This window comes from Eptesicus fuscus, chromosome 3 (genome assembly GCF_027574615.1).
Source record: "Eptesicus fuscus isolate TK198812 chromosome 3, DD_ASM_mEF_20220401, whole genome shotgun sequence".
Classification (NCBI taxonomy): domain Eukaryota; kingdom Metazoa; phylum Chordata; class Mammalia; order Chiroptera; family Vespertilionidae; genus Eptesicus; species Eptesicus fuscus.
Window position 1 is genome coordinate 3825083 of NC_072475.1, and position 142507 is coordinate 3967589.

At 44.8% G+C, this 142507-nt stretch overlaps 3 protein-coding genes and 1 pseudogene across 10 annotated transcripts in view; 2 read left to right on the top strand and 2 right to left on the bottom strand.

The window, feature by feature from the left end:
* Positions 1 to 10844: 10844 nt before the first annotated feature.
* Positions 10845 to 18806, bottom strand: PIGP (phosphatidylinositol glycan anchor biosynthesis class P). 2 transcript variants are annotated; one of them, XM_054713541.1, is made up of 6 exons: positions 18508 to 18806; positions 17937 to 18035; positions 17426 to 17553; positions 16542 to 16614; positions 13809 to 13927; positions 10845 to 11085 (listed from the first exon to the last, which is right to left on the bottom strand). In XM_054713541.1, exons 1-6 carry the CDS (start codon positions 18789 to 18791, stop codon positions 10955 to 10957), a joined length of 834 nt encoding a protein of 277 aa, XP_054569516.1. In that variant the 5' UTR covers positions 18792 to 18806; the 3' UTR covers positions 10845 to 10954. The 2 variants fall into 2 exon arrangements, with proteins under 2 accessions (XP_054569516.1, XP_008143937.2); XM_008145715.3 differs by lacking the exon at positions 17426 to 17553 and having other exon boundaries at positions 18508 to 18574.
* Positions 18807 to 18833: 27 nt separating this feature from the next.
* On the top strand, positions 18834 to 113568 carry TTC3 (tetratricopeptide repeat domain 3). 6 transcript variants are annotated; one of them, XM_054713538.1, is made up of 46 exons: positions 18834 to 19033; positions 31130 to 31284; positions 31912 to 31954; positions 32528 to 32678; positions 33108 to 33195; positions 34059 to 34112; positions 35098 to 35218; positions 38506 to 38591; positions 39581 to 39675; positions 41157 to 41219; positions 49119 to 49173; positions 53700 to 53862; positions 54684 to 54729; positions 55792 to 55912; positions 57793 to 57856; positions 60741 to 60798; positions 63461 to 63545; positions 63817 to 63951; positions 64586 to 64666; positions 66451 to 66563; positions 67002 to 67122; positions 69570 to 69692; positions 70343 to 70444; positions 71018 to 71110; positions 72252 to 72319; positions 73351 to 73487; positions 74882 to 75208; positions 76238 to 76489; positions 79569 to 79615; positions 80539 to 80595; positions 81480 to 81553; positions 84936 to 85097; positions 89310 to 90378; positions 91172 to 91237; positions 93250 to 93399; positions 96059 to 96198; positions 99581 to 99649; positions 100589 to 100685; positions 101923 to 102023; positions 102909 to 102999; positions 103419 to 103520; positions 106599 to 106927; positions 108583 to 108709; positions 108878 to 109021; positions 111097 to 111189; positions 112165 to 113568. In XM_054713538.1, the coding sequence occupies exons 2-46, from the start codon at positions 31141 to 31143 to the stop codon at positions 112237 to 112239; spliced, it is 5982 nt and encodes a 1993-aa protein (XP_054569513.1). In that variant the 5' UTR covers positions 18834 to 19033; positions 31130 to 31140; the 3' UTR covers positions 112240 to 113568. The 6 variants fall into 6 exon arrangements, with proteins under 6 accessions (XP_054569513.1, XP_054569510.1, XP_054569511.1 ...); XM_054713535.1 differs by having other exon boundaries at positions 18903 to 19026; XM_054713536.1 differs by having other exon boundaries at positions 18903 to 19026; positions 108878 to 109012.
* Positions 113569 to 123957: 10389 nt separating this feature from the next.
* On the top strand, positions 123958 to 124053 carry LOC114229961 (U6 spliceosomal RNA; annotated as a pseudogene).
* An 18095-nt stretch (positions 124054 to 142148) lies between these two features.
* The window catches only part of VPS26C (VPS26 endosomal protein sorting factor C), a 25535-nt gene continuing 25176 nt past the window's right edge, over positions 142149 to 142507 (bottom strand). For both annotated transcript variants that reach the window (XM_054713542.1, XM_008145713.3), the window contains one exon: positions 142149 to 142507. This exon is cut by the window's right edge and continues 109 nt beyond it. The gene's annotated coding sequence lies outside the window, so the exon portion shown is untranslated.

A 142507-nucleotide genomic window follows, 5' to 3' on the forward strand; every position in this document is an offset into this window, starting at 1 on the left:
GTACGATCCCATTGATAAGAAACGTCAAGAAAAGGCAAACTGATAGCAGTGGAAAGCAGAACAGAGGCTGCTTTGTGCTGGGAGTGGGGGTGGGATTAAGTGTAAATGGGCACAAGGGAACTTTTAGGGGCGATGGACATGTTCTAAAACTGGATGATGGTGATCGTTGCACAAGTCTAAATTTGCAAAATCATTGAATCACACAGTGCCAATGGGTGAATATATAGTATACAAATTACAAGACAATGGAAGCTGTTTTAAAAGCTTAAAGTCTCCCGTTAAAACAATATTTGTGGCCTTGGCCAGGTAGCTCAGTTTGTTAGAGTGTCTTTCCAATACGTCAAGGTTGCAGATTTCATCTCCGGTCAGGGCACATCCAATGAATGCATAAATAAATGGAACAACAAATCAATGTTTCTTTCTGTCTTTCTGCCTCCTCCCTCTCTCCTTCCTTCCCTCCCATATTCTGTCTTTCTAAAATATCTCTCACACACACACACACACACACACACACACACACACACACACACAGAAGCCCACACAATATATGTATCTTTTTCTTTAGCCACTGAGTCACTACAGGCATAATACAATCTTTTTGTGGCATGACAACAACTTTAATTTAAAAAGTAACCCAAAGGAAAAAGTTCCAAAGAAATCCTTTGGTTTCTTCCCCAACTCCTGGTTTCTCCTTTCCTGGGTCTCTCGAGGTCCCGTCTCTGTGCACTTGCAGTGACCTCGGAGCCATCCATCACATGAAGAGGTGCAGGTGTACTTTTAGGATGACGACTTCAGTTCCAAAGTGAAGCATGAAGGGAAGATCAATCGCTGGGATCCAGGTCACCATCGGGCTTGACGTTTTTGTGAGCATCTTAAATTACTCTACATCCCAGGATTATGTCGTTAAACAATTCGATAGGGCCAATACCCAGGTTTGTTAGGTGTAAAGTTTGGGGCTTCAGTTATCCACAAGATCAATAAACAATGGTCACCAACTGTCATAATTGGAGGTCTCTCCAGATACATCAGATACTAACAAGCAAATTTGGAAGTTTTACATAGCTTTCCACAATATACGGTCCCTAACAATAGTTATAGCTACCATATAGGTCATTAAAAGACATTTTAACAAAATTTATTTAAATACATTTCTTATCAACATACATCAGATACAGAAAAGTGAGCAAATTGTACGTGCTTGGTGAATTTTAAAAGATAACATACCTGCCCTGGCTGGTATGACTCAGTGGTTAAGAGTGTTGACTTTGGGTCACGGGTTCAATTTGGTCAAGGGCACATACCTGGGTTTCAGGTTTGATCCTGTGCTGGAGGCAACCAGTTGATGCGTCTCTTTCACATCGATGTTTCTCTCTCTCTTCCTCCTCCTCTCTCTAAAAATAAATGGGAAAATTATCCTCTGGTGAGGCTTAACTAAAAAAAAAGAAAATAGAAGATAACATACCCTTTTACATCCAAAATTAATGTAATATTGTATGTCAACTAGACTTTAATTTTTAAAAAATAATGAGAAAGTAAAAAATAAAGAAAAGGTAATGCACCCTTTAAAAAACAGCCAGGTTAGCAAATAGATCACCATCACCCTGGAAGGCCCTCTGATGCCCCTCCCAGCCCCACACTCTCTTCCCCAAGGATAACTGTTTTGGCTTCTAGTACCATAGGTTCGTTTTGCCCAATTTTGCACCTTATGTAAATGGACTCATACAGTATGTGCTCACGTGTGTCTGGTTTCTTTCATGCAACACTGTGCACATTAGTCCCTGACTGTTCAATGGCACCTGATTGTGGGAATATGGTCCTACTTATTTCTCCATCCACGGTCGATGGGCGTTGGGGCTGCTGCCAGTGTTTGGCTGCCATGAAGACGGCTGCTACGGACATAGCCGAGTATGCCCTTTGCGCACACGTGTGTACATTCCTGTCGAGGAGATAACCAGGGTGGTTGCTGGGTCCCGGGGCATGTGTATGGTTGGCTTTGGAGTAAATCATTTTATTTTGCTAAAATCTAGAAAGCCACCTGAAGTGGGTTGGCAGTAAACATACCTAAATGTGGAAATCTCCTCAATACAGACAGGCGACCATCCTACTTCAGAGTCGCCTGTGCAAACACTGCCGTGCAGGACAGCTGAGAACAGTCAGGAGCTGCTGGAGGGTGGTGTCTGCCGAGCGGGACTGAAGACACCACCGCCTGTGCGTCTCCGGCGAACCTCCTGGCATTCGCTCCTGCAAGCTGCGGCCCGAGCCTGGTGAGCATGGCTGGGCTCTGACCCAGAAAAAGCATTCCGTTTCCCCCAGGAGCTGGAGGTCAACGTACTATCGTTATTAATTTAAAATAGTTATTGATTTCAGAGAGGGAGAGACAGACACATCTATGATGAGAGAGAATCATGGATCGAGCCAGGAACCCGGGCATGTGCCCTGACCGGGAATCCAACTGTGGCCTCCTGGTTCATGGGTTGACGCTCAACCACTGAGCCACCGCTGCCAAAGTAATGACTAGCATAGGCTGCCGGGCGAATTCTTCCAGTTCCTAGGTGGCACTTCTCTGCCGTTTTCGGGAGCTCTGTGGACGTCACCGGGGAGGGATACAGGCTCCCGCCTCTAACCAGTGCTTCTGGGAAAGTTGCGGGCTCATAGTCCATCCCCGACCTGTCACCTCGACATGGGAATTCACGCCAGCAAACCCTGATTCAGCCGCGGCGCTGCGGGAGAATGTCTGTACGGCACAGGTGAATCTCGGGAAGCCAGAGCCGTCTACTGGAAGCCTGGCGAGGGCATCCACATCAACTTCCCTTCCGGGTCGCTGGGCTGGCTCCGCACCTGGGTTTGGAGAGAGCCGTCTCTGGAAACAAGCCCCTCGGGCTGGCTGGCTGCCCGTGGGAAGCGGGCGCTCACCAGAATCCCCAGGCTTGGGAAGTCCTTCACGCAGCTGTGGACCAGGCTGCAGGGGGGTCTCCGTTTTGTCTCCTTTCAGCTTCGCTTTTTCTCTGGACTCCTCCCGATGTTGCTTGAGCTCAGCCAAGCCTCTGCACTGCTTTGTTAGAATCCAGAGGAACCGTGTCTGGAAAGGGCCTGCGGTCTTGCTTTCAATGGGAGGCCGTGACTGCGTCTGTTCCTTCTCCTCCACCAAACCCCAGAGCCCCAAGGGAGGGGCTGCCTCCTAGCTCTCAGCATTAAGAGGGGTTACCATATGCTCTTGACCATCTGCTGTGGTTTGCTTTAAAAACTGCCACCATTTTTAAAAATATGTTTTCATGGATTTCAGAGAGAGGAAGGGAGAGGGAGAGAGGTATAGAAACACCAATGAAGAAAGAGAATAATCGACTGGCTGCCTCCTGCAGGCCCCACACTGGCTGGCTGGCCGGGCTCCCATGCCCTTGTTTAAATGAATTGTTAAAACCATGACCCTTTCTTGCTCTTCTGCTAGCTCTTTTTAAATAAAAGTAAAACAGGACACCTCGGCGGGTGTGGCTCAGTGGTTGGGCGTCGACCTATGAGCCAAGGGGTCCTGGGTTCAATTCCTAGTCAGGGCACATGCCCAGGTTTCAGGCTCGATCCTCAGTAGGGGGAGTGCAGGAGGCAGCCGATCGATCAATGTTTCCATCTCTCTATCCCTCTCCTTTCCTCTCTCTCTAAAAAAAAAAAAAAAATGATAGAGAAATAAAAGAGGAGTTGGATGGAAGAGTTCCTTGATCAGCCCTGAGAATGAACACAAGTCTTGTTCTGCACACAAGGGACGGGCAGGAAGCTCGTGCTCATGTCGCTTCCTTTGTCGGTTACTTTGCGAACCCAGAGTACTTTCTGGGTGATCTGACCTTCGCCAAGCATGTCACTTCAGGAAAACCATCACACTGGGCTTTTGGTCACACATTCAACAAAATATTTAAAATGTGGTGAGAAGACAGCAGTAGATACAATAAAAGTAAAAAAGTCTTGCCTGGCCGGTGTGGCTAAGTGGTTAAGCGTCGACCTATGAACCAGGAGGTCACAGTTAGGCACATGCCTGGGTTGAGGGCTTGATCCCCAGTGTGGGGTGAGCAGGAGACAGCCGATCAATGATTCTCTCTCATCATTGGTGTTTCTATCTCTCTCCCTCTCCCTTCCTCTCTGAAATCAATAAAAATATATTTAAAAAAAAAATCTCAACATAGTTTCTAAATAGTCAAGACCCAAGGGATCAGGACTGTGCCTTGTTTTTTTAAAATCACAGTCTGCCCTGGTTGTTATTTAGAGTGCAATCCTTCAAAATTCACGTCCGAATAAAAGAAAACATTGTCTTGTGTTAGTCAAAGAAGTGCCCTGAGTTCATTCTATTGACCTTGCTGTCACCTCCGCCCCCTGTCCCAGCGGCCCCTGCCCATTTCTTCTGTCCCGTGTGTTTTGCCAACACTTCTCCTGGCCAGCCTGACAAGTCCAGGAAAGTTCAGTCCACTTGTCTCCAGGGTGGGTTTATGTCTGAGCCTGCTCTCTCCTGAAGCCATGTGTCCCTAGCCAGCAGGGGCCAGTCTTGGAGGCCCACCAGGCCGGACTGAGCCGCTCCCGTGTCCTCCCCCCGCCCGGGACCCGGCAGATGGTCTCTGTCTCAGGCCTGAGTCCCCACCGGCCTCTCTCTGGGACTGTGTGTCCACGTTTAGGGACCACTCACTAGCAGAGAACTGATGACCCCATCCCAACCCAACCTGACTCCCACAGTCTCTCTGAATCCTTCCTCAGGCAGCTCCCCACCCCCTCCCGGGTCATGTCAGCAGACCTCGAACGGAATTTCCCACCCAGGTCCTCAGAGCGGATCTGGTCAGAGCCAGAGGGGCCACAGAGAGGGTCTGGGGCCAGCTGAGCTGAGTGCTGTGGGATAAAACAGACTGCTGATCTGCAGGGCCCTGCTGGCCCCTCCTGACCTCTGACCTCCATAGGCCTGCCCGTGAGAGCGCTGCCCACTCATCCCCGGGCCGCTGCTGAGTCCCCATGATGCTTGCAGACTTCACCCCTGCACCCAGCCACCGGGCCAACAGCGACCAACCCGCCAAACCGCGCAGAGGGCCCCTCTCTGCTGCACAATCTTCCTTTCTTGCTGACTGGTGCTTCATTCGACCACTCAGTCCCTCAGTGAAAGTACATAGAACACCGCCTACTGCCCAGGCACCACCCCAGGCCTCAGGGAGATGTGAGTAAGACAGATGAGGCCCCTCCCCAGGGGGCTTCCAGTCTAGTGGGGACAAAACAATGATTACCACAGTGGGGTCTGTGGACGAGGACTGGGCCACAGCCTGTGCCACCAGCCTGAGCCGAGGTGGCACAGAGGTTGAGGGAAGTGTTTCTAAACGCCTAGAGCAATTTGACAGTAATTTTATGTTTGTTACGTTTAGTAAAAAAAAGAAAGAAGAAAGAAATCAGGCTTCTGCTATTTGTCTTCTTTTCCATGTCACTTTCCTAATAATCCGTTTTTAGGATATTTTGCAGAAGTACAGATCTATAATGGACTGGAAATTTAGAAAAATGCATCCTACACCCCATTTTGAGAAGCATTGTTCTAAACTACAAATGCAGTTTGTGCCACGGAAAACATGATGGAGAGTAACGAGGACAAAGCTGGTCCAAGGAGGGTGGTGTTTGATGGGACCTGAAGGAACCAGGCCGGCAAAGAGCTGGGGAAGGAGCTTTCCAGGCCAGGGAACCGCCTGTGCAAAGGCCCTGGGTGAGCAAGAAGCTACAGGGCCGACAGGAAGGAAGCCAGCGGAGCTGGAGCAGGAGCAAGGGGGCATGGGAGGGTCGGCAGGCAGGCAGGCAGGCAGGCAGAGGCTTGGTCCGTGGGTGCATTCTGAGGGCAAGAAGGTATTGAAGGGCTCTCAATGGACACACACTTCCCATCGGCCCCTTTCTGATAGCACAGTGGTCGGCAAACCGCGGCTCTCGAGCCACATGCGGCTCTTTGGCCCCTTGAGTGTGGCTCTTCCACAAAATACGATGGCCTGGGCGAGTCTATTTTGAAGAAGTGGTGTTAGAAGAAGTTTAAGTTTAAAAAATTTGGCTCTCAAAAGAAATTTCAATCGTTGTCCTGTTGATATTTGGCTCTGTGGACTAATGAGTTTGCCGGCCACTGCGATAGCACACGCACAGGGCAACCTCATCCTGGACTCTCTGGCAGGGCTTACGCATGAGATCCAGGACACTGTGACAGCAGCACCTCAACTAAAGTCCAATCCCGAGACAGGGGTCCGCGGATCAGCTCTCCTGGGAAGGACCGGCACGCAAACCCTTTGAAAGACTCCTCTGAGCCTCGACACCAGGTGTTGCCGAGATGGAATTTGACTGAAAGACTCCCTCAGGGATAAAATACTTTAACTTGGGAAAAAGCTATCAAGAATGGAAAAGAGAATTCATAATGTTTTCTGAGAAGAGTAGAGACTGGGTAATAAGTTGGTTGATCTGGCCTTTGATCAACAACGGAGTGATGATGGGTACCCTTGACAATGATGCTCAGGCTCTATGAATTTCTGAATCCTTACCAGGAAGCTGATGTGATTTAAGTATAATTTTAGAACTATGCTTTCTGTATCCTCTTTTAACAACGTGGCAAGCTGTGATTGAGACGTATTTCACAGGGAGGTCTACAAGTCTTCGATAACTGGTACTCGCCGCTAACCAGTTATCTTCTCTGCACCCTGCTGCTCTCAACAGGCGAGTTCCCCGGGCACTGACACTGAGGGGGAAAGTATGTATTATAGGAAGTTGCTGCAAATTGTTTACAGAGATGCCTTAGGCAGGTTTAATTTCTGAACCAGCCCCATAATTACTTTTATTCTTGCAAAAGAATCACTTTGCATATGAAGGGAATTTTCTAAATGAGTTTGAAAGTCTGAGTCATGCCCTCCAAATAAGGGATGTTTGCCTCCTGCGGCTGCCAGGCCGCTCTTGATGTAAGTTTGCATATTAAATAGGTCTCAGTCAATTCAGTAGCTATCCAACTATACCAAACGATGCTTCTCAACTTCTTTGAACTTACTTTGTTACTCTGGAAATGATCATGGAAGACCCACTGTCACGTTCATGAATAATTATACATGATGCTGAGTAGTGAAAAGTCATGCTTTGCTGGTCAGAGTATAAAATTAAGCCTTCCTTCCCGGGTAATTTGGCAATAGGTGATGAGCACTTTCAGAAATTTCATATCCCTAACCTTTATAGAAATATTTCCTAAGGATATAATCAGAGATAAATACAAATATTTTTATACAAGGATATTTGTTAAAATAATATTTATAAAAATGAAAACTTACAATTCATCCTACAATCCAATAACAAGAAATTTGTGAAATAAATTATGGTGCATCTATATGATATAATATTATACAGTTGCTAAATGCTCACAATATGATGTTATTTGAAAAATAAGGCAAACATATTTACAGTGTTGAATCTGTTGATATTGTTGTTATAAACACATCCTTAGAAGGGCTTATACAAAACTATTTAAGATTATCTTTGGGTGATGGATTATAAATAACTGTTTCTTTGTTGTTTTCTATAGTTTTAAAATGCTCTACAATGTATTTGTACTACTTTAAAAATAAGTGATACTTAATAAAAACAATGAAAGTATTTAAAACATCAGTCCTTAGGTACCATTTTATATTATTAATGTAGATTTAAAATGGTACAATCATGAAATAACCTTAGCCATGATATTACAGACTTTTAATCAAGGGTATTTCTGAAATAATCTATAACTAATCCATAGAATGTATAGTTGATGGACTCTCAATACCTTTCAATCACCCAAGTTGTTTGGCTCATGGCATTTTCATGATTTATCCAATGGGGAAACTCTGATTTAGCCCAATGCACTAGTCCTATTGGTGACAAGGAGGTCCTGATAAGGATGGATGGAGAGGTGAAAACAAGGGCAAGTTTTGGGATCTACCTTCACTGAAACCATTTTCTTTGAGGGATTGGATATCTGATCTGATTTCATTTATGTCAGATCTTTGAACAAATGACTACACAGGTATGTTTGGGAGGGAAGAGGTTAAGTGTAGAAGCAGTGCTTGATTTAAGATTTGTTTGGAACCACTTATCTCTTGGGTTGCTGACAGCAATAGGCATTTTTTAAATACCAAAAGGAATGAAAGTAGACTGAAACCTGGTTATTTCTCTATCTTCATTCAGATGAATGTTTGAGTTAAAAAACAACCCAAACCAAAACAAAACAGATCAAAGTTACTTTTGAATTTGTCATGCATCTGCACCAGGTGTGTGGCCTGTTCTGTCAGGATGACCTAAGAAAGATATTTATTTTGTAAAATAAAGTTCAAAAAGGCAAAGACATCATTGACTTAGACCAAAAACACCCAATAACTCCTGCAATTGGATGGTCAATAGGCATTGACATACATCCCTTATTTTGACCAGAAAGGGGTAGAGTTATTCCCAAGGTTAAGTAAAGGTCATCTCTCTCTGCCAACTGCCACTCGGTGGTGATGGAAAAGCAAAGGCTGAGGTGGGGTGCCTGGAAATTTCACTTAAGAAACAAATGGCCCCAGTCTGTCTGTTCACTCAGGTCATTTCTGTTAGTTTTCCCATAATTGTACTGGATCAGCAGTCAAGTGAAACGACAGACTCATCACTGATAGAATCTCTGTCCTGGGCCGACCATTCTTTGATTTGTGTGTCTGTGTGGCCAGGGCCATTATTTCTCACTGCCTTTTGATCCTGCAGCAGGCCATCTATCTTTCACACATTAAATTTAATCTTCACGTTAGATGCTGATGGGGAATTTGATCTGGAGTGGCTATTGGACTAGTTTCACAAACTTTAGTAACTTCAAAATAATATCTTAAAAGACTTCAAAATTTGAAAGTAGAAAGCAAATAATGATGGCTTTCTAGTAATTTAAGGTTGTTACAAGATCTCCAGTGATAATTCTGATTATTTAGGTTCTTCAATTATTCAACTCCTTAAAATATGAAAAGTATACACATCTCTCATTGCATCTTCAAAACAATTGTAACACTTCTGATGATTCCAGATATGAGCCTTTGAACTTTTTTTCATTCACCAACTATATACTAGGTCAGTGGTCGGCAAACTCATTAGTCAACAGAGCCAAACATCAACAGTACAACGATTGAAATTTCTTTTGAGAGCCAAATTTTTTAAACTTAAACTTCTTCTAACGCCACTTCTTCAAAATAGACTCGCCCAGGCCGTGGTATTTTGTAGAAGAGCCACACTCAAGGGGTCAAAGAGCCGCATGTGGCTTGCGAGCCGCGGTTTGCCGACCACTATACTAGGTTCTCTGTGTTAGGAACAAGGGGCCAAGGATGACTCAGGGAAAGAGAACTAATAGGATCTACAAAGATAGATGAGAGATTTATCATGAATTTACTGTGGATCGAGCCCACAACCCAGGCATGTGACCTGGCCGGGAATCAAACCTTGATCTCCTGGTTCATGGATCAACACTGAACCACTGAGCTACACCGGCTGGGCATCACACACGATTTTTATCCATAAAAGATGTTCGCTGAACTAATTACTTAAAACTGGGGAAGGCAGACAACCAAAGTGGCCAGTGTAAGGGAACGATCATCTTTCTTCTCCTGTTTCTGCCTCAGTGACTGAAACCTCCTGCCTTCTGGGGGAAGACACCTCAACCATTCTCTCCTCCCCACGCTCCTTACACTCAGGGGAGATGTGATGGATCAGACGGTGAGAATGGGCACAGGTGACTGGCTGCACACTGAGTTGCCTGCTATCTGCCCCAACCTCCAGGTTGCAGCCCACCCACCACAGTCGCTGTGCATGCCACTGGTTGGGCGAAGTCTAGATCTGCAGGCCCAGCCTCCTCATACCAGATTTAGGGAGGAGAGCCTGGTTTTGGCTTCCAGAACATGCCAATCCATGGTGCATTAACTGAGAAACCAGAGGGCTGGATGGGGCCTCAGCAGCTGACGCAGGTTGACTCAGCTGCTCCTAATATTTGGGAGCCAGATAAATAGGATTTATAACTCACGTGGGGCCATCCTGGCTGACTAGGGTGCAATGCGACATCTGAGTCACTGTGAGTCTTGGGCTGGCGTCATCCAGCCCTGGCCATGTGACTCTCTGTGACTACGATCTGTAAAAGCAAAGCGTGGGTGCTACTGCCGAGCTAGGCCGAGACAGATATTTCATTATTGGAGAGGTGTTATGCAAAGTGCTGAGGTCCCAGAAATCCAGCTCCCTCCCACCTGAAAGTCAGTGCTCCAGCTGCTTGGAAGCTCACTCTGCCCGCCATTCTTTCTATGACTGGCTCCCGTTTGCGCCAATCAAATCTCAGCTCATCTGCCACTAACTGAGCAGCCTACTTGAGCACTCGATCTAAAGCAGTCACGTTCTAGAAACTGTACTATCTTAATTCTTTGCACAGCACTCAATTCCTTATTGGTTTGCTTGGTCTATTTCCACCTGCCTCTAAAATGTGGGCTCTTTGAGAATCTCACTGCAACATCCCACTGCCCAGAAAAATCCCTGGTCCCTAGGAGTACTCAATAAATAAATATCTGCATCTGAGACATGAATCTGATGGCAAGGACACACAGAAGATGAACCCTTCCCCCAAACGGGAGTCTGAGTTCTGGGTCTCGAGAATAAACGGTGAGAAAGACACAGTTGCTCTCTGGAAGTGACATGAATGACTCTTTGGAGGAACTTCCTGCTTCTATAGATGCTTCTTTGTTAAAACGCCTGCTCTATGGTAATGATCAATGTTTTGTTTATTCTGTCCATTGGTAACTAACATTGGAGAACTTTTACAATATTAATGGAGCTCAATCTAAGAGAAGTTCAACTTACGTTTTTCAAAATATTTTAATACTGGGTATTAATAAGATAGATAATTATGGTCAAAATTATTATGCCAAAACTTGCAATATATGTTTGATGGTAGTGTACATACAACTCAGTTTTTGGTGTAAGACTCTTTGGCAGTCAGAAAGAACATCTGATTTACTTCGCTAATAGGAATATCTCTTAATGCTGGGATGGCCTCTTCCTGGTATTTCTTCTGCTGCTGGTTTTTAGCATAGTTATCTGCAAGAGGACAAAAGGCTCTGATTACCCAATGAGTTCTTCTACCGTCTTTATGGAGACCCAGTACATAATTTACTAGGCTAATGCTTGGATAACGACAAATACGTTTAAATGTCATTAAAAGATTACTTGAATGCTCTCTTTAGAAGAAATGTCCCAATTAGACTAGAAATTAGCAAAGTACTTTTAAAAAAATATATACTTTTACTAGAGGCCCAGTGCATGAAATACATGCACCAGAGGGGGGCGGGGAATCCCTCAGCCTGGCCTGTGCCCTCTTGCAGTCTGAGCCTAAGCCAGCAGTCAGACATCCCTCTCCCAGTCCGGGACCCCTCACTCCTTACTGCCTGCCTGCTCGCTGCTCCTTAACGCTGCTGTGGAGGCAGGAGAGGCTACTGCTACCGTCGCTGCGCTCACCAGCCATGAGCCCAGCTTCTGGCTGAAAGGAGATCCCCCTGTGGGAGTGCACTGACCACCAGGGGGCAGCTCCTGCATTGAGCGTCTGCCCTCTGGTGGTCAGTGCGCATCATAGCAACTGTTCATTCTGGTTATTCCACCATAACGGTCACTTAGACTTTTATTATATAGACTAGTGGCCCAGTGCATGAAATTTGTGCATGGGGGGGAGGTTATCCCTCAGCTTGGCCTGTACCCTCTCCAATCTGGGACCCTTCGGGGGATGTCCAACTGCCTCTCGCAATCCAGGACCACTGGCTCCTAACCACTCGCCTGCCTCCCTGAATGCCCCTAACCACTTCTGCCTGTCTGCCTGATCACCCCTAACTGCTCCCCTGCTGGCCTGATAGCCCCTAACCACCTCTGCCTCGCCCTGCACCCGGACCCAGGATTCCCTCCTCCAGCTGGTCATGGGTTTCCGGGACCAGGGCTTCCCTCCCTCTGGCCGGCCGCAGGCACCCAGGACCCGGGCTGGCCTCACCTGGGCTGGCCGCAGCCACAGGGGACCATGGGCGGGCAGCTTAGCCTGGGCCGCAGCCCCAGGCGCTGGTGCCCAGGACTGCAGGGCGTGCGGTTTGTCCCTCTCCTGGGCCGCAGCCTGGCTTGTCCCCATTCCTCTCTCGTGAGCTTATTTGTGCCTGGCTTGTCCCTATTCCTCTCTCCCCAGTGTTGAGTGTCTGAGCCTTACTGAAGATGGCATGAGGGCGTGATGACCATTTGCATATTAGCTCTTTATTATATAGGAGGATTGATTTCAAAGAGGAAGGGAGAGGGAGTGAGATAGAAACATCAATGATGTCTCAAACATCAGAGACACATCGATCGGCTGCCTCCTGCACACTCCCTACTGGGGATTGAGCCTGCAACCCGGGCATGTGCCCTTGACCTGAATCAAACCCAGGACCTTTCAGTCTGAAGGCCGTGTTCTATCCACTGACCCAAACTGGCTAGGGCTAGCAAAGTACTTTTTTGCATCCCTAACTTGGATAAGAAAGTAATATTTCATTCATCAGTACAATGATGTGTTAAAGTCCCATTTGCACATCTCTCATAGGAACAGAATCCTATTCAGGCTGACAGAATATATTTAAATCACCTAAAAACTATTAAGTCATTTGGTACAATCATTCATATAAACTTAACACTTTCCCCCTTCTGCACAAGTTGTCTCTTTGCCGTGATTCCAGTCAAGAATGCAGGGAATACAGTAGGTTACCAGAAAAGAAGCGTCAACCTGTGAATCCGGAGGTCATGGTTCGATTCCTGGTCAGGGCATATGCCCAGGTTGTGGGCTCGATCCCCACCCAGTATGGGGCATGCAGGAAGCAGCCAATCAATGATTCTCTTTCATCATTGATGTTTCTATCTCTCTCACCCTTTACCTTCCTCTCTGAAATCAATAAAAACATATTTAAAAAAGAAATATAAAAGCAATAACTGCCCTAGCCGATTTGGCTCAGTGGATAGAGTGTTGGCCTGTGGACTGCAGGTTCCCAAGTTCGATTCTGGTCAAGGGCACGAGCCTGGGTTGCAGGCTCAATCCCCACTGTGGGGCGTGCAGGAGGCAGCCAATCAATGATTCCCTCTCATCACTGATGTTTCTATTTCTCTCTTTTTCTCTCTTCCTCTCTGAAATCAATAAAAATACATATTAAAAACAAAAAAAACTATAACTGTTTTGCAGAATACAATGTATAGGCTCATACACACACAAAAAGGCTTTAAAAGTTAAAAAAAAATCATACCTGGAAACTGAAAAAATACTTTACTTGGTAGAATCTAAGCAAGCTTAGGAGTCTGCCTATTTTAATCATTAGATTTGGGGGAAAAAAAGAACTTTAAAAAAATAAAACTGCAAAAAACATGCTGTGGCTTGTCTACCCCTTACTGGAGTCAGGTGTACACAGAGATCCTGAGGACCCCCCCCCCCAAATCCCTCCTCCTGGACAAGCTCTGCATGGGCCTGCGTGCCCCCCATCAACACTGCCTGCTGAGGAGAAAGGAAGTTCCTGTCAGCGAAGCTGCCGAGGAACATATTCCAGACTTGTGGTTTCATGGGCAAATGCACCTGTTGACTATGCTATGAACAGGGTATTCATCAGAACTTCTTTCCCACGTAAACCTGCCTCTGGTATAACTCTGCACTATGTCTCCCAGGTTGGTGTGCCGACGTGTCATTTTTGCAGCCTGTTCTTGGTTGCTTTTCTCGATAAAAGCACTAAGAGTCCACTCCTCCGTCCCCCAGCACTCCCCTTGGTATAATTTACCTGTGACTGTATGAATGGAGTTGAGTGGCGAGGTGCTCATCATGTTTATTCCAAATAAGAGGACATACCCGATTAGTATCGTAATGAGGAGGTAGACGGGCAGTGCGACTGCCCAGTACCTGCAGAGGAGAAAATTCAGTGGGTAACAGACTTCCCCCAAAGCCACACTTCTTATGAGTCCATCAGGAAGTTAACATAACGTTTAAAATTTAAAGTAAAACAGGTACTGTACACAAAAGACAAACAGTTACGAGGCCTGCTGTCTTTTTGTCTGTTTGCTCATGTTCCATGCTCCCATCAGTACTCAACCCTCAGATTCTCTGACAGGAAGGGCTCTAATGTGACTCTCAATGCAGCTGAGCAAGCACATCCAGTGACTGCAGGTCTGAACTGGGTGCACTGTTTCTTTAGTCATTTTCTCCTACTGTTTTCCCTTTCTGGAACTTGTAAGAGTTAAGATTTTTTTCACCCTGTTATATTTTCCTCATTTTTTCCATTTGCTGTCTTTTTTCTACATTCTGGAGATTACCTTTGGTTTATCTTTTAACCCATCAATTAAAATTTCAATTTTGGATGTTATATATACACTGGGGGCCTGGTGCACAAATTTGTGCACAGTGAAAGGACATTAGAAGAAATATTTTAATATCACTATTCACCCTTTCTCTATAATAGAAGTGTCAACTAAATTCATGATTGACAATGACAGATCCAAACACACATGTGCGATTGGCGCCAGTGAGAGTGTTATATGTATTGTGCATGCACGGGTCAACTTAACCTTTTATAGATATAGAATAAACTTGCTTAATTAGACCTGCTTTCTGATTGAGCTAAACTTTTTCCAGCCCAGTGAAGCACCCCAACTTCTCTTTCAGGTAATTGTCAGCAACACAGCAGTATAAATCAACGTGAAGCAGATTATTATTATAGATCACGCAGGGAGAACAAGGGGTAAAATATTTAACCGCAGCAGTGTTTGACTATATTCTGCACAGTGAGAAAACCTGAAGTCATTTTCAAGGTCCACCATTTCTTACTTCTTTTCAGTCGGGTCAAGTTACTAAGCTTTCTCAATCTCTGTTTTCTGGCTAATGAAAAGAAAATAGGATTCCACTGAATCTCCTATCTACCTACTCCAGGACTTCTGTGAGGATCAAATGAGATGAGGCACAGGAAAACGCTTCACAGACATTTGGTTAAAGTGTAAAATGCTTCCACCTGGCTATAAAGCAAGTTGTATTCCTGGGCTGAAGAAACTCCAAGGAGGCTAGTTGCTATGGAGAGGAAGCCAGGCATTGCTAGTGACATCATTACCCAGCACAAACAGCCACTGTTTCCAGGCTGGGCTGGGCTGTGGGCCACATTTTGTGCCATGGGATCTTGGCAGTGTCAGCTGCAATTTGGTGGGGTGTCGCTCCGGGGTGGTGGCAGGGCCTGTGTCCCACTTGGGGGAAGCCGAGTGTTCCTTTTTGGGCACCAGGTCCGTGGTGCCCTTTCTCTGTAAATGGCCAATGCACATCATGGCAACTCCTGCATTGAGCGTCTGCCCCCTGGTGGTCAGTGCACGTCATAGCTACCAGTCGGACAAACACTTAGCATATTAGCCTTTTATATATATATAGATATTTCTAAAACCGGTAGTAATTCCTTAAACATTCCATTTTTTTATAGCATTCTGTTCTTGTTTTATAGTGATTTTCTTCTGTTCCTTCCGTTAGCTCCCTTTCCTTCAAGTTCCCTTTCTTTCTTTTGTATTTCATTTTAGAGGCTTTTATAAAATGGTAAGTTATGGTTGTCCACTCACATTTAAAAATGAAGTACTAACAAGGTTATTGGAAGGCCGGTGTATATGTGGGCCGTGATGGCGAACTGGCGAGTCTCACTGTAGGAGACCCAGCCATTCCACCGGGGGACCACCAAATGTCAGAGATTACAGATGCTTTCCCCTAAGCTGGTCAACTTCCTTAGGGAGGAGCCTCCTGTTTTGCTGGGAGGAGCAGCGTGGTATAGGCCTGGAAGCCACAAGCCTGGGAGCGTAGTGAGGAAAGGTGCTTGGGGGCATCTTATTATTCAGCAATGCAATGATCTCCATTCTCCTCCCTGTCTTTAGTAAGGTGCCCCATTCCCAGGATCAGATCTCATGTCTACAGACTCTTATTCAACGTTCCAGGGAGTAAAACTGTCTTCTGCAGGGGAGGGAGGGCCAGTCTCCCTGCCTTAAGGGATGAGGAGGAGGTTTGGGGGTCTTGTGCTCCTTAAACACTGTTTTCAGCTCAATCCAGAATGACCACGTTAAAGAGGTATCTGTACGTCCCATTTCTAGCCTTTCTGGAATTCTAAGGCACAGATATTCTTGCTGGCTTCTCTGCTTCAGCAATGTGAAAAAGTGGAAACCAAGTTAGTTACCTCTCACCTCTGTACAACTCTAAAATTTTGTTGATGCTTCTTACTTGCTATCCCATTATTTGTTACCTTTAAAATACATATATTTTTCCCTACAGAGTTACTTTAGCAAGGTGTTGGAAGGAAATGAAGACAAACATACATTCAACACATCCTTTTTAATTGGAGATACATCTATAATGACCTTTAAAAAGCTTTACATTTCTATTTGGTTATTTATGGATCTTAAAAGGGTACTTAAGATTTGAGTAGTCTTAACAAAAAATCTGATCCTTCAAAACAGCATTAATACACTCTTATTTTATTTAAGCAACATATTAAACTTACTTTTGAGGCCAATAGGTCAAGCTTATGGCGTTCAGCCAGGACTCGGGAACAAAAGCCCACACGAGGTACAGGACTGTAGGAGGGGAGAAAAGGCTGGTGAGCTTGCATTTCATCCTCCAAGGATCACATGAAGCAAAAAGCTCCCGTAAAGCCGCCCTGACTCGCTCATAAATGACTGTTCCCTCCTTCCCGACCTTCTAGCTCCTTGTTTGCATCACTCTGGTTATCACAATTACCTCCCATCTTTCCATTGTGGCAAAAAAGCGACAGAAGCCCCGCTGGCGTGGTTCAGGGATCGAGCGTTGACCTATGAACCAGGAGGTCAGGGTTCGATTCCCGGTGGGAGCACAGATTCTCTGACAAGAGGGGCTCCAACAGGCCACAAGAGGCAGCAGCAAAGTGAAGTCTGCCCAGCGTCTGGGTTCACATTCTAGCTGTTTTTTACGGACGGTGTGTCTCAGTATTCTCATCAGTAAAATGAGGATAATAACAACATCCACCCCACAGGATTGTCGTGGGAACGATAAGCACTGAATAAACACTGTCACCAGTTTTTTACACCTGGAGAACCTGAAGGCTCAAAGAAGTTAAGTAAATGGTCTCAGGTCACACAGCTAATCCGTGGAGGACCCAAGCTCTGAACCCAAGTTATAACTTCACTCCATAGACTTCTCTACCCAACAGCTTGGCTGATGCAGTTAAGGTCCACACCCCCCACCTTCCTAGTTTCCACAAAAATTCCAAAAAGTTGGATGATGAGTACCCAGTTCTCTCCCTCTTGTCCCCTCATAATTCTCAACTCCCTTTGGGGAGAGATGTGGGACCTGGTGTGTCTGGTATGTGACTCTGGCTTTAGTGTCTCTGTGAGCATCAGTTTCTTTTACCTGTGCAACGGGATCTTACAGGGATGGAGTGAGACCCCGCCTCATGCATTCCCTTCACTCCCCAGCTGCCACAGCAGCACAGGAGCCGCGTCCAAAGCCCCATCCAAGGCCTTCCCACTTTCTTCCTCCTTATCGTTGGGAAGAAAGCGAGCTGATTTCCTAGTCTGTTTCATGTCTCTCGCTGGGCTCCCAGGCACTTACCACCCTGAGTGTTAGGTGTCTATTACTTGTCTTGTCCGTGAGACCATGACCACCGGCCCCAGGTTCTATTCGCTGTGCAATCCTACCTGGTGCTGCATAAACAGCAGCTGAGATTAAACCTTTCAGGCTACTGCCTGGCTTACAGAACCCTCTGAACGCACATGAGTCCCCCCTTCAGGTTTTCTTAAGAAGAGACATGGGCAGAAAGAAGCACAGCTCATGGGAGCACTCCAACAACAAAGGCAGTCATTTCCTGTCCTTGGACACCAGAGGAAGGCCGTGGCCACCCATCCATCGGCAAAGTACTTACTGAAGCAAAACTGGGAGCTTAAGAAAAGAACAAAGCCATAAATCGCTCTTTCTGGCAATGGCGACGGTGAATTTTCCACCATTTTCCCTTCGAGACCATCTGTGGGAAGGAAACACAATCACCATTAGTGATGTACCCCCCTCACTGGTATGTTATAACCTCATCGCTTTGCCACGGGGGGCCACGGGCGCAGCCTCTGCAGTGTTTTTTTCCCCAGCTTAAACCACTGCGAATGGCTATCCTGCGCACACACCCCCAACACACGCCCGCTTGCACACCAGCACCCACGCCTGACCTGCACGCGCACACCGGCTGCCAAACCTCGCGTGCACACGCGCACACACGCCAGCACGCGCACAGCCTCCCGTGGATCGCGGGGGACGGGGGGAAGGCTAAGGGGGGGGGGGTGAGGGGGTTGGAGGGAAGACGCCCCCGCAGGCTGCAGACTTCGCCTCTGCGGAAAGGGAAGAGCTGGGCAGGGCGCGGCCTCCGCGGGCCTGGGCCGCGGCGCCCAGGTCCGAGCACCTGCCTCGGGGGGCGTGGGGGGAAGGCTAGCTACTGTTTCACGTACGAGGTCAAGGGGGTCCTCGACCTTGACTCCTTCAAGCGCCCACTTGGGCCCCTCCCCACAGCTCGGCTTCTCCGCGAGGATCCTCCTGCGCAAGCGCCGGCCCGGCCGCCGCAGAGGCGAGAGAGGAAAAGCCGAGCGAGGAGCCAAAGGGGCGACGGCGCCTCCCGCCCGGGCGCAGGCGCAGCGCGAACCTGGTCCGGCCGGACCTCGCGAGCGCGGGGTCCCGCGGGATCGCCCGCTCGCCGCCGCCGCGGAGGAGGGGGCGGAGCGGGGCGACTGCGCATGTGCGCGGCTGCCCACGTGATGCTGTGCCGCCCGCGCCGCTGCCAGCAGCCGCTCGCGCTGGCTGACGTGGAGGGCCGCAGGCGGCAGCGGGTGCGTCGGCGGCCCGCGACCGAGGCTTGCGGTCGGCGGGCCCGGGTGACTGGCCACCCGGCGCGCGGCAAGGCTTCTGGATGTGTCACCGTGTCGCAGAGCGGCCGCGATGCCCGGGGAGAGGGGCGCTCCTCGTCTCCGTGGGTGTGTGGTGAGTGTGGGTGTGTGCGCGTCGCTCGCTGCGGTGCCCGCGGGGTGTCTGCGCGGGACGGGGTGCGGGGGATGAGGTGCGTGGGATGGGGCGCCGGGGCGCTGGGGGTGTGGCCGCCTCTGTCGGCCCCAGTGGGTGTGTCCCTTTTGTCTCGCGTCCCCCTTCTGCCAGCGTGGGCCCCTCGGGGTGCTTGTGCGAGGGTGGGCGCAGCCCCTGGGCGTGCGCATCCCCCGGCCGCCCGCGCACCCGCGTCTGGAGGGTGACCCCGCTGCTGGGCGAGGAGCCCTCCGGCCGGAGCGCGCCGGCACGCGCCCGTGGGCCGCCTCCAGCCCTTTGGTGTCGGGCGGGTTCTTCCCAGTGACGGCGAGGGCGCCCCCGGCCGGTTGCGTGACCCCGCTTTGGGTCCCTGCCCCTCTCCGGGGGGGGGCGCGTCCCCCGCGCGCGTGACCGCGCTTCTTGCGGTCGCGACCCCCCCGCCCCCCCGCCTGCAGCATCCCTCGCCCGGGCGTGCGTCCTCGTGTGCCCCCGGGCGCGGCGGGCGCCTGGGTCCTGTGGAGTGCGTGGTCAGTGTGCGGGTGTTCGGGAACGTTCGTGCACGCCTCGTCCTCCGTGTCTTGTGTTTCCTCTGTCTGCGACACCTGTTTTCCAGGCCGGGCCGGCCCCTCCCGGCCCCACGGAGGGGGCCCTCCCCTCCCCTCTCTGACGCCACTGCAGCGCATCCTCCGCCCCCGTGGCCGATGGGGAGGGGGTGCCGCGGGTCCGGCCAGCCCCTGCGTGGTGCTGACGCCATCGCCTGCGTCGAGCCAGCCCATGCACGAGGGGGGCCAGCGACCAAAACTGGAGCGGAGGCGGAGGTGAATTGGGGCGCTACCATGGGCGCCTTTTCCAGAGGCGCCCTAAACCCCCCAAAGCCCTTCGATTGCAGACTTTTTCCAATATTTGCAAAACAAATAACAGCCGACCCTGGCATTCTCGATAATACTTAACGGTTCGCGCAGTGTTTTATGGCGTTCACAGAAATTCCCTCTCTCCATTCTGCCCAACATCCTGGCGAGGGAAACTAGGGAGACGTTTTAAGATTTTCCTCCTCCTCCTCCTCCTCCTCTGGGAGCAGTTTTCTCATTGTTACAGCTCTAGCTAGGACATTTTTCTATTACAAGACATTTGCATTTTTATTCTAAGGGAAATGGCATTTATTATAAGGATGTGCAAAAAAACTTAAAAACCCATTAGGGGCCCAACTACTCCTCTTGTGCAAAGGTTCCTGCTCTCCGCTCAAGGGCTGCGTTTTGGTGTTCATTTGCTCGATTGTCTTACTCTTGCCTAATTTCCCTTTTTTTTTTCTTTCTTTTTAATTTCTGGTATACTTCATATATGCACTATTAAGGGGGATCGAATCAATCCACGACTCAGACTTACAGATGTAATAATTTTGCCAAATTTACTTTAGATTCGTTTTTTGTTTTGTTTTTTTTAAGAAATAAAATTGTAGGTATTGGAGATGGTCTCATGTCCTCTCCTTCCTTCCATAGAGGTAGCCACCGTGTTTAGGTTTGTGAACATCAGTCCTTTGCATATTTTACTAGTATACTTGGATCACGGTGAATCCATAAGCAATAATATAGTGTGTTTTTAAACTTCAATGGTATGAAAAAAATGTATCTTTTTGCAACTTGCTTTTTTATCAATCAGCATTACCTTTTGATATTTATAAACAAATAAATTGGAAATTTGAGTTATATTTCGTTCATTTTAATTGCTGGTATGGAAAACCATTGTATGAATATACCATTATTTATCCATTTCTCTGTTGATGGACTTTTGAGGTTGTTTCTGTTTTTTTACTCTAAAAACAAACCCACAATAAACATCTTTGTACTTGTATGCTTGTGCACACATTTGGAAATTTCTCCGGGAAATACACCTAGTCCTTTGCTGGATAGTAGTGATATGTGCATCTTCAACTTAACCAAAAATCACAGAAGCTCTCAAAATGGTGGTTCTAATTGTGACTCTCACCGATACTGAGTGAGGATGCTCATTTTCTCACATCCTTGCTTTGCTAACTTTTACATTTTTGCCTTCTCTTTAATGACCAGCTACCTTATAATTTGAGCTTGCGGCTAAATTTGGCTTCTGCTCTAGCCAGGTTTATCTCAAGCAGCTAACTGGCTCAGTCTTCATCTAATTTGTCCTCATAAGATTAATTGCAATGAACATTTACTTTGTACCTAAGGTATGTCAGTTCCTTTGGTTGATAAAAAGCTAATAATTTCCATCGTGTACCTCTCTAGTGGCAGGTGAGGTGATTTAATTACTTTTTTATATGAATTGTTTTTAAAGATCTTTTTTCTTTAATGTAATATTTGATACATTCAGAATATATATAACCTATTTAAGTTGTGAAGCAAAATAATAAAATGAACACCTATCAATCCACCACTTATTCAAAAACACACACAAAATAGCCTGTATTGAATGTGCTCACCTCCAGAGTGACTTCTGAATTGGTCATTCATTGCTTCTTAAAAAATAATTTTATCAGAGATGTATACATCCCTCAACAGTGTATGGTATTTGTTGTTTTTGAGTTAAAAAAAACCACGAATATCGGATACAGTTTTCTTGGACTTGCTTATATCTCTCAAAACCAAGTATAGATTTAAATGATCAATTTTCTTTGCTGTGTAATATTCCATGGGTGAATATAACACAGTATATTCATTATTCTGTTGATGGGCATTTTGCTTCTAGGTTTTGCTATTAATGAAGGTTCTTGTACATATATTCTAGTACACAGTTACAAGAATTTCTCTCATTTTCACACTGGGTATATGCTCCCCAGGGAATGATGATGTTTAGGGAGGATTTGGACACAAGTGATGTTTATGAATCAGCTTCTAGGTCACGTTTCATATGGACTCTCTGAACGTGGTAATGCCTAAGGCTTATCACAGTGGCCTTCTGATTCTAGTTTCCCCCCTTTCTTTTCACAATACCACTCACCCACGTGGAATCTGCCTAGGGCATTACCCCAAGTGGGAAAACTCCACCGAAAAAAAAGGGATAACTTAAAATACAGTGTTTAGTGTTAGGGGAAGCCTCATTCAATGCAGGCACTTCCCATCTCCTTAAGAGCTGCATTCCAAAAAAAACTTAACTTTTTATGTGTAATTGTCACTGTATATATTTAGTACTTTTATTAACTCTGCTGCAATAATTATAACATAATTTAAACCAGTGATATGTCACTTTTATTCTAAAATGTCACTGATATTCCAGAAATTCATCCTTTGCAGTTATTTAAATTTAGGCAAAAATTTTTCATTGTCTTCTTAAACTATGAAGAGTATGTCATTTTTAAAAGCATTTTGATGGGTTGTGAGTAAAAAGGGGTGGACACCACTGTGATAAGCTATCAGGTAGAAGTGGATTGTGGGTTATGGGTCATGAATATTGGAGTTTACAAAGTGATACCAAATTGTTTTCTGAAGTGGTTGTACTACCTTATACTTTGGCCAGCAGTTTTTCAAATTATATACTTTGCTTAGCAGTGTGTAAGAGTTCTAGTTGATCTAGATCCTCTCCAACACTTGTTCTCATCAGACTTCTTAATATTTGCCAATCAAATGGGGATGAAGTGATGTATCATTGTGGTTTTAATTTGTATTTCTTTGATTATTAATGAGTTTTCTTTTCATGTTTACAAACCTTCTGTTTTCCTTTTGTGAAATACTTGGCATATTTTTTACCCATTTTTCTATTGGGTTGACTTTTAAAACTAATAAACTGTAACTCTGATCCTTTATTGATTATATGCACTGTAAATACCTTCTGTGACCTATCTTTTAACTCTTGATGTTTTTGTTTTTGTTTTGGTGAACAGAAGTTCTTAATTTTAATGTAGTCTAATTGGAAACTTTCCGTAGCCCTGGGCTTGTAGAGACATTCTCCTGTGTTCCTGTTTAGAAGTTTTAAAACGATGCCTTTCACATTTAACTTCATAATCCATCTGGTATTGATTTCTGTGCATGGTGTGAGGTAGTGATGCTCGTTCCACCCCCCTTCTCCCCCAAGTGGCTACAGTTGTCCTCTGATCATCCATTGAAGTGATTCTGTTCACCAGTGGTACCCTGAACCTCCTCTTTACCCCCTCTTTTTCATGTTTACTTTCTACATGCATGGCTTGTTTCTGGCTAAGCTTTCTGTGTTACTTGTCCACTTGTCTATCTCTGTGTTGATACCACTGTCTTAATTTTTAATGCTATAGCTTAACCGGAAATCTTGATAATTGGGGGGAAGGGAGAGGGGCTTGAGTCTCAGCTGTTGGATCTTTGTTCTTGTTTTAAGAATCAGTTTGTCCGTGACATGAAAAATTCTTTGGGAATGAATTGGAATTGATTGAATAAGTTTGGAGGAGAGTTGAAACCTTCCTGTCTGAAAACGTGGTATTTCTATGTATTTAGGTTTTAAATGTATTTTAATAGAGTTTTGTAATTTTCTCCATACGCATCTAACAGTTTTTAAATGTTGATTTCGATGTTTCTAGTAGGGTTTTTTTGCTATTATGAACTGTTATTTTTTTTAAGATTCTGTTTTCTGTTTATTGTTGGTAAATGGAAATTTAATGGATTTTAAAATATTGATCTTTAGTCATCCATTTGATAAACTCTAATTATTTCTAATATTTTCTGTAATTTTGGGTTTCTATGTGGATAATTATATTTACAAATAGTGACTCTTTGGGTTCTTTCAGTTTTCCCTTTTATTTATTTTTCTTGTCTTAATATGCTGGCTTGCTTTTAGATCTATGTTTAGTGGAAGTGATTATGGTAATTCATTAGAAGTGATTATAATGGACATAAAAGTATTGTTCCTGACTTTTAAGGGAATGCTTCCCCATTAAAAACTCTGTTGGTTATGAATTTTTGTAGATACCCTTTAATTTAGGGAAGTCTTTGTTTGTGATTTTGTCACATACTTTTCTGCATCTGTTGGGAATATCTTGAGTTTTTTCTCCTTTAATGGATTCCAATTAAAACATTTTAAAATTCTTAATTCTTACATTCTTTCCTGAGATAAACCCAAATTAATGTTGGTTAATTGTCTTTTTGCAAACTACTAGATAGAGCTTGCTAATATTTTACTTGGGATTTTTGTATCTGTCTTATGAATGAAATCACTTGCCATTGTTCTTTATTGACTATCTAGTCTAACTTTGATATTAAGGTTACACATGCCTTATACCAGTTAGAAAGTAGGTCCTCTTTTTCTCTTTTCTGAGCCAGTTTGAATTGGAGTGATTTGTCTCTTGAAAGTTTAGTGGAATTTAACTGTCAGAGCGAATGTTTTCTTTGTGGAAGGATTGCAAATGTTAATAGTTTAGTAGAAATTAGCAGTTGAAATTAGGTGTTTCCTTTAGTCAATTTAGTAATTTTTAGAAATTTGACCTTTTAACAAAATTTTCTTGTTTATTGGCATCAAGTTCATGTTATTGTCTTATTCCCTTTAAATCTTTATCTGTGATTGTGTTCCCTTGTCTTATTTTGATTTTTATTTGTGTGCAAATACTCTTTTTTTCTTGGGTTAGTCTTGCCAAAAGTTTATCTATTTTATTAATCTTGGCAGAGGATTAATTTTTGGCCTAAGTAGTCCTTTATAATATATATGTATATATATATATATATACATATATATATATATATATACACACACATATATATATACACACACACACATATATATGTATATATTTTAGTTCATTGGTACCTTTTTTTAATTTTCTTCCTTTGGGTTTATTTTTATGTTATTTTTTAACTTAAATTGCATGCTTATTAATTTTCAGTTATTCCTTTTTCCCAGTATAAGAATATAAAGCCATAAGCTTCTCAAAGTTCATTTTTGCTTTATCTAACATAATTTAATTTATAATGTTTTAATTAACTTTCAAATCTAAGCATTTTTAAAATGTCCATTTTGATTTCTTCTTTGACTTACATGTTTTTAATTTTCAAATTTATTTACATTAACATTTTTTTCTTTTTACTCATTTCTTAATTGTTGTCAGAGAACATAATGTGCATTTTATCTTAAGAAATTCTTTGCCCTTGCTTTATGGCCTTGTACATAGTGAATTGTATTCTGTGTATACCTGTGAAGAGTATGTATTCTAATTGCTATGTATCCGCTAGGTCAAGCTTGTAAATTGTGGTGTTCAGACTGTCTATTAATTTTTATTTGTTTCACCTATGATTAATTGAGAGAGATGTGTTGCAGTGTCCACTATTCTTATAGACTTCTTGTAGTCCTAACACTTTTTCTTTTTCTGTATTTTGAGGCTATTTGATTAGATACATGCAAGCTTATTATTTTCCTAGTGGAAATATGTTGTGATCCTCTCCATGCCTAATGTTTTGTCTATCTCACCTTTCTTTTGGTAATAATTTACAGGATATTCTTTTCCTTTGTTTTACTGTCACTTAAAAAAATCTCTATATTTTATGTGTCTCTTATAAAGAACATAGTTCTGAATTTCTCTTTTAATTCACTGAGACTATGTCTTTGCTATTTTCTAAGAAGTTAGTTCAATCTCTTGGTGTCAACTCTGGGACATCTTGGTTAAATCCAGTTTTTTATCTAAAATTACTTTTATTTACCCTTGTTCCTGAGAGATAATTTTGAGGTATTTACACTTCTAGGTTGATAGTTATTTTCTGTCTGCATAGCGAAGATGTTTTACGTGCAAGGTCTGCTGCCAGTTTTACTTATTAAGCTTTGAAGAAAGTATTCTTTTTATTTTGGCTGCATTGGATTTTCTGTCTTTGATGTTATGATCTTTCATTTCTAAGTCTAGATGGAGCGAAGATGTTTTACGTGCAAGGTCTGCTGCCAGTTTTACTTATTAAGCTTTGAAGAAAGTATTCTTTTTATTTTGGCTGCATTGGATTTTCTGTCTTTGATGTTATGATCTTTCATTTCTAAGTCTAGATGGAGATTACTTTTTATTTATCCTCTTTTATATACCCATGTGTTCTGATTCTGAATTTTGTCTTTCATGGGATGTGGAAGATTCTGAGGCATGTGCTCTTTAAATTTTGTCTCTCTTTGGCTTTACCTATTCTTTCTTTCTGGAAATTTAACGGAATATATATGTATTAGACTGTATGAAGATTGCTTACTTTTTATCTTTCATATTTTTATTCCCTTGTCTCTTTTCCGGAATATACAATGCTGGGTAATTTCATCAGGCACATCTTCTAGATCATTACTTTTTTCTTCAACTGTGCCTAATCTTCTCTTTAACCCATCCATTTTTTTCTCTTACTTTTAACAACTATATTTTAAATTTCTAAAAGTTTCACTTAGTTCTAAGATATACCCAGATTTTGTTTTTGTTGTTGTTGTTTTTTTGTCTAATGTTTCTTGTTCAGTTTTTTTAATTCATTCATATTCTATAGACTATATTAGCAATCCCAATGTCTGATGTACTTAGGAGGTCTAAATTTGTTGCTTTTTTTTCTCTATTGTGTTCCCTCATGGTGGACTGTAACCTTCTGCGTTTAGTGATCTTCAATTATGAACTCCTATCTGATCTTTCTCTGGGACTCTTAAGAGTCTGGTTGGGGCGCTTTTCTTCTGATAGGATTTATATATCAGCTTTGCCTGGAGTCAAGGAGTTTTCATGGGACCACTTTTCAGTTCCCTCACTTTGTTTCTGGTCCAGAGCTCAGTGTCCTGATCCAACTACTGTTCTTGACATTACTGTGTATAGCTCTTGACTGCCAGGTTTAGTTCTAGCAAGAGGGTTTGGTTTGTTTGTTTGTTTGTTTGTTGCAGGGTAAGGGTGGCTTTGAATATTCCCTATTTCTATGAACTCAGCAAAATAAAAAAATGTTAAAATCTAGGACCCACTTTTTTGGCAGTGATAGTCAGGAAGTCAATTACTTTAATATTTAATTTTATTCAAATATTTTAGTTTGTACTAGAAAAATATTGTCATACCAAACTTAAGATTTCTTGGTAACATCAAATTTTCTATTAAACATGTTTATATTGACGTTATTCTAAAGAAAAATATTAAATGTCAGTACAGGTGGCAGGTGATTTTGCAAAGTTTTCAACCTTGGGGTATGTGAATAAAAATTTGGGAAATACTGAGCTAGGGAATGAGGATGGGTAGGGCACTTTACCCTCTGGACCCAGAATGAACCTGCAGAGATAAATCTGTGATGACCAAACTGTGAAAACAGCTGTCAGCGGATATGGGCAGGGTGCTCCGGGCTCTCAGAGGGAGAGGTCCAGCAGTCAGCTTGGTGGGAGCAAGAAGATCAGGAAATGCCTCCTGGAATCTAGTCTTAAGGACTGGCAGGCTTTAGGTGGGCAGCATAAGGTTTGTTTAGGAATGCAGGTAGTTGCTGAGTACGATTGGCTTGTAAGTTGAGTGTCATGCAGTGACGGGAGACAGAAGCAGGAGCAGGATCACAGAAGACCTTCGATGCTACATTAGTGAGTTTGGACTTTGTTCTGAAGATGAAGAGAAGCTGTTGAATGATGTTATGATCAGAGTTTTAGAGGATGCCAAGATTGAAGGCATGTCACCAGTTAGGAGACTTGCTTGCTAAATCAGTTCAGAGGAGAAATATGCCCTGGGCATGAAGAGGTGTGTGTGCTAATTTTAGATTTCTTAGGGGAGTAGATATGACAAGACTTCGTGGTCAGTTGGGTAGAAATGTTGAAAGAAACTGGGGAGTCTCGATTGACCCCGAGGTTTCTGGTTTGGGTAAGCAGGTGGCATGTAGAGCAATTAACTGATGATATACAGAAAGAGGAAAGAACTTGGTTTCCTTAGTGTTTGAGGAAAATGGTAAGTTTCTCTTTCAACTTACTGAATCTGAGAGGCTTGTGGGACATCTAGGTTAAATCCAGTAGCAGTTGACAGGTTCTAGAATCATGAGATACTACCCAGTCTGGGGAGCTTTGAGAGTCGTGAGCGTTTGGACATTTCCACTGTTGTGTAGTATGAGGTAACCGAAACTGGTTATAAATAAACACAGTTTTTTGAATAGTTAGGAATTTAATGTGTATGAAAGCATACATTGTACACCAAACCTATGACATCATGGATATTATCAATTAGGCCAAGCGAGACCAATAAAAGAAATATCAAGTAAATAAAAATACATGTGACATATGGAAAAGGCGAAAATCATGGTGAAGCTATGCAAATGATGGAAGTCCAGAAAGTGCTGTGTTAAGCCATGGGTGTGGTGGATAAGCTCACCCCAGGAGGGAGGAAGCGTGAAAAGGGGAGAGTTGGCATCTGGGTGGCGGGGATGGAGAAGAAGAGCCCCTGGAGACTGAGGAAGCGCAGCCAGAAGAATAGGAGGAGAACCAGAAGATGGTCTCTGGAGTCCACACGAAGAGTTCTGAAAAGGAGGAAGTGGTCAACAGCGCCAAGTAAGTTGTAAGCTGAAACGTGCTCTTTGGACTTAGCAGTTAAGGTAGACCATCTAGCTGGAAGCCTCCAAACAATGTGTAAGAAAAATACTCATCTAGCATTAATGTTAATGATAGTTGATATTTATAGCAGTCACTATATGCTAAAGTACTCTTCTAAGCACTTTAAATTTATTAACTGGTTAATCAGGTAGGTGGGAGTGCTACCTGATTATATATCTGCACTTGATGTGTGAGGAAACTGAAGCACAGAGAGGTTAAGTAACTTGCCCAAGATCGCACTGAGGAAATGGGAGAGCCAGGGTTCAAGCCCATAAAGTCTGGTTCCAGAGTCCATGCTCTTAACCACTATGCCATGTCGCCTTTCTGGTTAAAACAAAATAGAAAATAAAAATTAGACCAATGGTGTAATTACAGTATAGTTGGTGTGGGGGTGGGATTGGTGAGATCTGCCAGGCTGACAGGTCACAGTGGCTCAGTCTGCCGGATGTGAGCCCATTAGTTGTATTGTAATCGATGACATGACAGCCAATGTGGGCTGTGACAGACAGTTTTGGCTTTCTGTATTTACACACACAAAACGTTTGTAAAACAAGTGAGTTTAAAAGTGTATATATTTCCCAGGATAGCATAGGTCCCGTTTTATATGGCCACTTTGGGTGCCAAATGTCTTTTTATTTTTTCCAAGTCATTGTTCACTTTTGGAGTTAAATGCTAAACTCAGAACATTGTTGACCTAGAACAGTGGTCGGGAAACCGCGTCTCACAAGCCGCAGTTTGTCGACCACTGACCTAGAATAGGTCAGGGTCCAGACATTATATAGAACCAATCTGTTGTAGAAGGTCATTACTGACCTTATTGGAAGTGGAAACCCAGTTGTGGGAAACAGTAAATGTGAATGGAGGATTTGGAGGGGGAAGGAAGAGCCCTGGTGAGGAGGAAGAATGTCTCTGGTAGGAGGCAGGGGAGACGAGCTATAATGGCTCTTGGTTGTTCTCAGAGGAGCGAATGAGAGTTAGATTTGGAAACCGGTTAGACCTGGGCAGTGATCTGAGGTGTGACCTTGGGAAGGAGGAGCTTCGGGAGGTGGGCAGTGCAGTTCATTTTAGCTGAGAAGGTAGGTAAACGGCAAGGCTAGGTCTTGAAGGGGTCATCTGCTGGGCCTTGGTGTGTCTGGGATGATAGAGTTTGCAGGAGAGGGGAACACTCCGAACTCGTTGTCAGCGTTCTTAAACATGGCAACCAGGAGGTGCCTAGCTGGCAGTGACAAGGAGAAGTGTATGTGGTAGTGTAGTGCTTGAGAGGAGAGACTATGGACGCAGAGGGCCTAGGTTTGAAGCCTTCCTCGTTGGGTGACCTTGAGCACATTACCTAATTTCACCGAGAATGTTTCTCATCCGCACAGGGGGGTGCTGGTAATGGACTGAGAAGACGTGCTGTGGGGATCGAGGGGAGGCATGTGACATGCTTGAAGTAACGTGACAAATAGTACAGAGTTTGCTAGGAAGATTGTTGTTCTTCACTTCTGATATTGTGAGGTCTTTTCATACAGCAGATTGGACGTAATAAGAAGAATTAAAGAAATGATTTGTGTTTCAAGACCTGATAGTGGTCTTGCCTAGGAAAACAGAAAGTTGGTTTGTCTTAGCAATAGTGAGATAATAGTGGGGAAGCAAAAAGGTGTAAAAAAATGGTGCTGATGATGATAGGAAAAGAAAGCCATTACTTGGGCTAGCGTTAGAAGTAATAAATGCTGCATTTTTCAATGATGTTTAGGTTGTGCAGCTTTTCTTTGAGAGCTTTAAATCTTATTATTGAACTTTCTTCAGGGGAAAAAAACCTTAGTTTGAAAAGGAAAGCCCTAATTTCCTTTTCCCCATTGAAATAGTTATTTTTAAACGTGGGTGTTAACATGAGGGTTTTTGCCTACCTCTGCAATCTAGCAGAGCTGACTGCTTGTTGTAGTTGTGAGTGTTGGAGCAGTGATGGTTAGAAGCTCTTGAGAGGGAAGGTCTGGATGTGGCTGTGGGGATGAAGAGATTGATAGACTCACCCGGTACCACTTCGGCTGTGCACCTTTGCCCAAGACATAAACGCACGGAGGGATGAATAGGACAGACAATATGAGCAGCTGAAATGAAATGTTTTCTCAGTGGAGTCAGGATTTAGTTCTGGCCAGAAGGTTGAGAATGTAGCAGTGTGTGGATTGTGAAATAATGATTTTCACAGGATGCAGTAAAAGCAGATGGTGTAAAAGGACAATATTGGAAAGATGTCTTGTTCACTCAGCAAACACTATTTGAGGGCTTCCATGTGCTAGGCACATAGAAGATGAATAAAAGGCCCATAGTTATCCTCCTTCTGAAGGAGACGAGTAAATAGATAAATTCAGAGTAGAGATTGGCGACTTTGAATTTGAGGAAAATAAGAAATAGTTTAAACTGATATTTGAAGACATTTGGGGAAGGAATTGCAGAATAAGGACAGGAATCTCTCAGGGAGCTCAGTGTTCTTACTGGAGTTACTTCCTTGGGGCATAAGTTCCAGGTGTTTTTCTAAAATGTCCTAGAAGCCAGGCAGACTGCTTTTCCTACCTCGAGGGGTTTAGGCACTGACTCGGGTTTGTGTTGTTTCCTTAGGGCGCTGCGCCATGGACATTTTGGCCCTGGGAGAGTGCACTACGGCAGATTACGCCTGGTTAGACGATTGCCCGTATGTGGGCGACAGTGTCTTTTCTTCTGAGTATATTCCCAATGATTATGTTCGTGTGACTCAGCTCTACTGTAATGTGGTGGTAAGTAGATTAGTTAACTTTTTGTTTTTAATATTATGTTTTCTTAAAGGATTTTACTATGAGGTTTTTAAAAATCGAGGTATAATTGACATATAACATGATTTCAGGTGTACTACATGATTTGATGTTTGTGAAATCACCTAGTTAACATCCATCAGCACATAAAGTTACAGTTGTTTTCTTGTGATGAGGATATTTGGGGATTTGCTTCTTAAAGACGTTTGACTTAGAGCTATCTGAGTATAGGTGTTGGGGCTACGTGAGTTTTTACGGAGAGCTGCACATGCTTTAGAGGAGGTGCCTTCAGAAGGGAGAGGAAAGCAGCGCCTCAGCAGCAAGAAGGTGCAGTGCCAGAGCATGCGTGATGGAAGGTGTTTCTGCCTGAGTTTAAAGAGTTCTCAGGGAAACTACATATCTGTCCGGGAAAAGGCCTAGCGACGTGTTGGTTGAAGATGCTGCATTCAAAGTGTATAAATAAATGTGCACTGAAAGTTTTTAGTTCAGTGCTAATAATCTTTACGTTAAAAATCAAGAACCATGCTTTTGCATCTTATCAGACATCAATCAAATGTGGGTTTTTTGTCTGTTTTTGTTTTTTTTGTGTGTGTGTGTTTTTGTTTTTTTTAGGGTAGGCAGTATAAAGATCATGCCGAAAGTGAGAGAAACTTGGGTAAGTACACTGGTATTTTAACTGTAATTTGTTAAAAGACTATCACATGAAGTTCATCCTTTCACGTTAATATAACAGACTTAAATAGCTCTTAAAATTATTCTTTTTTTTAAAGTAACATATTTTGCTCAAGAGCTTTTATTTATTTATTTTTATAATTGATTTTAGAGAGGAAGGAAGAGGGAGAGAGAGATAGAAACATCAATGATGAGAATCATTGATTGGCTGCCTTCTGCACACCCCCTACTAGGGATCGAGCCCACAACCCAGGCATATACTTTTGACTGGAACCAAACCCAGGACCCTTCAGTCCTCAGGCTGATGCTCTATCCACTGAGTCAAACCAACTAGGGCTGAAGATGTATTCTTACTATTCTTTTTAATTAGAAACCAAAACCTTTTTTAAAATAGAGTTTTAGCTCACTTGAATATTCTTAATATCTAACAGGTTGAAATATTTTATCCATTTATTTCTTACTTTCCCATAATCTGTTTTTGCTTTTTCTTATTAACACTATTGATTGATTCTAAAAGGAGGCACTAAATATTAATTTAAACAATTTTTAAATTAAGAATTCGACATCTGCAATATGTGGTGTACTAAACCAGTTTCTGTCCTGCGAGATTACTGTGATGCCATTAAAATACACATCTTCTGGCCACTTCTGTTTCAACATCAACACAGTTCCATAATATCACGGCTGTATCCCTGTGTGGAGGCCAAGTAAGTTACTATTCATTTTGTATAAACAGTGGTAAACACATGCCCAGTACTGAGCAATGCCAAGTACAGTGGAAGGATATGTCTCATGCTTATATACTATTCAGCTGTATTCTTGTTTAGTAGAGTGGAAAAAGTTGGTATTGGGATTTGGATGTGAATGAATAATCATGATAACATTATATATAATGAATGAAATTCTGAAGAGCATTAGATGATAAATTTGAAACTGAGTAAGGAAAGTTAATATGACTTTTTAAATAAATATCAGCATTATATACAAGAAAAGAAAAGGTATAATATATTATCCGTTAAACTTATTACTTAGAGTGGAGGAACAGAACTTAAAGGAGTAACATGCATTTAAGTGTAAAGTTTAATGACTTCTTATACACAAGAACCTAATTTTTAAAAAATAAATTCTTCTTTAAGCAATTCTCATGCTTCTGAGATAAGTTTGAAGGAATTGCAACATCTAGAGTTGATGGAAGATATTGTGGATTTGGCGAAGAAAGTTATGGTAAGTGGTAGAATATGGCTTTGTCGTCCTCTAGTTAAAGATTATAAGTATATGGTGTCAGGCTACGTGACTAATTTATAATGGTTAGGAGGTTCAGTTCTGATTAACCTGAGATGGTGCTGTCTTCCATGAGTCTGCGCTATGTGTTGGAGAGATCAGGCAGACTGCTGTTGTGGTGGTTCTGACAGGACATGTTGAGAACCAGGACAGCTCTCTGTTACTAAGGATAGAAATTGGAATTTGTCACAAATGAAAGTTTTCTCTTGATTCACAGAAACTTTTGTCCTAGGTTCTGCAAGTGAGGGGTTCTGTTTTCTAACTTAGAATCATGCCACTGCCACCAATATTTTTCCGTTTGGGTAATCTTATGTCATAGTTGAACAGGTGTCCTTGTGCTACACTGAGGGGCTTTTCATTGAGAGCCATTGAATAATTTTTCTTATTTTAGTTGATTATGGAGCCAACTAGGGTTTTTAAAAATTCTTTATTGTTGAAAGTATTAACCAAGTGTTTTTCTTGGTATTATTCTGATTGCAAACTTAAATTTAGAAAGGGCATTTGATGTTTATTTTCTGTTGATAATCCTTTGCAGTAACTTATATCAGCCAATGTATTTTTATAAAAAACATAAAAATTCATATATCTAGAAGTGACACTAAATCTTTTTATCATTAGAACCCAATGTGGAACTATTTCTGAATTTTTGTTTTAGGGTCTTTAAGCGGTAAATTGAGCATGAAAGTGCTTGTGGAAAGTGGACTACTATGTATTCCTAAAATGTAGGATTTTATTGTTCACTGGAAAATTCATGTATAATTGACCGAATAAAGATGAAAAATGTGTTTTGTGCTCTTTTTTTGCAGAACGATTCCTTCTTTATTGGAGGCTTACTGAGAATTGGTTATAAAATAGAAAATGTAAGTGTTAAACACGGGATCCCAGCACAACCGCTGTGAGACATGGCACTTGTCTTGCTGCCTGTTGCCCATGTCTGGGTCTACATAGTCAACGTTTTATGTGTAGTGTTTGGTAGTTTTGATTTCTATGTTTTACTTAAGCACTCTCCTTATTCTAGGCGGTTTACATAATTTTCGTTTTCCCCCCAAATTATGCCTGGTATAATTTTGAACCTCTTTTACAAGTGGATTCTTTTTTCTCCTTTAGATTATTTACCTGGCATATGTTCTCCCAAATGAAATTATTAGGTCCCTGGTATGACCATGTTTTGCTATATAATTACTAGATAATCGTCACATACAATGATAAACCAATTTTTAATGCTATTGGTAACATAGACTTCTACACGTTTCTCCTAACCTAACACCTGCACTGATAACTCCACTGTTTAATTTCTGAAGTCATTTCAGACACTACAAGTACGATTGAAAGTTCTGTGGAGGTCATTGCACTCCGTGCTCATTTGCCCTGCTACACCCTCTTGTTTACCTCCTATTGTTCTGTTTGCCACAGACCATTTAAAAACCATATCCCTTTGGAGAACCTTAATCTATACCTTTAACCTTGAGACAAGGATGGAAGTTCTAATTTAGATGAGATCTGAGACGCCAGGTTCATCTTGTATCATTACACTCTTCGGCTCCCCAGGGCCGTCTCGGGCTGGGCTGTAGACTTCATCTGTCAGGTCTCTAATCACTGCAGAGCATCTGGAGCTCTGAGGGTGGCCCACGGTGGCCTGAAACGTAACATACACCAGTCCGTGGTGTCCGCTAACGTGTATGTTGGGGTCCAGTTATTCTGAGTTCTGTGCTAGAGGAATGAAAATATGAGGTTACACGTTTTATATTAAGAATCTGAAATACTATATAAGATAAATATATAATGCCACATGTGCATTTAGAATTAATACCGAAATCACATTCTACATCCCTCTTTTTGAAACAGAATATATTGGCAATGGAAGAAGCTTTGAATTGGGTGAAATACACAGGCGATGTAACAATGCTATCTAAATTAGGAGCAGTTGAAAATTGTTGGCCTATGTTAAGTATTTTCTTTACTGAATGTAAGTATAAATGCTTTAGATTGTTATTTGACTCAGTTTTTAATGAAATGTGTAGTTATTTATCTTAGGATTTAAAAAAATGTTTTTCTCTGAGTAAGGGGAAAGCCTGCATAAAAGAACTTTAATCTTATAGTTAGTTTCATTCTGTATTTCCTATCTTAATGATTTTTATATTTTATTGAATTTTTTTTAAAAAAAATATGTTTTTATTGATTTTAGAGAGGAAGGGAGAGGGATATAATTATCGATGAGAGAGGCATTGATTGGCTGCCTCCTGCATGCCTCCCACTGACGATCGAGCCTGCAACCCTAGCATGTGCCCTGACCAGAATAAAACTGGTGACCTCTTAGTTCGTGGGTCGATGCTCAAACACTGATACTTTAAAATTTTTTTGCCAAATAGATGTCACAAGTTATCTATATAATACTTAAGTTATCCTATATAATAAAGAGCTAATATGCTAATTAGACCAGAAGGCAGAACAACCCTCCATAATGACCTTCCGGGACGACCTGTGGACAGGGCCGTCAAGCAGCTAGGGCTGCGGAGGCCAAGCCCCTTGCACAAATTTCGTGCATCGGGCCCCTCGTTACATGTAATACTCAGAAAAAGACCACAACTGGGGCGCATATACCAGGTGTACCGGTTAATGATGTGGATTTTGTCATCAAAGAAAACACGATAATTTCAAGGGAAACATCAAAACTGCTTTATTCAAAGTAATGTCCATCACTAGCTACACATTTCCCCCATCTTTCAGGTAATTTGTGGATACCATCCCAGTAGAACTTTTCTTGTTTTTAGGCAAACCATTCAGAGACCCAATTTTCCACTTCTTTGTACGTTTTAAAGTGCTGCTCAGAAAGTGCGTGTGCCATCAATCGGAACAAGTGGTCATCTGAAGGAGCAAGGTCTGGTGAATAGGGCGGGTGGGTTAATACTTCCCAGGCAAGATCTTTTAATGTGTTTTTAACTGGTTTTGAATGTGTGATGGTGCATCATCATGAAGCAAAATTACTTTGCCGTGTCTCCTGGCACATTCTGGTCGTTTCACGATCAAAGCGTGGTTCAAACTGATTATTTGTTGTCGCTAGCGATCAGTATTAACGGTTTCACCTGGTTTTAGAAGCTCATAATACACCACACCTTCCCGATCCCTCCAAACGCAGAGCATTGTCTTCTTTCGAAGCACTTTGGCCTTGCAGTCGATGTTGATGGTTGACCTGGATCGACCCATGATTTTGTGCATTTGGGATTCTCAAAATAAATCCACTTTACATCTCCAGTCACAATTCGATGCAAAAAAATACTTTCTTTCGTGCCGTTGAAGCAACATTTTACTGATGACTTTGCGGTTTTCCATTTGTCTTTCATTCAGTTGATGTGGCACCCATTTTCCTTCCTTTAAAATCTTTTCCATTGCTTGTAAGTGATCGGAAATTGTTTGCTGAGCAACGTTTAATCTTTCTGCAAGTTGTTTTTGAGTTTGACACGCATCTTCATCCAACAATGCTTGTAATTGTTGATCTTCAAACTTTTTCGGTTGACCTGGACGTTCTTTGTCTTGCACATCGAAATCATCACTTTAAAGCATTTAAAGCAGCGTTCACAGTATCTTGCGATGGATGTTCGCCATAAGCTTCCCAAAGTATACAATAACTTTTTCTCCAAAATAATGAATTTAAACTTCCCGCAAATGCCCTTTTTTTGGCATGAAATTCGACATTTTTAAGTGTAAAAATATCTATGATGTTAACACCTTCAGAAAATTTGACATATGAAGTTTTGAAGCTTGCTGTCAATACAACAAAATAGCATACATAACAGATTGAATATATATCAACATATGTGTAACTCCCATCTATTGAAAAAAATCCGCATTATTAACTGGTACACCTAGTATTCTCACTGGTAAGAGAAGTTAAGTAAGAGCTAAGATTATAATTTTCATTTCCCTGATGAATCTGTTGTTCTTATGTATAATGAAACTGCTTTATACTTATTTTTTACTTTGTGGAATACTTTTCTCTAAAGCATTTGAATGTTCTTATAGTACAGTTATAGGAATCTTAAAACAAGGAATATTTGGCTCTTCAGTAGATGATAAGAATTTGCCATCTCCAGTGAGGACAAATTTTGTACAATTGATCTAAATGTTAGAGAAGATTAAGCTTGAACACGGAGACAGGTCTTCTGATAGGTTTAGCAGGCCCTGGGCTGTATTAAGGTGGGTCTCTCTGTTCTGGAGGCCTTTAGTTCTTGTCTAGATTTTATGGTAGAAATAGAGGGCCAGTATCATGTATTAGGCACCCGTGTTGGCTCACTTTTGACTCTTTGTCTCTGTTCTCTCTTCTTTAAAATATCTCTGAAGGTAGCTGTTATCCCTGTTTTAGAAATGAGCAAACTAAGACTTTGAGAGGTTAAGTGGTATTTCTGTAGTCTAGTAAGTAGTGGAACCTAGATGAGAAGTCGGGTCTCTTAAATCTTAAAGCCCGGGTTTTCATTCTGTAATCTCAGTCTGACCCTTAGCGTTACTTTACTTCATTTGGTGACTTACCCAAATCCTTTCTTGAATCTTACATTTCAGGTACTCTTTTTTGCCATTGAAATGAATGTTTGTCTAGAGGTGTAACTACATTTTTGTTGTAATAAAATTATTCTTTAACACCTTAAAAAATCTTTTTATAGAATAGCTTAAAATACAGAAAATGAAGCCTGGTAAACTTTTAATGTAAATTTTGGTTATTACAGCATTTTTATTATTTTATTAAATTTATATAAAAATAATCTTTCAAATAAAGTCTAATTTTAACATTTCATTCAGGAGAGTCAAATGTTGAATTAAGACATTTAAACTTTTCATTTGTTATATTAATTTAGAAAGTGGTTTTACAGGACTTGCTCATTTTTATTGAAATTGTGCCAGGTATACTACAGGTGCTCAGATATATTTGTTGAACTGACTTAAGTGTTTATGAAGCCCATTTGGAATATGTTATGAGGGAGCATTTGTTGTAATTACAGTTAGAACTGATATAATAATAAACAAGTATTTTCTTAATGCTAGAAATGTAACTGATTAGATTCATAGCATTAATGAATCTAATGTTACTAGTTTTTTTTTTTTAAATATACTATTTGATACATGTAAAAGATTACAACAAATATGTTATTTAGAAGTATAATATAATGAACTTTATGGATTCACCTAACCTAAGAATTAGAACATTAACAATACCATTTTTTTTAAAATAAATGTCCTCTCTCTCCTAAAAATAAAAAATAGACAAGTATCACATAACTAAAGTTGTAACAGAAAACTACAATATACTTGAAGAATTTGAAAGACAAACTTGTGCGGAGTGTATACAGGTGAGAATAAATATTTACTTGTAAGTATATTTCAAGATTTGCTTGTTAGACTTTTTATTAACACTCAGAGAAAGTTCAGTAGAACTGCTACGTAATACTATAAAAACCAATAACATGTTTGAGGGAAAGTTTAATAAATTGTGATTGGAATATTTATTTTTTTGGAAGAGGAAAATAGCATCTTGGTGAGAATTTTCTAATGTTACAGGTTTTTAAAAGAGTTAATAAAATATTAAAATTTGATTTTTTTAATTAAAAGAGTTTTAATTAGTTGGTAAATACGATTTTCTTTGTTAACAGCATTATTGAGATGTAATTACATGAAAGATGACTTTAACGAAATTTTTAAAAAAGGACTTAGAAACATATTTAATGTTCTAGTTAATTCTCTAAAATCATTGATGTGATCCAGTTTATTTTAGTGAATTTATTTTGAAAATTTGAGTGTTTAAAGTAAGTTTTAGTCACATCTGGAGCATCTTTGATATCCTTTTAATGTCATTCTTCCTGACTTTGTTGCCTCTTTTCTGGCAATTAATATAATCAGCATTGCCTATATGTGTTACTGAATTACGTATTGTTTTGTAAGCCCAGGTTTATTGAACAATATCACATTTTCTAGCCTAAAATTAAAGTTCTACCTCACATCTGTTTTTCCCTGTCGTGCGGCAGGCTTCCTGAGTACACGTCAACGTGGGCCTGCAAGCCCTGTACCAGGGGATCGGTGGTTAGCCGTTACCTGTGATGTAATGGTTTTGTTCACGTTTTAGTTTCCTTTAACAAAGTTAGCACTCAGTCCTTAGGGACAGGTTTCCTTCCTACACATACCAAAATATTAAATGTTGCATCATGATTTTCTACATAAGTGACCCCCCTGGGTTATTTTTGATAGCAAAGATAGAAACCTAGGTTCGTTTTTCCTAGGTAAGGGGGTTCTTAATTGTCTTTTGCAAGTAACTGATGGGTTTTCTTTCACCTTGGTTTCTCAGCAAGGAGAACTAATGAAAATGAAAGGAAATGAAGAGTTTTCCAAAGAAAGATTTGATCTAGCTATTATCTATTACAGCAGAGCCATTGAATATAGGTAAGAACTAAACAGAACAGTGAAATCCTTTTTACGTGGCAGATCAACTTAGAGTGCTCGTCAGGAAATAAAGGAGGAGGGGCTGGAGACTGTCTTCAGCTTGCTGTGCAGAAGGGAGTTTCTCACTCCGGCCCTGGGAGCATTCCAGGTGGTCTGAGGGCATGAACTTAGTCAGATAGAATAACTCAGGCAAGGCTTGCAAACTTGTGAATTCCGTTCTGCCCACCTCTGTTTTCTTTCAAGCTGTCTAGACCAGTGGTTCTCAACCTTCCTAATGCCGCGACCCTTTAATACAGTTCCTCACGTTGTGGTGACCCCCAACCTTAAAATTATTTTCGTTGCTACTTCATAACTATAATTTTGCTACTGTTATGAATCGTAATGTAAATATCTGTGTTTTCCGATGGTCTTAGGCTCACAGGTTGAGAACTGCTACTGTAGAGCCTAAGACCATCGGAAAACACAGGTATTTATTTACATTACGATTCATAACAATAGCAAAATTACAGTTATGAAGTAGCAACGAAAATAATTTTATGGTTGGGGGTCACCACAACGTGAGGAACTGTATTAAAGGGTCGCGGCATTAGGAAGGTTGAGAACCACTGGTCTAGACAGACTCATATGTTCTTCCTTATTTTCATTTTGCCTTCAACTAATTTCTCTCAAATTATTAACTGATCACAAAGGGTTACTAGTTCTTAAGATGTCACCCATTTAAGGATTTTTGCTTTCTAAGAGGGAACTTTGAAAGGATAATAGTTGGGATTGTTGAGAGTGCATGCGTTCTCTCCACCTCGTCTTCCATTAGCTCAGCTGCTAGAATTTGGTAGCATTTTTGCAAGTGTGCCTCCCTTGGCATCTTAGCTGGTCCACCGGATATTGTAGCAGCGTTGGGAGGATGTGCTGTAGACGGCTGCTCCTACCTTGCCAGTCTCCACGGGGAATGAGTGGCTCAAGGCAGCAGGGCACACCTGGGCGGCTGCTGCTCAGTTCGGAGGAGGTGGAGGAAAGGGAATGAAGTGTCATCAGATAAGACTGAAGGGCAGAATTAGAAGTGAAGCTGTTAAACTGCTGTTAATTTACAGGCTTTTTCTGAGTTCTTGTCAATGTGTCCAGTCCTGACTTAGATATGTAATTCTATCCTGCACAGTTACAGCATTCTTGTAGTTCTAGCTTGTTCATGTGTCTCATGTGATCCTCACAACAGCTGTATGAGGTAGGCCGGAAAAGTGGGAATCTTTATTTCGAATACAGGGAAGTTGAGGATGATTTTGAGCAGTTAGGAAGTTCCTTCACTCAGGTAGGAAGTGAAGGAACCAGGACTTAGTCAGTTGGGACTTCAAATCCTATATTCTCTCTGCTCTGCCACAGACATAAAGTTTTTGAAAATTTTTTCATGCCTTAGGTTTTCTGTCTGATTTTTGTTAGTTTCATATGTAATTTCCTTTACTGACTAAACATTTTTTTTTTTTTTTAAGTCCTGAAAACCACCATCTTTATGGTAACCGAGCTCTTTGTTTTCTTCGCACGGGACAGTTCAGGTAAGTTGGTTAGCGTTCCCTAATCATTATGCTAAACACCCATTTCTGTTTTGCAGGCATGCAAGAAAATCGTTCAGTAGTTCTTTGGCAGAAATAGTTAAGTGATTAAAGGAGGGCTTTGTAAGCTATCTATATAACAACCACAGTGACAGCAGTAATGATTCTGATTGAGTGGGTAACATGTTATGCATTATTTTAAGCACTTTACTAATGTTATTTAATTCTCACAACACCCTAAATAGGTAGGTAATGTTATTCTCCACATTTACATTTGGACAAACTCATACTATTAGTAAGTAGTTATGCCAAGATTTAAACACAGATCTTATCTGATGATATAAAAGTCTGTGTTTATAACACTTATGTTAAATTACCTCCTTTTGCTCTATGAATTAATCTAGAAAGTTCTGGGAGAAGTTGTGCTTGTTTTCTCCATCCTGCTATAACATAATTCAGTAATTGTCCTTCATAAGTGAAAAGGAAAATAAATTTAGTGGTTTAACTATGAGAGTGAAATACAATGAACTTTTAGTTCCTAATGTTGAACTTAGCTTTTATTTATTGAGAAAGATTGTTGACACTATGCTATGATTTTGTTGTTCCTCAGTTTAAAAAACCAAGACATAAATTATCAGCGTTACTATTGAGCAGGGTAAGCGGTTCCATTTAATTATGTCCTGCCTTACAGTAAGGGTTTAGGTGACCTTCAAGAATGCAGTCACTCAGCCCGGCCAGTGTGCTCAGTGATTTGATTCCTGGTCAGGGTACACGCCCAGGTTATATGGGCTTGATCCCCACTAGGGGGTGTGCAGAAGGTAGCCAATCAATGATTCTCTCATCATTGATGTTTCTGTATCTCCTTCCTTTTCCTTTCCTCTCTGAAATAAATAATAAGTATTTTTAAAAATGAATACATCCATTCAGTGGAAGAAGAATAAAAACAAAACATTCTGAAGAACCAGATTAGAGCCTAGGATCCTCATAGTAAAGTGGCATAGGCAGGAGGTCCTGCTTATTATTTGTGCCTGACCTTTCAACAGAAAGGTCAAAATAAGAACATTTGACAAGTGATGTAATTCTCTCTGTCCATGAAGAAAGGGCCCCGGTTGCTTGGGTGAAGCAGTGTTCCCGGAGTTTGTGGCTTACGGGTGCTACGAGTTGAGCGATGGAGTAGAGGAGAACCCAGCAATATTCTGTTCATCGGAAAAGCTCCTGGAAAGTGCTGTCTGGGGTTTCACAGTTTCTGTTACTTTTTCTCAAGAAAGCAGAGTCAATGTCAGTTGTTTCTCAGTGAAAGCCCAATGTTGGGATGTGGGAGGGTGGGGAGTGGGGAAGAAGTATATTCCAAGTTTGTAGCTTTAAAAATAACATGTTTTTCTTTTATCATAAACAGAAAACATTCTCATGGTAGAAAATTTGGAAAATACAAGAGTTTAAAAAGAAGAAAATAAAAATCACCAGTAACCCAACCACCTTGGAGAATATCGCTGTGTTATGTTATGCAGCTTTTAGATGGCTTAAGCTGTGGATAAGCCGAGGCTGTCTAGACTAGAGGAATGGATGGGCTTGACACAGTCTTCCATCACTACCACTGTCCTCAACTGTTCTGACAAGGAATGAGCTGCAAATGTCTTTAGGTTATTGCCTCTGGCTAGGTCCAGAATTGCAGATGTCCTATGCTGTTTGAAGGTGAATCTGAATGTTTTCAACATGAATAGGTTAGCAACGTGGCTAGCCGCCCGTGAAAACGGAGGTGGCTGATCTGAAACCTTGAGTGGGTGGAAGGTCATTCCCTCTGCATGGGGGATCTCAGAGCCCAGAGGCAGACCAGGGGATTCTGCCCTCTTCATGAGTGCTGAATGCTAGACACTCGGGGAGGATTCTCTAAGACTCCACTGCAAAGGAGATGATTGGAGTACACATACAGAAGCCAGGTAGCCTGGTGAGGTCAAGGCCAAGGGCAGGGTTGTGCATCTGTCCCGTGCTCCTTCCTGATAGTCTAGCTTGTGGTTCAACACCATTGAGGTTTTTGCTGGAAGCAGGTCAGCAGCAGTTCTATCACCAGTATGCATCGGATTCCTCTTTAATGGCAGAATCCTCGTGCCACACTGGTTTTGGTGGTGGTCCCCACCTCGCACATCCTTGATGCGACGGGCTCAGTAAAGTAGGCATGGTGTTTTCTGAATCCATAGTACATATAACTCCTGATCAAGAAAGTAGATGATGTGGCTTCAGAAAAGAACATGTTGCCAGAAGTGCCGTTGACATAGGACACCTGTCCTTTAGCTGACTTACCGAGGTTGAGATGTTTTGAAGCTCGCATGTGTTGGGGTTGGTAGATCTGTCATGGGAATTTGGCTGAGCAGCTCCAGGGACAGGTGGGGGTGAAGCATCCCCCCTCGGGCACTGTTCTGAGCACTTTACACACGTTAACTCACAGCACGCTCATGCCTGTGAGAGTGGGTGCTGCTGTCTTTGTAGATGAGGGATCTGGGGAGGTTGAACCAGGTGTCCTGGGACACTAGGGGGATGTGATGAAGCCAGAGTTTGAACCCAGGCCGCCTGGACGTAGAGTCTCTAGTAATCACCACAGAGAGGTGGTGATAGGACCAAAGGGCAGTGTGAAAGGTGGGGAAAAAATTAAATAAATGGTCCAAATAGTGAATACGATCATCTTTACAGGACATGCAGGCTAAAAACTACGAGTCTTTTTTTCCACACCCGTCAGATTGGCAAAAATGTAAAACACTCATTATACCAAGTGTTTGAGCGGATGTGGAATGAAGGGAACTTGCATACTCACTGGAGAAAGTGTAAATTGGTGCCACCACGTTGGAGAGCAGTTTGGCAAGCTGAAGAACGTGCGCCCTCTGCAGCCCACGCCAAACTCACAGACGTGTACCCAAGAAGAGATGTGCCAAGCTTCCTTATAGCCTTGTTGGTCAATGTAAAGAATGGAAACAGCCTAAATGTCCATCAGTAGGGGAATGGATAAATCAGTTATGGTATATGGTATATGGTATATTCATACAATGGAAACCTATGCAATTGGTAAAATGAATACAATGCTGCGTGAAAATGCAAGTTGCAGAAATGATTTGAATGGTCTCATACCGTTTATATTTTGTTTAAAAACATGCAAAATGATATGCATCTCCATAATTATTATGTGTTAAAAATGTTTTAAAATGCATGGGCACTTTAAAACCAGGGGAGTGGCTGTCTCATGGGAGGAAGGGAGGAAGCGAGGGAGGGAACAAGGTTGGCGATGGGAGAGTGGTACCCGGGACGTCCACTGTGACAGGCTTCTGTGAAAGATCTGAAGCAAGCACGGCAAAACGTTCAGATCTTGCTAAGCTGGTAGGTGGTGTGCATTATGTTAATGTTATTTACTTTTATGTGTACTTGAAATACTTGCTGAAAAGCAATACAGTGTAATTAAAAATGTACATGTTAAGATGGAAAAAAAAGAACAACAGTGATCACTGAACATCAAGGATGAAACAAGTGAAAAATAATCTTGAAAGGAGAGAAATGTAAGGAAGGTCAAAGGCAGGGAACCCGAGGTGAGGCAAGTGTGGGAAATGGTTCATTCTGAAAGGGTCAAAATGGCGGAGGCAGTGGTGGTGTAAGTGCCAGTCGCACAGTGTGTAAGTAGACCACCATGTTGGGAAGCAGGCAGAACCTTGAGCGCACCTCCAGGTCTGTGGCGGTGCAGGAGGTTGCACTGGGAATGTGGGGAAAGGGCTTGGAGTGAGGGAGGGGTGGTGGAAACGTGCTGCCTCCTGTCACAGCTTGTCCCTGCCAAGTCCTGTATATCTGCAGGATAAATTTCTTCTACTTGGATGAAACAGCACCTATAATTTTAATTCCAGACACTGACTTTTGATTTAAAATGTGTTTATTCGCTGATGGCATTAGTCACTGCACATGTAGCAGTGACTGACCATTATTACATCTGAGTCTTGCTTTTGTTGCATTGTAAGAGCTAGAACCTTGGTGAGTATGCATATTATCTATATATAAAAGCCTAAGTGGCCTTTACGACTGACTGGAGAACTGCAATTGTGCTCCCACAGCCAACCTCCCGTGGTCCCTTCCCCGGCCAGCCGGCTGGCCCCAATTGGCCCTGATCACTGGCCAGGCCAAGGGACCCCACCCATGCACGAATTCATGCACCGGGCCTCTAGTAATAAATATAAACTACTAGAGGCCTGGTGCACAAGATTTGTGCACTGGGGGAGGGGGGTTCCTCAACCAGGCCTGGGTTTAGGCCCCAGGGATTGGGCCTAAGTTGGCAGTCAGACATCCTTCTCACAGTCCAGGACCCCTCGCTCCTTACCACTGTCCTGCAGCAGAGGCTGGAGAGGCTCCTGCCACTGCCACTGCATTCACTAGCAGTGAGCCGGCTTCTGGCTGAGCGGCACTCCCCCTGTGGAAGCTCACTGACCACCACGGGGCAGCTCCTGCATTGAGTGTCTGCCCCTGGTGGTGAGTGTCAAAGCGGCCAGTCCGTCGATTTGCATATTATGCTTTTATTATATAGGATCATGTAGTAAACATTCAATACACATTATTGGGTTCAGTTTATAAATAGGTCAGAAATGAACAAAAACAGACATTGTCCCTGTGTTCTAGACCAGCGGTTGCCAATCGGTAGTCTGCGGACCACTGGTGTCCGTGAGGTCCAAAAGGTTGGCGACTGCTGGTCTAGACAATGGGCCAGCAGTGTGAAGGCCTGTGATGGAAGGGAGTGTGTTGATTCATAGGATTAGTAGTGCGCCCACTGGACTGAATACAGAGACGGAGTGGGGAGGTGGTCAGGCTAGACCAAGGAGGGTCTCGTAGGCTACGTGACAGCTGCCAGCCTTTACGAGAAGGACCGAACTGAGGAGTTGCATGATTAGTACCTTAAAGAGGCCAGTCTGGCTGCAGCGGGCGAGTGTGTGGAGGGGTTGCAGCGTGATGTGGATTAGGAGGCTGTTGTGGTGCTCCAGGCGGGAGATGGTGGCTCAGAGGGGAATGTCAGTGGGAATGCGGAAGTGGGAGGATTTGAAATATTTTGGAGGTAAAATCAAGTTGCTTATAGTTTTGTGTTTGGAACTATTCTGAGGTTTCTGCTTCAGCTTCATGGGTTATAGGCCCACTCCCTGACACTGGGGTCACTGGAAGAGAGAAATTTGACTTCACTCTTGAACATACTGAGTTGAAGTGCCTTTGAAGGATCCAAGTTGGAATGTTGTACCGGCCATGAGTTACGTGGGTCTGGACTCGAAAGGAGAGGATGGAGACAAGTGTTTGGGACAGTTAACCTCGGTGGACGTGTGGAGGTGGGTGACATTGCTCACAGAGGTGGTTCTCCGCATGGACTGCACATTGGAATCTCTTGAGTATTGAAGAAATAACCCCCTCCCCCAGACTCGGCTTTAATTAATTGGGTGCTGGGCTCTAGAAGCCCCCAGACAGTACTGATGTGCAGCCAAGGTTGAGACCCACTCCTGGAGAGCGTGAGCGGAGATGAGGAGAGGGACTGGGACTGAGCCTGGGGGCACACGACTAGAGACCAGTGAGGAGATGAACCTGCCAGGAGACTGCTCTGCTGCCAGAGAGGTGGCAGGGAGACTCAGTGTGGTTTCGAGGAGGTAAGTGTGGCCAGCAGGGCCTGTTGCTGCTGAGAATTTGGATTTAGCAGTGTGGACGTGGTTTGGTTACCGGAGGGGGAGGTGTTAGTTGGAAGCTTGGAGCAGAAGCTGGGTTAGAGCAGATTGAACAATGAGAGGGAGGAAATGGAGAGAGCATAGGCAGCTGTTGGAGGTTTTGGGAGAGGCAGTGAGGAGCAGAAAAGGTGTGCCATTGTATTGGGATGTTTTGGCTACAAGTAACAAAACTCTGATTCAACTGGTTTAAATGGTGAAAAACACTTACCGTATTCAGAGTTCCAGAAGAAGGAGTTTCAACAGTGTCCTCAAAGACCTAGGCTTTTCCCAGCCCACCGTGTGACCTGGACCTCCGGCTGCCACCGCAGGATGTGAGATGCTACTGTAATTCAGACATCAAACCGGATAGTACAGTCTCCAGCAGAAGGATGACTGTTGTAATCTTCAAAAAAATACACATACTGAAAAGTGTACAATTCATAAGTGTGTAGGTTGAATTTGCAGAAACCAAACAACCGTAACTAGATCACCACCCCAATACCCCAGAAGCCCCCTTGCTCCTCCCCCGCAGGATAACTGCTCTGCTGACTTCAGCACCGTTGGTTATTTTTGCACAACATAAAAAAATCATAGTACGTATACAGTACGTGCTCTTTTATGTTTGGCTTTCAACATTGTTTTTGAGATCCATATTGTTGCATGTAAAGTTGTAAAGTGTTCGTCTATTGCATGAATATACCACATTTTATCCATTCTATTGTTGATGGGCATTTGAGTAGTTTCTAGTATTTGGGTTTTATAGGTGGTGTCATTGTGAACATATGTACTCATTCCTGTTGGGTGTATAATTAGGGGCAGGGTATCCTTATATTCAGCTTTAGTACAAAATTTCCAATGTGGGTGTGTGATTTTACACTCCGACCAGCAGCATATGAGAGTTTCAATTCCATGTCTTCGCTAATAATTATTTTGTGTCATTTCATTTGGACATTCTGGTGGGTGTGTAATGATGTAGTGCTGTGATTTTAATTTGCATTTTCTTAAGTTGATTAATGATATTTAAGTTGAGCATCTTTTCATTTGCTTATTGACTACTTGGATTTTCTCCTTTGTGAAATACCTGTTTGGATTTTGAGTTGAATGTCGTATTTATTAGTAGTGTTTATTTTTTTTTAAATTTTGGATATGAGTCATTGTCAGATATTTGAATTACAAATATTTTCTCTCTGGCTTGGCTTTTTACTCTTGATGTTTTCTTTTCATAAACAGAAGTTACTAATTTTAATATAGTACAGTTAGCCAATTATTTTATTTCCTTTATGGTAAGCATTTTTGTGTTTTGTTTCTAATCTCTGCCAGCACACATGTCACCAGAATGTTGTTTCTTCTAAAATCTCGACCGTCTAACTTTGGTGTTTAGACGTGAAGTCCATCTGCAGGTGGCTTCTGTGTTTAGTGTGAGGTGGGGTTCATCGGGTGTGACTGTCCCGCTGACATAGCACCGTTTCTTAGAGCGCCTTTTCTCCGTGTCCTGTGATGTCACCTTGGTCTATAGATCAGGTGACTGTGTGGGTAAGGGTCTGTTTCTGATTTCCATATCCCATTCTGTTGATCAGCTCATCTATCTTTAGATAGTGTTTTCTTAAAAAAAAAAAAGTATATAGCCTTTTAGTGGATATTGTTATGTGGCGGTATGTTACCTAGTTTTGTTCTTGTAATCTCTTTTTCAGAGTGAGGATTCCCTCAGGTCTCATTTTAGATGAGAAAGCAGGCCGGAAGAGGTTTTAACTTTCTAACAGCTCACAGGGATTGGGCTTCACTGTTTCAAGTCCCCGCTTTCATGCTCTGTCCACTGTAGCTTAGCAGAGGTGTTGTGTGAAAGATCTGGGAGTTTATTTCTGGAGTCTTGCTAATACACAAAAATAGTGCAAAAAACTATACAATGAATAACAAGTTGGGCATAGAGTGAGGTGTAGATAAGATATGTGCAGGAAATATCCCAGAAATGTAGTTATTTCTGAGTAGTTGTGACTGTGACTCTGGATGCCTTTTTCCCTTTGTTTTACTTTTCTGTATTTTCCAAATTTCCTATAATGGACATATATGGATGCTTAAAAATTAAAAAAAATTTTTAACTAGGTTATATATGGAAAATTCAAAAAGTACAAATAGAAATGTAAGATGATCTATGTACCTATATTAAAATAAAAATGAATATTTGATTTCTTGTTTTTCTTCTTAGAAATGCACTTGGTGATGGAAAGAGAGCCATTATTCTGAAGAACAACTGGCCAAAGGTAGGTTTCTTTTATATTTTACCTTGGGCAAATAATGCCATGCAACTTGGAGAAAAATCTGACAGGATGTACATTTGCATGTAGAGATGTGGATAAAATAGGAATCTTCAGTTCCATAGTCAGAAAGGAGGCGGACTGTTTTACAGTTAGAGAATGACTTCATCTAGAGCGAGGCTGCAAGTGTCTGAGGGCACAGGTCGCCCGGAGGAATCTTGAGGCCCTTGAAGACACTTTAATCACTGAGCTGTCAGCATCTCCTCTGGATGTATTACAGACCTACTGAAAAGTGAAACGTAAAGCTTACAAGGAGCTATAGAAGATGGTGTTTGTACATAAATTCTTAGAGAAAACATAAATTTGACTCTATCAAACTTAAAAACTCTTGTATGTCAAAATACACCATGAATGAAATCATAGTCTGGAAGAAGATCATTTGTCATATATATAACTTATATAGTTGATAGGATTTATATCTAGAATATGCAAAGGGCTAAATAAAAAGCTCGGTACAAATAGGCCAATAAACAAGCATTTCACAGAAGAATTCTGAATGGGAAATAGAAAAACGCTAAGCCCTGTTTCCCAGTCATTAAAATAGTACAGAGACAGAAAAACGAAACCTAGAGAGCCTCCAAACAGACCTACATGTACATGAGTTAATAAAACAATGTGATACTGTTTGGGTCGTTCAGATTGGCAAAAATTAACGAGACAATAGCCTTGAGTACTGGTGAGTGTCTGTACCAACAGGAACCCTCGATAAACCAGTGGGTTGAATTGGTTACAAGCACATTGGAGAGCATTATGATGTGCGTACGCAGTCATTACTTGATTCTAAGCGTGAACCCAACAAACATTCTTGCTTATGTGTGTATAGTGAGGTGTACAGGTTGGTCATTGCACCTTGTTCTAATGGTACAGAAGTGCAAATATCTAAGTATCCATTAATGAAGCAGTGATGATTGTGGTTTTTCACTTGGTTACTAGGCTCTATCGGATCTGTCCCCTGTCTTGAACAACCATTATTTCTCTGACCTCAGACCTTCTGCTCTCCCCTTTTCTCACTCCCTCGTTCACTCTTGGTTGGTCCGTTCTCTCCTTTCAGTTCCTTAAACATGCCAGGCCCACTCCCCACTTGTACTTGCTCTTCCCTGTGCCTGGGATGAGAGTGCCTTTCCCCAGAGCACGAGCTGGCCCCTGGCCCCCGGGCCTCCTCTCGTTTTCACTGCAGGTACTCTTCACAGTGAAACCTTCCCTGGCCACAGTGCTACCTGCCAACCTGCCCTCCCTAGACATTGGCTCTCCTCTTTCCCTGCTTGACTTTGCTTCTTCTTGGCATTTATTGTTAGTAAACATATTGTACTAGTATGCACTATTTACAGTATGTTGCTTATGGTGTGTGTGTCTCCAGTACAATGTGAGCTCCATCAGGACAGGTTTTTTGTTTGGTTCATTCTTGAATCTGGACTGCCTGACACATACAGGCACTCATTAAGTAAATATTTGTTGACTTAGTGAATGAATTGAACACTAGATTACAGCTTAAATGAATTAACTGGCTTATCAATAGATTTAAAAAGCAATATTGAATGAACAAAGCAGTAAAAGCATAATATTCTAGAAAAATACTTATCAAACTCATGATAGTGTTTGCTTCTGGGCAGTGAGAGACAGGAAAGATTAAAGGTACAAAGGAGAGTTCAGCCATATTTGTATAGTATTATTTCTTGCATTAAAGAATCTGAAGCCAGTACAACAAAATGTTAACAGTTTATTCTGGTGTTTGTTATAGTAATTTATATTTTCCTAAATTATAAAAATAGTCTGAGTTTTTTAAAAGCAGAGCTTCATTAAGACTCAGAAAGATTCATGTTTCAGACTTCATTTCTGGCTTTTCATAATTTGCTTTTATTTATTACTAGAGACCCGATGCACAAAGATTCGTGCAAGAATGGGCCTTCCTTATTCTCTCCGGCACCGCCTTCGGTCTGGCGGAGCCCACTTTTCGCTCCGGCCCGGAACTGCCTTTCCGCCTTCCCACACTGCCCAGAGGCCCAGAGCAGCTGGGGCGGGGCGCTCGACGCCTGCATATGCAAATTACTCCGTCATCTTTGTTGGGTTAATTTGCATACTCGCTCCTGATTGGCTGGTGGGCGTCGTGCAGGTATGGTCAATTTGCATCTTACTCTTTTATTAGTGTAGATTATTTTTAAGTTATTATTTTTTAATCCTCACCCAAGGATATGCTTTTGTTGATTTATTTTAAAAATATGTTTTCATTGATTTTTAGAGAGAGGGGAATGGAGAGGGAGAGAGAAAGAGAGAGAGAGAAACATTGATCAGTTGGCTCCTGTACATGCCCTGATCAGATGCCTTGACCAGAAATTGAACCCTCCACCTTTGGTGAATGGGATGACACTCAAACCAACTGAGCCACACCAGCCAGGGCCATAATTTGTTTTTAAGCCAGAGTGAGTAGAGTCAGAGAATTTTAGAGCCTTCAATTTGTGATTCAGGTTGTCTAAGGGTGTAAAATCTGGGAATTATGAAATTTCTCAAGAGGACTTCTGCATCCAACTTTTGGAGTCACTTTCTAAATACATTATTTTACAGATAAAGAAATTAAGTCTCAGAAAAGTACAGTGACTTTGCAAGGAGCCATTACAAGTAAAAGACAAAACTGGATTGAGGGTGATGTTTGTTGCTGTTTTCAATATAGGTCATCGTTGTGCTTGAACAGTCTTTGCTGACCTCTGCACCTGGCATTTGGCAACTGCTCCATAAATATTTTAAGAATGAATGGATGGTAGAATTCTTAATACTAAAACCTAGACCATGATATTGGTTTTCCAGAGATATCTTTTGCTATTTTAATCTAGTATCAACTTAGAAAAAGAGTACTAAACTTTTAAAATTACTTTGAGTACCTTATTTAGAATGTTTACTCCTGTCTTAGTTTATCAAACAAAATATTTACTCTTCTTTTTAGAACAGTTTTAGATTCACAGCAAAATTAACAGAAGGAAGGTACAGAGATTTCCCATAATCCCATTACCCCACGCACACATACCCTCCCCCATTGCCAGCATCCCCCTATAGAGTGGTGCAGTATGAAATTGATGAACCTCCACAGGCACATCATCATCACCCAAAGTCCAGTTTAACTTGGGGTTCACTGCCTTGGTGTTGTACATTCTGTGGGTTTGGACAAATTTATAATGACATGTATCCACCATTGTGCTTCGTAAGGTATATTTTCATTAAATTAAAGGATAGTTTTCTTTTTTTCCCAATTAGTATTTTTTGTACATTCCTTTGTATTGGATTTATTAGGATGGCATTGGTTCATAAATTACATAGGTTTCAGGTGTACAGTTCTCTAATACATCAACTGCATATTATATTGTGTGTTCCCCATCAAGTTTCCTCCCATCACTATACTATTTACCCCCCTTTATCCTTTTTGCCTCCCCTACCTCCCTTTCCCTCTGGTAATCACCATACTATTGCCTGTATCTCTGAGGTTTTTTGTTTTTGTTTTTATCTCAGAATCAGAACGGTCTTTGTAAAGTGTGCAGTAAAGAGGAAAGAGCTCTGGCCCCAGAATAATAGATCAGGGTTCTTTGTTTGGCCTGTGAGTGAGTGACATTAGGCAAGTTCCTAACCTTTTCACTTGGAAGTCACTGCTCACGTGGAGATGCTGTGCCTGAAATGGGAGTTTGGTTTGTGAGTAGCTGGCTAGAGGAGAGTTCGTTAGCCCAGGTTTGATCATGTTAGCTCTCTAGATTAAAATGTTCATGCTTGATACAGAAGATTTCCCAAAATGCATAAGTGGGGCCAGCCAGGGCTGTGGTTCTGTAGCAAAAACAGAACAGAACAAAAAAACTGATCATTAGAATTCAGAGTAAATCAGTGGTTTTTGGACCTTTTCTTTCTTAAAGCCAACAAGTACACGTAGAGGGAAAAAAGAATGAAAAGCTGGTAAGAGAGCGGTGGCTAGCTTAGCTTTCCCCTCACTTGGGCCCATGCTCCTCTTCAGAGGGGGGAAAGCTGCTGCACTCGCTGACTGCCCTTCCAGCTCTCAAATTCCATGGATTTCCAAACTGTAAGGAATGTAATCACGCGGAGACTACTACTGCCTTGAAGTATTGTGAAGCAAATTTATGTTATTTATATGAATGATTTTATACTTTATTTGGGATGAAAACTATTTCACTCTTTAGTAAAATATAATAAGGGTTGAATTTTTTTCTTTGGGCGTACAAAAAAATCTCTTTAAGTGAAAATACTGATCCCTAGGCAGTTGTTAAACATTATTATGAATACTGTTCATCGCTTTTCACCTAGCTCATTTCGGTAATTTTATATCCTGAGAGGTATTAACATTTTTATTCATTTTTCATTGGTAGGTTCTAATTTAACACTTTAAGTAACTAATCAGATTTCAAGTGAAATATTTTTCCTTATTGATTTCATTTAACTTAAGCATATTTTTGAGAAAAATTAAATTTATCTTTTTGGAACAGGGTCATTATCGTTATTGTGCTGCTCTTTCTATGCTGGGAGAATATGACTGGGCCCTGCAAGCAAACATTAAAGCTCAAAAACTCTGTAAAAATGACCCTGAGGGAATCAACGATCTAATTCAGCAGCATGTCAAGTTACAAAAACAAATAGAAGATCTGCAAGGTATTTCACCTAAGATTCTTTTGGTGTCAGTCAAATTCCTTTAAAACTTCTGAGGGTGGGCTTCTTGGATTAATGGAGGACCACAAATCAGTGCTCAGATGGTTTGAACTTACTTTGTTATCTTGGTTGAGTCACTTAAGTTTCCATTTCTATCTAGAATTATATTAGTGTTATATTCTATTAGATAATTATAAATGATTGATATTTTTATTTGAAACATTCATCAATGAATTGTTATAGACTCTTGCATAGAAAATATTCCTTCTTGAATTTTGAAATAAATTACATCCTTTTTGAAACAAAATTGTTTTAAAATTATCTCCTTTATTATTGTAGTTATTTCCTGAAGAAAAGTCCCTTCAATAGCATTGTTTGGTGTTTTTGCACCAAGTTTGTGGCTGATTTTATATATCTCAGAAATTTGCTGTGCAGACTAGGAATTCTACAACCCCTTACTCTACACTCAGTGTAGGTCTTTCCTGTTTTTTCTTCTCTGGGTATTTGGTGTCTTATAGAGCTGAGCTGAGTGTTCTGTTTCACTAGCAAATGTCATCCAACATAACGTGATCATAAGATTGTGAGCTCCTTGAAACAGGTACCGTCTCCGATTCACACTTCAGAGTGCTGCATCTAGTCAGTGATCACATCCAATGGGATTTCAAATAATGGCTGTAGAACATTTTATTAACAAGCTCATCAACTAAAAGCATCTCAAAATGTAAAATTGGTTAGGCTTACTTTTCAGTTCTCTGAATTTGAAAATCTTTTACAGTATGTGTTACCAATGCACTGTTTACTGTGTATGTGATTGATTTTTATAGGCGGGACATCAACTAGGAATCCAGTTAAAGTCTTTTATGAAAGCAGGTAAGTTATTAGGAATGGCTTTGCCCTGTGAGTTTAAGAATCTCTGTGTTTGATGCTTTAGTAGCTAATAGCAACCACAATGAAGTTGGGGGTGGAGGATGATAGGTGGTTTTTAAAGTGTTCCTGACTAAGATCAGGTGACCTGTGAATTGCCAAATGTATTTTGCCCACTCTTTTACTGAACTATTTGCATAGGTATATATTAGTGATCAGTAGCCTTAGCCTGTGGGAAGGAGTGAAATGATTATAGGATATTACTGTGTTTGAATGGGACCAGTTTTGGCCATCTGGATGGTCCTGGCAGCAGAGAGCAGGGACACAGTCTTTGCCTTTTAACCCTTAGCCTCTTCTGGAAACAACTGCCTCTAGACTCCTGGTATTTTTTCAAAGGCTGAGATGCTTCCTGTTAGAAATACTAGTAGGCGGCAGATAGACTTTCGTATGCTTGCAGTAAAGCCAATAGCACCCAGGGTCTGCATTTGTTACTTAACAATTAAATAAGATTAAGCTTTTCCTCACATGCTTAAGATACTGAAGCTGTTAATTCAAAACAAGGAGACTTACTTATTTTAATATTAGGAACCAGAATATACTTCTTGAGCTGTTCTTAATCTATTTTAAGTTTTTTAAATTATATTTTGGATTTTAATACCAAATGTAAAATAATGTTTATGTATAAGGCCCACTCTCGGAGATAGGGATCCTTTTATTTTATTTTTATATATATATATATTTTTATTGATTTTAGAGAGAAAGCGAGAGAAGCATCAATGATGAGAGAGAATCATTGATCAGCTGCCTCCCCCACACCCTCCACTGGGGATTGAGCCCACAACCCAGGTATGTGCCCTTGATGGGAATCAAACCTGGGACCCTTCAGTCGGCAGGCTCTATCCATTGAGCCAAGCCAGCTAGGGCAGTAGGGATTCTTTTAAAATGATCTTGTTTTCAAGAAAAAAAGGCTGAATTTGCTGGAACTTGTTTCTTTGAAGGTTAACTTTTTTTAAAAAAAGTATACTATTCAATAGAAATAAAATAATAATTCCTTTTATCCCCACTCAGAGTCTACACACCTAGTCTAGCAGCACCTGCGTTTAGTACTTCACTTAACTTTGTAGAGATCGAAAGAGATTCCGGAGAAAGCTACCACGAAATGGCATACGGTGGTAATCATCAACTAACGGTAAGCTCAGTTAAAAACTAAAAATGAAATTATTTCCAGTATAGTCTCATATGTTTGCAATAATATTTTGGTGAAAGGGGAAACTGAATATCTTGTTGATATGAACCTTTTTTTTGCCTATTGATATCAAAAGAATGATTCTGTCTTTTAAATATTCAGGCTACTTCCTATAATTACATAAAAATAATATTTCATTGTTATAGAATTTTTTTGCAGTCACATTTGTATATTTTCAAACTATTTTTTTCTAAATTTTATTTTACACTTGGATGGTTCTCTTTGTATGCCTTCCTTTTACATGTCTTTTTTTTTAAAGAGAGAATCTTTTTTTTAATATATATATATTTAAAAATTTCTTTATTGATTAAGGTATTACATATGTGTCCTTATTCTCCCATTACCCCCGACCTCCCATTCATGCCCCCATCCCCCTGTTGTCTGTGTCCATTGATTAGGCTTATATGCATGCATATAAGTCCTTTGGTTGCTCTCTCCCCTTTACTCCCACTGTCCCCTACCTTCCCTGAGGTTTGACGTTCTGATTGATGTTTCTCTGTCTCTGGATCTATTTTTGTTCATCAGTTTATGTTGTCCATTATATTCCACAAATGAGTGAGATCCCTTTACATGTCTTTTTTCTTTTTAAGAGAGAATTTTTTTAAAATACATTTTCTTATTGATTTCGAAGAGAAAGGGAGAGGGAGAGATAGAAATATCAATGATGAGAGAGAATCATTGATTGGCTGCCTCCTGCACTGGGGATCAAGCCCACAACCCAGGCATGTGCCCTTGACTGTTGGCCAAATCCCCCCACCCCTTGCAATGCTTTGGATTTTTCTTTTCCTATCTTTTATTTTTTGCAGACTCCATGGCTGCCCCGCACTGCACCAGTCCATCCACCCACCCAGTTTGTGCCATGCTGGGCCTGGGAGCCACCCCATCCTATCTCGGCCCAAGGTGTTTCTGCAGCCTCTGCTGCTCCTCACCATGGCCAAAGCCCGTGATTCTGTGCTGTGTTCAGCTGAACCTTGGTCTGATGGCTTCTTAGGCACTGCTAGGCCTCTAACCTGGTCCTGGGACCAGGGTCCGAGGCGATCTGCACCTGAGTTTTTCTCCGAACTGTAGTGTGCTCAAAACTCAGCAGATATCACCAAGTCCACATTTCTATTCCTCTCCAGTGTCTGATGGGAAAAGGAAAACGATGTCTTGGGTTAGATGGATAGTAGTCATTGAAGGAACTTCTTAAACCCACTCTGTAGTTATATTTGTTTGTTAATAATACCCGAGGATATTATTTTTATTGATTTTAGAAAGAGTGAAAGAGAGGAAGGAAGGGAGGGGAAAAAGAGAGAGAAATATCAATGTGAGAGAGACACATTGATTGGTTGCCTCCTACACAAGCCCCAATCGGGGCCAGAGATCAAACCTGCAACCCAAGTACGTGCCCTGGACTGGGAATCGAGCCCATGACCCTACAAGTGCGCAGGCAGATGCTCTAACCACTGAGCAACACCAGACCAGAGCATAGTTCTTTTGTTAATAATGAAAATCTCAGAGAAGCTGTGTTCATTTAGGGAGAGCACCCTCAGGAAAGATGTGATAGTGCTGACTCAGTACTGAACAGCTTCCCTGCCTGGCCTCATACTAGGTGTCAGAAATTCTCAAGGAATTGTCATTGGAGAATTTGTCATACCATAATCTTTTATCGTCAGTTATCATTTTGTTTGTTTATTCACTTAGGCTTAATAACCACCTAGCTATTTTAGGCGCTTGAATAAATTCTGATATAATCCACTTTATTATTTAGCTATTCATGTCTCTGTTTATTTTTTCACTTTTTTTTCTTTTGTAAGTCTCACTAATTTTATTTTCATGGGTAGGTGTTAGATGAAGCTTTGAATATAGATGATTGTGACTGTCATCCTGAATTTCTACCACCATCAGGTGAGTTTTTCCCTGTAAATCGTTGCTGAGTTCGTGTGGTGGTGTCTAAACTTCTCTGCCCCCAAACTCGCACAAGCCTCACTTATATTTGCTCTTGTTCTCCTTTTACTTTGCAGTGCTTCTGTGTTAAAACATTGATTATTTATTTGAAACCAGTATTCAGTCTTTTCATATTATTTAATAATTCTAATTTTGGAACTCCAACTAAAATTGATGGAAAGGAAAGATGAAGCTCTTCTTGGCTCACTGTCTAATTTCTATTTGGCGAGGTTTTTTTTCTAAATATATATTTTTATTGATTTCAGAGAGGAAGGGAGAGGGGGAGAGAGAGAGAAACATCAAAGATGAGAGAGAATCATTGATCGGCTGCCTCCTGCACCCCCCCACCCCCACTGGGGATCATGCCCGTAACCCAGGCATGTGCCCTTGACTGGAACTTGGGACTCTTCAATCCACAGGCTGACGCTTTATCCTCTGAGCCAAACTGGCTAAGGGCAGTGGTCGGCAAACTCATTAGTCAACAGAGCCAAATATCAACAGTACAACGATTGAAATTTCTTTTGAGAGCCAAATTTTTTAAACTTAAACTATATAGGTAGGTACATTGTTATTAACTTAATTAGGGTACTCCTAAACTGGCCTATGCTAAAAACTCAGGGGGCCAAAGAGCCGCATGTGGCTCGCGAGCCACGGTTTGCCGACCAGTGTTTTTCAACCTTTATATCATTATCTCCCCCAGCCAAGGAACCTTTTTATACTTTATTTTTTTTTTTCTAATTGCCTCCCTTTGAAATCTTAATACCACAGATCTTGTATATCTGTATATGTACTGTATGTACATCTCTGCTTTATATACTGTGGTGGGGGCAAAAGTGGGTTTACAGTTGTTTGTATGGAAATAATACAATAATTAATAGTAACACGAGAATAAACTGTTTCACGTACTCAGAACTGTAAACCTACTTTTGCCTCATGTTGGGGGTGATGACACCTCTACTGAGAATGGATGCTTTAGGCTCATCCTAGCTTACTTTACTTTTTAAAAAATATTTATTTTTATTGATTTCAGAGAAGAAGGAATAAATAGAGATAAAAACATCAATGATGAGAGAGAACCATTCATCAGCTGCCTCCCGCATGCCCCACATAAGGGGATCGAGCCTGCAACCCAGGCATGTGCCCCGACCATGATCTCCTGGTTCATAGGTTGATGTTCAACCACTGAGCCAAGCCAGCAGGGCTCATCCTAGTTTACTTTAAATTGTCTGTGCTTGGTGCATGTGTTTGCTTATGCCCCTAGGAAACAGGCAGACACAGCAGGACCTCATAGACTCGGCATTGGCATCATGGGAAATGAAGGGCCCACAGAAGCCCGAATATTTTCGCTTCATTTATTTCTCAGTCTCCCTTGATACTACCAGGTTTTGATGGAAATCCATCTAAAGTGGATTACATGCTCCCCTGCCTTTTAAACACCTTAAGGAAATACAGATTTTCTTGATGACTTACTTAAGATAGCTGTTGTCACCCACAGGTTACTTACCCCATCTTTCATGCATTCCTCTGGGCTCTGACAGGGAGATTATGACCTTCCTGTTGCCCCCCTTTCCTTTGTTGGTTTTTTTGTTTTCAGAGTTTTTGCTTCAGGCAGCCATTTCTGTCTTGTGCTTCCTGCAGTTCTGTCTTTTCTTAGGCTCCCATGCCACATATCCCATTCCTGAGCATTTCCATTTGGTTAGCACAGTACCAGCATTATAACGAGGGGAAGCGCAGGTGGCTGTCTTCCCTGATGCAACTCTACAAGCACGTGAAAAATCTTTGAGGATAAAACATTTGTCAATATTTCTTGGGTAGTTATCATCAGACAGTACATTTAAATAATTTAAGTACCATCCACACTTCAGCATCTATGTTCAGTGGAAGAAATTGAGGTGCCGCGGTCAGGGTGCAATGGTTTCGCTGCAGGTCACACAGCAGAAGTCGCACTGGAACTCTTCTGCCTTTCCAGAGCCTCTTGCTTTCTGAGGCCACCAGAACCAGCTCAGGCTCGCATCCCGTCCTTACACAGGGGCTCTGACTTGCCTCTGCGTCTCTCCCCAAAGCTCTCATCAGATCCACCTGACCCCATTGCTGTGCTCTCTTCTGCACAACTTTGCACATCTGTCCCCACCCAGCAACACACAGGCTCCCTCCTCCTGCCAGGGGACAAGGCTGAGCTCGTAGAGCTGGAGGAGCAAGAGGAAGCACAGGGCCTGTAATTCAGTATTTCCTTTTCTTCTTAATGGGATTGCTGTTTAATTATTGCAAAAATGTCTTTTCTTGTCATCTAATTGTAAACTACCTGAAAACAGTAACTTAGCCTATATCTCTGTATCTGCTCTAGGCCTACATAATAATGACCATTATAATTTATTAGAGGCCTGATGCACGAAGATTCGTGCAAGAATGGGCCTTCCTTCCCCTGGCTGCTGGCATGGCCTTTGCTCTGGCCAGAGCCGCCTTTCCACTCCGACCTGGAGGCGCCTTTCTGCTGCCCAGAGGCTTGGAGCAGCTGGGGTGGTGTGGAATGCCGCTTGGCACCTGTATATGCAAATTAACCTGCCATCTTTGTTGTGTTAATTTGCATACTCACTCCTGATTGGCTGGTGGGTGTTGCGAAGGTATGGTCAATTAGCATGTTACTCTTTTATTAGGTAGATAATAATTTCATAGCATACATAGACAAACATCATCAGTAGCTTATTTTTGGCTTACCTGTTTGTAGTTAATGCTCACAATATTACTTCCTTTGCTCTCTTACGCAATTTACTTATTTTTTATTTTACTTTCAAGCTCATAGATTTTTATGTCCAGATTTCAGGAACAAATACTTTTATATTCACAGGCCAGCCTCCAAAATGTAAAGGAAAACAAAAATCTCGAAACAATGAGTTGGAGTTCAGGTATGTTTTTATCTAAGATATTGTTTTTTCTCCTAATGTCCTCTAAGAAAAAAGAAATCTCTTTTCAAGTAGTAGCTACCTTACGTATGTATATTATGTTGAGTACTAAAGTCCCTTTCAAATACCAAAGGCATGTCTTTTGGAGACATTCATTTTTTACTAGAGCAGTGGTCAGCAAACTCATTAGTCAACAGAGCCACATATCAACAGTACAACGATTGAAATTTCTTTTGAGAGCCAAATTTTTTAAACTTAAACTTCTTCTAACGCCACTTCTTCAAAATAGACTCGCCCAGGCCGTGGTATTTTGTGGAAGAGCCACACTCAAGGGGCCAAAGAGCCTCATGTGGCTCACAAGCCACGGTTTGCCAACCACTGGACTAGAGAATTCTGAATCCTGGATGTTAATACTGATTTCTGAAAGTCATATTACAGATATATTAGTATTAATTTTTTAAAACTCCAAAATACATGCTCATAAGAGGAAAAAATATTCAGAGAAGTATAAAGTGCAAATTAATTGCCTTCCCTGTTCACCTTATTGCATTTCCCACACTTCTCCAGTAGCTTCCTATAGGAACTCACTGCTAACCATTTGTGGGCCACCGGGAAGCTCACTCTGCACACACAGGCATGGGTATGTGTACAGTCCGAGGCCCTTTTGAGCAGTTATCACTGGAGGAAAGTATTTATTAATGAACCAACCACTTATAAAATTCGTTCTACTGAACATACCCCTTAAAATTAATAGTAGGAACTCTTGTCACTTATCTTTATAGTTAATCCCCTATCGCCTACAAAATAGGAATTGACTGCAGAGTAGAATTGTCGGTCATACAGTAGATACAGAAGTTTGTGAAGTTAATGAAAAATGATGCTGGACAAGCTGCAAAGCCATTTCTGCCAGTTATACCAGTTGTCAGTTTTTTCTTCATTTCTTAAGGCTGATTCCTCAATAGATTCTTCAAAGAGAATGATTTGAATATCAAAGCACTAAGAGGAATGAGTAAAGCCCAATTAAAAAAAAAAAAAGACCATTTTTTTCATGCTACTACAAAGTAAATACAAAGCAAGGGCATAGAATATTATGTAATTCTACTAGAGGCCCGGTGCATGAAATTTGTGCATGGGGGGGAGCGTTGTCCCTCAACCCAGCCTGCATCCTCTCCAATCTGGGACCCCTCAAAGGATGTTCGACTGCCCATTTAGGCCCAGATCGGGCCTAAACAGGCAGTCGGACATCCTTCTCACAATCCAGGACTGCTGGCTCCCAACCGCTCACCTGCCTGCCTGCCTGATTGCCCCTAACCGCTTCTGCCTGCCAGTCTGATCACCCCCTAACTACTCCCCTGCCAGCCTGATTGCCCCCAATTGCCCTCCCTTGCAGATCTGGTCCCCCCCCAACTGCCCTCCCCTGCCGGCCTGGGTTCCCCCCAACTGCCCTTCCCTGCAGGCCTGGTTGCCCCCAACTGCCCTCCTCTGCTGGCCTGGTCACCCCTAACTGCCCTCCCCTGCAGGCCTGATCGCCCCCAACTGCCCTCCCTTGCAGGCCTGGTCCCTCCCAACTGCCCTCCCCTGCTGGCTTGATCGCAAGCAACTGGCCTCCCCTGCCGGCCATCTTGTGGCAGCCATCTTGTGTCCATATGGGGGCGGCCATCTTTGACCACATGGGGCGGCCATCTTGTGTGTCCGCATATGGCTCACTGACCACTGAGGGCAGTGGTCAGCAAACTCATTAGTCCACAGAGCCAAATATCAACAGCACAACGATTGAAATTTCTTTTGAGAGACAAATTTTTTAAACTTAAACTTCTTATAACGCCACTTCTTCAAAATAGACTCGCTCAGGCTGTGGTATTTTTTGGAAGAGCCACACTCAAGGGGCCAAAGAGCCGCATGTGGCTCGCGAGCCGCAGTTTGCCGACCATGGTTCTAGGGAATTGTTGAATCTGAACTGTGGTCACGGGAACCCCTGAATTTGTAATTGGCTCGGCAGAATTGGTAGGTAGCCTTAGCACCCCGGTGTGGCTGGTCTGAAGTGAGGGCACCTGTGGGGCCTGCATTGACTCAGAATTAATGTCAAAATTGAATGGAATTGTTAGACACGCAGTTGGTGTGGAGAATTGGTGTTAAAAATGATAGGCATCTGGTATAAAAAACACACACATCTGGTGTTAGAAGTGGTGTCAGAAGACAGCTAGAGAACCGAATCTTTCTTCCCCTCACATCACTGGGTCCAGGCTTTCTGAAAGGTTCTCTCTCTTATTAGAGTTCCCTTGAGAGGAGCATCTGTGCAACACTTATGGGCACATTTCTTGTTTCGGGGCTGTGTTGTCATAGATAACTGTAGATTGGTAATAACTGGATTATCGTCACACAGATTCCCCTTAATTTGTTTCTTTTTTCAAAAGCTCTTTTTCCCATATCATCATCATTAATTTATCTGGCCTCCCTCCACTTGTAATTTTACAGGGATTTTTATTGAGATTTCATTGGATTTAGAGATTAATCTGAGGAGAAATGGCATCGTAGTAATATTTCAGTTCAGGAGCTTGTGACTTATTTACTCAGTGTTTAAAATGACCTTCAGTAAAAGTATTTTTTCTTTATCTAGCAGACTGTTTTGTTTTAAATAATTCAACACAACACTCTTCTCTTTTAGTTGTAGTTCACAAGGGAATTTTCCAGCAGATTTGAAAAACCTCTTGGAGAAGCAGTTCTCTAAATCTTCCAGAGCTGCACACCAGGTACAGAAAAGGTTTTTCCCAGGAAAAAGCAAACTCTGGGAGCAAACCACTTTTCACAAGAGCCCAGTCTAACCATGTACATCTCTAAGATTTGTTTTTTAGACTTTTATTTGTGGACATGTTATTTCATATGTGATTGCTAAGAAACCAAACTATTATTAATTTAGAAACTAACTTTTCAATTACGTTAACCAGAGATTAAAGTAGCGATTGACACTGTAGAATTGTTGCTTCCCAAAGGAAACAGTTTGTTTCTTGTTCTGCTCTGCAGGACTTTGCTAATATAATGAAAATGCTGAGGAGCTTGATCCAGGACGGTTACACAGCTCTGCTGGAGCAGCGGTGCCGCAGCGCCGCCCAGTCCTTCTCCGAGCTGCTCAACGGCCTAGATCCGCAGAAAGTAAAGGTAGGATTGCCGGCTCCTAACTCGTCAGAGTGCTGATGGCTCCACATGCATGTGGAGGAGAACCAGGGCTCTCCCTTCACTGTTACCAGTGACCTTCGGCTTCGCGGAGAGGGCCTGAATCTCCCCCGGCCGGGCGTGAGGAGCAGGGTGTGCGCTGACCCAGCCTTCATGCCTGCGCTCACCGTGCGACTCCCTCCTCCTCTCCTTGGTGTCCCTTAGGCCTCCTGGCCTTCTCTCTTGATAAACTACGAAAGCAAGGTTTTGGACCAGATTTGGTCACATCTTTTCATTCAGAAAGAAAGTAATAGCTAGGCAAACACTTTATGCACGTTGGTAAGGCAGCAAATAAGTGTCTTCATCTGTCACTGGTACCCACAAACATTCAAAAGAGAGTAACTTCTGTTATTCTAGTCTATTATGAACCACGCCTTCAAGGAACTCTGAGACAGTGAGTCTGTGTTTTAAATACTTGATAGCAGTATATTTTTGCAATAATTCAGTTTGACCTTTATCTCAATCATAATGATTAGTGAGATTTTATTACACTTTTTTTCTGTTGTGGCTAACAGGTTGGTATGATGCAAATTGGGCAGAATTATCTTCAGATTTTTAACTGAAACATTTTTATTGACAGCAATTGAACCTGGCCATGATTAACTATGTCTTAGTGGTCTACGGACTTGCTATTTCTCTCCTTGGAATAGGACAGCCTGAGGTAAGACTTGTAACAGAAATAATAACTTAAATATGTCATTGATTTTAGAAGATATGTAAACACAGTTGTTTTCCCATATGGGCTTATTTCCATCTGCATACTTTCTTGATGATTTTTTCTGAAATGCCTAAGTTTAATTTAGTTTGTGTTATTTTTTGAAAAGAAATTTTATTTTGTATTCTCATTAGAAAAAAGCTGTCAGATAGCCAGCAGAAATCTACTTTTTGTATGAAAAGTAAAGGACATAATGATAGATTTCAGAAACATGCTGAGGGATAAAGGCAAGTTGGAGAACATAAACATGGTGATACCACTGAGGTACTATTTGGAAAACACACATCCAGGGCTGTCTGTGCATCTTGTAAAGGTTACAAACATGAACTAGCCCTACATCAGATTTAAGATAATGGCTGCAGTTAGTGATGGAGGAAAGGAGCGGGCCTGGGGAAGTTAGGAAAGAGAGTTCAACTTTGTTTTATTTATTTTTTAAACTAAAGTAAAAATGACAGTACAGTATCTTTTGTTCTGGGTGGTGAGTACTTGAATATTTTTTATTTTCCAGATGGTAGTCTTTCCATAACCACATAGTTATACTGGGTTTTCCAGGTGTTTTTTTTTATAAAGATTGAAATGGCTCTAGAATTATCTCAGGTGTAATATACTTTTGCTACCAATATGGGCTCCTAACTTCCTTGGCTAGATGAAGGCTTAACTCTAATTGCTACCTAATGAGGAGCAAGTCCTTTTTTATGTTCCCTCTCCCCGTGGCCCGCAGTGCCTGCAGCTCATTTTCCTAGTGACCTGCTGCTTTCCTTGTCTGGATGTGACAGGTGAATATCTTCCATTAAGACCTGCCCATTTTTTAGATTGTTGGAGACAAAGTTCAAGATCTCAGTTCTTTTATTCTTGGCAGAGCAATAATAAATATTTTATGTCTGCCTTTTTGGAATTGAAGAGATAGTTTATTACATTTGTGATTTACTTTGAAGTAGTGAGACTGATCACAGAAATAAAACAATGTGATAAAACTTGAACCTTTAAAAGAATTTCATTATTCAGAGTAGCCCCAACTGGAAGTAAGCAATATACTTACTCCAGTACAGCCCTTGCTTAAGACATGTTTGCAATGCCTCCTTTGGAACTGGCCTCAAAGTTTCTAATGAACTCCATTTTGTGGTGACATTTCTTTTTTCACCCACAATGGGGTTAGCAGTGTTGCCTGGATCTAAGTGTCTTTGGATATTTTTCAAAACAAAATTCATGTAAAGCATAGGTTTCCACAGTTGATAATATTCAAAAGAACACACTTCTGTCTGTGAAGCTGTTACTAAAGGGCTGGTTTTAAGGTTGAGCATTTATCTGCCCGATGCCACAAAGCATGTAGCAACATCATTGGCATGCTGTGCCCCAAGGAGACAGCACTCAACCAGGATATATGCACGGTGTCATTGTGCACATCGGTCTTTTTACCGTGAACTCACACTATGGGGTGTTTGCCAGCACCACGGGCCTCTGTATGTGGTGTAAATGCTCATCTGGTTGGTGATTTGATGTATTCAGTGCCAGCTTTTCATTCTGGAGCTGAATCACTTTGGGTGTGAGTATCATACATATGGTCACAATTTATAAATTGCTAAGAAAATGAAATCTGGAAGGTGTAATTTTGCCAAATAAGTTTTGGACAGATAGTTGTTTTTAATGTTACACAAAAAGAATCAGCCTTCAGATAAAATCACTTCCAGCATTTCTTTTTTGTGTGATTATTGTTCTTACTGCCTTTGAAGGAATTATCTGAAGCTGAAAACCAATTTAAGAGGATGATTGAACACTACCCCAATGAGGGCCTTGATTGCTTGGCCTTCTGTGGAATTGGAAAAGTATACTTGAAAAAAAACAGGTTAGTAGATGTCCTAATAAAATAAAAAAAAATGTTTTAAAAAAATATTTCTATATTTATAGTACTATGTCTATGCAGTGATTTATCAAATGTAATATATAAATATATATATATATTATTTATATTATATATATATATATATATTTTTTTTTATTGATTTCAGAAAGAAAGGGAGAAGGAAAGAGAGAGAAACATCAGTGATGAGAGAGAATCATCGATTGGCTGCCTCCTGCATGCCCCCCACTGGGGATTAATTTGTATGTGCTCTGACCAGAAATTGAACCATGACCTCTTGGTTCATAAGTCGACACTCAACCAGAGTCATGCTGGTTGGGCTCAAATATTCTTACTAGTTATCTTGAAATCTCTGACTTTTATTGTGGGAATGAAAATTCATGTAACATCTTTAATACCTTTTTTCTTCATTATTATGACTAGGTTTCTAGAAGCTCTTAATCACTTTGAGAAAGCAAGAACCCTGATTTGTCGACTCCCTGGAGTGCTAACTTGGCCCACAAGTAATGTGGTGATTGAAGAGACTCGGCCGGGGAAAATAAAGGTAACCATTTCTTTCTGCAGAGAGCTTCTTACCAACTGCAAAAGCCCGCCTTCACTGGCTGGCTCAGGTGTCAGAAGGCAAGGAGATAGCATTCTGGCCTCAGCTCCCCCACAGGTGCTTCCCCTTTAAGGACTAGTGAGAAGTACTAACATTTACTAAATGTTTTCTATTGCCAGTCACACACCTGCCACATTTCATTACCTTCAGTCCTCACAACAGTCCTACAGATGAGTACTATGATTTATCCCAATTTTATGGAGGGGGAAGATTAAGTGTAGAGAGGTTAGGTAATGAGCTCAAGGCTAAACAGCCTGGAAATAGTGGAGCTGGTCTTGAATCCAGGTGTTCTGACTTCAGTGTGCATTCTTAAGGTATGCAGTCCTTCAGAAAGGTGTAGCATTGCTGTTTCATCATAGTTACTGTCGTTACTGAGGGGTACTTGAAGACTCAGAAAGTGTAAATTTAGTTTCAAATCCAGAAGCAGAGGTTGCTTTGCTAGCTTTTGAGAGACTAAATTATGTGTAAATTGACTAGGATGGGCCTTTAGTTGTGGGGAACCTGGTCATGTACTAAGAACTGGCTTTTGACCAACCCTGTGAATATACTAAAAACACGCTTTAAATATGTGAATTGTATGGTATGTGAATGATATCTTACCCGAAGCACAACTCAATGATAGAAAGACAACTAATCTAATTAAAATAGCCCAAGGATGTGAATAGACACATCTGTCAAGAAGTTATACCAATAGCCAATAAGCACATGAATGGTGTTCAACAACATTAGCTACCAGAGAAACACATTAAAACCATAGTGAGATACAACTTCACACCCATTGGACGGTTATCCTCAGAAGGCAGCTAAGATAAGTGTTGACAAGGATATGGAGAAGTCAGAACCCTCCTGCGTTGGTGTGGGTATTTAGAACCATGCTGTTGCTTTGAGAAAATAGTCTGGCCCGTCTTATGGGTTAAAGAATAGTTATTCTGTGACCCAGCAGTTCCACTCCTGGATATATACAGAGATAACACGTTTTCACAAAAACTTGTACGTGACTGTTCATAGCAACATTATTCACAGGAGGCGAAAAGTATTACATCAACTGATGAATGGTTAAATAAAATATAGTCTATTTATACAATTGAATGTTATTCAGCCCATAGAAAGGAATGAAGTTCTCACATGCTACAACATGAACGAACCTCAAAAACATTATGCTAAGTCAAAAAAGCCAGACACAAAGGCCACAGATGGTAGGATTCCATTTATATGAAACTAGAGGTCTGGTGCATGACATTTGTGCGCTGGAGGGGGTGTCCCTCAGCCCAGCCTGCACCCTCTCGCAGTCTGGGACCCCCGGGGTATTTCCGGCTCTGGGGAGTGGGCCTAAGCTGGCAGTTGGACATTTCCCAAGGGGTCCTTAGCGCTGCCGCAGAGGTGGGAGAGGTTCCCGCCACTGCTGCTACGCTTGTCAACCATGAGCCCACCTTCTGGCTGAGTGGCGCTTCCCCTGTGGGAGTGCACTGACCACCAAGGGGCAGCTTCTGTGTTGAGCGTCTGCCCCCTGGTGGTCAGTGCACGTCATAGCGACCGCTCATTCCACCGGTTGGTCAATTTGTATATTAGGGTTTTATTATATAGGAACTCCAGAATAGGCAAATCTACATAGAAACAGGAAGTAGATTAGTGGTTGGGAGGAGCTAGAGATTGAAGGAAATGGGGAGGGGTTGCTAATGGGGATGGGGTTTCTTGTTGGGTAATGAAAATGTTGTACATTTAGACTGAGGTGATGGTCGACCAACCCTGTGAATGTACTAAAAACACGCTTTAAATATGTGAATTGTATGGTATGTGAATGATATCTTACCCGAAGCTGCTATTAAAAAAAATGGTAAAGCAAAGGATCATTGGGTTTTCCTCTTTAAACTAGATTGGGATGGAGGCATGGGAACTATTGATAACAAAGGTTCCGGAGCAGTGGGATCATTCTCAGGGCAAGAACCAGCCCAGGTAGCAGGGGATCCGGAGGAGGTGAGGTGCTAGGATCTCAGGTGAAGTCCCCTTGGCATCAGGAGGAGAGTAGCGTCCTAAGGGGGTTTCACCTTAGGACTGCCTCTGGAAGCATACATTCCATCGTATGATTAAAGGAGATCTCTGAGAGCTATATATTACAATGAGGTTTGATGGTTACAACGGGGTACGATTTTGATTCTGACTTTGAAATTCTGAAAACCTTTTTTTAGTTCTTGCCCCCCCCCCCCCCAATTCCATCATTTTCTATGGACATGTCTCTGTATCAGCCTCCATTAAAAAGTGGTATGTAGTTTGTTCTTGGCTAAACATTTAGTCATTTCTAGGATGAAAATATTTTGACAGCAAGAGGTTATTGAAATCATATGCGTTTTGATTGATGAACAAGTGTTATAACAGTATCTTTTTTGTTTTAGATGCTCTTAGAGAAATTTATTGAAGAATGCAGGTTCCCTCCAGTGCCAGATGCTGTTTGTTGCTATCAGAAGTGCCATGGATATTCCAAAATCCAGATATACATCACAGATCCAGACTTTAAGGTAAGTCCTGATTGTGCACTGGGACGTTAACTTGCACCGTTGTGCCTCACAATGAATTTAGAACCAATCCTGTAATTAGAGGCACCCAAGTTCTCCGGGGTGCCAGCAGTTTATGTCCTGTCGTCCACCCCTTCCCCTCGACTTCTTTAGGTCTGCATCATCTCACATGGGAACCCAGAGCCACTGAAATTAACACTGAGGGCCGGCTGGCTAATTCCGTTTCCCCTTTCTAGCCTCTGTGTCATCAACTGCTTGTTCAAGTCTGGCACATAGTTGAGTGAATAAGTTACTGGGCCTTAGTTTATTCAAGAAGATAATAAGCTGCCCATTGTGGCACTGTCCCTGATTAAGCTGAGATGGAATATTGTTTATAAAATATTTTATATACTGTAAAGAATAATGCAACTGTAAGCTATGAAAGGGAATATGTCAGTCAAGCATGTATCTCTGGCACTAGGCATTCTGGGGTACAGAAGTAGGATGCTCCCCCATGAGGAAATGTGGTATTTAATTGTGTCTACCAGGTGAATGCAAACAGCTCTCTCTTTATTTTAATATGCTTAGTGAGTTAGAGGGGGGGGGGGAGTGTATGTGTGTGAGACACGGCACCTTTAAAATGTGAATTAAACATTTTTTTAAAACCCCCCCAGGGTTTTATCCGAATCAGCTGTTGCCAGTACTGCAAAATAGAATTTCACATGAACTGTTGGAAGAAGTTAAAAACAACAACCTTTAATGATAAAATTGACAAGGTAAGACTAATAAGATTGGGTGTTTTGCTTTTTTAATATGTTTTTAATGATTTCAGAGAGAGGGAGGAACATCAGTGATGAGAGAGAATCATTGATAGGCTGCCTCCTTCACACCCCACACTGGTGATGGAGCCCACAATCCGGGCATGTGCCTGACTGGGAATCAAACCACAGCCTCCTGGTTCACAGGTCGACACTCAACCACTGATCCATGCCTGCTGGGCACTGTGGCGGTGTGTTGTTTTTTTTTGTGTCTGAATCGAAGTTGCTGGTACATGTTCTTGTGACAGAGGATAAAGATCAAGGGCCAGTCCATTCAGCATTTCTTAAGCTTTTGTTGGGACGTGCTTGGTGTATGTCCTGTCAGCTCTTCTTGCATTGACCAAGCAAGTCATTCCTTCTACAGGGAGGCTCTGCAGGTCCCATGGCCATGAGCAGGGACTTTCAGTGCGCCCACGAAGAGGTTTCTGATGCTATTTTAACCATTCCCAATGTTTATAAAAGTATACATGTTTAGATTTATTCTGATATACAGCACTCTTTTTTTTTCTTTTTTCTTTTTTAATCAAATAGGATTTTCTACAAGGAATTTGTCTTACCCCTGACTGTGAAGGTATTATTTCTAAGATTATCATCTTCAGCAGTGGTGGTCAAGTTAAATGTGAAGTAAGTATCTAATTAAGGGGAAATCTTATTGACAATGAGAATGCTTATACCTTTTAAAGCATGATTTAAATTTATGGAAGTTGTATGATTTGGATTTTGTCTTTTCCAGGAAACAGTTACTTAATTTCAGACAATATACGAATGATTAGGATGTGAGAATGCTTCTTTGCAATAAAGGATTCTCACATTCCTTTATTTCCTAACAGGAAAAGGAGGCTTTTACAGTTTAGTTTTACTGTCACTCTTTTTATAACCTTGTTTTCTTTATTCCCGGTAAACTTCTGGTATTAGAGGGGTGAGAGTACTTAGGGAGGGGAGGAGTGTCTTGAGGGATTACCTTTACCTGGTCTATATGGAGGTGGCAGGAGTAGGTTGTTATACTGATACTAGGGGCCCAGTGTACGAATTCATGCACCTTGAAAGCAGCTGTGGGCCCCGAGGCTGCGGTGGGCACAGGGGCAGGTCTTGACCCATCCTCCGCACCCCTGCCAGGCCCCTCCCGCTGCGTATGTCTGCTGGCAGCCCCGCTCCCGCCACTGCCACTCCCATGCGCCCTGCTGCCCTGATTGCCCCTCAGGAGCAGGGGGAGGTGGAGAAGCCCTCAGGGGTGATCAGGGCCAGCATTGGGTGCCAGCGCCTGGCGGAATTGTAGCACACGGGAGCAAAGAATTTTCAGTAACCACCAGAGGCTCTCCCCGATGACAGCGACTGGCGCCCCGCTTTGGTCTGGCACCCCTGCTCACCTGCTCCACCATCCCACCGCAGCCAATGCCCGCCATGTTTCACATGTACCCCTTGGTGGTCAGCGCACGTCATAACGACCAGTTGTTCAGTTGTTACACTGTTCAGTCTATTTGCATATTAGGGTTTTATATATAGAGATTTCTAGTTTATTTTATCTCTGCTTACTTTTAATTTAAAAAAACATTTCTTGCTAAAGTGTGTGTACTCTCATTTCTCTTTTCAATACATTATTTTACTAAAGTTTTCTGGGCTTTTGTCTGGGTCAGAGCATCATCACTGTTCTCTGCCAAACCGACCATTGACTGTGTGTGCTTCTGAAATGCTTGTTTCTTGTGGTTTTGTGCTTTATGTCCTGAGAGTATGAGACAAATTTCTGGTATTTTTGTTTTATTTAAAGTTTGAACACAAAGTCGTAAAAGAAAAGAAGGTTCCTTCAAAACCTATTCTGAAACAGAAATGTTCTAGGTAAGATTTTTAACAATCCGTCACTAGCCTCATGATGTCTTTTACAATATAATTCTATTATGTACAGATTTCTAAATTATGCTCTTTTTGAATTGGCTGTGCACACATGTCCAATTAAGTGGTTTTTAAATGCTTTTTATGGATATTTAAAATTTAAAGAGAACTTGCCTGGAATGGTTAATACTGAAACTTGAATCATAGCCTTATTTAGTGGTTGAATTTACAAGTAAAATTATGGCATTTGATGTTGTGAAATTACGTTTGATTAATAGATTTAGCAGTTAGATAAAAATTGTATACTTAGTTCTCAGTTGTTTAAACTTTAATTCCAAAAGCGTAGTTTCTTGTTATCTCTCTTCAGCAAACACTTTGAACCAGTAACTTATTTCTCACACTGATATACTCAATGTACTGTCAAAATTATTTCCTTCTTTGTATCCTCTTGTTCAGATCAAATAATTTCAATGTTTTTTGCTTCTCTTTTTGGTCCTGCCTCTTGTTTTCCATTCTAATAAGTGATTTTTTTCATCATTGGTGATCAAGAAAAAGCAAAAGAAAAGAGGAACAGACTTATTTGTTGAAGAGAATTCATTGTAACCATATTAACCAAATTCTGTAGTTGTGGGCCATTATTGGGATGTGAAAATAATAGTTTACTGTGGGATCTTTTTTTGAAATAAGTGTGTACATGTATTATCTTGCAGAGTAATTTTTATTTTTCCTATTCACCTTAAGCAGTAACTTATAAACATGTAGATAATATCTGCACCATCTATACTTGCCATCCTTAAATCACTCAGTCCCCTGAGGCCCTTGTTTTCTTGAAACAAGTACCGTTAGTTTGACCACTTGTCAACAGCTTTTGATATTGAACAGAAGATGCAGACTGAGCTCTGACTAGAAAGGAACACTCCTAACTTACTTGCACTCTAACTTACTGCTTAGACTTAGAGAATGCTTTTTATAATAGCCAAAGGAAAATAGTTGCATTTATAACAGGTGAATTATCACTAACTGTAAATGTTTATCAGCCTAAAGAAGCTAAGACTGAAAGAAGACAAAAAACTGAAGAGAAAGATCCAAAAACAGGAAGCAAAAAAATTAGCACAAGAAAGAATGGAAGAGGACTTAAGGGAAAGTAATCCACCCAAAACGGAAGAGCCGAAAGGTAGGCTGGAGTCCAAGGCATAATGATGATGATGTATTCTCGCTTAGACTATAAATGTGAATACTCATCTTACTGGGACTTAGATTAATTGTTACTGAATTGAAATTTGGTTTCAGTTAATATTTTAATACTGTCACGGGTGCAGATGGTACACAGGGCACGGATTTTGGAAGAGGTACACAGGGATTCAAAACACTACCTGCCGCCAACCTGGGGCAGACCGTACGTTTACTCATTGCTGAACTGAAGGTGGAAATAATGTTTGACAACGGTCTGTGGACTCCACTATGTGGATTTAGGTCCTAAAACTGTGAACTATAAAGTCACTACTAATTATCTGAAACAATGCTGAGTTCAAATGAAGCTGTTCATAAAAGGTACCATAGAGATTGCCTAGAACAGCCTTTTTGTTTTATGTTCATCTTGTCATCATTCCATGATCAACATGGGAACGTATCTGGTAATTTCACTGTTTCTGTGGACATATTGGTCTGTGTGTATACTTCCAGATGATTTGAAGTAAGTTATTCTCATTTTCTGCGATGGCCATCTATAAAATAAATATTTCCTCTTGCTGTCTTATTGTTTCATCTAGTATTCCATTAATGCTTCACAAATCAACCAAAATGATCTTTCTTACTGAAAAGGTTTTCAGTGAATGTTGGTATTTTAACTTTGGGTGCTTCAAGAGGCTACATGGCCATCCTGTAGGAAGATGAGTGGGCAGGACGATGAACTTCTGAGATATTTTCCCACTAGTAGTCAGTGAGTCCACAGGTCTGCAATTTAGGATCCAACAATAAGATGAATAATATATTAATTGAATATGTAACTGAATAAATGATCCCTTTAACCCCCAAAAAAACCCCCTTGGTATTCTTAATGACTAAACATGTTTATTGGATATCACCATGTTATATTGAATATAAAATTTATAATTTTAGGTAGTTGATGAAGCTGGGTTAGGATGGTTGAGGGAAGTAATTTTATTTTAGAGGGACTCAAATTTTAGATGTTCATGAGTGGTACAGAGTGAATGAGATAAGGTACTTTTGCTGTGTTTTGTTGAACGTGAACTATATTTTTTCAAAGGTATTGTTAAATACAGGGTGGAACAAAAATGCACTTGTGACTGAGTGAAACACAGAGTTTATTCTTCTGTTATTTATTAATTATTGTATTATTTTCTATATGAACAACTAAAAACATGCTTTTGCCCCACTCTGTATTTATATTCCTAATTTAAAATTTATTGAGTTTATTTAAAAACATCAAGACTCCATCTGCGCCACGTTTATATTGCTCTGTAAGGTTACCGCATTTCTCTCCAAGTTTCTGTCTCTGCAGGTTGGTCCTGTTTCTCACTGTAACTGACCGCTGTGGTTTATCCTCAGAACCTGTAGCCCGTGCTGAGAGCTGCCAGTTCCTGGACGACAGGATCTTGCAGTGCATCAAGCAGTACGCCGACAAGATCAAGTCCGGGGTGCTGGATGCGTCCAAGCTCCTCAAAGAGCTGCTCTCCTGGAAGGTGTTGAGCACAGAAGACTACACCACCTGCTTTTCCAGCAGAAATTTCCTAAGTGAAGCGGTGGACTACGTCATTCGTCACTTGGTTCAAGAAAACAATAGAGTCAAAACAAGGATATTCCTGCATGTTTTGAGTGAGCTGAAAGAGATGGAGCCAAAGTTAGCCGCTTGGATCCAGAAACTTAACAGCTTTGGTATGTCATTTCCTTTCAGAGATGCGGTTTAGTGGAAAGGACACGTGGGCCTCCGAGTCGTCTTTGTCTTCCTGTCGTCATTTGTTATTTTTTTATTATACAGTTATCTGTATTTTTTTTAAAGTAGGACTACAAATGGATAAGGTTAAAAATACTATTTTTCCAACTCACAATTTATAGCTTATTTTACACAAAGGTTATAATATACACTTTCAAAAGGTATAAACACAAAAAAGCTCAGTCAGTTAGAAAACCCAGTCCCATATTATGCTAAATATTTGTAACGTGTAAAATGTAAGAACTGTAAATACTGGGCCCAGCCATGGGTAAATAGCACCCCCTGTCGTGCCCGCTGGGATTGTGTGGTTCAGAAGTCTGATTCCTGAATGGGAAAGTTAGGGGGAAGGATAGAGGGAAGAATTGCTTAGGATCACCTAAGGCAAATCTACCACAGATCATAAAACTGTTCCTCTCTCCTGCTTTTCCTGGTTTGGTTGGGGAAGGCCTAACCAGTCTTTCTGCCTAAGGCCCTCAAGCAGGCACTGGGGAAGGCGGCCGCAGGCAGAGTTGTTGTCTAACCATTTCCTGTTTTAAAGGGTGTTTGGGAATATTACTTGTTTGTGCATATTACTGATGTTTTGTCACTATGGAATATGTGTAGTAAAGCATTATAAAATCTTACTAGTTTGTACTGGTTGGAATGAAAGTCATTATGAATTAGTGAAAAGGTTTTGCTGTATTTTTAAAGGAATTTAATTCCTTTTTCTAAGTTTAATAAAAATAACTAATAACAGAAGCCTTTGACCCTCTTTATTCAACTAATAGATACGAATTATTGTAATTTGCATGTCCATATTAAATGGTGTTTCTGAAATGTGTAATAGCTTAAACAAGTTTATTCTCAAGTATTTACATGTTTTCATTGCAATTGTAAGCGAACTGTAATGGAACCATTTTCAAGATGTGAAGGTGAATGTGATTTTACAGTAAGTGGTTCTCTGTCTGATTTGGGTTTTGTTTTTATCACAGGCTTAGATGCCACAGAATCTTTTTTCTCTCGTTATGGAGCATCTCTCAAGGAGCTTGATTTTAGCATCATGACTTTTCTCTGGAATGAGACGTATGGTCATAAACTAAACTCTATAGAAGGAAAGCAACTTGACTATTTCTGCGAGCAGGCATCATTGAAGGAAGCCCGGTGTCTGATTTGGCTGCTGGAAGAACACAGAGACAAGTTCCCGGCCTTGCACAATGCGTTAGACGAATTCTTCGATATCATGGGTATGTGGGTCGAGTTTCAGTTTATACTATACATAGTCTTGGGGGGAATTCTGTATTTGCAGAGGGTAGTGATTAAGAATAGTACTTTTTTTCTTGTTCAAACCTTTTTATTCTATGGAAGAACTCAGTGTTGTGGACATATTCAGATCACTGTTCTCATCTTAGATATTTTGACAGTGTTGTGGCAGAGATTGCGTGTTGACAGAATTTATTACAAAACTAGAGGCCCAGTGCACGGATTTGTGCACCAGTGGGGTCCCTTGGCCTGGCCTGCGCCCTCTCTCAATCTGGAACCCCACTGGTGCATAATCGGGGCCGGGGAAGGACAAAAGGAGGTTGGCTGCTGGGGAGGGACCTCAGGAGGGCTCCAGGGCGTGTCTAGCCCATCTCACCCATCCCAATCGGCTGGACCCCAGCAGCAAGCTAACCTACCGGTTGGAGCGTCTGCCCCTTGGTGGTCAGTGCATGTCATAGCTACCATTCAACAATTGAATCGTGGCTTAGGCTTTTATACATATAGATGGGTTTGATCTGAGCAGTCAGGAAAATGGCCGCAGGAGGTGATGTTTGCAGAAGCTAACGCAGCCAGACGAACACCTGCTGTGGAAGGAGTGGGAACTGCGAGTCAGGAATAGTGGGCTCTGGCTCACTTCTCTCCTCATTCCTCGAAAAGCTTGTTTTCACGCTGCTTTGAGGCCCATGCTAGGTGTTAACAAGGAACTCAGGAATGCTTACGCTATTCCCTGCCTCAGCACCTTTGGCTCTACGAAGGGAATAAGATGAATATACGTATAATGTGGGGGTAAGCCCAGTGAGAAAAGACAGGATAAGTGGGTTCAGATGAAGGAGTGAGCACGTGCATTCTCCCGGGAAGAGGAAAGCCTGGTGTGGGGGTGAGGTCCGAGCTGGAGGTGGAATTGGACAGAGTGACCGCCAGGCCTAGAGAGGATGGCGGGCAGTCAGGAACCTGTGTGGGTAAGGGCTCGGAGTGCAGTTTGGCTGAATGTGATAACTGGTAGTTAATTCTTTAGCTTCTCTTGATTCATAGCTTCTTCATTAAAATAAGACAGTTTGGAGCCAGTGATCTGTGTTGTCCCATTTTTGCTTAAATTATAACATTGTAGATTCTACATTAATTTGAATTTTTTATTTTTGCTACTACATTGCATGTCTTATGGTAATGCCTCTCTCCTTCCCCCCATCATCAGAAGTTGACTTTATTGTTAGGTATTAGACTTGGAAATTTTGTGCTATTTGTTTTAAAATATACATTAAAAGTCTGGCCCTGGACAAAAATGTCACATGTTACCAAGTTCAAATGCATATAAGGAACCAGAGGCTTGCTTTTGCTGTGGTTCTTGTGAAGAGCACACCCCGCGTATAGAAGGCTTTATTTCTCCAGGACTCTCTTCATGACTGGAGGTGACAGGCCACGGGACAGCTGAATGTATTCCATCAGTTTGCTGCGGCTGACAATAAAATGCTGTCCCAGGACTGAGCTTGCACAGCCTGATGCATGTTTGGGTCACACCACAGGACAACTAAAAAGGACACAGTCCCCGCTGTGTGCATGTTCCCGAATCTGGTGCTCTGTACCTAAAATGCACAGTCCCCCGGGCTGCAGCCCCTTCTCTGCTCTCAGCCAGAGAGTCGGAAGCCAGCAGCCAAATGACTGGCCAACAGATTTTCAAGTCCCATGGCTCTGCCTCTCACCTTTACCCTGACATTTTCAGTTTTGTCTCCTTTCATTAGAAGTACTTACATTTCTCTAAAGTTTAAAAAGTCCACAGATCTTGTAGATAGGTAAGTTGGGAGCCCCAACCTGCCTCCTGAAGTCTGCGCGCATTTTCCCTGTTGGGATTTCTGTGTAGAAAGCCAAGAGGTCCCTTGAGAGCAATGTGGCTGACCTGGTTTACGTCCCCCTTGCTGAATTTATCTGAGCAGTAACGTTGTTGTATGTCTGGTTTTTAAGAGGAAACCTGCAATTGGTCTGCTTTCTTCCTTTTCCCTATTACTCCATACCTAGTTTGTCAGCAATCCATGAGCTTTATCTCAGATCTGTCCTTCCCTGTCCGTCCCCACTTCTTAGCCAGGAGCACAGTGGTCTTTCCATGAAAGGTCAGTAGCCTCCAGACTGGTCTCCATACCTAGACCCTCCCCCTCCAAATCTTCCTCCTGCGTTGCCTCCAGGGACTCTTGAGGAACATCCCTTTGGTCCTGTAACTATTCTCTTTGGGAACCACTTGCTTAGTTTTGCCTGCTGATTAAATTCACATCATGTATCTGGACTCATCGCCACTCTGCCCATCTGCCTTCTGAAACACCACCACACCAGTTACTGTGCCCCAACCTGCCCTGTGCTTTCCTGCCTCCTGTCTTTGCTCATCCAGTTCCTCCAACCTCATCCCACCCCGTTGCGTGTTCATTTCAAGCCCCTTCCTCCCCAAAGCCCTTGATGATCCCTCTGGGCCTCTCCCCTCGAAGACTTCATTATTCCGTCAGCTTTGTTCCGTGTATGTATTGTGGGGGTTAGCACACCGGTGGCAGGCATCTGCCTGGTTGTCTTTTTTGTAGAAATAGGCGTGTGGGTGGCAGGGACTATTTTGTGCTTCTCTATTCCCAACACCTGGCATAGAGTTTGGCACCTAGAAGACACTCAAATTATGCTGAAATGGATTGAAATTTTGTGGTTCTTTGTAGTTGGTTTCCCATTTAGTTAGCCATTTCACCCTTGCCTCAAACTAGACTTGTGTCAAAGCCAGATGAGGCATAGAGCATAGTCTGTGTCAGTGTACCTGGGGTGGTTTTCTTTAAAGCTGTAGTGCAGGGTGGGGAATGTCTGGCCCGCCTGGGCCCGAGTAATCATGTGGTCTGGCCCTGCCAAGGCATTAGGGATGAGTTAATTGAATGTTTGAACAAATATAGCTGCTAATTTTTAAGTTGATAATTTGGTATGGCCCATGAATGATGTTAAAAATATCCAAATGGCCTTGGCAGGAGAAGGGTTCTCCACCCCTGTTTTAGTGTATTATATGGCGATGTTAATGCTTCGCTTGCTCACAAAACTCTCTTCCTGCAGACAGCCGCTGCACTGTGCTGAGGAAGCAAGACAGCGGTGACGTGCCAGTGAGTCATTTGGTCACTTTCAATGTTGTGTTCTGGCTTGTGTTAGCCAAAGGGAGGGGGAGGCCCCAGGCCCGTGGAGTTCCGTCCCGGGCGGCACTCCAGAACCCAATCTGCAGGACTTCTGGTAACATGGACTATTTCATTAGGCAGTTAATCCCAATCTGCCCCTCGGAATCGGAGCAAGGCTCCCATTAGACAACCGCCTTCAAGTTTCACAGCTCATAAATGTCAGTCTTAGACAGAGGAAAGCAGTTCTGGAATAATCTGGCATCAAAACGAAAAGTTACCTATAATTGTGAACATTTTCATGTTTTGCTCTTTAAGAAAAATAAAGGGACTTTGTTTTGAGTGCCTCCAAATTGAGTTAAACTAGAATGCCAGAGTTGTCTTCCTTAGTAGGTTGTGGCAGTTTTCAAACAGAAAATTGCTTGTTTACTGACTTTTTAGTATCAAGTCATCTATACTGGGGAGTTTTGTCTTAACCCATTCTATCAGGTATTGCCCAGCTACATGTGCAAGCACAGCTGATACCCCGAGAGAGGTTAAAGCTTCTCCTAAATGCACTGTCAGTGCTCCCGTGTCTGGCCAGGTGCACATGTTTAGTTTGCCCAAGTAAAAGGAAAATCGTTAAAATACTATTAGCGTGTAACTGGAATTACCTTAAAAGTCTGATATAAACCTTACTGAAAATGAGTTCAAAATGTTGGAACAATTTAATTTTAGTTATAACGTTAGGCAACATTAAACTTTTTCTTAATTTCTGTTATAAATCATAACAATAGGGCTGACACACTGTAGTGTTATTTTTGTTAAACATTTTATGTAATTCACCTTATGACCAGTCTCAAAATCATGGTATAATATATGGTAGTTTCATAGTGCTGTTATTTGAGTGGTCAGTGATTTTTCTCTCCATTTTTTAGCTTAATTCTCCCAAGATAAAAAACAAAGGCAAGAAAAAGAAGCCAAAAGATTTAAAGGTATGGAGTATTTCGTGAGTTAATTCTTATGTAAAATAATTTAATATGTAAATTAGAATTAACCAGTTCTTGGGATATTTTGAAGTATTTTGTTGAGACGGCTTTCTAGGCTTTAAAGATATTTTAGCAGTCTTCTACATTTGAATAAATTCAAGGTTCATATTATATATAAGTAACTCTTAAAAGAGACTTTTATTTTTATTGTCCTTTTTATTTTCTGAAAATTTCTGAGTAAAGATAATTGTCATAATGTGGAATTTTGGCTGGGTGGTTATAGAACAGGGTGACCAAGACAGCTAGACCTGAGTTTATAGCTTGGCTCTTGACAAATTGTTGTGATTTTTATTGCTGTTTCTATTATCTCTGTGACCTTGGGCAAGTTACTTGACTTTCCTGTGCCCTAGTGTTAACCATTTGTATGAGGAGATGATACCTCTTATAAATAACGAAAACATTCCGAATAAAGGTGATGAATCCTAACCATTAAAGCAGAATCTCCCTTCCTTCCTCTCACCGAAGGCCGAGCTCTAAACCCATGAGGTCACGAGGGGGCTCTTCATAGCGCTCATGTATTTAGGGGTCATGTTGGGGGCAGGTGTGGAAACAGTGAACAAATATTAGAGGAGGATGAGAGCAGTCAATAAAACTAATGGGAATTTTGAACTCATTTTCAATTTTTTGGAGTGTGGTAAGCTACCTAAATGTTAATTTGGGCCTATTTATGGTTGTTGAAACTTTTATTATTAATGTGTTCCTATTCAAAAGACAATTTAGGTAAGTCTCATATGTTGTCAATCTGCATGCATATTTATGGAAGCATTCATCAGTGTTAATGGTAATTTTAACATAGAACATTATTTTCATTCTTCTGTCTTTTAATCCAGCCTATGTTGGTTGGGTCTGGAACAACTTCAGTAGCACCTAACAATGAGACTATCGCTTCAGGTGAAGACCATAAGTAAGTACAGTTTTTAAATTTTTGCTTCATTTTAACACAAGTGTTTTAACTTAAGCGATGTTAATTTAATGTACTTTACATTTGTGCTTTCCCTAACTTCTCTGTCTAAAGATATGCATCTAGGACAACAACCTTATGTGACCATCTTGGTTGAATTTATAGCATGACTTGTCAGTGTTGAAAATTTATAAAAACTGCATTAAAATCACAAGGTTGCCCTGGCTGGGTGGATCCATTGGTTGGAGTGTTGTCCCATACACCAGAAGGTTGTGGGTTAAATTCCCAGCCACAGCACCTACCAAGGTTTCAGGTTTGATCTCTGGTCAGGGTATGTGAACAATGTTTTTCTCTCCCTTTCTCTCTAAAACCAGTTAAAAAACATACCCTCAGGTGAGAACAATCTATATATATAAAGAGCCAGGGTCCATATGTCCAAAATGACCGAAGGCTCGACCAAACACTGGAAGTCAGTCGCTGCGGGCGCCTCATGGACCCAGCACTGACTACCAAGGGGGGTGTGATCAGGCCCAGAGAGAAAAGCAGGCTCTGATCGCAGCCCCTGTGGCAGTCAGTGCTGGGTTGGCGTGGCAGAAGTCAGTCCTGGCAACCCAGCACAGACTGCCGCGCTGCGGGCGCCTCAGCGACCCAGCACTGACTGCCGAGGGGGCTGCGATCAGGCCCGGACAGAGGCCGGGAGAGAAAAGCAGGGTCTGATCGCAGCCCCCATGGCAGTCAGTGCTGGGTCAGTGTAGCGGAAGGCAGTCCTGCATTCAGTGAACATAGGGTCAATTAATATCCCTTTGAGAGGAGTTGAGAATATAAAGTACAGTGTAGAGCAATTACTTACATTATTTCACATAAAACTCTTTTCAACTAAGATATTTTCCTTTATTTAAAATGTATCTTTATTGTTGAAAGTATTACAGATGTCCCTTTGTTTTAGGTGGTTTTTTCCCCCCATTGATCTCCTCCACCCTGCACCCACCCCTTCCAGGGCTTCGCCAGACTGTGTCCATTGGCTATTCCTATCTAATACATAAAAATCGAGAATGATTTAGAGAAAATAAAATAAAAGATATGCCTGATAAATATTGAACAGAAGAGCTGAAGTTGCTGCATGAATACTGGATACAGGCTTGAAGCCAAAACACAAGCTCATGAGATAAAGTTAGTCATTGTAACATAACAAAAGGTTCCTTTCACTAAAGAGATAAGATGGTTCCCAATACTTATACACAGACTAGAACAGTGTGGGGGTTCAGAATGAGCCTCACCAAGATGTGTCTCAGTGGTATGCAGATTTTTGAGGTAAGGGCAATTTTAGCTTCAGGCTCAAGTGAAAATTCTGCCCCTCCCTTTAACTACCTAAAAAAAATTTGAATTAGAGGCCTTGCCCATAAGACATTATCCTATATAATAAAAGGCTAATATGCAAATCGATCAAACAGCAGAAAGACCAGTTGCTATGACATGCACTGACCACCAGGGGGCAGATGCTCAATGTAGGAGCTGTCCCTGGTGGTACTGTGCTCCCACAGGGGAAGCACCGCTGAGCCAGAAGCCGGGCTCATGGCTGGCTAGTGCAGCAGTGGTGGTGGGAGCCTCTCCTGCCTCCGAGGCAGCACTAAGGATGTCCATCTGATGGCTTAGGCCCGCTCCCTATGGAGAGCGAGAGGGTGCAGTCCAGATGCAGGGAATCCCCCCTCCAAGTGCACTAATTTCGTGCACCGGGCCTCTAGTAAAAAAAATAAAATCACAAGGCTGATGATATCATTTGATAATTGTGAGAACCCACTATGTGCAAGATACTATGGGGCAATCCTAGAAAATGTTCTTTAAAATGTTTATTGAAGAGAATGTTCAATTGATAATTACTGGCATATTTGCTAAAATAGGAGAAATGGAGATGTTTTGGAAGTTATATATATGATGTAATAGTTTAACCTTAAATGTTAGTGGTTTTTAATAGCATCTGGTTGTTGAAGCTAAGTTTTGAAGAAACCAATAGATGTAAGTAGAAATAAAACTAATATGTAGCAGTGACCTTTTTATATCATAATCTTTTCTGAGCTAAAAAAAAAAAAAACCACAAAAAATGTTTGGGGTTTTTTCTACATTTCTTAAAGGGGTTGTATAACAGTTGTTTTGCACAGTCATTTTCATAGATTCTTTAAATGGAGAAATTGTTTTAAGTTAAAATTATAATAGCCTATGCTTATATTACACTTACATACCAGGCAGTATTCTAAGAGCTTTCCATATAGTACAACTCATTCAATTCACTCTTTCACCTAGGAGATAACTATTATTCTGTTCATTTTATATGTAAGGCAACTAATGCAGTGTTGTTGCGTGATGTGCCCAAGGACACAGACCTTGTAAACAGCAGAGCCGAATTTAAGCCCAATTTAAGCAATCTGGTGGAGAGCCCACACGCAAACTGCATCTTTTTAGAGAGCTAAAATCATCCCCCACTTTCTTTAAATCTTTTTATTAAGTACGAGTCTCAATTTCACTTTAAATGAATATCAGTTATAATAAAACTTCATTTTTCTCTTTAACAAGTTACAATCAATGCAACATTGAATCTTTTTGCTTTTTAAACCCAGGAGTTGTAAAAAATTTGCTCTTGGTAGCAAGAATAAGTAGGGTAATCTAAAGTGCTTATTCAGTAGTCAGGTGCATCTGCTTCTTGACTGTAATTGTGTAAGGTAACTTCTCTGCATTAAATTCTTTGGTAGTGGGTTTTTATTTTTTTGCATCATAATACCACATAACTGTGCTGCGCCAGCACAGCCAAGGGTTCGGCGAGCCTGAGGGAGGGGGGTGAAGGATGAAGAAAAAGACAAAGAGAATAAGCTGGGTCTAGGTGGATCTGCTGTGCCTGGCTGAGGCCACAGAACAGATCCAGACTGCAAAGCTGATGCTTGATTTATAGTCAGGGGTAAACAAGGTAATTTACAATGTTCTTGTAAGTTTCACTTGTTTTGGCAGCACTTGCTGCCCCTCCCACAGCCCATTAGCTACCCAGGAAAGATCTAGGGAGCAGTCACAAGATCAAGCTTAATTATGCTTAGAGGACTGAGCCCTCCAAGCTGGGACTTGTTTGCGACTTTGTCAGCGGGTCAGTCCAAGGCTTAACCCTATAACCGCTCCCTACACATAACATGTTACTATCTTTATGTTTATTCTCATTTAATGTTGGTGAGGCAAAAGTAGATTTATAGTTGTGAGTACATGAAACAGTTTATTCTTGTATTTATTAATTGCATTATTTTCCATACAAACAACTGTAAACCTACTTTTGCCTTACCCTGTATTATTCTCGGTCACCTAAAGCTGGGTCAGTTATTCACAAAAATGTTTTTTTTTTAATCAACAGGCGCAATTCAAATTCCACAGGCCCATTTGTAGTGCCAGACCACCTTCGGCAAGACGTCGAAGAATTCGAAGCTTTGTATGGACAGCACAGCAATGAATATGTTGTCCGTAAGAAGAAGCTGTGGGACATTAACCCAAAGCAAAAAAGTTCAACTCTGTATGAGTGAGTAGAATGTTTCTACAACTACTATTTTATATGGAGGCTGCCAGTTAAAGATGCTAAGTTGTTTAATTTGTATCCCAAATGATTATTAAATGAATCGTTTGTTGGCTTGTAAACTCTGGGGAAGAAAAGTGTTCTTATAGCTTTTGTTCAGTATTCTACAAATAAAATTCAGGATTTTTAATTATTAAATTTAAAATCCTAATGATTATTTTTTAAAATCTATATTCCGATTATTACAGATGTTCCTTTTTTTCCCCCCCAATGCTCCCCTCCACCCGGTTCCCACCCCACTCCAGGCCTTCCCTCTCTCCCCCCACTGACCTCGTCCATAGGTGTAAGCTCTTTGTCCAATCTCTTCCCGCACCCCCCATAACTCCTTACCCTGAAAATTGTCAGTCTGCTCCCTTTCTATGCCCCTGATTCTATTACATTCACCAGTCTGTTCTGTTCATCAGGTTTTTTATTCATTTGATTTTTAGGTTCACTTGTTGATAGATAATGTATTTGTTGTCACTTTGTTCATAATTTTTTATCTTTACCTTTTTCTTCTTCTTCCTCTTCTTAGAGAATACCCTTCAGCATTTCATATAATACTGGTTTGGTGGTGATGAACTCCTTTAGCTTTTTCTTGTCTGTGAAACTCTATCTGATCTTCAATTCTAAATGATAGCTTTGCTGGGTAGAGTAGTCTTGGTTGTAGGTTCTTGCTGTTCATCACTTTGTATATTTCTAGCCACTCCCTTCTGGCCTGTATAGTTTCTGTTGAGAAATCAGCTGACAGTCATATGGGTGCTCCCTTGTAGGTAACTAACTGTTTTTCTCTTGCTGCTGTTAAGATTCTCCTTTTGTCTTTTGCCCTTGGCATTTTAATTATGATGTGTCTTGGTGAGGTCCTCTTTGGATTTTTTTTGTTTGGGTTCTTTGCACTTCCTGGACTTGTAAGTCTATTTCTTTCACCAGGTAGGGGAAGTTTTCTGTCATTATTTCTTCAAATAGGTTTTCCATATCTTGCCCTCTCTCTTCTTCTGGCACCCCCATAGTTTGGATATTGGTATGCTTTAGGTTGTCCCAGAGGCTCCTTATACTATCTTCATATTTTTTTATTGTTTTGGTGTTTTTTTTTTGCTTTTCCGGTTGGGTGTATTTTGCTTCTTCATATTTCAAATATTTGACTTGATCCTTGGGATCCTCTAGTCTGCTGTTGTATCTCTGTATATTCTTTATTTCAATCAGTGTATGCTTAATTTCTGATTGGTCCTTTTTCATATCCTTGAGGGTCTTACTAAATTTCTCAGAGGTTTCTAGAAGATTCTTGAGTAACCTTGTAATCATGGTTTTGAACTCTATATCCAGTATTTTGCTTTCCTCCATTTCTTCCACTTGTGACATGTTTCTTTGTCTCCGCATTTTGGCTGCTTCCCTGTGTTTGTTTCTATGTACTCAGTAACTGCTAAGTCTCCCTGAGTTGATAGAGTGGTCTTGTGTGGTAGGTGTCCTATATGGCCCAGTGGCTCAGCCTCCCCAGTCACCTGAGGTGGACGCTCTTGGTGCATCCCTTTGTGGGCTGTTTGCACAGTCTTGTTGTAGTTAGCTCTTGATTGCTGTTGGTATCACTGGGAGGAATTGTCCTCCAGGCCAATTGGCTGTGATGACCAGCTGTGTCTGTACTGGAATATCTGTTGCACAGGAGACACCCTTATAGGGCAGGACTTGCTTCAGTGGGGCTTTGGTGCTCACTGAGTCTGCCCCTTGAGTGTGTCTCTTATGGATGTGAAGAGTTGTAATCCGGTGTGGTATCACTCTGACCACTGCGTACACTGGCTCTTGGATCTCCAAGGGGGTGCAAGGTCAGCCACTGTCTGGGGCCGCCCAGCAGGAGCTACAGAGAGGTTTGCAGATTCCTCCTCTTTGTATGGGGTTTGGAGGTGCGCAGACGAGGCCCAGCTGTGAAGCAAGGCTGGCTGCTGCTGCTGGCCTTGGACCTTCGTTTGGAAGCTCTGGGGCTCTCTGACCCAGCTGCAGTTTGACAGGTTTTAGAAGGAGAAAGGACAGGCCATTCATATGCAAAAGCCAATGTGCACAGCTTGGGTGGGATTGTAAATTGGGTGGGGCAGGGTCTCTGGGAATCGTCAGGGCGGAGCAAACAGCAGTGGCTGCCAGTCAGCCCTGCACAGGTAAGGTCCCTGCGTGTCTGTGTCCTACGCCCCGTGCAGGAACAATGATCGCTGGGAGCACCTCTGAGAGAAAGCCGCCCTTGCGTTCCTGCCCCATGTCAGACAGTCCAGTTTCTCCCATATGTGTCTGGGTCCCCCAGAGTCTCACCCGGAACTGGAGTTCAGATACAAGCGGGAGCTTGTATCTCCCTCCCGATTAAAAGAGCAGCACATCCAGGTGCCAGCACTTTCCGCGCCTCCTCACCTCTTACCAGTCTCACTGCACTTTCTTCACCTCACTGGTTGTGGAGCTTACACTCAGCCAGCTTTCCCGCTGTTCTGGGTGGTAGTTGTTCTGCCTTTTAGTTGTAGTTTTGATGTGGTTGTGAGAGGCAGCAAGTGTTTACCTGTGCTGCTATCTTGGGTCTCTCCTAATGATTATTTTGTCAGTTTGAGTTGCTAATGTGGATACTTTCTACTTCTAAAACTGTCCTGCTGTGTCTTGATAGGACTGATAAAAGTTTCCAGCCATGCCCTAGCTGGTTTGGCTCAGTGGATGAAGCATGGGCCTGCGGACTGAAAGGTCCCGGGTTCATTTCCAGTCAAGGGCAAATGCCTGGGTTGCGGGCTTGATCCCCTGTAGGGGGCGTGCAGAAGCCAGCCAGTCAATGATTCTTTCTCGTTATTGATGTTTCTATCTCTCTCTCCCGCTCCCTTCCTCTCCGAAATTAATAAAAATTATTTTATGCCGTAACCAGTTTGGCTCAGTGGATAGAGCATCGGCCTACGGACTCAGGGGTCCCAGGTTCGATTCTGGTCAGGGGCGTGTGCCTTGGTTGCGGGCACATCCCCAGTGGGGGGTGTGCAGGAGGCAGCTGATCGATGTTTCTCTCTCATCGATGTTTCTGGCTCTCTGACCCTCTCCCTTCCTCTCTATAAAAAATTAATAAAAATGTGTATATATGAAAAAAAGAAACATCGATGAGAGAGAAATATCAATCAGCTGCCTCCTGCACACCCCCCACTGGGGATGTGCCTGCAACCAAGGTACGTGCCCTTGACCAGAATCGAACCTGAGACCCTTGAGTCCACAGGCTGATGCTCTATCCACTGAGCGAGACTAGTCAGGGCTTATTTCCTCTTTTAACTTGACAGTTTTGTTATTATATTCTGGTTATTTTTTTCTCAAATAAATTTTTTTTTCATTGCTTTTTTTTTTTTTTTAATATATTTTATTGATTTTTTACAGAGAGGAAGAGAGAGGGATAGAGAGTTAGAAACATCGATCAGCTGCCTCTTGCACACCCCCTACTGGGGATGTGCCCGCAACCAAGGTACATGCCCTTGACCGGAATCGAACCTGGGACCCTTGAGTCCGCAGGCCGACGCTCTATCCACTGAGCCAAACCGGTTTCGGCTTCATTGCTTTTTAAATAGATTGTATACTTATATAATTAAAACTTATAATTTTTTAATCCCCTTTATTTTTTTACTAAAAAAAGTTTTAAAAATTATTTTCTGAGGGAGAAACAAAATTTTACTTATAGTATCGTTGGTTACAGTTAGCCTTTCTCAGATTTAATATGAATATAATATTGTTGGGGAGGAGTTGAGATCAGCTAGAAGTGAAATAGTATTTGCTTTGGAAGAATTTTTTGGGAAATATACACTGATTGGCCAGATTATTATGATCTCTGACCACATAATAATCTGCCACTCAGTGTGTGTGTGTGTGTGTGTGTGTGTGTGTGTGTGTGTGTATTTATACACCCATATATATATATATATTAGAGTCCCGATGCATGAATTTGTGCATGGGTGGGGTCTGGCCAGCATGGCCAGGGGAAGGGGACATGGGCGGTTGACTGGCCTGCCTGCTGGTCATATTCCTGGTCGAGGGGACAATTTGCATATTAGCCTGTTATTATATAGAATATACACTGACTGGCCAGATTATTATGCATTCAGAGATGATAATCTGGCCACTCAGTGTATATTTTTAATGAACATGTACAAGTACTTATAACAACTTATATAAATGCAAATTTTTTCCCAGTTATTTCTCTCAGTTGTTGGAAGAGCATGGTCCCTTGGATATGAGTAACAAGATGTTCTCTGAAGAATATGAATTCTTCCCAGAAGAAACTCGTCAGATACTAGAACAAGCCGGAGGTTTGAAATCTTTCCTCCTAGGATGTCCTCGTTTTGTTGTGATTGACAACTGTATTGCTTTGAAAAAAGTTGCATCACGGCTCAAGAAAAAGAGAAAGAAGAAAAACATCAAGACAAAAGTGGGAGAAATATCAAAAACAGGAGAGTATTTACGAGTTAAACTCCCACTGAATCCAACCGCTAGGGAATTTAAACCAGATGTGAAGTCCAAAGCAGTGTCCAGTTTATCTTCAGCACCAGCTTCTGAAGATGTAAAACCCCAGCCTGCATCTGCTGATTCTCCCAAACCAGCCTGTGAAGCTGAGAAGCCACAACCAGTGTCCGAGAATCCTCCCAGGTCAGTCTCAGAGGTCGAGAAGCCCAAAGAGGTCTCTCCCAGTCCTCCCAAAGCAGCCTCTGAGGATGCGAGCCGCCAGCGAGCCTCCTCCATTTCTCCCAAGCCAGTTCATGAGGACGTGAAAACCACCTATTGGACTCAAGCCCGTGTGGTCACAGGGTACTGTACGTACCTTCCCTTTAGGCCGTTCGAGATGGCCCCGCCACCACCAGCGTACATAAACGTGGTGCCGACGCTGCCCCAGTACACGAACATTTACACCCCGATGGCCACCATTTCGACTGAATATCAGCTGCAAACCTCGATGACCGTGGTGTCCTCTTACGTAGCCAACGACAGACCCGGTCAGAGTGCTGCTGTGTATTGTGAGGGTCGCCGTCGTTTGAATGCCGAGCGTGCCCCTGGCCACCAGATTGCCTCAGAAACACAGTTCCCTCAGAACTCTTTGGAGATCTCAGTCCAGTCACAGTGCGGCACAGGTGGTGCTGATCCAGCCCAGAGTGAGCCCAGCAGAAACGATGGTCACTGTGGAAATGCTGCCCACAAGCAGGAAGCAAACCCAGAAAGGACCGATGAAGCAACGAATATTCCACATGCACAAGTGGTTGCCATACAGGTAAGACTTAAATAGAAATAAGTTGTCTTAATACTGAAGTTAAGCTTTTTTCCATTTTTCATTGCAATTATATGGACACTAAAATGATTGAACATACATGGTTACTAATGCTTTCACCTGAAAATGTCTTAAAAATATGAGCCCTTTTGTAGGACATAATAGGTAATCTTGTCAAAGAATTTTGGGGCCTAGTAAATAATACCCTTTTTTTCTCCCCCTGTTCTGCACCAGTTGAGAAATAAACTAAAGGAATCAGTAGATGGAACCAAACATCACCTTAGTAATATTAAGGCACAGTAGGAAGATGGGGTTCTCTATGAAGAGTTCATGTCCTACCAGGAACCCCCACGTACCAGCTTGCACCCTGGAGGCCTCCCACCGTGCCTGCCCCATAACACTGGCTAGAGAAGGAGGGACAGTGTGCTCTCTGCACACGCAGCTCCCAAGAGGCGCGTGCCCAAACGGGAGCAGGAGCGAGTTAAGCAACCAGATGGAGAGAAACAGGAGGGAGGTGCATAAAAGTTCCTTCCTAACAAGCATAAATGTAGATTCCTCTGTAGTTAACTTTACCGGGCACGAATTCATTAACCCTGATTGGATTATCCCCCACTCACTGAGTTTTTTATTTTCTAGAAAACTTTGAACAAATATGTTGAGTAATGAGTCAAAACCATTTTTTTAAAAAACACCTTACAAAAATTGTGAGCATGTTTTTAAATGGTATTACATAATGGACCTATTTTACTAGAGCAATTGACATAGATTGAAATTGAGTGTTTGTTTTGCCCCAAAGGTATCTGGGAATGTAGCACATCAAGAAGTCAATACTGAGCCATATGATCCTTTTGAGGCACAACAGGTGAGTCAGAATTGTATTACACTGTGTAAAGGTTCGAATGTCATTCATTTAACTAGATGGGAATGACTGACTAGAACTATTTTGGAGCCATCTACTAGTAATTCCATATGAAATGTTATTATGGAATAAGCTTTAGAAAATAACCAAAAAAGTCCTGTTTTGTTTTTATTGTTGGAATTGGGTAAGGAGAAGCAGAAGAAAAGGTAAGATTTTTTTTCTAGTTTATTATTTTATAGTATAATGGCTTTACTGTTTAACTGCTATAATGAGCCTGTATTAATTGATAAATAGTGTTTATTCACAAGAGGCCCGGTGCACAAAATTCATGCAGCGGGAGGGAAGGGGGTTGTTCCTCAGCCCGGCATGCACCCTCTCCAATCTGGGACCCCTCGAAGGATGTCCTACTGCCGGTTTACAGGGATCGGGCCTAAACCGGCAGTCGGACATCCCTCTCACAATCTGGGACTGCTGGCTCCTAACCGCTCACCTGCCTGCCTGCCTGATTGCCCCTAACCACTCTGCCTGCCAGCCTGCTCGCCCCCAACCAACCCCGCCGCTGGCCTGCTCACCCCTACCTTCCCTCCCCACTGGCCTGCTCACCCCCAACTGCCCCCCTGCTGGCCTGCTCACTCCAAACTGCCCCCTGCCCCCCCGCTGTCCTGATCACCTCCAACCGACCCCCCACTGATGGCCTGCTCACCCCCAACTGGCCCCCCTGCTGGTCTGCTTACCCCCAACAGCCCCTGCCTGATCACCCCCTGGCGACCCAAGGTGCCAGCCCCTCCTTTTTTTCTTTTTTCTCTTTTTTCAGTGCCTCCTTGAGTGGAGGCCAGGGCTGGCTGGAAGCAAGTATCTAAGATTTATTTATCTTCTTTAATTGAAACTTTGTAGCCTTGAGCGTAGGCCAGGGCAGGCCAAGGTGGGAAGCTTGGCTTCCTCCATTGCCAGGGCAACCCTAGCCTCCTCGTTGCTCCAGCTCTGTGGCTGGCTGCCATCTTGGTTGGGTTAATTTGCATATTCACTCCTGATTGGCTTGTGGGTGTGGCTTGTGGGTATAGCAGAGTGATGGTTAATTTGCATGTTTCTCTTTTATTAGTGTAGATACCTTCACTTTCTAAAGAATGATTCAATTAAAAAATCTATTAATATAATTTACTGTGCTAATATACCTTAAGAGAAAAGTTATTTGATCGACTCCATAGTTGCTGAAAAAAGTTACTGGATACATTCCACTATGGCTTCTGTTTTTTGTTTGTTTTAAAGCTGATTTAAGATAGTTATATAACTGAAAACAATTCATTGATAACATTTTAACAAAAAAATCATCAACTATCCATTTAAAACACTTTAAAGTAGGGCCAAAGTAAAAAAAGTTCTGTTCATATCTAAAATATGCATAATATATGCAGCTTTTAAACATAAATAGTTCTTGATGTTAATTGTTAGAGAATGATATTCACATCAAACTGTTGATTCAATACCAAACCCTTCTAAGACAAATATTCAGATCCAGTTATAGTACAGATCAAAAGTTTCATTATAAATTTCAGTAATATGAATAACTTTATTTTAAAAAGAGCTGGCTTTGCATAACAGTGTTCAGGGGTTTTTAATTATTGAATCATTGTGGCATTTCCCTTGAAAATTTTCACCTGCCTTTTACGCTCCTTTATTTTATTTTTTTTACTTTATTTATTTATTTATTTATTTTTTAAAATATATTTTATTGATGTTTTTACAGAGAGGAAGGGAGAGGGATAGAGAGTTAGAAACATTGATGAGAGAGAAACATCGATCAGCTGCACACCCCCTACTGGGGATGTGCCCGCAACCAAGGTACATGCCCTTGACCGGAATCGAACCTGGGACCCTTCAGTCCGCAGGCTGACGCTCTATCCACTGAGCCAAACCGGCCAGGGCTACGCTCCTTTATTTTAAGAGGCAGTTCAGAACAAGATCAGAAATAGGCACTTTTCGCTACTTTAATAGAAAACTTTGTAATCTACTTTTAGGGGGATATTTCACAGATTGAAAAGGAGTCCCACGTTTTACAAGAGCAGCTTAAGGAAGCCTGTGAATATTACGAGCAGAGAAAACTGCAGGGCTCAGAAGAGACCAGGGACCTGGAAGAAAAGTTGAAAAGGAACTTGGAAGAAAACAAGGTAATGCTATCTGAAACCTCTCTTTAAGAGCATGTGGCTTCATTAGGAGAATGTGCTTGTGCAGCTCATGAGCTGAGCGTTTGCATGTTGGCTACACAGAGGATTCTTTCTCAGTATTGCTTATTTCAAATTTCTCCGTGACGTATTAAAGTGGCGGTGTCTTTGGTGGGTTTTTTTGCAATGTTTAGGACCTCTGCAAGTTACCATATAAGAAAGGGGCTATAAATCTGGGTTTTCATTTACCTACAGTTCAGTCCACTTGATTAACCAAAAAAAACTATTTCTGGTGACTAAGTTCCAAGTTAGCCTTGTTTGTATTGAGAGGCAGTGGAGCATTAGTGGTTAGGAGTGTGAGGCCTGGAGTCAGACTGGCTGGGGTCAGATCAGGCTTGGCCCTATCCCAGTTCTGATTTGGAGCAAGTTACTTAACTTCTCTGTGCTTTAGTTCCTTACCTGGAAAATTTGGGGTTAGATTAATACTTATAAAGTAGTTAAAACTGGTGCATAGGAGGGGCTCTGTGAGTGTTGGCTGCTACTATTATTACTATTATTATCGTCTTCATCTTATTCCTAAGGAAGGGTGAGAATAACACGTAGAACCTACGCACACCAGAACTGCAAAGCCACCCAAGGGTGTCTTTTCTGAGTCTACTGATCTTGAATTATGTTGGCTAAGAGTATCAGTTACGTGTAACTGCTATTGGAGTAATACTAATTAGTGGCAAAGCCAGATTGAATTGGGGGAACGTGGAATTCCAGGTGTGAGGAAATGGTGGTACGTTTCTTTTTAAAGTGCGATCTTCCATACAGAGGGAACAGGGATGGTGTCCGTTTAAGAAAGGAAGAGCCTGTTGCAGAAGTCTGGATCAGTAGCGGGGGCAACCTATTAAACAGAATAAAATTAGCTCCGTGGGACCTTAATCAAGAAACTCGTTTATTGCCAAAACCGGTTTGGCTCAGTGGATAGAGCGTCGGCCTGTGGACTGAAAGGTCCCGGGTTCGATTCCGGTCAAGGGGCATGTACCTTGGTTGCGGGCACATCCCCAGTAGGGGGTGTGCAGGAGGCAGCTGATCAATGTTTCTCACCCATCTATGTTTCTCACTCTCTATCCCTATCCCTTCCTCTCTGTAAAAAAATCAATAAAATATATTAAAAAAAAAAAGAAAAACTTGTTTATTGAGCCTGGCCAGTGTGGCTCGATGGAAGGTACCTCAAATACTTATTTTGGAATAAAGTTGAGGTTTTAAAAAAGAGATATAGAAACCAAATTTTCTCTAATTGAGAAAAAGATCAGCAGAAAGTGATGATAATTCTCTCTCTAAACTGGTACATGTAGAGGATGCAGTTAATCCTCTGGACTGTTCCTTCTTTTATTCTGGTATTTACAGGAAAAGGATTCAGGTCGTTGTCGTTGGTGGAGTCAGAGACAAGTGCATGGAGGCGCCCGGTTAGCATTGTGAGGCCCGTGTCATTGGAAGGTGGTCGGTACAAACAGCAGATGAGCTCACGCAGCATACGTTGTGGTTGAGCTATCAGAGCGTGTGCGTCTAATACTTAGTGCATTTTGATACCTGACTCCTTCGGTATTCGTTGCCAAGTTGGTTCTCATGCCCCAGTATAACCTCTGGTCTCACATCATCTCCCAGCCAAAGGGCTGGTTCAGAGGTGAGATCACTGGCTTAGAAAAGACGCACCGGTGGGTGAGAAACAAGGTTGGTGTGGCTGCCAGCAGCAAGGCATGCGAATGGCCTTTGCTCATACTTGTAGGAGTGATCCAGGTAGAACCAGGGTTTTGTAAGTGGAGTAGGTCACCTTAGTCATTGTAATGACTCAGCAAATCCAGGCTCAGCAAGGTCGCAGCAAGGAAAATGGAGGAGAACATTCCCCTGCTGAGGGGTGTCACTGAACTGTCACTGAGCCTCTGCTGCCCAAGAACAGTTGGCTGTGCACCTGCAGGCCGCTGGACCCGGCCTCACCACTGCAGTCGGACTCGGCACTCTGCAAGGACCTGGGCTGGCCAGCCAGTCTGCCTCCCTGGGCCATGAAAACCAAGTGCTGGCGGGGTCAGGAGGCTGCTGGGGACAGACACGAATCTTTTCAAAACTGTCTCAGAGGAAATACTCCGATTTCCTCCTCATCTTCCTTGCACCACAGCTCTGCTTCCAGAACCCAGCTAGGACTGTTTCTCTGTAGTCGAACAGACTCCCATGGCCTAGGAACTTGCCCTCTTATACTTGAGACCTCGTAACCAGTTTGACACTGAAGCCATTTCTCCCTGCCCTGCCTTCCATACATCCACTCTGCACTCGAGCTGCGTCGCACCTCTTGCTTTTGTGCAGGCGTGCTGTAGCCTTACTCTCCTGCTGGGAGTCCGAGATCAGATACCACTGGTTCTGAGAAGCCCTTTCTGAGCACCATGGTCTATTCTGGGTGTGGTACCTGACAGCCTCTCCCCTGCCTGATGCCCTGAGGGCAGGGGAGGGCTGCTGGGGCTGAGGCCATATACTGGGCCACGTGGTAGCCCAGGCTCAGCCCAGGAGCACAGCCAGCTGTGATGGTTCTGCTGAAGCGGAGTCAGGGCCTAGAGGCGTCACCAGCACCGTCTGACCTCTCAGGCTCCTTTGTTTGGTGAAGTAAATCTTTCTAAAATCGTTTTAGATCTCAAAGACAGAATTAGACTGGTTCCTCGAAGATTTGGAAAAGGAAATTAAAAAATGGCAACAGGAGAAAAAAGAAATACAAGAGAGGCTAACAGCACTAAAGAAGGAAATGAAAAGGGTTTCAGATGCCACTGAAACGTAAGTAAGGCTCAGTGCAATGATTTCTGTGGTTGGTTTTATTGGGGTGGGGGTTGTTGATAGTGTAACATTTTTGATATTCCCTTTCAAACTAAATCAAGTGAAGGGAAAATTTTCGATACTGTTTCATCTAATTTTAAAAAACATCTGTTGGGGAAGTATGTCACCTGAAACGTTTTCTAAACCTGCCATGTTTGCAGATCGAGTAAGACTGTGCATTAAAGAGAGGCATCCTTCTAGTCTGCGCACTCCCTCTGCTGTGGCCATGACCTTTCACACACACACCCCACCCCCCGCATCTGAAATGAGCGGACTAGTCTAGATCTTCAGCTTCTTTTGAGCACTGAGATTCTGCGGTGATTATTTCATTTATGATTGCTTTCACCCTGAATCCTGAAAGCATTACATTCCGTCCTGTAGTGAGGGATGTGGAAATACATACAGGCCTTACCGTTGTCAGCTGGTCCAAGTTGGTGCTAAAATTCTCTATGACTGACTCCTAACCCCTCACTTCCTTACACAGCGATATGTCCTACGATTTACTTAGCTTGTTACCTACTGTGTAACAAAACGCCCAAAACTCCGTGGCTTAAACTAGCAGCCTCTGTAGCTGATGGTGCTCCCACATAGCTGGGATGGGCTCAGCCGGGATGCTGGTGTCTTGTTCTCTCCCTCTCCCTGTGGCCGCCCTGTGACCTCCATCTACATGGTCTCTCCATCTGGTCTCCAGCATGGCAGCCAGACTCCCTGTGTGGCCCTGGGCGCTTCCAAGAGTGCAGAAGCAGGAGCTGCCAGGCCCTGCAGGTCCGCGCCAGAGCTGTCAGGCATCCTTCCACCACGTTCTCCAGTTTCAGGCGGTGCCGGCCTCGTCCAGCGCAAAGAGCTGCACAGTGGGGCCGGGTCACCAGGGGCCACACCACCACACTCATCTTTCGGGGCATGTATGTGTTTTCCATTTGCCGTGCCATGTGATCAGCTGGCTTTCATTATGTCTCGCTAGCATCACATCTGGGCAGTTTCTAGGCAGCCCTTAAGAGAATGGTGAAACCCAAAACACTGCCTCTGTCACGTCCACGTAGCTTCAGGGAACACATTGCAGAAGAGATCATGTCTGTAAAGCTCTTTTCCTCCTCACATTTGAGCAGGTCTAGTCTTAATCATTGTTATCCAAAAATTCAGAAATGTTTATGTTGAACATGCTCAATTTAGACAGTCTCTCTAACTAAACAAAAATAAATGAATCTGTTGATAAGAAAACATTTTTTTCTCTGCTAGCATAAAAATTAACCATTTCTGCTGTGGAGTAAACTTTTTACTGGTCACACACACACACACACACACACACACTTTATTAATATATGTCTTTCTTTGCCTCTTTTGGTCATTGTTTAAAGATACAGGTAGGCTTCTCTGTGCTTTTACACTTTCCAGGTAAATACTTCATATTTAGCTCTTAAAGCAAAATCTTAAAGCTTTTAGATCTCCTAAAGAAGCTCAAAGGAGATGAGCAATGATGTGATTTTTCTACACTTCAGATCACACTTAGTATTAAAAATGGCTGGGTCGTAGGGAGCTCCTGCCTGCTGCAATGGGACAGACCAGTGGCATCCATGGAAATGACGCAGGTTCCATGAAAGAACAAGGCAAAATGGAGTGCTTAGAGGAAGGTGTCTGCACCAGAAGGAACGGCCTCGGAGCTGGTTCTTAGTGGAAACGGGGGGGGGGGGGGTGCCCAGGAAGTAGAGATGACCAAGAAGGTGTGTCGGGGGCACGAAGAGGGAGAGCCCCTTTCCTCGGGGCATTGCTTGGGAGTCAGATTGGCACTTTGTTTTGAAGGGTTGTCAGTGCACACAAGAGTGTGTGTGAGTGTGTGTTAGACTTTAAATTTTATTTTTTTTAAGTAATATATGTATTATTGATTTCAGAGAGGAAGGGAGAGGGATAGAGAGATAGAAACATCAATGATAAGAGAGAATAATTGATCTGCTGCCTCTTGCACACCCTCTACTGAGGATCAAGCCCACAACCCGGGCATGTGCCCATGACTGGAATCAAACCTGGGACCCTTCAGTTCACACGCTGATGCTCTATTCACTGAGCCAAACCAGCTAGGGCTTAAATTCTATTTTAAAGAGCAGAGGCTGGCCCTGGTCGAGTAGTAGTTCAATTGGTTGGAGCAATGTCCCATACACCAAAAGGTCACTAGTTTGATTCCCAGTCAATGCACATATTTAAGTTACGGGTTCAATTCCCAGTCGGGGCACTACAGAAAGCAACCGATCGATATTTCTCTCTCACCTCTCTCTCTTTCTCTTTCTCTCTCTCTCTCCCCCCCTCACCCTCGCTCCCTCTCTCTCTCCTTCCTTCCCTCCCTCCCTCTCTCTCCGTCTCTCCTCTTCTTGCCCTCCCTCTCTCCCTTCTACCCCCTACCCATCCCTTCCTCTTTCTCTCTGTGACTCAATAAAAACAGCCCCCCAAAAAAAATTTTTTTAAATAAAAACAAAAGCAGCCCATCTGGTGTGGCTCAGTGATTGAGCATTGATCTATGAACCAAGTGGTCACAGTCCGATTCCTGATTAGGGCACATGCCCAGGTTACATGCTTGATCATCCCCAGTGGGGGGTGTGCAGGAGGCAGCCTATCAATGATTCTCTCTCATCATTGATGTTTCTATCTCTATATCCCTTTTCCTTCCTCTCTGAAATAAATAAAAATATATTTTTTTAAATAAATAAGTAATAAAAATAAGAATCAATAAAAACACATCCTAAAAAAAGAAGAAGAGCCCTAGCCGCCTTGGCTCAGTGGATAAAGCGTCAGCCTGCGAACTGAAGGGTCCCGGGTTCGATTCCCGGTCAAGGGCACATGCCTGGGTTGCGGGCTCCATCCCCAGTAGGGGGCGTGCAAGAGGCAGCCGATCAATGATTCTCTCATCATTGATGTTTCTATCTCTCTCTCCTTCTCCCTTCCTCTCTGAAATCAATAAAGAAATATATTTTTAAAAAAAGAAGAAGAGAGGCTGTTTGCATTTTGAATGAGAACCACTGGTCATACTGTACTCCTGTCTTGTCTTAAACCTCCCAGAGGTGCTCCTTGAAGTGGACTGAGATAGGATGACGTATGCAACAGGCATATGACTTAGTGATCAAATAAAGTGGCTGAAATCCATGATCTGCCCTCCACGTGTAAAAGGAAAGCTTTCAAAAAGGAAAATGACCCAAATTCTTTGCCTATTTTGAAGATACTAGAAATGAAACAAAGTGTAAAAACTTACAAAGAATTCAAGAGTTTTTGCATGGCTGCGGGTAGAATTTACTCTAAATCAGGTTTGTAAAAAAAATCTTGAAAAACGAATTAAAATTTGGTGATTATGCTTTCATAGGTACACCCAGAAAAATGATGGACAGGAAAAGGAACATGAATTCGTCCTGGATCAGTCTTCTGAAATCAGGCAAATTAAGTTTAAATTTATTTGTATGTCTTATTATACTTTTACTAGCAGAGACACAAGCACACTGGACATCTAAACATACTGTTGCTTGTCTGTCCTTTAAATGATTGTTTCTTTTTATTTTCTATTTTATTTAATATTTAAATAAATTTATTCTTTAAGTATTTTTATGTTATGATGTTCCTACTTTTATTTCACATGTAGGTTTAAGAAATCTGAATTTATAGTTGATTATTACGCCTCTTTTCCCTTGAGTTAACTTGAAACTAAATGTGTATTTTAAAAACTTTTCTTTTGTGTTACTTGAAATACCAGCTTCAACTACATTATGGTAGTTTGTTGCTCTGATTATAGGTTCATTGAAGGATTTTCCGTATGAACCTATAAGAAGTTTCCTTTTAACCTTTATTAAATGGAAATAATATTTTCACATATTGGTTACCAGTCTATTCAGTAGTAAGCAGTTGTAGTCTGCTTTTCTCATATATTATTTCATATACACATTTCCATTCACATTATGGTCCATGCCTGCCTTGTTTTGGCTGTTACAGATATATTGCCATGAACAACTTTCTATAGATTATTTTTCCCTTTTGGTTATTTCCTTGTAATTTGTGTCAAGATAGAATTTCTGACTCAAAGGATGATGATATTCTATAAAGTTTATTAATATAACTGCTTATACTCCAGCTGTGCTCATAAAATGGTGAGCCAGTTTCCCACCAGTTGCTCACTTTCAATTTCATACCTTCCTGTGATCATTTGTAAAGTCAAAGAGCACGTGTGAGTCTGTATTATGTAGTAAAATATTAGGCAAGAAGTTACTCTGCAAGATGTATGTCTTTTCGTGGCATGATGTCAGAGTTTCCCTAGCTTTAGCCTTTGTAATCTCAGTGGTACGATTTTTTTCAAAAAGTGTTTCTCCTTTACTATTTGCAGTGATACGTTTACAAATGAGAAAACGAAAATAGAAGAGCAAATAAGGAGTGGGAAGGAGCAATATGAAGAGATTCTTCAAAGGGCTGTGGCTGCAGAGGTGAGCCAGGCCCCGGGGGGGGGCGCGGGGGGGGGGGCAGACAGGCGGCAGGCCTGGTCTGCTCTGTGCTGACTGCAGCTGAGGCACCACAGCCTTGCCGGGAGCGCGGGGGCCAGGTGTCCTGTCCCCGGAACAGCCACTCTCCTCGCCTGCGGCTTCTTCATTGTTGGCCCTGACGCTATATGTGTCACGTATCTGTGCTCAGTGTACACCAGACTTTGTAACCTGCTTTCCTTACTTAACATTATAGCTCAGCCATTCTTTATGCTCTCCACTTTGAATGGCTTCATTATACTTAATCAAGAGTCAGCCATAAGCACGTTTGCCAATACTAGAAAAGGAATTTGAAAATCATCCACTTACTAAGAATATACTCGCCCTTGCCCTCCCCCCAGAAGGATAGATACCAATGTCAGTATATTGTTTGAGAAAGGAGTGAGACAAAAAAATAAAAATGATGACCCCTGGCTGCACTTCATTTAGTTCTGAAACTAATTAAGAAGTTAATGTTGTTTATGGGTATATGTGTCTGTAATTATCCTGGGAAAATAAAAAAAGGCTTAGCTTGTGCAGTCTGCAAACATGAGTCTTTCAGTTAAGTATCGACTGTGTAGCTGCTTCTAAGGAAGGCGGGGGGCGGGGGGGAGAGTAAAAGCCGAGCACCTGTAGTCTGCGGCGCCCATGCTTGCACCCACGTCCCCAGCTGTCAGTTCTCACCATCACCTGGCAAGCCTTTTTGGTCCTGGCCAGGTGCTGACACCTGGGCTGAAGCAGGCAGTTCTACACTTCCTGCAGTGACTCACAAACTCCGCTGGTTGGCTTGTGGGGAAGCCGCGAGTCCGCTGCTTTAAAAGCATGCACCAGGGCTTCCGACGCCTGTGAAGTTGAGCACAGCGTCTCTGCGGCCTGAGTCGGACAGGGTGCAGCCCTGGGTGCTCGCCCTGGGTAGACAGACGCAGGTAACGCCCACCAGGGGATGCACACAGGTAGCCTTGCTCTGTGCTGCAGCAGTGAGCCACGTGGGAGTGTCGTCTCTGAAAAAAGTGGCATTTAAGGTATATCATTTTACTGTCATTTTGTTATTCTAGTTTCAAATCCAAAAGCTTTATTTCATAGTCACCTGAGTGACATTACAACATAAACAAGTTCTGGTTTAGCATGTTTAAGTTTTAACAAATTCAAATAGTTTCATATTTTCAGTTTTAAAATACTTAAACGTTCTCTCATCTCATGGTAGGTATCTGTGCTTGAAAACCAGAGAGAGATGGAAGTGTATAAGTTACGGATCGTGGAATCACAAGCTGAAGGGTATCTGAAGACCCTGAACCAATTGCAAAGGTACTGTGGGCATTATGGGTATATTTCCCAGCCTGTCATTTAGCAAATGAAAGTTACAGGTGAGGAAAAAATCTTACATTAGGCAGAACCATTTTATTTATTTATTCACTTACTTATTTTAATACTAGAGGCCCAGTGCACAAATTCGTGCACCAGTGGGGTCCCTCGGCCTGGCCTGCGGGATCGGGCCAAAACTAGCTCTCCAATATCCCCTGAGGTGTCTGGGATTGCGAGAGTGCACAGGCCAGGCCGAGGCACCTCACAGGTGCACCATTGGGGCTGGGGAAGGATGCGGGAGGTTGGCCAGCCAGGGAAACACCGCAGGAGGGCTCCAGGGCGTGTCCGGCCTATCTCTTTCAGTCCTGATTGGCTGGACCCCAGCAGCAAGCTAACCTATCGTTCGGAGCTTCTTCCCCCAGGTGGTCAGTGCACGTCATAGCGAGCAGTTAAGCAGCCTTAGCATACCATTAGCATGTTACACTTTGATTGGTTGAACAGACACCTAGACACTTAGCATATTAGGCTTTTATTATATAGGACATTTTTTATCAATTTTAGAGAAGAAGGGGGAGAGAGATAGAAACATCAGTGATGAGAGAGAATCACTGATTGGCTGCCTCCTGCACGCTCCCTACTGGGGATTGAGTCTGAAACCCATGCATGTGCCCTGGTTGGGAATCTAACCTTGCCCTCCTGGTTCATGGGTCAATGATCAACTACCAAGCCACACCAGCTGGGTAAAAATATAGTCATTTTGTGTGTGTGATCATGTGAAATATATCTTTCATGTTTAAATGTTTATTTTCATTTGTACTTTAGTGCTTTCCATTTAAAAAAATATTTTAAAGTCGACATTAGCAGTTTCATGTTTTTCTCCTTTTTCAGTGATTCTGCAGCATATCCTGAACTAGAGTCTGACATAGATTCATGGGAATCATTTCTTTCTGATGTTAGAAAAGAAATTGAGAAAGCAGAGGTAAGTTGTAAAACATTTTATAATTCAGTCAAAATCTATATGATGGTTATAATTCCCAAGTGGCTAGAGTCAGATGGAAACCGTTCCTTTTTTGAGCTGTTAAAAGCAATATATATTTTTTGTTGAAATTTTAAGAAGACTTTTTCATGAAAGTAATGATATTTCTCAACTGTCCAGCTCCGCCCTGGATGCTTAGTGAGAGCAGCATGTTGATGAGGCTGTAGAGTGTCTGTCAGTGAGGTCTTACTCGGCACTTCTGTCCTTCAGGAAACAGTCGTTTTAATACCCTCGTTTCATGTATGTTTCTTGGAAGATTGTTGGCCATTTTTAATGTATAGTAAGAAAAAGAGCATTCATTGACGATTGTGGTTTTCCCTTGGAATTTGTTAGAAAACTTGACCCTTTTCTCCTACCTACAGTCTCAGTTTGAAGAACAAATTAAGGCCATTAAAGCTGGCTCTCGGCTCAGTGAGCTTTCTGAAGTGCAGATCTCCGAGCTTCCGTTTCCCGCATGGAGCACAGTAAGTCTGTCGTCTTCTTTCTGAAGGGAAGAAAACAAAGCATAATGAGCCAGTTTCTTTCTTAATTGGCAAAGCAGTTGGCTGCTGCTGTTGACTGGGAGTGGGGATGGGGTGGATGAATAGTTGCCCTCATGTTTTCATTGTTGGTGCGGCTGGTTAACCTTTAGGCGTTACAGTAAACATTCTTATATAAACAGAAGACTTTCTTTCCACATCCGGGTCTAAGGAGAGACCTGAGGTGGTGAACACACTGCTGCTACATCTCCCCTTTCTTTTCTGGATGCTGGTGTGTGTGTGTGTGTGTGTGTGTGTGTGTGTGTGTGTGTGTGTCCCTGCATTTAAACAGATATTCCAGGTGTGGCAGGTGCCTGTGATTCAGGTATAACTTATTCCGTGATGCTTAGAGGCCGGAGACCACAATCTGAGATTTAAGATTTGTTTTCTTGTGAAATACAGATAAAAACTGCCATCTGTGAGACACGTGGGCGTTGTGGGTCTGGCACATGTGCTGCTGGTGTGAATGAGGAATGTGCTGAATCTTCGGAATAATAGTGATTGCCAAGCCTTGTCTTGTTTTAAAATATGCGGCAGTCACAAGAGCATTACCTTTACTTTGTGGACTTGAACATATGGCTAAACCTAGTATCACCTTATTCTGGCATATGTGTTTCCTTTTATTTTTTTTATTATTTTTTAAAATATATTTTATTGATTTTTTACAGAGAGGAAGGGAGAGGGATAGAAAGCTAGAAACATGATGAGAGAGAAATATCCACCAGCTGCCTCCTGCACACCACCTACCGGGGATGTGCCCGCAACCAAGGTACATGCCCTTGACCAGAATCAAACCTGGGACCTTTCAGTCCGCAGACCAACGCTCTATCCACTGAGCCAAACCGGTTTCGGCTGGCATATGTATTTCTTATCTGGACACAGCAGATGCTCAGTAAATACTCCACTGAAATGAATTCAGCCCTAGGAAGATCGGATCAAAGGAATTCAAGGACTCCATTCGAGAGTTTACTAGAGCCCTGACGGGGAGCTCAGTGCATTAGAGTGTCATCCTGACGCCGAAGTTTCGGGTTCATCCCTGGTCAGGGCACATATAGGAATCAGCCAATGAATAAGTGGAACAAAATGATGTCGCTCTCTTCCTCTCCCTCCTTTTTCCTCTCCCTCGCCCCCTCACCCTCTCCCTCTTTGCTTTCTCATCCCTTCCTCTCTCTCAAATAAAAAAGAAAACCAAGCCCTAACCAGTTTGTCTCATTGGACAGAGTGTCAGCCCATGGTCTGAAGAGTCCCAGGTTCGATTCCGATCAAGAGCATGTACCTCGGTTGTAGGCTCATTTCCCGACACTGGTTGGGGCACGAGCGGGAGGCAACCAATCAATGTGTCTCTCACATCGATGTTTCTCTCTCTGTGTCTCTCCCCTTCCCTCCCATTCTCTCTAAAAATCAGTGGGAAAATATCCTCAGGTGAAGATTCACACAAAAAAACAGAGTTGATCAGAGAGAGATTTCAGAATGTTTTGCCACAATATTGAAATCTTCCGGTTCTGACATGGTCTTTAGGCCACCATTTCCCCAGCACTTGAGTCACACCTTCCTGCTACTGCCAGACTTTGCCTGGCTCTTCCCCACCTGGAGCCCATCCTCCCTGTCTGCGTCCTGCCTTCCCCTGAGCCCAGTCACTCTGCCTCCTCCCCGCCCCGGGACCTTCTGTCAGGTGCGTTCCTCTCCTTCACTCAGGTGACAGCGCCCTGCAGCGGGGAGCCTGGTCTTGAATGGCTTTTTCTCATCAGAACAGCACGCCAAGCATTCAAACAGTGCATTCATCTCACAAAAAACATTTAGCCTCCTTGTACTGAGGAAAACGTTCTGTTGAGATCCAAAGTTTTGTCTCCACAGAATAAGTTTTTTCTCTCCACTAAATGAGTAAGAAATAGTTTTCTTTAGAATTAAAGATACTTATCATTTACAGTTTTTCCAAGTTCTTACAGCAGACATGGAAGGGGAAGAGTTAGATCTCAGCAGGATATTTTACTATTAATGTTTAATTCTAGCTCATGTGATTTTATAAATACTCAAACTGATTTCACACCCAGAACCTGGCAGCTCTCAGTGTGCCAGGAGCTTGTACAATAAGGGTCCCTAAACCAGCTCCTCTCTGTCACCCGCCCCTTCATCCATTGGGCATTTAGTGGTGACCAAGATTAGATGTGGCCTGCCCTCAGAGGCCTGTGGGCTTGGGAAAGGAGACTGTAAGCCCATAGTTACAGTCGGAGTGCGCCAGGTCTCTCCGCACCTGGAGTGCCGCAGCAGCGTCCATGAGGGCACTGAGCTGAAGGAGGCCAGGCCGCAGGGCGCTTCCTCGGGAGGTCTCAGTAGAGTGAGCACGAGATCCGGGATAGTTAGCCAGGAGGGCGTGGTGGGTGGATGAGGGGGTGGGTGGCATTTGGAGGCTGGGAAAACATTCTAGACGGGAATCTTTAACAAGGGGCACTTACGGCAGCAAGCATGCAGTCACCGAGGCAGGAGAGGATGGCATGGCCTGGGGAAGGGGCCCGTGAGGCAGAGGTCAGCCTCGGGGACATGAGCAGCTTCAGCACTCAGGCCTGGCCAGGCTGCAGGCAGCTGGGAAGGGAAGCGGCGGGGGCAGAGCGTGCAGAGCGAGAGAGTGGCCCGCAGCATCTGTGCCCCGGGGTCTCCGTGGTGGAGATGTTGGGGGCCTTCGCAAGGGCAGTTTGGGGGAGTGTTGGAGCCGCTGTTTGGTTCCTCGCCGAGTGTAGCTGGGAGGGGAGTGGGGTCCTGTGAGGGCAGGAGGCAGGTTGGTGGGTGCGGTGTTCTTCCTCAGGCGGTGGTTCAGACTTGACAGAGAGAAGGAATTAATTATAAAGGGAGTTACTGAGAAGTCAGAGGCCAGCCCTTTCTCACAGCAAACAGGCATGTTATGATAAGTAATTAAAAACAAAACAAACATTTAATTGTATTGACTCTGATTTTTTTCATAGTCATGCTTAATTATCAGTCTTGGCCATGGCTGTTTCTCTAAGTCCCACTGTGGTGTGTCCCTCCCAGATTTGCCCGAAGTCCCTTCCTGAGTCTCCAGGTCACGATGACCAGGGTCCCTCGACGTCTGCAAGTCACACAGCGGTTCCCAGGGATTCGAGCCTGGTCTCTGCCGGTGATCGCCCAGTGGGGGCTCCCTCTCCCCCGCTGCCAGCATCGCCCTCCGCTCAGCAGGAGTGTGAGGGCGCCGGCCAGGCACCTCAGCCAAAACACAGCCTCCCATCTGATCAGAAACTGCCTGTTCCTCCGGGACGCACCTCCCGTACCAGCCAGTCTCCAAAAAAGCCCTTCAACAGCATCATCGAGCACCTGTCGGCGGCTCTCCCCGGTTACAGCAGGTACGGGGTCCGATGCGCTGACTGCGAAATGCTTTCATTGAGCAGGTTTCCTGAGCAGGTACAGTTGTGCCAGTTAGGGCCGAAGTGGAAGGATGGCACGTGTTTTGTTCAGAAAGGCAGGTGCTGCGTTTACTTTAAGCAGAGGTGTGCGTTTTCAAAGGCGATTTTACTGTGCGGATCTAGTGACAGCTCTGAGCACGCAGCAGCACCGGGCCCTTTCCTAAGATGTCGATGAGGTCAGTGACATGCGCAGCACTAGTTAGGCAGTTGCCTGGTTAGGGAGTTGCCTAGTTAGGCAGCACTAGTTACAGAGTCGCCTAGTTAGGGAGTTGCCTAGTTAGGCAGCAGTAGTTAGGCAGTTGCCTAGTTAGGGAGTTGCCTGGTTATGCAGCACTAGTTAGGCAGTTGCCTGGTTATGCAGCACTAGTTAGGCAGTCCCTGGGTGAAGTGCAGATCACTAGCTTCACGTGGTTCTGGAAAACAAGGCCCATAAAAGGAGGAGGCAGCAGCTCTGACCCTCAGGTGTGAGGTCGAAGAGAAGGGTGTGATCCGCTGGTGACCAGGTGTGTGGGCAGGTTACAAAGGGAATCTGAGGGGCCGGGGGAGGTGCGCTGTTTCACCCGAGTTCCCAATCCACACGTCAGCAGGGCTTCTCCGGATCTTGGCCTTGCCCTCCAGGTTGGTACGAGGAGATGGAGGTGCCCTTGTCTCAGATGAGGTACAGGGGTGTCTCCAGAATACAGCCAGGAGGAGAGGACTCCCCACCCAGGACGGCCCTCTGCACCCCATGTTATTTCCACCTTTGATAGGCTTTTAGTTGGAGTCCCTGATTTTATGCTTTTTAAACAAATAGTCCTCGAACTGTAATTGGCCAGAATGGATAGTTTGCATCTACGGGGACAGCCCTGCCCTGGCAAAGTGAGTGTTCGGTCTGCACGGGGGTGTGTAGCCCGTGGGCCCAGTGTGAGAAGCGTGGTAGGTTCTCTCCAGAGCCATACCCTGCCAGTTGTAAGAACATCCAAGTGGAAACTACTAACAGTACCTTACAGATAAAGATGGTTTGCAATCCTGGCTACATTTGGCAAAGTTAAATAACCAAGTAGAAAATCATCGATTTTCTGAAAGTTCAAACATTTGGGCTATTCGTGGTATAATATCAAGTTGCTGTCAATTATTTACCATCCATCTACACCCACTGGTGCTTGTGAAACAGGCTGTGCAAACCGTGTTGTGGGTTAGATTGTTAAGGGAGGACGTCAGCCAAGCTGGCTTCCTCTTAGGTTTTAGGTAGAGGTTTTGTGGTGGGTCAGGCCAGTGGTGTCTGGTCATTAGTGGTGCTGCATCAGTGGCTGCTGGAGCCCGGTGTCTGCCGAGGGATGGCTCTCCCCGCTGATCCTGCAGATAAACTGCTGTGTGACACTCGATTGCAATGAGTATTTAGACAAAATGCTGGAATTTTCATTTCCGCTTGGAAAGAGTGATCCTGCTATTTTATATACAATTGCTATTGTCTACCTGTTCCTTTTGTTTGTGTATATTTGTTTCTCTTGGCTGTGGGTTGATATTGGCACCTAATACCTTTTTTGTACATAATACTTCTCAGCAGTAGAAAACTTTGACATTCTGCTCTCATTTCTTCCCACTTTCTCCTTCAGCACCGAGCTTGCTGGTTTGATTAAAAAAGTGCGAAGCAAAAGCAAGACCTCGCTGTCAGGACTGAGCATTGATGAAATCGTCCAGAGGGTGACGACACACGTTCTAGAGGCACAGCAAAACCAAAAGGTCAGTGTCCATCCAGGTACAGGAGAGGCCCCGCGTCCTTCTGGGTGTCGCTGTGAGGCTTGTAAAACCAAACAGGCTTCCCACCGAAGGTGGTGAGCAGGTTCCGACGACAAGGGGGTCAGGCTTTTGGGTACCCAACCTTCTTCCCCACCTGCATTATCTCTGCAGCCAAGTCCAGGACAGGACAGGCCGCTGACCAAGCCCAGCTCCGCTGCCTCGGGGACTGGGGCCGCCCAGGGCCTGCCCTCTGTGATTGCTGGACCATCGCCCAGAGCCTGGGGCCAGCGGACAGGAGACGCCCCTGTGAGTGCTGTATGTGTGACAGCTGTTTTCTTGTTTATGAGCACATTGTGGAGCCTTTGGGGCATTGGTTTAGCCCCATTCTTCTTTTTTCTTTGCTGTACATATATTTTATTTATTTATTTGTTTAATTTCTTTATTGATTAAGGTATCACGTATTTGTCTTCATCCTCCCATCCCCATCCCAAACCCCTCCCCATGCATGCCCCCACCCCCTTGTACATGACCATTGGTCAGGATTATATGCATGCATACACGTCCTTTGGTTGATCTCTCTCCCTTACCCCCACCCTCCCCTACCTTCCCTCTGAGGTTTGACAGTCTGATCGATGCTTCCCTGTATCCGGGTCTGTTTTTGTTCATCAGTTTATGTTGTTCATTATTTCCCCTAGATGAGTGAGATCATGTGATATTAGAAATCTTATCTAATAAAAGAGTAATATGCAAATTGACCATCACTCCAACACACAAGATGACTGCCCCCATGTGGACACAAGATGGCCGCCACAAGATGGCCAGCAGGGGAGGGCAGTTGCGGGGGACCAGGCCGGCAGAAGAGGGAAGTTGGGAGTGACCGGTCCTGCAGGAAAGGGCAGTTGGGGGGGACTAGGTCTGTAGGGGAGGGCAGTTAGGCATGACCAGGCCTGCAGGGGAGGACAGTTAGGGGAAAACAGGCTGGCAGGGGAGCAGTTAGGCATCAATCATGCTGTCAGGAGAGTGGTTAGGGGGTGATCAGGCTGGCAGGCAGAAGCGGTTAGGGGCAATCAGGAAGGTAGGCAGGCGAGCAGTTGGGAGCCAGCAATCCTGGATTGTGAGAGGGATGTCCCAGATTGGAGAGGGTGCAGGCTGGGCTGAGGGACACACACCCGTGCACGAATTTCGTGCACCGGGCCTCTAGTACACTTATAAGAACCGAATATGAGGCAAGCCATAATGATTATGCTGAGAGGCAAATGAATCAGTCTGTAGTGAGTTTCTTTCTGGGCCAGCAGTTCTTTTGAGTCCCAATTACAATCTTATTTCTAGCCCGAATTCATTGTCCTGTAGAACCGGCAGTGAATGGCAGGTCCCTGTCTCTCTGCTTTTTCGATGGCACCTATGTGCCGAAGTTAGTCGTCTGTCTGTTTGGATTTGCACAAGTAATCCACAGTCATAGAAACTTCAGAAAATAGCAGAGAAAAAAACTCTCTCTTAACCAGAAGGAGCCACTGTTACCGTTTCACATCTTTGCAGACTCTTTTCTAGGCATCTCTGCACACACATTCTCTGTTGCTGCTGTTGTTTTAAATAAGTTGATGGTCATATGAGGCTTACTGTTCTGTGTCTGCTTCTACTCAGAGGGCTGTTGTGACCAGCTTTTACGTCAGGGATTATGGATTTCCGTTAAGATTTACTCGGCCACCCAGTAGTCGCTAGTGTGAGGTGTCGTAATTTACGTTACAGTCACTAAGTGTTAGGGAATTAGATGCATGATTAATTTGTAATATTCAGCTGGTTCCAAACTTACCAGGAAATCCGTTAACCATATAAAACATTTTTTCCTCTGAGAAAATTAGAATTTGAAAAGTATACTCTTTTTTTGTACATTTTTATTTTTTCCTAAGAAATGCTATTTAAAAATATGTTATTTTACCCACACCTGAAATTTATATGTTCATGTTTACCAATGTCACCCCAATAAATTTAATTTTTTAAAAATGAGAGTAAGTAAATATTTTTAAATATATTTTTTATTGATTTCATAGAGAAGGGAGAGAGAGAGAGACAGACAGAAACATCAATGATGAGAGAGAATCATGGATCAACTGCCTCCTGCAGGCCCCACCCTGGGGATGGAGCCTGCAACCCAGGCCTGTGCCCCAAGTAGTAATTGGACAGTCACCTTCTGGTTCACAGGTCAATGCTTAACCACTGAGCCACACTGGCAGGGCAGTAAATAACTTTTTAAAATAAAAACAAGTTGTTTTATCAGTGGGCTCAGCTTAATTTGCCAGTTTAGTGGCAGCAGCAGTTGAAGGCACGTGTAGGAAGTTTGTGCAGTAAAAGGAACTGAGTAATTTGTTATTCGTCCACAATGGTTTCCGCAGACCCTGGGTGCACATTCCTGTGAGATCTGCCGTGAGGTGTTCAAGTCCAAAAACGTGCGTGCGCTGAGCTGTGGGCACAAGTTTCACAAGGGGGTAAGCGTTCCCTGGCCACCCGCAGAGCGTGCATCTAGACTAGGAAGGATTTTGGAAACAAATGGGTTTTCCCTGGTATCCATACGTCCTGGTTTCCAGAGACTTCCCGTTCCTGTAGCATCACCGTGTCCGTTTCCAGGCTGGTGCTGAGGGAGGGGACAGGCTCCCGGGCCCGGCTGTGCGCCCTGAGCTGCCCGTCCGCCCCTCACTCCGAGCCGGGCACACGGGCTCCATCGGCCTGGCAGGCCGGACACTGAGCGCAGGGCCAGCTCCCCGACAGGCGGTTTCTTGCACATGGAACCAGCCTCATGCTTGTCAGCTTAGTGCAGAGCGTGAAGCGGGGGCAACATTTCCGAGGAGAAACACTCCGCCTGACTGGTCCCTGTGCCCAGTCTGGCAAATTCTGACTGGTATTGTACCCCTCTGGGATTGGTGGGTGACTGTTTTGGTGTTTGGGGTGCTGTGAGTGTTAGTCCTGCACCCCTCTGCTGGGTTTTAGAAGAGATCAGGGCTCTGCCACGTGGGCTCATGAACCCGAAGAGGGGGTAGATGCAGTGCTCCCACTGGGAGGTGGGAGGGCTTGCGGTCTGGCACCCGGCCTGGATCTGAGACCTGACACACACCCAGCTCTGCGGCGTGCAGGCTGCTGGGTGTGCAGGGCCAGCCAGATGGGGAGGAGGGGGGAGGGGGGAGGAGGTACTGGATGAGTCAGTCCAAGGACCATGAAGTGCCAGCTCTAGAGGTCAGGGCTGCTGAAGCGCCAAGACTGGAGCTGGGGTGGGGGAGGCGCAGAGTTCACGGGGCAGTTCTGAGGCGGCGTTTCCTCCGCTTGGGCCATGCTCCCAGCCTGAGCAGCCGCAGTGGCCCCGTGTGCCGGGCGCCAGGCCCCTCCCTGGCGGTGAAGTTCGCGCTGCCTGCTGAGGGCAGCACAGAGCGCTCGGCCACGGCCCTGCTGACTTCCTTTTCTCCCTCCAGTGCTTGAAGCAGCATCTGAAAGGCCAGAGGGCCTGCCCGGCCTGCCTCTGCCATGACCTCCCGTCAGGAGAGTAATCGCACCTTCCAGAAGAGGCCGCCTGCTGCCCAGGTAGTCACGGCCCACCCACGGGGATTGAGCGGTTTGTGGAATTGGAAGAATAACACTATACACTTTTGATGTAAAAGGCAAACATTTGAAGCTTCTTTGCACTGTGTCACAGCGCTAATAAGTGGAAATCCTTAATGTAGTTGATAGTAATTTCCCCGCTCTGATTAAACACTTCGGTAACAGCCCCTGGGGCTGATGGAATGGCGTGACCACATTGTCACGTGGCTGGGCTGCCGCTGGGACCACGGCTCTGTGCTCGACACCCCAGAGCCGTCCTCGAGTGCGTGACCTGTCCAGGCGCCCAGGTGAGAATTCTGACCGGAGTCTGTTCCTGGAAACACGCCAACATGCTTCCTCAAGATTCTGCATTTAAAAAATGGGCTTCAGCAAACCACATTGTAATCATATGTCTTTAATGTTAAAATTTTGGCTGAATTAGACCAAAAGATTAGAATCTTCTCATGTGAAACATCGTGTGATTTTGATTGTTAATTATTTCATTCCCCAAAGTAGATTTGTAAAGTGCTTATTTGTCTTGTAAAGATACCATCTGACTTTTGAAAATGGATTGTAAACCACTTTCTTGGATCAGCCTCTTCACCCCCGAAATCGAGGCTCTGTTCACCGTCCCACCCCCCAGGTGGCGCTGCCTTTGTGGCATCTTCCTGCTTCCTGGTTAGACACAGGTGCCGGGGTCTCTGCGCTCGCAGCAGGCGCTGTGGGGAGCGGGCAGCACCACCCCTTCCCGGCCCCACCACCTAAGACAGCCGCTTGTGTAACTGGCAGCCCCACGGTGTCCCTGCTGCCTCGTTCCGTTTGTGCGAAGTAACGCATGCCTCCTGTGCTAACTCCAGTAGAAACAGGTCAGACTAGTTCTCGTTACTGACATATCGGCAGTGGTAAACAGAGAAACACGAATTCTGGACACATTCCATTTCTCTCAAACAGGAAGGAGCAATATATTTTTCTGTGTGTTTTTTGTGCCCTGGAAGCTCACAGTCCCAAGTTCCTGAGCTGGTCTGTGGCCCTCCTCTGCCCTGTTCCATGCGTTCTGGTGTCTCAGTGACAGTCTGGAGTTGCTTACTGCCTGTTTTGAAGCAGATTCTCCTGCCACCTTGTCTGCATGTTCCTAACGCCCGAGGACTGTCGGCAGGCAGGTACATAGGGACCAGTTTGTAGCAGCAGTTACTGAGGACACAAAGCAGCTGGGAAATGTGCGTTGTACATAACTTGAGACGTGTGCACATGCCTTACACATCTGTGAGTGTCACAATAAAGAGCATTTTAAAATGGCAGTCCACGGGTGTGCGTGTCCGTTCCTTCTCACCAATGTTGGAGAAGCATTCTACTTGAAAACTCAAGACCCCTGTGTTACGCTGACATTTTAGAATATGTTTTTATGTTAGAGAGAGAGGAAGGGAGAGGGATAGAGAGAGAGAAACGTCAGTGTGCCGCCTGCTGTACCCCTCCCCCCCCCCCATTGGGGATCAAGCCAGCAACCGGGCATGTGCCCTGGTCAGGGATCAAACGGGACCTCTTGGTTCCTGGGTCAGCACTCCACCATAGAGCCGCTGCCAGGCTGTTACACTCACATTTTTTAAAGGGACTTTGTCAGGAGAGAGGCCTAACCAAGGTTTTAGGGCATTTTAGAGTCCAAATAAAGGCTCACGAGATTGGCTATTTAAATTTATGAATGGGAGGGTCACACAGATGACAGGAAGTTTATTCATGAGAGTACATCTAAGGATGGTGAAGTGCACTCCTCAGTACCGATTTTTCTTGAGGCCTATGGACTCGTGGACTACGGAGGCTGATCGGTAGGGCTTCCCTCTGCGAGGACCCGTGGATGCTGACACTAAGATGATTGAAGAAAACCAGTTATCATGTTTTCCATCTGATAGCCTTTTGTTGAAAATAATGTATAATTTAAAGCAAAGACTATTCCTAGGAGTTTAGATTCTTTTCCCTGCCAAACACCTTACACTGTGCTATAAATAGTGGGTAACCCAAAGTAAGACTAAAATCGTGCCCTAGCAATGCAAAACGTTACCGCATTTTTAAGGTAATCCACAGCCTATATAGTGGAGGCAGGTTGGCCGTGATCACGCAGCACAAAACTGAAGCAACAAACCTATTGGGTGATTTTTCAGATCCTCCTGGAGAAGTGGGTGAAAGGAAGCAGGTGGGGAAACAGTAACAAGGATGCTTGCTGGGGGGCTCATGAGAAGCACAGGGAGCGGATGAGCTGGGCTTGTCAGAACCAGGACCTAAGGCATCTCCAGTGTCACCGGCACAAGAGCAACGGGAAGTGCGTTTAGGTGGTTTAATCTGTATTAAACCTCAATACAACTTTATTGAAAGAACTAGAGGCTCAGTGCACGAAATTTGTGCACAGGTGGGGTCCCTAGCGCCTGCCAGCTGGGACCTCCCCACAGCTGCCTGCCCCATCGCCAAAGCCTGCCATGTTCCACACCACCCCCTGGTGGTCAGCACACGTGTAACTCCTGTTCAAATTCCCACCCGTAGGGACAATTTGCATATTAGCCTTTTATTATATCGGACTAGAGGCCCAGTGCACAAATTCATACTCGGATGTCTGGCCGGCCTGGCCCCAATCAGGTCAGATCAGGGCTGGGCCGGTTGGGAGGAGGAAATGGTGGGAGGTTGGCTGGCAGGCCCGCGCTGATCGGGGCCTGATCTGGGCTAGGCTGGCTGGGAGAAGGGGCTGTGGGCAATTGGCCAGCAGGCCCCGCCCCCGATTGGGGTTGGGGGGCCGGTCGGGGATGAGCCCGGCAATGGGGAGGGGCTGTGGGCAGTGGGCCAGCCGGCCCCAACCCCGAATGGGTGGGGGGTGCCGATCAGGGGCCAGCGGTCTGGGAGAGGGGTTATGAGTGGTTGGGTAGCTGGTCCTGTCCCTGATCGGTGTGGGGGGGCGATCAGGGGTGGGGCTGGCCGGGGGGGCTGAAGGAGGTTGGCCAGACAGCCCTGCCTCCTATTGGGGTGGGGGGTGCATTCAGAGGCAGGCCAGCCAGGGGGAGGGACTGTGGGCCTATCGTGGTGGGGCAGGCTGATCGGGGCAGGGCTGGCCAGGGGAAGGGAGGGGGCATTTGGCCAGCCAGCCCACTCTTGATCGGGGTGGAAAGAGGCTGATCAGGTGCAGGCTGGCGGGGGGAGGGGCCACGAGGTTGGCTGGCTGGCCCCACCCCTGATCAAGCTAGTTCACTGGCCACAGTGGGCGTCATAGCGACTGGTATAGAAGGTCATTATGGCCGTTATGGTCACTAGTTTTTTATATATATAGACTAGAGGCCCAGTGCACGAATTCGTGTATTGGGGGGAGGTTCCCTCAGCCTGGCTCATGATCGGGACCTATTGGGGCCATCTCACCCAGTCCTGATTGGGGCCGATGTGGGCTGGTTGGCCGGGAAGGGACCTCAGGAGCGTTCCAGGGCATGTCCAGCCCTCTTGCCCAGTCCCAATTGGCCGGACCCCAGCAGCAAGCTAACCTACTAGTGGGAGGGTCTGCCCCCTGGTGGTCACTGCATGTCATAGTGACTGGTTGAATAGTCAACTGAACGGTCAACCAATCAGTCGGACACTTAGCATCTTCTGCTTTTATTATATAGGATTATAACTACAACCAATTGCTCACCAGTCGCATCTAATTCCTTGTTTTCTCCTCTGCCCCTGACTCGATCTGTTGAGGGGGGTGTCCACCCTCAGGTCGCCATCTGCCTCCAGTGCTTTTCCCAGAATGGTGGGCAGGGCCTGGAAACCAGTGGAAACAGATGTGCCCAGAGCACCTCCACGTGCCCTGGGAGCCGTTCTGACACAGCGGTGACCAGGGCAAGCACCCCGGGGCGGTCTTCCCGCAGCCAGGGAGGGAGGGAGGGAGATGATAACACAGAGTGCCTGGTGCCTGGCACGGACGCTTTGGTAAGGGAGCTAGCGATTGACAGGGGCCGGGGCGGGGGGGGGGGGGGGCGCGAGTAGCACAGGGAGAGTCAGGCCCCAGCGATCCGGCTGGAGCAGAAGCGGAGCTCGGGGTGGCCCGGCTGGAGGTGATTCGTGGAGGAGAGAGCAAGCAGAAGCCAGGCCACCTCAGTCGTTCTGGAACGTAACCGTTTGTTCCTGAGGTCTCCGCACTTGCCTCTGTGGCTCTCATGGGGGCCTTGCGGTCCGTCGGGGTTCGGACCAGAGCTGTGAGGGTGGCTCCGGGTGGTGCTGGAGTGCCTCGCGGAGAAGGCGCGGGCGCCCGGCTCCCCAGGTTGGGGTGAGGACTGTTGTTACTTCATCATCTCCTCCCGGTTGTGCCGTCTCTTCCTATTCCCTCCCTAAAGGAAAAAAACAAAACCTAAATGTAATTCAGCAGAAATTAAACCGCGCTGGTTAACTACAAAGTCCTAAGGAGACGGCCCATCAATCATCTGAAAAGACGTTTTAACTTCATTAAGAACAATAGTTAGGGAGATACAAATGGGAGAGAGTGAGCTTTGGCCTCACTTTGTACGTAAACATGAGCTCCAGATGGGTCGTGGTCCCAACCAGAGGGTAAAGTCACGGACACAGTCCTGGCCTCGGCATGGGCAGAGGTTCTCAGGGCACAGAACGCACCAGCCACGGGATAAACGTCAAGAAACGGAACGTCACCACGATGCAGAACTAAATCAGTTACTGTTGAGTGAGAAGTCAAGCCAGGAAGTGGGGGACGTCTAGCAGAAGGTTCCAGAAGCAATGCCAGAAACATCTTTTTTTTTTTTTTTTTTTTTTATCTTTATTGATTTCAGAGAGGAAGGGAAGAGAGAGAGAGAAACATCCATGAGGAGAGAGAATCATGGATTGGCTGCCTCCTGCATGCCCCCTACTGGGGATCGAGCCCGCCCGCAACCCGGGCATGTGCCCTTGACCGGAATCGAACCCGGGACCCCTCAGTCCGCAGGCCGACGCTCTATCCACTGAGCCACACAGGCCAGGGCCAGAAACATCTCTTAAGAAAAAGGAAATGCGTTTAGAAACGAGCAAACTATTTGAACAGGCACATCACAGATGTTCACAGGTCCATGGGCATTGGATGGCCCGCGCTCTGCGGTGTCCATCAGGAGGGAAGCAAGTGAAGCCACGACGAGATGCCCCCCCCCCCCCCCCCCCGCTGCCTACCAGGAAGGCGGGAATCAGCGCCAGTGCCAAGTGTCGGCATGCGGAGCAGCTGAGCTTTCAGACGCTGCTGGCGGCAGCGGGGTGGGCGTGACCACGGTAAGAGTGTTGACTAAAGCTGGCACGGCATCTGTGACGTGGCCACACGCACACGTGCCAGGGATGCAGGCAGCAGTGCAGGTATTTTCACCCTGACCTCTTCCAGAACAGCCTCCAGCCAGAACAGCCTCCACCTAGAAACAGCCCCCAGCCAGAACAGCCTCCAGCCAGAACAGCCTCTTCCAGAGCAGCCTCCAGCCAGAACAGCCTCCAGATAGAACAGCCTCCAGCCAGAGCAGCCTCCAAACAGAACAGCCTCCAGCTAGAACAGCCTCCAAACAGAACAGCCTCTCCCAGAGCAGCCTCCAGGTAGAACAGCCTCCAGCCAGAACAGCCTCCACCTAGAAACAGCCTCCAGCCAGAACAGCCTCTTCCAGAACAGCCTCCAGCCAGAACAGCCTCCACCTAGAAACAGCCTCCAGCCAGAACAGCCTCCAGCCAGAACAGCCTCTTCCAGAACAGCCTCCACCTAGAAACAGCCTCCAGCCAGAACAGCCTCCAGCCAGAACAGCCTCCAAACAGAACAGCCTCCAGCCAGAACTGTTCTCTTCCAGAACAGCCTCCAGCCAGAACAGCCTCTTCCAGAGCAGCCTCCAGGTAGAACAGCCTCCAGCCAGAACAGCCTCCACCTAGAAACAGCCTCCAGACAGAACAGCCTCCAGCTAGAACAGCCTCCAACCACAACAGCCTCCAGACAGAACAGCCTCCAGACAGAACAGCCTCCAGCCAGAACAGCCTCTTCCAGAACAGCCTCCGGCCAGAACAGCCTCCAGCCAGAGCAGCCTCCAGGTAGAACAGCCTCCAGCCAGAACAGCCTCTTCCAGAGCAGCCTCCAACCAGAACAGCCTCCAGACAGAACAGCCTCCTCCAGAACAGCCTCCAGCCAGAGCAGCCTCCAGGTAGAACAGCCTCCTCCAGAACAGCCTCTTCCAGAACAGCCTCCAGCCAGAACAGCCTCCAGCCAGAGCAGCCTCCAAACAGAACAGCCTCCAGCTAGAACAGCCTCCTCCAGAACAGCCTCCAGCCAGAGCAGCCTCCAGCCAGAACAGCCTCCATCTAGAACAGCCTCCACCTAGGAACAGCCTCCAGCCAGAACAGCCTCCAGCTAGAACAGCCTCCAAACAGAACAGCCTCCAGCCAGAACTGTTCTCTTCCAGAACAGCCTCCAGCCAGAACAGCCTCCAGCCAGAGCAGCCTCCAGCCAGAACAGCCTCCAGCCAGAACAGCCTCCAGCCAGAACAGCCTCTTCCAGAACAGCCTCCAGCCAGAACAGCCTCCAGCCAGAACAGCCCAGGTGCCGTCCGCCATCGTGCAGTGGAATGCTCCTCAGTGCACACAGCAGACACGAGAGCACCAGGCCTCCAAAGAAAGCACAAGCCCACGTCTGTGGTCTGTGAACGTCAAGACCAGGACGCTGGTGGGGAGGCCAGGGTCGTTGCTTCAGGTGCTGCGGAGGAGGGGGCTGGACGTGGCCCCCGGCGCTGGCTGTGTGTCTGCCACGAGGGATGCTCGTCTGAACGTGTCAGTTGGAAAGGTCATGGAGCTGTACATGTCAAGCCCGTGCACGTTTTTGTACGAATTGTTTTCAATAAAAACAACAAAAGCAGCTCGGCCAGCGTGGCTCAGGGGTTGAGCATCAACCTAGGAACCAGGAGGTCACAGTTCGATTCCCAGTCGGGGCACATGCCCAGGTTGTGGGCTAGATCCCTAGTGTGGGACATGCAGGAGGCAGCCGATCAATGGTTCTCATCAGCGTTTCTCTCTCTCTCTCTCTCTCTCTCTCTCTCTCTCTCTCGTTCGCTCTCTCCAATCAATAAAAATATTTTTTTAAGAAACCCTAAACAAAAGCAGAAAAGAAAGAAGGGAGTCACTGGGGTCCAGGAGGCATAGTGGTGACCACGGGCCCTGGGCAGGCTGGACCTGTACACAAGCTCTCGCCTGTGAAACTGGATCCCATCGGGGGCTGGGGGGCTGGGGGCTGGGGGCTGGGGGGCTGGGAGTGGACCTGACGCCCGCAGAACAGGCCTCCCTCCTGGGGTGCAGGCCCTGCAGCCCCCGCAGGGACCTCAGCCGGGCGGTGGTTCAGGAAGCTGCTCAGCGGGGAGTGAAGGCTCAGAGCCTGATGCCAAACCAGCTGTTGCTGCCAAACCCCGAGGAGACGCCTGGTGGCAGGGTGGCGTGGGCTGTCCTGGGCTGCCTGGCGCTGGCAGGTGGGACCGTCCGCTTTGCCAGGACCCGTTCGGCCCTGGGCCTGGGCCTGGGCGCGGGTGAGGTCTGGGCTCCACTGGCCCCAGGAAAAGAGCCAGTTACTCTACGTGCAGGGATTTGGTTGGCTGGCTGTTCCACACAACTGCTGCAAATGGAAGGACGTGCAGGACAGTGAAGTAAGTTCTGGAAAAGGCAAAGGCATGCTGCCTGCTGCCGTGCGTATCGTCTGTGCTTCGGGGTAATTGATGGACCACGCCGGCCCCCGCGATGTGGAAATGCTGTGTGGGCTTCTGATCGAGGGTGGGAGTCGACACCACGGAAATGGACCGATGCTGCTGGTCAGGGCTCCCCCAGCTCCGACCCCCCACCCCCAGAGCGTGTGGGGGCAGGAGTGTGTCTGTAGGAGAAGCAGCTGGGCTGAGGGCCCTGAAGGTGCCTGGGGGGGTCTTCCTCGTTTCACGTGGGACGTGGTGGGGAGGGGACCCAACCCCTGACCCTTCCGAGGTGATGGCTGCCCGGTGAGCGCCTCCCCCCTGCCGTCAGGCCAGGGTCCCGCTCCGCTGCCAGGTGCTTCCGCCCCTCTGGCCGGGCCCATCCTGCGGGTCTGGGAAGCAGACACTGTGCTGCCCGGGCAGCTGCCCAGGGGCAGGCCATGGGGGTCCTGGCCAGCCCCCCGCAGCGCCTGGTCCCTCACGCCCGCCTGGTCCCTCACGCCGCAGCATGAGGGCCACCCGCCAGGGGCCACCTGCTGACCGGCCTGGGCGCGGACGGCCTGGGGGTGGGGGTGGGGCCCTCCCTGCAGAGCCTCCGAGGGGGGCGTTGCTGCCCTGGGGCCGCGGCAGGCACTGCAGAGAGGTCCCTCCTGCCCGGCCTGTCACAGAGGGTCATTGTCACACGGGGTCATCCTCTGCAAATACCTGGGCCTCGAGAAGAAAGGCCGCTCTGTGCTCTGACTTCCCCTCGCTGGGCGGAGGGCCGAGGGAAGGCACTTTGCCGATCCCTCCAGCCTCTCAGCTCTGTTTACGCGGGCGCCCCAAGGGCTTAATTTAGATCCCGCTCCCCGTTCCAGGGAGCCTGCCTCCCGCTCCGCCCGTGTCCTGACGTGCCACCCCGGCCAGGGCGGGCCAGGCCCGCGGACAGCAGCCTGAACAGACATTGTGCTGCCGCCCAGCCGGCCCGGCTCCGCCTCCAGCCCCCGGGGCCAGCCCCAGCCCCCTGGCCGCTAACCGTCCCGGCCTTGGGGAGATGCTGAGCTCACACCCCCCCCCACCCTCCCGTCCCCATGGGCCAGGGACCTTCCCCTTCACGCCTCCCGGGAGCCTCCGTGACCCGGGAGAGAGCCGCAGGCCTGGCCGGTTGGTGGGCGCGACTCCAGCACACCCACTGTTCCCAGTTCACCCCCCGCTTCTCACGCCAGCATGTGGGGCGCTGCTCTGGGAGGTGGAGGTGCGTGGCACAGAGGGACGGAGGCCCATCCTAGCGTCTTCAGCTTCCCATGGGGGGGCGGCGGGGGGACTGCTGTCAACTACCAGTCAAGTAGGCGTGTCAGTGGGAATGGGAGGGAAACGGGCTGGGAGAGGGGTGATGGGGGAGGAGTGGGGGAGGCCAGGGAAGGCAGCAGTGGAGTGCAAGCCCTGGGGGGGCACCTACGGAGGAGGGGGGCACCTGTGGAGGAGAGGTGGGGGGACACCTGTGGAGGAGGGGGGTCACCTGTGGAGGAGAGGAGGGGGGACACCTGTGGAGGAGAGGTGGGGGGTCACCTGTGGAGGAGAGGTGGGGGGACACCTGTGGAGGAGAGGGGGACGGCCTAGGGGCCCAGGCAGAGTGAAAGCAGAACAGAACTTGCCGGAGGACAGAGCAAGAAGGCCAGGGTGGCCCTAACCGGTGTGGCTCAGTGGATAGAGCGTTGGCCTGCGGACTCAAGGGTCCCAGGTTCGATTCCAGTCAAGGGCATGTACCTTGGTTGCGGGCACATCCCCAGTAGGGGGTGTGCAGGAGGCAGCTGATCGATGTTTCTCTCTCATCGATGTTTCTAACTCTCTGTCCCTCTCCCTTCCTCTCTGTAAAAATCAATAAAATATATATATTTTTTAAAAAGAAGGCCAGGATTACCTTCATCAGGTGAACCGCGTAGGGGTAGGAGGCTCCCAGGAGGGACAGAGTACCCTGGGATGGGGTGAGCCAGTGGGCCTTGGGCCTGACTGAAATCCTGGACCCCATCAGGCCCCACAGACCTACCTCCGTGGGTCTGCTCCACAGGGCTGCGGGACACCAGTGCACCCCAGTATCACTACCACCCCCAGCCCAGGTCATCAGCCTCGTTCTCCTCACTTCCTCACATCTGGTCTTGCTGTCGCCCAGGCCCGGCCACAGTGAGACGGGCCAATCTCTCAGTTGCAGCCAGGGTAGTGACTGCAGGGTGTCTGGCATCTTTTCTTGTGCTGATTTGCAATCCATGCAGCTGCTTAAATCTTTGACTCATTTTAAAATTGGAGTGTTCTTAGGATTGAGTTGCAATAGTGCTTTATATACTACAGATACAAGTTATTTTTTAAAATATATTTTTATTGATTTCAGAGAGGAAGGGAAAGGGAGAGAGAGAAACATCAATGATGAGAGAGAGTCATTGATCAGCTACCTCCTGCACACCCCACACTGGGGATCAAGCCCGCAACCCAGGCATGTGCCCCGACCAGGAATCGAATCATGACCTCCTGGTTCATAGGCTGATGCTCAACCACTGAGCCATGCCAGCCGGGCCCAAATAGGCAAAGTTTTTAATTTTAATGGAATCCAAGTAATTTCTTCTTGTATACTTTGTGCCTTTTTTCTTTAAAGAAATCTGCCAAACTAACGAAGGCCAGTAAGATTTTTCACCTAAAAGTTTTATAGTTTTCTTACAAGTAAGTTTGTGATCCGTCTCCGGTTAATTTTTGTGTGTGGTGTTTCCTGAAGATCAAGGTTCATTTTTCTTTTGCATGCAGCTCACTGGTTATTTCAACATGGAACTGCCTGGTGCATTTATTGAAAGTGAATTGGCCATGTAAGTGTGGATCTATTTCTAGACTCTGTTCTGTTCCATGGACACAGTTTTCTGTCTTTATGCTGCTGTCCTGATTACTGTCTCTTCTTTATAACAAGGCTGGAGATCATGTAGTGTAAGGCTTTAAACTTCATTTTTTTTTTAATTTGCTTTTTGCTATTCTAGTCTTTATTTTCATATCTATTTGAAATTGTCAATTTCTAGAAAAATAGCCAGCTTGGATTTTGATATGAATTGCATTAAATCTATAGATCAATATGGGGAGACTTGATGTCTTAACAATATTGAATCTTCTACTCCATGAACATGGTATATCTCTTCATTTATTTGAATCTTCTTTGATTTTTCTCAGGAATGTTTTGCAGTTTTCAGTGTAAAGATCTTGCACATATTTTGTCAAGTTCATCTGTATTTTTCATTTTTTATGCTATTGGTAATTATTTTATTTTATTTTAATTTCTGATTATTTGTAACTAGAGTATTGGAAAACAAGTAGTATTTGTATATTTATTTTATATCCTACACCTAGCTAAACCAGCTTATTAGTTCTAATAGCTTTTTTTTAATGGATTCTGAAGAATGTTTTACATAGATAACCATATCATTGGAGAATAAAGACAGTTTAAATTCTTCCTTTCCAATCTGGATACCTTTTGTGTCTCATGTTACTGAACTGCGTACAATAGAATGAAGCAAAATGTGGAACAGAAGGGTGAGAGCAGCCAGTCTTACCTTAGTCCTCATCTTAGGCTGAAAACACTTAGTCGTTTACCACTAAGTATGACGTAAGCTGTAGGTTTTTCATAGCTTCGTCAGATTCCGCTTTTATATTCCTAATTTGCTGAGAGTTTTTTACATCAGAAATCAATGTTGGATTTGTCAAGTGCTGTTCCTGAATCAGTTTGGATGATCATAGAGTTTTCCCTTTTTAGTCTGTTAATATGGTAAATTATATTATGTCCATGGATTTTCAAGTAAATCCATCTTACATTGGGGTAAACCCCACTTGGCCATCCTTTTTGTATTATTGCTGAATTCAGTATTTTGATTTGCCTTAGAATGTCTGCATCGATGCCCATGAGGAGTACTAGTCTGTGTTATCTTTTGTTGTAATGTCTTTCTCCGGTTTGGAAACAGGGTGGTTTTTGGCCTCAGGAAGTGTGTTCAGAAGTCCCTGTTAGTGCTCACGTAGGCAGCACGTGTCCTAAAACTGAAACAAGACGGAGAAGATTAGCATGGCCCCTGCGCAAGGAAAAAAAAAAGGTTCCCTCTTCTTTGATTTTCTGAAAGAGTTTGTACAGAATTGGCACTGCTTCTTTCACAAAGGTTTGGTTCGATTCAGTTTTAAACCCATCTGGGCCTATAATGTTGTGTTTTCATTTTTATTTAACTCAACATATTTTTTTAAATTCTGATTTTTCTCTTTGACCCATAGGTTATTTAAAAGGACATGATTTAGTTTCCAAAGATTTAGGGGGTTCTAGCTATCTTTCTGTTATTGATTGCTACTTTAATTCCAGGAGTCAGAATACATACTTTGTATGACTTGAATCCTTTAAAAGTTATTAAGAATTGTTTTATGACCCACAGTATGTTCTGAATTGGCAAGTGTCCCATGTGCACTTAAAAAGGATGTGTACATGCCCCGCCGGCGTGGCTCAGTGGTTGAGCGTCCACCTGTGAACCAGGAGGTCGTGGTTCCATTCCTGGTCAGGGCACAGGCCGGGCTGTGGGCTCCATCCCCAGTGGGGGGCGTGCAGGAGGCAGCAGATCAGTGATCCTCATCATCGATGTTTCTGCCTCTCTCTCCCTTCCTCTTTCTAAAATCATTGAAAACTTTTTTTTAAAAAGAATGAAGAAAAGAGCAGGCACTCGCCGGGCCTTGCTAGCGTGTGGGGGTGTGGACTCAGGCAGGGCTCAGCCATGGACTCACCCTGGCCGAGGACACCTGCCCGCCTCCCGCCGGCACAGGAGAGCGTGTCATCCAACCGGTGTGAGTGGAGGGAGCCGGTCACGTCCTCGCTTCGAGGCCAGAGAACAGTTCCCTGCGTGTTTCCACACTCTTTCCCCTCAAGCAGCCGCGGATTTTAGATTTCCCTGGAGTCCTTCCCCCCCTCCACCCCCCCGCAGGACCGGCCGCCCGGGCAGAGGCAGCTGCGCGTGCAGGACGCCGGCCTGGAGGGGAGGAAAGTGACTGCCTCCGAGTGTCTGCTGCTCAGACCGGAGCCTGAGGCTCTGCCCGCCTGGGACCTGGCCCTCCAGGGAGCCAGAGCGCCTAATACGGCTTTCCCACCCGGGCAGCGCCCGCAGACCCAGCTGGGGTGGGGGGGCAGCACACCCTCCTCCCCTGCCTCCCTCCCCCCCTGCCTCCCTCCCCCCCTGCCTCCCTCCTCCCCTGCCTCCCTCCTCCCCTGCCTCCCTCCTTCCCTGCCTCCCTCCTCCCCTGCCTCCCTCCTCCCCTGCCTCCCTCCTCCCCTGCCTCCCTCCTTCCCTGCCTCCCTCCTCCCCTGCCTCCCTCCTTCCCTGCCTCCCTCCCTCCCTGCCTCCTTCCCTCCCTGCCTCCCTCCTTCCCTGCCTCCCTCCTTCCCTCCTTTCCTCCTTCCCTGCCTCCCTCCTTCCCTGCCTCCCTCCCTCCCTGGCTCTCTCCTTCCCTGCCTCCCTCCCTGCCTCCTGGCCTCTCTCCCTGCCCGGGCCTCCTCTGCACTGGAGCTGCACTGTGGACAGTTTGGGGGGGAGGGGTTTGGAGCAGCCCCAAGTCTGCTCATTTGAGGAGACAGCCAGGCTTGGAGGGAAGGGGCCGGGAGGGGCTTGCCAAGCAGAAAAGAAGGGGGAGCATAGGCTCAGACAAAGCGGTGCAGGACCCCCACTCCACCCCCCCCCCCCCGCCAGTGGCACCTCACTGGCCCCCAACAGTCCATCCTGAGGAATCAGCAGAGGGAACTGGCTGTGGCCACATCTGACGTGTGTAGGGCGCCGTGGTTCCTGTGTGACCTCGTGGCTGTGGCTGTGGCTGTGGCTGTGGCTGTGGTTGTGGCTGTGGCTGTGGCTGTGGCTGTGGCTGTGGAGGAAGCAGGAGGTGGCGGGGTCATCACGCAATGGCCCTGGGTCGTACACACCCGAAGCGACGGCAAACGCACAGGGACTTTAAAATGAATGAACCCCAGGCAGCCACGGCCCTGGGTCTGTGCTGTGCCCCCGACAGCCGGCAGAGGGGCGGGGGGGGGGGGGGGGGCGGGGAGCTGAGTGCCTAGCGCTTCTGTTGAGTGAGCATCACTCCGGCCTGAGGTGGCGCTGACCCCAGGACCAGGCAGGCCCTCGGGGTGTCCGGGGGGCCATCCAGGTGGGAGTTAGCGCCCCGATGGCTCTGTGACTCAGTGGGACTTCAGCTCACACAGGCGGGACCTGTCGGGCTCGGTGCTTCTCAGCCGGAACCAGGATCCCCGGACCAGCTGGGTTGCACTTCAGGGGCGAGATCCATGTTACAGACTGAATCGTGCTCCCCAAATTCAGCCTTCACCCCATGTGACTGCATTAGGAAACAGGGCCTTTGGGGGGGGCAGTTGGGGTTAACCGAGGTCCAATGGGACCGCGGTCTCTGATGGGGCGGGAGCCAACCAGTACAACCAGCCCTGGCACCCCCCTTTTAAAGGAGCTGTGGCCCCAACCGTGTGGCTCAGTGGATGGAGTGTCGGCCTGTGGACTGAAGGGTCCCAGGTTCGATTCTGGTCAAGGGCAAGTACCTTGGTTGCGGGCACATCCCCAGTGGGGGGTGTGCAGGAGGCAGCTGATCGATGTTTCTCTCTCAATGTTTCTCTCTCTATCCCTCTCCCTTCCTCTCTGTAAAAAACCAATAAAATATTTTTTAAAAAATAATAATAAAGTAACTGTGGCTCCTCATGTGCTTTGTCTCTGAATACAGTGCAGAGGCCCTGGGGTAGCTGGAAGCTCAGGGTCATTTTTGTAAACAACAGTGCTGATTGTTGTCATTTCTGAACAAGAGATAGCTCTCCATTTATTTAGAGCATTTTAAATGTCATCAATATTTTTATAGTTTTCACTTGGGCTTTCAAATCTTTCATCAAATGTAGCCCTAAATATTCTATGTATTTTGATTCTATTGAAAATGCTATTTTTTAAACTTTATTTCCTAGTGTTTTTGATGGCTCACAGAAATATAACTTTTGTATTTTGACCTTGTATCCTGCAATCTTGATAAATGATATTAATTCTAGTAGTATTTTTTTTATTCCTTGGATGCTTCTATGTAGATCATTGTGTCAGCAAATAGAGACAATTGTACTTCTTCCCTCCAATCTTATGCCTATTGTTATTTAATACCGTGGCTAGGACCTCCAGTACAAGACAGTCTGACCTTGTTCCCGGTTTTAGGGTGAAAGAATTAAGTTTTTCACCAGTAAATATGTTGTTAGCTATAGGTTTTCCACAGTTGCCCTTTATCCAGTTAAGGAAGTTTCCTAGTTTGGTGAGAGTTTTTAAAAATTATCAATACATGTTGCATTTCATTGATTTTTTTAGTGATCGTTTGATTTTTTTCCTTTTAGTGTGTATATACATTTTTGGGGGATACCCTATATTTAATATATATAAGACATTTCCAACTTTCCATTTCTTTTTGAGTCAGTTATAAGAATTTGTGTCTTTCAAGGACTTTTTCCACTTCATCTAAGATGTGGAATTTATTGGTTTGAAATTATTTCAGTATTTTCTTATTATCCTTTTAATATCTAAAGAGCCTGTGGATGGTTTATTCATGTCTAATATTGGTTATTTGTCTTTTCTTCTTCATTAGTATTGCCAGTTTAACATTTTTCTAATCTTTTCAAAGAACCAGCTTTTGGCTTTGTTATTTTTTCTGGTGTTTATTGCTGTTCTTCTTCTTTTTTTTTTAATGTATTTTATTGATTTTTTACAGAGAGGAAGAGAGAGGGATAGAGAGCCAGAAACATCGATCAGTTGCCTCCCGCACACCCCTACTGGGGATGTGCCCGCAACCAAGGTACATGCCCTTGCCTGGAATCAAACCTGGGACCCTTCAGTCCGCAGGCCAATGCTCTCTATCCACTGAGCCAAACCGGTTTTGGCTATTGCTGTTCTTTTCCTAGCTTCTTAGTTAGATCACGGGTTTTGAACTTACTGTCTTTTCTATTTGCATTTAAATTATAAATTTCCCTCTAAAGTGATCCATTGCTCAATTACATTGAATTACTGTGATCTACCAGGAATTTAATCCCATTGTGACCTGAGAACGGACTTTGTATGATCGAATCCTTTCCAATGTGTTGAGATGGAGGCTGCAGCCGATGAATTAGCTTGGGGAATCATCGTCACGGGGGAATGGGCACTCTCGGGGTGAGGGTGTGCCCACGGAGCTCAGGCCGCTGGAGCAGAGTGTGAGGCCCAGAGCCCCGCACGGAGGCTGGGAGGGGGGCAAGGAGGCGAGAGAGCCAACCAGTCGGAAGGGCGGTGCCATGCCCCTCCCAGGAGGGCGTTCTGGAGAGAGATGAAGGTGTTTTTGGTTGTTACCATGACTAGGAGTCAGTGGTGACGGCCAGGGGGCTGAGAGAGTGTGCCGGGAGCCAGGTAATTCCGAGTGAGGACTAGTCCCGTGCCCCCTGAGACTGCAAGTCGCACCAAGCTCAGCCTGTGATCAGTGCCGCGGTCCGCGGTGCAGGCAGCATCACATGTAAACTGTCTAGCAGCCACGTTAAAAAGGTAAAAAGAACCAAGTCAAATTCTTTGGGTGATGTATTTTATTTAATCCGGTATATCCAAAGTATTATTTCAACATATAATCAATATAAACATTCTTAATGAGATTTATTACTTATTTTTTAATAATTGTCAGCCCAGCCTTAGCCGGTTTGGCTCAGTGGATAGAGCGTTGGCCTGTGGACCGAAGGGTCCCAGGTTTGATTCTGGTCAAGGGCACATGCCCGAGTTGTGGGCTCGATCCCCGGCAGGGGGTTTGCAGGAGGCAGCTGATCAATGATTCTCTCTCATCATTGATGTTTCTCTCTCTCTCTCTCTCTCTCTCTCTCTCTCTCTCTCTCATTCTCATTCTCTCTCTCTCTCTTTCTCTCTCTCTCTCTCTCTCTCCCTCTCTCCCTTCCTCTCTGAAATCAATAAAAATATATATTTAAAACAAATGTTCCTTATTAAGGAAAAATTCTCTCCTAAAATTCTCTCCTGTACTGGCTACTATATAACTTCCTAACATAAATTTAAAAAGATAATAATAATTGTCAGTTGACAACACCCAGAGCAGCCACATTGCAAATGGCCAGTGGCTGTGGCCCCTGACCTGGACGGGGCAGGTCGAGGCCTCACTTCACTGCTGTGTGAACACCACGCCTCTTGGGCATTGCGTGTACGTGGGTTTTCCAGGAATGTGCTACTGTGCAAACAGAGGATTGAGGTTTGACTGTACTTTGTTTTTTCTGGAACTTCACCAAGAGTTCGCACCGTTTGGGGAAGTGAGATCATCCCACAGCACCCCCGTTTCCGCGGTCTGAGTCCCCGACACAGCCCGCGCCCCAGCCAGCGCCGCTTGAGGCTTCGGGTCGTGGTGATGCTGCCTGTGGGGACAGGCACCGCGTTACTCCCTCCGGCGTCCTCTGGTTTACCCGCCTCCAAACGTATGACCTTATCACACATCACCTTTATTTCCTCTATGGATTATTGCTGAGAATTACGTTGATTTTTTAAAAACTATGAGTGTAGGTAGGTTGTATATGTATACATTTCTTTTTTGTTTTAATATATTTCATTGATTTTTTTTTTACAGAAAGGAAGGGAGAGGGATAGAGTTAGAAACATCGGTGAGAGAGAAACATCGATCAGCTGCCTCCTGCACACCCCCTACTGGGGATGTGCCCGCAACCAAGGTACATGCCCCTGACCGGAATCGAACCTGGGACCCCTCAGTTCTCAGGCCGACGCTCTATCCACTGAGCCACACCGGCTGGGGCTGTATACATTTCTTACCAGGTTACTATAGGAGATATTGAGCAGATCCAACTAGTACTAAACTATTGCTAATCATGAAAATATTAGCTATAAGTAAGAATATAAAAATGCTTGTGAGAAGGAGGGATGTGGGGTCCACAGTAGAGAAGGGCCTTCGCGAGGTTCCGCCCCTCCTGCCTGGACGCTGAATGCAGCCAGAGCTGGTCTCCGTCATGGGGGTGGGAAGAGGCACAGTGGGCTTCTTTATCTGAAAGTCACACAGGACCTTCTCTGATTGGAGCAAACTCAGTGATGCCATCAGATTAGGGCCCAGGCGTCCTCAAACTACGGCCCGCGGGCCACATGCGGGTGTTTTTGCCGTTTTGTTTTTTTACTTTAAAATAAGATATGTGCAGTGTGCATAGGAATTTGTTCATAGTTTTTTTTAAACTATAGTCCAGGCCCTCCCACGGTCTGAGGGAAAGTGAACTGGCCCCCTGTTTAAAAAGTTTGAGGACCCCTGGATCAGGCCGTCAGGAGCTCTTCTCATAAAGGCTGTCCTGTAGAATGGCTTTGTAAATGCTGCGTTCTGTCACCAGCCCAAATACTTACCACGAAGTATCAGACCTCCTTCCGTCCGCTCACGTTGGAACCCTTTTCCTGGTCTTAATCTATTGATCCATCTGGTATCCTGGATTCCCCGCTGCCACCCCTCCGGGCGGGGCAGGCCATGGTGGTCACCGGAAGACCGGAGCGTTAGACAATGAAATCACTCAGTTTGTGCAGGAACGCGCTCCGTAGGGAAATATGTTTCATGCTTTTACATTGTTCTCAATGGCAGCAGAGAGACCACCCTCGCCAGCACAGATGTAGTAACGAGTCGGATCAAATGAAACTGTTTTTAGGGTGTTCCAAACATAGTGCAGAAATTCTCAGGCCCTTTCACCCTGGTTTTTAGTTGTCTTTTTCCCTAAAGTTATCTCACGGGCCATGGAGGGGGCATCTGCTGCAGCAGGCACCTCGGCCCGGCGCGGTGGTGGTGAGCAGTACCTGATGACCAAGTGGCTTTCTTTGTACTTCCTCGTTGTTTCACATTTCGAGGGAATAATATTGGTCACCATTTACCGGGCATCTTTCATGGGACAAGCCCAGTGCCTGGTGTTTGGATCCTCTCAGGTGGGAATTACTGTCCATGTTTTATTTATTTACTAGTGGCCTGGTACGCAGATTTATGTACATTAAAAGGAAATTAATTAGAAGAAATATTTTAATATCACTATTTGCCCTTTCTCTATAATAGAAGTGTCAACCAAATTCACAATTGACAATGACAGATCAAAATACACGCGTGAGATTGGTGCCAGCAAGAGCTTTATATGTATGGCGCATGCGCGAGTCAACTTAGCCTTTTACAGATTTAGAATAAACTTGCTTAATTAGACCTGCTTTCTGATTTAGCTAAACTTTTTCCAGCCCAGTGAAGCACCCCACTTCTCTTTCAGGTAATTGTCAGCAACACAGCAGTAAATATCAACATGAAGCAGATTATTATTGTAGATCACGCAGGGAGAACAAGGGTAAAATATTTAACTGCAGCAGTGTTTGACTATATTCTGCGCAGTGAGAAAACCTGAAGTCATTTTCAAGGTCCACCATTTCTTCTTTTCAGTCGGATCAAGTTTCTAAGCTTTCTAAATCTTCGTTTTCCGGCTAATGAAAAGAAAATAGGATTCTACCGAGTCTCCTATCTACCTACTCCAGGACTTCTGTGAGGATCAAATGAGATGAGGCACAGGAAAACGCTTCACAGATATTTGGTTAAAGTGTAAAATGTTTGCACCTGGCTATAAAGCAAGTCATGTTCCTGGGCTGAAGAAACTCCAAGGAGGCTAGTCACTAGGGAGAGGAAACTGGACATTGCTACATGACGTCATTACCCGGCATCCACAGCCACCATTTCCGGGCTGGGCTGTGGGCCACATTTTCTGCCAGGGGGTCTTGGCAGTGTTGGCTGCAATTTGGTGTGGTGTCGCTCTGGGGTGGTGGCAGGGCCTGTGTTCCACTTGAGGGAAGCCGAGTGTTGCTTTGTCGGTGCCAGGTTCACAGTGCCGTTTCTTTGTAAATGGTCAAGGCAGCTCCTGCGTTGAGCGTCTGTCCCCTGGTGGTCAGTGCCCATCATAGCGACCCATTGGATGGACACTTAGCATATTAGCCTTTTATATAGAGAGATTTTTTATTTATTTATTTATTTATTTATTTATTTAAAAATATATTTTATTGATTTTTTACAGAGAGGAAGGGAGAGGAATAGAAAGCTAGAAACATTGATGAGAGAGAAACATCGACCAGCTGCCTCCTGCACACCCCCTACCGGGGATGTGCCCGCAACCAAGGTACATGCCCTTGACCGGAATCGAACCTGGGACCTTTCAGTCCGCAGGCCGACGCTCTATCCACTGAGCCAAACCGGTTTTGGCAAGAGGTCTTTTTTAAAAATATATTTTTATTGATTTCAGAGAGGAAGGGAGAGGGAGAGAGAGATAGAAACATCAGTGAGAATCATTAATCAGCTGCCTCCTGCATGCCCCCCACTGGGGATTGAATCCTCAACCCAGGCATGTGCCCTTGACCAGAATCCAACTTGAGACCCTTAAGTCTGCAGATGGACGCTCTATCCACTGAGCTAAACCGGCTAGGGCTGTCCATGTTTTACAGGTGACAAAAGATTTGATGCATCTTTTCATTTGCTACAGAGGCAGGCTCTGCAGTCTCTAAATAAATGTGGGTAGCCCGGCTGGCATGGCTCCGTGGTTGAGCAACAACCTATGAACCAGAAGGTCACAGTTCAATTCCCGGTCGGGTACATGCCCCTGAGTTGTGGGGCGTGCAGGAGGCAGCCGATCAATGATTCTCTCTCATCGTTGATGTTTCTATCTCTCCCTTTCCCTTCCTCTCTGAAATCAATAAAAATATAAATTTGAAAAAATAAAATAAATGTGGGTTGAGCTCATTTAGGTTTGAACCTCATCTCCTTTTCTTTCTTTTTTAAAATATTTTTATTGATTTCAGAGAGGAACAGAGAGATAGAGACATCAATAATGAGAGAGAATCATTGATCGACTGCCTCCTGCAAGGCATGCCACACACTGGGGATCGAGCCCGCAACCTGGGCATGTGCCCTATCCGGGAATCGAACCGTGACCTCCTAGTTCATCGGTCAACACTCAACCACTGAGCCACACCGGCCGGGCTGAACGTCACCTCTCTTTTTCTAAACAGCGGCCAGCCCGGCTATCGCCGCAGGTCAGTGATCTCATCGGTTCTTCCCAGGCCGCTGCTCATCCTCGTTCAGCAAGCGTGGGTAAGCACCCACTGTGTGCCAGCCCCGGACAGGACACGTACAGAGCTCCTCCTGTCTGGGTGCGCTGGGCCCAGGCGTAGGGCGGGGCTAACTCGTGCCCCACAGATGACTGCTCCGTGTCCGAGGGGGCGTTGGAGAGCTGTCCGAAGGCAGCATCCTCCGTGAGTGGCTCCAAGCTCAGTGCAGGCAAGGTCCTCCCACAGGCCCCGCTGCCGGCTCTCTCCTCGTGACTGAGTGACGGGTCCCACTGTGGCCTGGGCTCTTAAACGCCAAGGCTGAGGAGCAGGGACCCCCGGGGCAGGGGCTGCAGTGACTCACATGCAGATCGGGCTGGAGGGCTGCCCTGTGTCCCTTCCTCACAGGAAGCCGAGTGCAGCTGGAATGTCAGAAGCTGAGATCAGGGCTAACAGCTTCAGCCGTCGATTGGGCGGCTTCCCATCCTCCACGGCCTGTCCCTGAGGTTCCACAGCAGAGCCGCTCCTCCCCTGAGGCTGGCAGGCCTGCTGTACAACCACGTGGCCTGGCACCTTTTAGTGCTGTTTCTTTGGCATTTTCTCCCCCAGCTGCTTCCATGGCCATGTCTTTATTCAGGAGACCGACCTTCATTGGAGTTACTCTACATTTTATTAAAGCTTGCAAATCTATTGGCAGGAAATATACTTAATTTAATATTATAATTCTTTTTTTGTTTTCTTTTTTTGTTTGTTTGCTGTAAATAGCTTTATATTTCCCTTTGGTCCAAGGCTTGGGAGAGGGCCCCAGGGGGGTTAACCGGCTGCCTCATGGTTGCAGGGAGAGGCCCAGGCAGGAGCCGGCAGCCCGCAGAGGGGCCCAGGTGTCGCCCATCTTCTCCCTGAGCTTCACCTGCCCAGCGGGGAGGGGCTCTCCGGGGAGTCACGGAGCTGGGGGTCGGTGCGGGCAGAGCCCAGGGCTGCGGGTCCACAGGGGCCTGGTCAGGTCTCCAGAGCCACCCCACGCACCTTGGGGAGGCCTCTTCATGTCCTGGAAGAGCGCAGCCGCCCCGCTGGGCCTCCCCTCGGCCGGCGCTGGGGGAAGTGGCCCACGCCCTCCAGAGCCACAGCGCCCGGGGGGACAGAAGCCCGGAGCCAGGTAGGTGCGGAGGCTGCAGTGCTGCAGGCCAGGCCCTGGGCTCCCCCTCGGCGGGATCATCCTGACGAATCTGGGAGCTCACGGCTGGTTGCAATCAGGAGTGAAGGTAAAAACCGGTGTTGGCTGGTCTGGGGCTGAGAAAACCCACGACGGTTCCGAAAGCGGTGACTAGAAGAGAGGGAGGCTGGAGGAAGGGGCGTCCTGAGTCTGTTCCGTCCAAACACTGCTGAAACAGGAGACGGACCGGGGTCACTGCGGCACTGCTGTTATAATTCTCATCGGCTCCTTTTCATCCGACATTGTCCCTAGTGTTAGGTTTTTCTCTTTGTTTGTAGTTGTTGTTTGTAATCTTTACTGTTGAAATTATTACAGATGTCCCTCTTTTTCCCCCCATAGCCCCCCTCCACCCGATCCCGCCCAGCCCCAGGCCTTCGCCAACCTGTTGTCTGTGTCCATAGGTAATGCACACATGCACAGAAGATCCTGGTTTAATCTCTTCCCGTCCCCACACCCCCTTCCCTCTGAGAATCATCAGTCTGTTCCATTTCCATGCCTCTGGTTCTATTTTATTCACCAGTTTATTCTATTCATTAGATTTCTTATTCGTTTATTTTGATTTTTAGATTCAATTGTTGATAGGTATGTATTTGTTGCCATTTTGTTGTTCATATTTTTTATCCTTTCCTTCTTCTTCCTCTTCTTTTTTTTTTTTTTAATTGATTTCAGAGAGGAAGGGAGAGGGAGAGAGAGAAAAACATCAATGATGAGAGAGAATAATTGATTGGCTGCCTCCTGCACGCCCCCCCACTGGGGATCAAGCCCACAACTCGGGCATGTGCCCTTGCCTGGAATTGAACCTGGGACCCTTCAGTCCATAGGCTGACGCTCTATCCACTGAGCCAAACTGGCTAGGGCTCTTCTTCCTCTTCTTACAGAATGCCTTTCAACATTTCATGTAATACTGGTTGGTGGTGATGAACTTCTTTAGTTTGTCTGTGAAGCTCTTTATCTGGCCTTCAGTTCTTAATGAGAGCTTTGCTGGGTAGAGTAATCTTGGTTGTAGGTTCTTGCTATTCATCACTTTGAATATTTCTTGCCACTCCCTTCTGGCCTGCATAGTTTCTGTTGAGAAATCAGCTGACAGTCGTATGGGTGCTCCCTTGTAGGTAACTAACTGCTTTTCTCTTGCTGCTTTTAATATTCTTTGTCTTTAGACCTTGGCATTTTAATTATGTGTCTTGGTGTGGTCCTCTTTGGATTCCCCTTATTTAGGATCCTCTGTGGTTCCTGGACTTGTAAGTCTATTTCTTTCACCAGATGGGAGAAGTTTTCTGTCATTATTTCTTCAAATATGTTTTCAATATCTTGCTCTCTCTCTTCTCCTTCTGGCACCCCCATAATGTGAATGTTGGTACGCTTGAAGTTGTCCCAGAGGCTCCTTACATATCTTCTTCACATTTTTGGATTCTTTTTTCTTTTTGCTCTTCTGGTTGGGTGTTTTTTGCTTCTTCCTATTTCAAATCATTGATTTGATTCTCAGAATCCTCTACTCTACTGTTGAACCTATGTATATTATTCTTTATTTCAGTCAGTGTATGCTTAATTTCTAACTGGTCCTTTTCCATTTTTTTTTTTTTTTGGAGGTTTCTATAAGATTCTTGAGTAACCTTATAACCATGGTTTTGAACTCCATATCCAGTAGTTGGCTTTCTTCCATTTGTGACATGTTTCTTTGTCTCCACATTTTGGCTGCTTCCTGTGTTTGTTTCTATGTATTGGGTAGAGCTGCTATGTCTCCTTGAGTTGGTAGAGTGGCCTTGTGTAGTAGGTGTCCTGTAGGGCACAGTTGGGAACCCTACAGGAGCTCTAGGTGCACCCCTTTGTGGGCTTCGAGCACAGTTTTGTTGTAGTTGAGACTTGATTGCTGTTGGTGTCACTGGGAAAAATTGACCTCCAGGCCAATTGACTGTGAGGACCAGCTGGGACTACAGTGAGAGAGCTGCTGTGCAGGAGACAACCCTCTGGAGCAGGACTTACTTCAGTGGGGCTTTGGTGCTCACTGAGTCTGCCCCTTGAGTGTGTCGCTTATGGATGTGTAGAGTTATAATCTGGTATGGTTTTGACACTGACCACAGGGTACACTGGCTCTTGGGTCTCCAGGGAGATGCAAAGTTAACCACTGCCTGGGGCCATCCAGCAGGAGCTACCGAGAGGTCTGAGGATTCCTCCTCTTTGTATCGGGTTTGGAAGTACCCAGATGAGGCCCAGCTATGAAGCAAGGCAGGCTGGTGCTGGTGCCGGGTCTTGGGCCTTTTATTGATAGGTTAGGGCAGTGGTCGGCAAACTGCAGCTCGTGAGCCACATGCAGCTCTTTGGCCCCTTGAATGTGGCTCTTTCCACAAAATACCATGGCCTGGGCAAGTCTATTTTGAAGAAGTGGTGTTAGAAGAAGTTTAAGTTTTAAAAATTTGGCTCTCCAAGTGGCCCTGGGTCTGGGAGAGGCCAAGCGTCCCTGGGTCCGGGAGAGACCATGTGTCCCTGGATCCAGGTGAGGCCTTGTGCAACTAAGCCCGGGTGAGGCCACGTGCCCCTGGGTCTGGGAGAGGCCAAGCGTCCCTGGGTACGGGTGAAGCCAGATCCTGGGTCCGGGTGAGGCCGTGCGCCCCTGGATCCATCCGGGTGAGGCTGGGTCCCAGGCCCGGGTGAGACCACGCGCCCCTTGGGTATGGGTGAGGCCACGTGCCCCTTAGTCCGGGTGACGCCGTGCCTCTGGGTTTGGCCGAGACCAAACCAGAGGGAGTCGGACCTCCATTACCACCATTTGTCCACCATCCAGAGCTGAGGGGTCAGTGTTGACATGTACACATAAGGAACTACTGGACATCGAAATTGGGTCTCAAAAGAACTGTTGGTCCAGGGGGAAGCTCGCTACAGATTGATTCATTTGCCTGTCAGCATAAATATTATTGCTCATCTCACATTCAGTTCTTATTAGTATATATCTAGTGACATTTGATCTCGTTCATCTAGAGGAAATGATGAACAACATAGACTGATGAACAAGAACAGAACCAGAAGCAAGGAGGCATCGATCGGACTATCGGGCCTCAGAGGGAGGATAGGGGAGGGTAGGGGGAGGGTGGGGGGAGGGGGAGAGTTCAACCAAAGGACCTGTATGCATGCATATAAGCCTATCCAACGGTTAAGTTCAACGGGATTGGGGCATGCGTGGGGAGAGGGGTGGGATGGGAATGGGGGGATGAGGACAAATATGTGACACCTTAATCAATAAAGAAATTTAAAAAAAAAAAAATAAATAAAAAAAACAAAAACAAAAATAAAAATTTGGCTCTCAAAAGAAATTTCAATTGTTGTACTGTTGATATTTGGCTCTGTTGACTAATGAGTTTGCCAACCACTGGGTTTGGGGATCCCTGACCCAGCTGCAGCTTGTTTGAGAGATTTTAGCCTGAGCAAGGACAGGCCATTCATATGCAAAAGATGCTGCACACAGCTTGGGTGGGGTTGTAAATTGGATGAAGCAGGTTCTTAGGGAATCACCAGGATGGAGCAAACACAAATGGCTGCCAGTCAGCCCTACGAATGGGGAGGTCCCAGCAAAGGAACAATTATCCCTGAGAGCACCTCCGTCTGGGAGAAAGCTGCCCCAGAATTCTTGACCTGATGCCAGACAAACCAGTTCCTCCTCGTATGTGTCTGTGTTCCCCAGAGCCTTCTGCTGGTGTTGGAGCTCAGAGGAAGTGGGACCTTATAAGTTCAGTTCATGGTGCTGGCCTTTTAACCCTTTCTACTCGCTTGCTTTTTTCTCGATTCCTTTATTCTAATGCTAACCGTGTCGAGTCACACTCGACATCCGAGTGCAAAAGGTTAAGAGGAACAACTGGGTCTCCAGCAGCCTCTGTGTCACTGAGCCCCAATCGCACTGGTTTCTATAGCCCATAGTTCTTACTGCCTGTAGGGATTTCTCTTCCCAGCTCTGGGACCCTGGGCTGGGGGTCTGGTGTGGGGCTGGGACCCCTTGCTCCTCTGGGCTGGCCTCTACAGAGACATCTCCCTCCCAATTAAAAAAGCGGCACACCTCGGTGCCGGACCCGCCAGTTCTGTGCCTCTGTGCCTCCTGCCAGTCTCAGTGTGCTTTCTTCTTAACTTCTCTAGTTGTAGGACTTCCATTCAGCCAGCTTTCCAGTGGTTCTGGATGGTTGTTCTGTATTTTAGTTGTAATTCTGATGTGGTTGTGGGAGGTGGTGAGTATAGGTGTTTACCTACGGCGACATCTTCCTGTGTTTTGTTTTGTTCTATTAAAGATCTTTCAATTGAATTAGTCTTTTCAAAGTGCCAACTGATGGACTTATACATTTTCCTATAGTGTTTTTGCTTTCAAATGAATTCCTGCTTTCATCATTAATTCTTTCCTCTTAATTTTTTTCTTGTTTCATAAGACATTTGAATGTCAAACTCATTATTTCTCATTCTCTCTGGTGTAAAAACATTTAAGGCTATGAATTTGGCTCTGGCTGCAGCATTGGCCATAGTGCAAATCTATTACATATAGTGTGCTCATTTTCACTAAGTTTAAAAGGGCCCATTAATGAAGTTTTGGTTTCTGCTTTGATGAATGTTGTATAATTTACAAGTGCTTATATTGTATTTGATTTTCTTTTTGTTACTAATTTCTAATTTGATTGCACTACAAGGGAGTATATAGCATTTGGGGCAGTTTCTATTTGTTAAAATTTGATTGAAATGTTCTCTTTCTTTGTGGCAAAAATATATAATTCATTGTTGCAAATTTTCTATGAATTAAAAAATATGTATTTTCAGTAAAATATAAAGGAATATGGTAGTAAAAAATGAGGAAAAGCTCATTTCTTAAATTTGATCTTTTTTATGTATTGGGCTTTGAATTTGGGTTTTCTTAATGCATACTGATGTGGAAACTTTTAAAGAATAACTTATTTAAGAATTTATTTTTCTGCTCCTTTCCACTGGGAAGCCTGAGCACACCCTTTTCACGGTGTGTCCACAGGCAGAGCCGTGTGTCTGGGTGGTCCCATCAGTGGCTGCCCATCTGCAGACAGAAAGTTCGTCCCATTCCTGTCACTTTAGACCCAGAGGCTGTGGTCTTGAAGCGCTAGTCCTCGCCCAACGTGGGAGACAGGGACCCGAGAATGGGGTGACGGAAAGGCCATGGTGGTGCCCTGCTCAGCAGCCCTGCCTCTCGGAGCCTCCTCTCTGGGGCTGCTGTCTCCCAGGTTACCTCTCGGGGCCTTGTCGAGGGGACCACACAGGCCTTGTCTTGGGAGAGGACAGCCAGTGCAGGTCACAGGCAAACCTCGGTACCCTTGGTCTTGGCTGAGCAGATGCTCCCCAATATGGTGTCTTAAAGAAGAAGGAGCAAATTAGGTCTTTGTAGTCTCCCAAGTAACTTAAAACCTGCAGAGTGTGTTTGCTGTATGTTACACGGAAAGCTTTAGGGGACTGGCTGCGTTTGGGGATGAAGCACCCCAAGTTAGAATCCTGCCAACTGGGCAGGGCCAAGGCATTCCGGTTTCACCAGGGCACTCACAGGAGGGTATCCAGGTATCGGGCTCCTCACTGAGTTGTCAACGCGTGGTCTGCCTTTTCCCTTTATGAATGACATGCTCTAGGGATTTGACTACATTTTGTGTAAGTGCAGTCGGATCAGCTTTGCTGCTATAAACTCGGTGCCTCGAGTTTCTGAGTAAAGTCGCATTCTCTGAACACTCCGCTCAGTCTCAGACATAACAGCTCCCAGGGGTCGGAGTGCAGAGCACAGGCCTGGGAGACCTACTCAGGGGGCTGGTTTTGAGTCTCATGGTTACGGAATTACTTATATTGTAAAGGTGGCCTTCCCTGCAGAGCATTTTCCCAGCGGCAGGATGGCCACAGGTCAGTGGACGGGGCAGGCCTCGGCTTCCCTGCGCTCGGCTGTGAAGCGGGCATGAACCCTCAGGGGTTCCTGGGAGGTCACTCACTGCCCGCGTCCTCGTGCCCTCACACTTACACTCAGTGCATGGAGTTTGGGACTAGAACACGGCTTGCCTGGGAGGTCTGGGTCCTCAGTCACCACGTCATGCCTGCACTGGATCCAGCTGCAAACGTTCCCTCCGTGTCCGGATTTCACCCGTTTGACCCAGCGGATCCACTGAGGGGACTGGACTGTGAACAGAGGGAGCGGAGCCCTGGCGCCTCCCATCAGGAGTGACAGATGCCGTGATGGGGAAACAGGACAGTGACAGGTCAGGGTAAGGCCTGGAGGAGGCAGGTGAGGGGATGGCTTCGGCGCAGGTGGAACTGGGCCACATTAGATGGCAGCTCCCCGGGACGGGCAGGGAGGTGGGGAACGTGGCCTTTCCCTCACCTGTCACATGACCACACCTAGAGGTAAAGGAACAGGAAGTTAAGTCCCTCACCAGGCAGGCGCGAGTCCTTGACAATACAACCGTTTCTGAACCAGAAGGGGGAGCAGGAGGGGTGCTCGGCCCCAAGTTTTCAAAGGGCCAGTGACACTCAGGTCCAGGACGTGAGACTCCAACGGGGTGACAGCCAGGTTCTGGCCCCCAGCTAGCGGACAGCGGGCCTGGGACAGGGACTCGACAAATCCAGGCGCGATGCTTCGGCTTTTCCGTTTTATTCTGCTTTACCTCTCTGCCTGCTCTGGAGCTCAGAGTGGTGGGAACTGAGCCCAATCCTGCTGGAGCTCCGACGGCCAGAATGTGCTCCGCCCACGTGGACCTTTCCAGAACAGTGCACTCACGGCCGACTCCCCGTCCTCCTCCTCTCCTTGTGCCCAAACGGGAGAACTTGGCCACCCTGGGCCTGAGAGTGGATGCCCAGCGCCAGCCTGGGCAGCAGCGGATGGTTGCTGTCCAGGACACCCAAACATCCGAGTTTCCCTAGCAACCACGGTGCAGGTGTCGGGCCAAGGAGGGAATGTCCAGCCGGAGGCCCTGGCCTGGGATGCTGGGCAGAAGGAAATGGGCTGTGGATCCTCTTCAGGTAATAATCACTCCCAAGGACAGCACTTGTATTTGTCTCCATAAACTGGTTTAGTGAAGAGATTATATAGCAATACACACCCCAAACATTAAAAATTATTTCTACCTTTGAAATTTACCAAAAAGTATAGCCTCTTTGCTTTCTGCCACTGTGAACACATCATCAAAGACAGGTCACTGTTCGTGTCACGTGACCAGAAAAGGAGACTATGTGCTGAGTGTCCTCCGTGGGAACCGACGGCCCCGCGATGACCCGAGCCCGAGTTGGCTGTTGGCCCTCAGCCACACTCGTCACCAGAGGCTGTGTGGGGACCAAGGCCGCCGGCCTGAGCCACCCGGCCCGAGCCGGTCCAGGTGGAGGGAGGACAGGCAGGGAAGGCCAGGCGGCCTGCAGAGCGCAGGGCTTACTTCTGAGGACCGTGTGAGCTGGTGGAAGAATGCAGGATGGGGGTGGGGGGAGGGAAGCAGTGGGTGTAACAGGCTCACCACACCCTGAACCAGAGGGGTCTGGCTGACACAGGTCCCCGGGGTCGCCGAGAGGCTAGGTTCCTCGGTCCAGGGCACCGTCCTGGCACCAGCCAGTGCACCCGACACCAGGCATGGACATATGTGCCCCTCACGTAAGCTGGCATGGAAGTGCATTCTGGGAATATGGTGGCACAAGATTTCATACCAGGTCCTGAGACTTACTACTTCAGCCATTGTCACCCAACTCCCTCACTCCCACGACAGCAAGAACACTTTCAAGTTCTCATGAAAAACGTGGGAGACCCACAGGGCAGCGTGGACCCGAATCACTGAAAACGGGCCTGCGTGGCTCCGGCTCCGCCGCTCCCTCCGGCTACGTCCTCCAGCACCCCTCCCCGGAGCGCATCTGCGGGCGCCACCAGCAAAGAGCTCCCCCCACTCCCGCCCCCCACCCCATCCCTGTCCGTCGGCAGGGGCTCTGGGGTCGCGGCCCGGTCAGCCAGGCCTGGCCGCTGAGGTCCCCAGGACCCGACCCCAGGGAAGCTCACACCGGGCAGACTTGTCCTCAGTCCCTCCTGAGCAGCCGGACGTCGGAGTCCTAGGAAATGATCTCGCCAAGAACAGAGAATCCCGATGGCTTTCCAAGGAAAGGCCTGACCCGGCGCCGCTGGGAGCAGGCGCGCGGAGGACACGAGGAAGGAGGTGACCGGGACCGGGGGGTCAGGTCCACATCTGCACAGGATCAGCGGCGGCTCCGGCTCCGGCTCCGGCTCCGTTGGTCCCCG

Excerpts from the sequence above, each read along its gene's own strand:
- PIGP (XM_054713541.1), bottom strand. The coding sequence starts at position 18,791 with ATGCGCAGTCGCCCCGCTCCGCCCCCTCCTCCGCGGCGGCGGCGAGCG. Across the intron at positions 16,615-17,425 it reads TGTAAGATCCCGTTGCACAG|TCCTGTACCTCGTGTGGGCT; the intron begins GTAAAAGAAACT and ends CCCCTCCTACAG. Across the intron at positions 11,086-13,808 it reads CTCCATTCATACAGTCACAG|ATAACTATGCTAAAAACCAG; the intron begins GTAAATTATACC and ends GTCCTCTTGCAG.
- TTC3 (XM_054713535.1), top strand. The coding sequence starts at position 18,963 with ATGTGTCACCGTGTCGCAGAGCGGCCGCGATGCCCGGGGAGAGGGGCG. Across the intron at positions 67,123-69,569 it reads CTCGGCCGGGGAAAATAAAG|ATGCTCTTAGAGAAATTTAT; the intron begins GTAACCATTTCT and ends TTTTTGTTTTAG. Across the intron at positions 96,199-99,580 it reads GTTTCAGATGCCACTGAAAC|GTACACCCAGAAAAATGATG; the intron begins GTAAGTAAGGCT and ends ATGCTTTCATAG.